This window comes from Helianthus annuus, chromosome 6, assembly GCF_002127325.2.
Source record: "Helianthus annuus cultivar XRQ/B chromosome 6, HanXRQr2.0-SUNRISE, whole genome shotgun sequence".
NCBI classification, from domain to species: Eukaryota; Viridiplantae; Streptophyta; class Magnoliopsida; order Asterales; family Asteraceae; genus Helianthus; species Helianthus annuus.
Genome location: NC_035438.2, coordinates 93,737,433 through 93,881,611, shown reverse-complemented (window position 1 = coordinate 93,881,611; position 144,179 = coordinate 93,737,433). Strand labels below are relative to the sequence as shown.

General features: G+C 39.1%; 3 protein-coding genes and 4 long non-coding RNA genes across 10 annotated transcripts; 4 read left to right on the top strand and 3 right to left on the bottom strand.

Moving 5' to 3' along the window:
* Positions 1 to 27,435: 27,435 nt before the first annotated feature.
* On the top strand, positions 27,436 to 92,628 carry LOC118479848. Of its 3 annotated transcripts, XR_004861036.1 has the most exons (5): positions 27,436 to 27,536; positions 27,650 to 27,732; positions 68,683 to 68,762; positions 73,264 to 73,382; positions 92,533 to 92,628. It is a non-coding gene; the product is annotated as an uncharacterized LOC118479848 (long non-coding RNA). The 3 variants fall into 3 exon arrangements; XR_004861034.1 differs by lacking the exons at positions 73,264 to 73,382; positions 92,533 to 92,628 and adding an exon at positions 72,930 to 73,035; XR_004861035.1 differs by lacking the exons at positions 73,264 to 73,382; positions 92,533 to 92,628 and adding an exon at positions 72,930 to 73,035 and having other exon boundaries at positions 27,647 to 27,732.
* On the top strand, positions 73,606 to 74,053 carry LOC118479850. The gene is made up of 3 exons (XR_004861038.1): positions 73,606 to 73,721; positions 73,867 to 73,915; positions 74,014 to 74,053. It is a non-coding gene; the product is annotated as an uncharacterized LOC118479850 (long non-coding RNA).
* On the top strand, positions 88,131 to 92,040 carry LOC118479849. The gene is made up of 4 exons (XR_004861037.1): positions 88,131 to 88,291; positions 88,691 to 88,860; positions 90,829 to 90,964; positions 91,763 to 92,040. It is a non-coding gene; the product is annotated as an uncharacterized LOC118479849 (long non-coding RNA).
* A 4,134-nt stretch (positions 92,629 to 96,762) lies between the features above and the next one.
* LOC110891565 (uncharacterized mitochondrial protein AtMg00810-like) lies at positions 96,763 to 97,287 on the bottom strand. The gene has a single exon (XM_022139269.1). The coding sequence runs from the start codon at positions 97,285 to 97,287 to the stop codon at positions 96,763 to 96,765; it is 525 nt and encodes a 174-aa protein (XP_021994961.1).
* An 11,903-nt stretch (positions 97,288 to 109,190) lies between these two features.
* LOC118479847 lies at positions 109,191 to 110,315 on the bottom strand. 2 transcript variants are annotated; one of them, XR_004861033.1, is made up of 2 exons: positions 109,909 to 110,313; positions 109,191 to 109,633 (listed from the first exon to the last, which is right to left on the bottom strand). It is a non-coding gene; the product is annotated as an uncharacterized LOC118479847 (long non-coding RNA). The 2 variants fall into 2 exon arrangements; XR_004861032.1 differs by having other exon boundaries at positions 109,198 to 109,633; positions 109,890 to 110,315.
* Positions 110,316 to 133,032: 22,717 nt separating this feature from the next.
* Positions 133,033 to 133,551, bottom strand: LOC110891564. Its single transcript, XM_022139268.1, has one exon. The coding sequence runs from the start codon at positions 133,549 to 133,551 to the stop codon at positions 133,033 to 133,035; it is 519 nt and encodes a 172-aa protein (XP_021994960.1).
* Positions 133,552 to 133,780: 229 nt separating this feature from the next.
* Positions 133,781 to 140,259, top strand: LOC110891563 (protein FAR1-RELATED SEQUENCE 5-like). The gene is made up of 8 exons (XM_022139267.1): positions 133,781 to 133,818; positions 133,893 to 133,978; positions 137,329 to 138,163; positions 138,393 to 138,651; positions 138,853 to 139,266; positions 139,317 to 139,421; positions 139,540 to 139,586; positions 139,650 to 140,259. Exons 1-8 carry the CDS (start codon positions 133,781 to 133,783, stop codon positions 140,257 to 140,259), a joined length of 2,394 nt encoding a protein of 797 aa, XP_021994959.1.
* The last annotated feature ends 3,920 nt before the right edge of the window (positions 140,260 to 144,179 follow it).

Sequence of the window (144,179 nt, the reverse complement as noted above, 5' to 3'; positions counted from 1 at the left end):
AAGTGAGGAATTACAAACTATAGGGGCTAAAAGTGTCAACATGTTGAATTTATACCTCTGAGTGAACTTTTGGCAGACCCGAAGCTTTGTAATGCTAAAATATACTCACTAGAATATGTGGTAAAAATTTCATGAAGTTTCGATATCGTATGAGAAAGTTATGGCCAAAACCGTACTTGAGGGGTTAAAAGCGTCAACGTCGAATTTCATGACTTTTCGGGTGAGCGCAAAGTTATCCGAGGACATTACCATGTTGGTAAATGTCCCAAGGTTCTTAAAAACCAGATTTGAGGGTTTACGAGTCAAGATTCATAGCCAAAACCTCGCGTGCAAGGACAGGGACCAAAACTGCCAATAATTAACAAAGTTTGGCAGCTGCCAATAAACCCAGGTGCAGCAGATCGCGAGCAGGGGCTGTTAGTCCATTTTTTTGAGTGGGAAACAGCTGGGATCACCTCCAATTCTCACCAATAGATGGCCATGCATGTCTAGGACACCTGGTGCACTCTTACAACTCCTGAATTCTCCATAAATCAGATCATTTCTTCATTTTTTTGAGGCACTTGTGATAGTAACAAGAACACCCACAACTTGCAAGAACTCTCAAGGCTTTCCAGGAGCAATCTGATCGACAAGGCAGCCTCCAAGTGTTTTCTAGGCTTCATTAGGACCTTTGTAAGCATTCATATCATCCTCTAATCCGTTCTAGCATAGATTATTAGTTAAAAGTCAAACCGTTGTTCATATAGTTTGAGTTTTCGATTAAACGAGTTTGGCTCTGTCATTTCTCAAATTGAAACCACTTATAAGTTGGTAATTATGTGGGAAACAAACCCTCAAAAGGGTATTCTCTGATTCCCACTCTAAGCATGCTATTTGTCGAGTCAAAGATGTTCTTAAAAAGTCAACAGAAATCGTTTTTGCGAAATATAGCATAAATGGTAATGTAGATGACATGCAATTAGTTTGATCATCAAAATAACTTTATAATAAATATAAGAATGTGTTTTATCATGATCAACTCGACAATCTTTGGTATAAACTCGGATCGGAACCGAAAGTCTTATAAAACGACTTTTTCGTTGACTCTCGATTCGGATCCGTGCATGCATGTTTGAGATCTGTATTAGAGTTTATTTTTGACCATTTTTATTTTAGTGTAACTCTCTGGAATTTTTACAACTTGAGTCTATGCTTAACCGATTCATATGCATGTTTCCGATTATGCTTAAAAGTTGACTATTTTGCCCTTTTTGATATAAAACGTGATTTTTGGAAAAGTGAAAGAGTAGAAATCTTTATTATTAATTTATAAACTTGCACCGAAAATTTGAGATCAGTTGGTGGTCCAGATTTTTAGTTATGGCCGATATCGTAAAACTATATCTTTATGTTAAATAAACGGCGCATTTAGCGTATAACCTATTTAAGGCCACTTTTCGATATAAAACTTTTTACCCACTGATGTTATATAATATTCTGGGATTTTTGAAGATTTTTATTTAATTTTTGGCTGATCGGATCATACGTCGCTAAGTCGATTCGGTTAATGCCGGTTTTGACTGTTTAAGCCATAAAATGAGTTTTATACATCCTTTTGACCCCAAACCTTTTTCTACTGATTTTAATTGTTAAATAAATTATTTTGAGCATTCTGGAAATATAAAAATCTCAGCTTTCTTTTAATAACCCGGAAACGGCTCTAAATCGCATTTTTAGCGTTTTTAGCGCATAGTAAGCGTTATACTCATATTAAACATATAAGACTCATACCTACTGATGTATTTAGCATATTTTCATGTAATAACAGTAAGTATAAATTTTTGAACTCAGACTTCCAGTTTTGACATTTTTAGCCCTTGTGAAATTACTAAAATACCCCTACGGTGCATAGTTTGATTCTAAATGATAAGTTTTGTATACGGGTCATACCCTACTGTTATAATATGGCAAATTAAGTATATTTACTGTATAAATCAGACCTGTAACTCAGATTTCCAAATTAACTCTTTTAGAATCTTTTAAATGACCAAAATGCCCTTATAAGGCATAAATTGAGTTTAAAACTATTCGGGGCATAATAGGACATAACTTGCTGATATTATATCATATTTAAAGCATATTATCTCAGGGAACTTGCATATGACTCTTTTGCCTACCCGTAACGCTCTTTTAGCGCTCGGTTCGGTTTATGTAACTAGTTTGCATAAATTGACCGAAACGGGTCAAACGTTATCATTTTTATCTCGAAATCCAGAATGTATTTAGTATACCCATATTATACAAGTATTCAAACCTGTCGGGTCTAAATCACATTCTATCCGGTCTTTCGCTTAATCGTGCGCTTGTACCGTATCGTCCTTAAAACTAACCGGTCTAAGCTTAGGCCTAAATAAAGACCCGTTAGGAATCTAATAGGTTATTATAAACCTTTGTTACAGAATAGGAGGCCCAGTAAAAGCTATCTACACTTACCAATTGTGATTCATACTTACTCAGGTAAATACATTTTGACTTATTTTCCCTATACGGGCTTGGGGTACGGTATATAGAATACCGCTTGATCGAGCGTTCAAATCTTGCACCCTTGGGTATGCAATTGGAATAGTTTGTCCGGCTCGTTTAAACAGTCTTGTTTTACTTTAAGCATTTGGGGGGTTATTGACCGTGTCCCGGATATCCTTGGCATTTTCTTACGAGATGGCCACGACCAGAGCACGGGGTGTAGGCGTACACCCGTCGTGTATAACTCTTTAATGTGGTGTGTCATTTAATCTTTAACCCGGACAAGATCCCGGGCTACCAAACGTACGAGTAGCATGTAATTCGTTCACAAGTTTATATTGCATAATTATCCCAAGTTAATAAAAATATTTATGCCATGCGCATTTAAATCAATTTTAAATCATTTTCAAAATGAGTCAGTTAATTTGTATTTACCAGTGTAAACTGACGTATTTTCCCAAAAGGTTAAGTGCAGGTACTATACGTACTAGGCTGGCTGTTTCCTAAAGAGCGTCCACAATAGTCTCGCAAGCTCGGACGACAATAAACTGTTGAACAATATATCTTATTTTATTTAATCCGCCTGTGGATCCGTTTCAACTACTTGTGATATTTATTATTACATTTTAATTAAAGTTGAAATGAATCTATTTCTGCTTCCGTTGTGCATTATTATATTGTGTTGTTTGTCTATGATGATGCCAACTACGTCACTGTACCCCACACTGGGCCCACCGGTGACACGTGGAGATCGGGGTGTGACAGTTCAGATAAGCAAAACCTAAGTTGTCCAAATGAGCGAACCACAAAGTTGTCACAAAGCGGATCTGGTTGACCAGATGAGCGAAACTACTGAAAAAGTGTCTTTGGAGCGGACCTATCAGGTAATTTGGAGCGGACCTACTCAAAATATGTCCAAAAGAGCGAAACTAGCAAGTACTTTTGGAGCGGAACCTCAGAAATTGCCCAAATAAGCGGACCTAGCTTGTTCAGATAAGCGGAACTAGGTGATGTTTGGAGCGAAACCACCTGTACCTTGGAGCGAAACTATCTGCTGATGTCACTTTTGAACGTGTTTGTAAAAGCGAAACCCCAAAAATCCAACTTTCTAGGTCGATTTTAAATCTGAAACTTTCAAGGGTTTACTAATACATGATTCCGAGTGCAATATGTGAAATTGAGCTGGTTTCACCGTGAAAAAATTTTGAAATATTGAAGAAAGTGTAGAAAAACATATGAAATGCAGCTGAAATGGCAAGAACTCCTCTTCCTGAGCTCTGATACCACTTGTAGGATCAGGTTCGGCCCTGTTTGAGTCGATCAGAAGAATTCCTATCCAAATCAAGAGGCGGAAACTAATTATTTGGTGCGATTTCAGCCGGATTCACTATTAACTGCTGTTATATTGATCTTGATAACGTTTATAGACTCTGACAGCACTTCGGCAGCACTTCGTGGCTCACCGGAAGAAAACACATACAACGCCCCTCCTTAGGTTCGCTTGAATGACCTACCTATATATAGGAGACAGGGGTTCGCTTATACGGACATGTACGTATAAGCGGACCTATATCACTGACATATAAGCGGACCTAACTTCATGACACATAAGCGAACCTATATGATCTCATGTTTCTAGGATTTCGTGCCATAACTAATCTACAACTCTAGACTCGATATAAGACGTAGTCGACAGACGTAGTGCACCAACATCGATTAACCTCGACTGGGACTCCGAAGCACTACAAGGTACTAGTTGTGACCATGAGTGGGTTCGGCCGTATCCGTTAGATCTAACCCTCGTCCCTAATTAATGAATGTTTTTAATGGCTTGGTACTAGTTTTCACCAAGACTTTATGGTATTTTTAGTATTAAGTCTATGCTCACATGATCTAGTATTTCATAGGTGTTTCATACCGTTTAAGCATTTGTACCATGTATTTCACCCCCGAGAGTTATAAAACCAAAAACAGTTAAAGAAAAGGGGGAGCATGAACTCACTGTTTTGCGTCTTCAGTACTCGTAACTCGAATCTCGTCAGCAAATACGACTACCTACAATGTGCTAGGGTCTATTAGACGAGCGGGTCATGCCTTGTCTTAGTATTCATGTTTTGAGTTACGTTTTCTTTATGTCTTTACATCATCCAGAGTTATAATACTTTTCAAGTATTTGTTTTCGCGTTTCTTTTCCAAGGATGGGAGTATTTCATACATGTATTCTCGTATTCTTGTATTTGTAGTTTCCAAAATAATATATTTTCACTTAGAAAATATACATAGACTTGTTTTGTCCAAAAATAATTTATCGTCAAGAAAATATATATTTTTCTTCAAAATTATCTTCTGAAATATTCTAAGAAAATATATTTTTACTTCCAAAAGTAATATATTTCCTTTTTGTCGAAAATATGATATACTTTGTAATAATAACGAAAATCATATTTTCACCTCTTTCGTTTCCAAAATAATATTTACCAAAAATATATTTGTAATGGTATTTTCCGGAATATTTTATAAGTTACGTTCTTGTTCGGTTGTCAATATTTAAGCGTGTAACTTATATACTTTCTTCCTTGTAATTTTTGGTGTTGTAAGTTCTTGGTATTTGTAAGTTATATTATTTTCTCTAAAATAATATAACTATTTCACATAATCACACACAATGTCTTTAATGTAAATATATATCTTAAATACATATTTACCCATTTTTATTTGTAAAAACCAACCTCCAATGCTTGTATTTTTGTTACAAAAATCTATGGCAAAGTTTATATGGAAAATCATAGTTAAAAATACACTTGTAAACACTTGTTTAGAAAATATTTTCTAAGTGTTGGTATTTTTAGAAAATTTTGCCATAGTTTCCCCTGAAAATGGAGGTTTCCATGCTTTCAAGCATATCATTTTCTTTTGTAAAATCATCACCAATCATCAACAAATCATTCAACACTTACCATATGTTAAAAATATGAAATTTACACTATGTCATGAACTTGAAAATTTACAAAAATTTGTAGTAACTTACTAGTGTGTTTAGTAAGCTTAGTTACCCTTTAAAGTGTGGTTGTTTATCTAAAAAACATCATTTTTGAAAAATTTAGATCTTTACAACTTGTAAAATATTTTTCTAAAAATATTTCTTCTTGAATTTTTCTTGTTAAATACATGTTTATACACTTGATTAACCACTAAAAATGTGATTGGTTTCTTTAAGAACCAAGTTTATGTAAATCTTGTAATTTATCTTAGTTTCTTGAGAAAACTAGTTTTGTAATCACCCATTTACAAGATTCATAACATGTTTCATACTTCATCATACATAAAAATAACTCCATTTTTCAAGTTCATGTTTACATAAAGGATGACCATTATGATTTTCTCAAGATCTATCCTTATACTTGCTAGATCATGTGTTTAATCCTCATCTAGCAAGGTTCTTTTTATGATCAACATCATAAACACAAATAATCAATCATCAAGAAGCATAATAACACTTAACAACATGATTTCTTATGATTTTTAAGCCTATGTTTAAGTTTCATGTTCAAGATTCATAGTGTTCTTCATGATTAGTTACTTATATCATTCTTAACCAACTAAATAAGATGTAAAATGGAGTTTAGACGATCTTACTACTAGCTCAAGACGATCTTACTAATAAGATATATTCTGGACCATTAAACCATTTTTCTGCATTATAATTAGATGTTTAAATGCTGAAAATAGCTTAATTTTGGTTATTTTCTGCAGAATTCTGCACTTTTAGTGTGTTTTAGGCACTTTCCGACACTTTATCTATCACCTAGAAAAGCAGTTTTGTGGTCCTTACTTCCCTACACACTATACTAGTGTATCACTTGGTCTATGGCTCATACTGGGCCTCAAAATGTTGTCTGTCTATGTACTGAACATCGTCAGTATTTTTTTTTGTTTGTCAAATAATGGTGCCAATTCTGTTCTGTGCATTATTAGCACTATATCGTGTTGCATGTAGCAACGAGTATGAAATGCCATTGTATGTATATAACAGTAATAAAAAATTCATTTGTCTTGTAAACTAGATCATGCACAATTATTTAAGTATAGATTACTGTTCAACTAGTGTACGGAATGTACGGAAAAGTGACGGTTGTCACAAAGGTGGAATTTAATAGTTACGAAAGGGAAACCATAGGTACTGCTTTAACAATTTTTTAACTAATAGACTGAAATAGTTATTTTTGAAAAACTATAGGGATGAAAAACGTAATTAAGTCTAAAATAAAACAACACTTGTAAGCTATTTCAAAAATATTCACAATACTCTCCACTGCGTGTAACTTGCTATAAAATATGTAGTGAGGTGGACCGAGCAAGAAAGGTCGGGTGTCAACCTAACATTCATGAACTAGTTTACATACAAAGTATATAATCGAAACTCGAGTGACACCCATAATTTTTTGATACCGAAATCAACCCCAATGGAAAAACTTTGTGATCAATGATAGCAACAAATAAGTCTGGCCAGAGTAGGGAAACGAGGCTTTCCAAATTTGGAGAGTACGACACACAAGAAAGTCGTCGTTCCAAAAAACTATTACGAATTTTTTTAATTTCATAGATTTCTACTTATTAAAAAATAAATAAACAAGATATTATCAAACCATAAACCCATAACTTGTACACAAACTAGTTGATGCCCCGCCCGCGTTGCGGGGCGATGGCCGAATAATGAGCGAGTGTTAGGCAGCTCATTCATACGAAAAACAATTAAATCGAGTCAACCAATTAAAACAAAACACTTTTATAGTTTTGAAAAAAAAAACTGAAACAATGGCAATATTGTAATTTGCCAAAAGCTAAAGTAATGGCAGTACTATAAATTTAAACCAGAGGCAAAGTTGTAAATTTTCACAGGGGCAAATTCGTAATTTTGAACTTAGGGTAACAGCGTAATATAAATTTGAACTAAGGGCACAATCGTAATTTTAAGCTGGAGGTAAAAGCACATTTTTATTTTGAACCGAGGGCAAAATCATAATTTTGAGTTGGGGGCAAAAACATAATTTTATTTTGAACTAGGGTAAAAACGTAATTTTGAATTGAGGGCGAAATCACAATTTTTTAAATAGGGAAAAATCACATTTTTCAACAGAGGGTAAAATCGTAATTTTTAGCTGGGGTAAAAACAGAATTTTATTTTGAACTGCAGGCGAAAAGGTAATTCTGAGCTGAGGGCAAAACCACAATTTTATTTTGAATGGAGGGAAAAATCCTAATTTTGAGCTGGGACAAAAGCATAATTTTTTTTTGAGCTGGGGGCAAAACCGTAATTTTAAAGAGGGGCAAAAACGCAATTTTAGAATGGATATAAAATAATAAACTGGTTGGTCCAATAGGAGAGTGCCAGGCAAAGTCGTAATTTTGAATTGAGGGCAAGATCGTAATTTTGAGACGGTGACAAAAAGCGTAATTTTATTTTGAGCTGGGGGCAAAGACGTAATTTTAAAATGAATATAAAATAATAAACGTGTTGATCCAATGGGGGAGTGGCAGGCAGCTGCCTGGCACTATTCCCCCACTTGGTAAATGTATATATAGGAAATCTATACTATATAATAAAAGAAACCTGTTTTGGGACACTTGTCGTTCTCTCATTTAATTGATTAAAATTATTAATAATACTAATAATAATAATAATATTTAATCTAAATTAATGCAAATTCTTATTATTAATAATATTAATCAAATCTAAAATCTAATATAATACAAATTTTTATTATCAATAATATTTAATCAAATCGAATAAGAATTGATTGATTGGTCCCAACCGTTTCCACCGCCAATATCTTTCAATCATATATTCAACTTCTTTCAAACATATATATATGCTAAGGTTATTAGATTCTTACTCTACATCTTCGTTAATCTTTATGTACAATTTTCATGTTTTTAGCAACTGATTCTATTGTAGACAGTAATATAAATAAAAAAGTCACAACTCACGACCCTTTAATTGTCTGCAACCGCAATGTGAATTTACAAACCATCACATCGGTACATTTTGTGATTTTGTAGTGCGAAATATGTGGATTATTGTTAGGTTTAATTGGAGGAATTAGTGATTGTTTTATGTGGATCGTTGTTTTGAATGCTGATGAGTTTTGATTTTTTTATTTTTATTTTGTGCAACTATGAGTTTTTTTATTTGTGTGTGGGGGTTTTTAAAAATATAACTTTTTTTATTATTTGGTAAACAATATTACATTTATTTAACCCATTTAATACAATAGTTTTAAAGATATAATTTTTTTTATTATTTGGTATATAATATTACATTTATTCAACCCGTACAATACATATGGTTCTTATAGATATAACTTATTTTATTATTTAATATATAAAATTACATTTCTTCAACCCGTGCAATAAAGGAGGCTTTTAAAAAGATAGTGTTTTATTATTTGGTATATAAAATTCATTTATTTCACCCGTGTAATACACGGGGTTATAACCTAGTTACTAAATATAAGATATCTTTAAATTAACAAATAAATAAGTCAGCTACCCACCAGCCCATAAATCAAAATCCCACATACCCATCTTTAAGCCCATGGCAATTTAAGCCCATTAACCGAGTACCCTTGTCCTAAACTCCCAACACCGTCCAAAGGCCCAAACACGATGACATATCCTCCTCTCGAACAGCCCTGAGCATCGAAGAACATCCCCGGATTTTAGCCCTTTAGGTATGTGTTTTAGAACTTTTCATAAGTACAAAAAAGTAGCATTTTAAAGCTGGTACTTATATGTTATAAAGCTGTTAACAACCAATTTTAAAGCAGATAAATAGATAAATCGCTTAGAAAACATAATAAACCCATCTGATATCTAATTGTAGTGGTTCACCAACCGCTGTAAAAGGTAACCCGCCATATTTAATCCTTATTAATTGCAGTGGTCTATACATTGCTTTAGGGTGAAGGGGGTGCTCACCTAATAGGTGAGTCCCCTCTCTTACGCCAAACCAATCTCCGTGTGTCACGTCAACTCCCCTCTTAAACTCCCCTAACACCCCAATTTGATGGCGCCACTCCCCTCTTAGGTGAATTGGTTTTAAAAAAAAAAAAAAAAAAAAAAAAAAGAAAAGGTTTGATTGGACAGCTGCCTTCTCTCTCCTCCCTCTCTCTCGGTGAGCCGCCACCGGTCGACCTCCATCTCTCCTCCCCGATTTCCTCTCCCGAGTGATTGGCGCCACCCACCGATTTCCATCTCTCCTCCCCGATGAGCTTTACCGAATACGCCCCGACCCCCCTTAGAAAATGAATCCCCCAGATTATCTCAACTGTATCCATTAACCAACTGTAAAAGGTTACCCATTAAATTTAATCCCTATTAATCTAATTACAGTGGTCTATAAATTGCTTTAGAAAATGAACCTACCAGATTATATATCTCAATTGTATTTGTTCACCATTTAATATATATAGGTTGGGAAAGCTACCAAATTGGTCTAATAAGAGTATGGTCACGCGTGCGATCTGGATAGTCAGCGCAAGATTTGGGATCATACCACTTGAGTATGTTAAATTTCTAACATGTATGTAGGCTATGTTTAGGTAAAAATATATGGTTTTTATGTATATATAATACACATTAATGTAAGAAACATACAATTTAAAAATATTAACCTTAAATCCCAAAATTTAGTGATTTAGAGTTATTCTTTTTGTTGTCGCAATAATTAGTGTTCTGTAATGATTCTCATCCTATAGATATACAGAAAGTATAATAGAAAAGTTATTTGTAATGATCAAACCAATCTAATGGATGAGATTTAAAAATGGAATTTTGAATTAAAATAATTGACATTTGACTTGCAAATTGTGCTTTTAAGGGCAATTTTGACAAAATGTATTATTTCTCGCTTCAACTTTCATCTCACACACATTCTCTCTCCATCTCTTTTTTCTCACCAACTTTCTATGTCCATCTTTTTTTTTCACTATCTTTCTCTCTCTACCTTTTTCACGCTCTCTTTCTTTCTCTCTCTTCATCTTTTAAACCATTCTCTCAAACTTTTTATGAGATTTTTTTAAATTATGAAAAAATTTATCAATGTTTTATAGACCTGGGAAAATGCAGAGTTACTTATGTAAAATCGTATTGAATCATGCAAAACGTCACTCTAATTGATAAACTAGTAATATATGAGACTGGTAACAAAATAAATAGACAAATAGATTGTATAAATTTATTATAAAAAAACATTACAATCAAAATTAAACATAACAAACTGTTTTATACAACTAAAACATATAAAAGTGATTAAAAACTATTATAAGCTAACAAAAATCAAATTATGCTTCATTTCTTGATAAGCATTTTCATCTTCTAACAAAAATTAAATTATGCTTCATTTCTTAATAAGCATCTTCATCTTGGACACAAAAAATATCTTCATTTCTTGATAAGTATTTTCATCTTGATAAGCAACATCTTCATCTACACCAACAACGAGTTCAATAAACTCAGGGCGTATATAGGTTAAACAAAACTACATTAACGTATACTTCTTACACTAAACCCCAACTTGGTCACCGTAAGTCTTATACATGGCAAAAACATCTCACATGATTTACCAATAAGAGGATGAAACTACTAGTCGACAACTGTGACAACCCTCACCAAATCAGGTATCCGTACGACTTAATTAATACTTAATTACTGCTTCATTACTATGCTTGTTTGAAATTATGGATAAACTGCTACCTGAATACTGATATATGAACATACTTGCATCATACTTTATTTGCTGTCACTCTATTATTTACATACAGAACTTTAGTGACAACCTTGATGCACAAAAGCACAGTAGCACAATGAACGGATAACCTTTTAAACGTGCTAACATAGCCAGCACCAGGCAGGCACTGCCTCTAAGGCCTCTATGGGCCCGAGATAGTTTGCTACACTAGTAGAGAGTGTAGGGAAATGAGGGTTGTAGAACTGCGTCACTAGGTATAAGTTATAGTGACCGGATGTGCCTAAAACGTACTCTAAGTACAAAATTCAGCACTTTAAATAAAAATTCAGCATTTAGCTAACTAATAAAGTGCTAAAACATGAGAAAAATAATATTAGACACTTTCCAAAGTGTCGGGAATAAATTGTGTCACTAAAAATAGTAATAACGACACTTTAAAGCTTTGTTAAGCACTTTAACGGATCCCTATCTAACCGAACAACCGGACTTTACCCGGAACATAAAAATATTGTCATCAACATTGTTTTTCTTTTCTGAGCCAGTTAGGGTCCCCGAATACCCTAACACCCGTTACAACTTACTACAAGCTAGTAACCGGATTAACCTCCTAATTATCTAACTAATACTTACCTATTTAGTTGGAAACCAACCATAAGACCCCCCCCCCCTAACCGAGTTCGGCCCTCATGGGGGACACCCCTTGTCCTTTGTTTATTATTTTAATTACTTTGCCTAATATCTAGTTAACACAAGGACCTTCGGACAATGAAGCAAGGTTTGTCTATAACTATATGATCATAACCGTCATTCTTTCACTAACATACATTACACAATATCTCTCTCCCCCCTCTCCTTGATTCTCGGCCGACCACCATAGCACCACCACAACCATTTTTCGATTTTCATCTTCCCATTTCAAGCATCTACAAGGGTTAAGGATTGCGTATAAGGAAGCCCGGTGCACTCGGATTGCGAAGGACCTCGCTACATTGCTTTTATCCACTCGTTTTTCGACTAGTTTCTTCCCTAGCCTTGAGCTAGTAGTAAGTGACTCTAAACGCCTTCTTGATCTATTCTAAAGTGGTTAAAATGAACTTTGTCGGTTAAAAGTCATGAACATACAAGATCACATGTGAAAAGTTTACAAAAGTGATAAATATGTTGGATAAAGGCTATGAAGTTGTGTAAAACTTATAAGACTTGTTTTATTTTGATTATTTAGTGTTGATCTATGATTGTAGTAGCTCGGATCGTCATCTAACCCAGCTAAGTCATGTCCATGAAACATGACCTAGAGTATGTTTAAGTGTAAAAGGGGTTAAATGATGAACACTACTACATATTAAACATGAACTTGTGTAAAGACTATATTTCTTATGAAATAGACTTGTAAACTAGTAGATCTACGGATCTACAAGTGGTATTTTCAAAGGACCAAGCATCAAAGAAATCATGTCTTCTAAAACCGGGTTTTACATGAACAAGAGTGATTTTTGTAGGCACACAAGTGTATGGACACTTGTATAACACAAAGTTTTGACAAAAGAACTATTTTTGTAGTATTTGACAAGAAGTTGTAAAGATGTAACTTCTTTAAAAACGAGACTTTCAAGAAACCGAATTGATTTATACAAAGATCCACTAAAAATAATGGGAAGTTACTACATATTTTGGATAAACCACAAGTTCATGTATTTTTGCGATTTATATCTATTTTAACTAGTTTGATGGTTCAAAAATTGTTTATTGTTGATTGGGAAATTGTTGATTTGAATTTTAAAAGAAAATGATACGCTTGAAAGTGTGGCCACCTCCAGTTACAGGGGAAACTCTGGCGAAATTTTTCCAAAAACCTAACACTTGGAAATATTTTCATCACAAGTGTTATAAATATATTTCTAACTTGTTTTCAAAAATGTAAATTTCGCCACCATTTTTATTACAACATTTCTAAGTGTCGGAGGTGTGATTTTCACAAAATGAAACTTGATAAATATATATTTAGAATATATATTTTTATCATAACAACACTTGTGAGATTTTTATGATTATCTTGTGAACTATACAAATATTATTTTTAGGGTAAAAATAATATTACCAAATGTTAACGATTCCAAAATAATACGAACGCCTTCACAATAAATATTAAGTTACAACGGTATTATTAATACCACCCGATCTTTAAAACGTAACTTACGCATTTTCGGAAAAATACTAATGAATGTGTATTTTGACAAGGATATTATTTTGGGAAAATTTTATGGAATAAAATATAATATTTTTGGGAAAAATATTTATATTTTGAAGTAAAGTATTTTTGATTAACGAAATAAAATGTATTTTATTAAGTGAGACTTAATAATATATTCCGAAGATACTGAAACGCACATGTATTAAAACCCCCATCCTTGGGAAGGGATATATTTACCAAATAATTACTAAGTGTAAACACGAAATAGTTGCCTAACTATTTCCCAAAAGACATTAACTAAGGCACGGCCGTCCGTCTAATAGAAGTTAGTACGTGTAGGTCGTCGCACAGCAGATTGATCAGGAGATTTTCTTGATAGAGACGCACCACTGTGAGTTCATGTCCCCCTTTTCTCTTAACTGTTTTCAGTTTTCTAAACTGCGGGGGTGAAATACATGTTACTATGATTACAAGTACTTTTTACATGGTATGGTTAGCGTAAGGAGGGTTACTACTTAGATCATGTGAGTGGGTAGGCGCAACTTGAGGCCATTAATCCTCATTGTAGGACCGAGGGACAGTAGCGGTAGATCTATCTGGGTGTAGCGAGCCCAGCCCCAGGCCCAGCATAACGGACCTCGGGGTGACTTTGTGCCCAACGCCAAATCCGCTAGGTTTGAGTCTTCCTACTTGTACTTCACACATATCAATGGCCTTGCAAACCATTGGTGATCTCTTTTTCCTTATTTGCTACATACCAGGATTTTATACATACAAAGGTTTTGTTACTCACTTACACATGAACTCGCTCAACAATTTTTGTTGATTTTTCCAACTTACATGTATTTCAGGGAACTAAAGATCTGGCGCGGTATGCTACGTTTTCCCGCTGCATAAGAGTTTCGAGGTCATCCAAGTTTAGGGGATGTGACTTTTACCTGGACGAGTCACAGTCCTTAAACTGCGTTTATTTCATGTTGATGTTTGTGTCTTCTGAACAATGTTTTTATGTTATTAGGTTGTAAGTTCCGTTGCATGAGTCAACGCCTTAAGACAATGTTGTGTTACTTATGTTTTAAAACCTAATTCAATGGATGATCTTGCATGGTTTTATTTTCATATAGCTTTGTTATGATTAAGCTATGGTATTAAGAAGTCACACCAAATTAACCACGCTTCCGCAAAGCCAGGGTGTGACAGCTTGGTATCAGAGCTCTAATCATAGCGAACTAGGATTCCTTCTCGAGTCTAGACTATGATCATCATTAGGGCTCTCACGAAAACATTTTTAAACTGCATACCACTTAAGTCCAGATCCAAAACGTTTTTACAAACAAATGTTGAGCACATTTTATTTATTAATTATAGGCTCAGTCTGGGAGGCTGAGGCTCGGTCTGGGAGGCCGAGGCTCGGTCTGGGAGGCCGAGGTAGTTTTCTAGTGGGACTAGGGAGTCAGTCTGAGAGGCTGGGAGAATTGGCTAGTGGGACTAGGAAGAGCAGTCTGAGAGGCTGGGAAAATTGGCTAGTGGGACTAGGAAGAGCAGTCTGGGAGGCTGGAGAGGCTAGTGGGACTAGGAAGATCAGTCTGGGAGGCTGGGAGGCTAGTGGGACTAGGAGAACTATTTGATTGCTTAATTGGGGACTAATGTGCTTATCTGACTATATGATTGATTATTTGTGCATATTTGTGTTTGTGTTACAGACACCATGGATTCATCAGGCACTGGTGAGTCGGACACTACGGGTCCTATGCCCATCGTATCAGACGAACGAGAGTCATCGGAGCATGAGGTACACACTTCAGATGTTACCAGCACGGATGAGGATGATTTTCAGCCCTTCGCGCTACCCGATGCTGTCGACGAGCCTGCTGATGGCCCTCTTGCCGGGGATTTGCTGCTCGTGGAGATCCCTGCCCTATACCTCTTGCCGCTTATCCTGTTCTTGATATGCTCCTCGACGCCGACGCTGATGACGACGTCGATTTGTTTGATGACGAGCCCCTGGAGGATGATATTGAGGGCGAGGCCCTTATAGCCGACGGTGGTCTTTTGCTGCTCGCAGATGCTCCAGCTGAGGAGTCACCTGCTCATTCACCCGTCCCAGACTTTTTCGAGTCTGTGGCCTCTGCATCGTCGCACACTCAGGGTGCGCAGCACTATTCTCATGCCTCAGATCCCGATAGAGCCTCATCCGCTGCCCCTGCCCCTAGCTACGCCTTTGATCATGACCTTGATGAGGATTCCGACCCTGTCTTTCCACCTGGGTTTGATCCGGACCAGGACATTGAGTTTATACACCTGGATCAGCCTATGGAGGACCCGGTTGGCCCTGTTGACCCTGCTTTGCTGACCACGCAGATTTTGAGATGGAGTTCGATGACCCAGAGCCTGCCATGGCCCCCGAGCCGGTAGCCGCTCCTGACCCTGTGTTTGAGCATGACCCTATTCATGCTGGCGTACCCATTGTTGACCCTGTGATTACTGATCTACCCGTTGATGATCACCCTGTTGATGCTCCACTATTGGAGGGTGATCATGTTGTTGCTGCTGCTCAGGCTGATGCCCCTCTCATCGCTGATGTACCCGCCGAGCCTGATGTTGTCGCTCCTCTTCCTGATCCTGTTCCTTTGGAGCCCGATCATGCGCTATTCGTGACTCATATTGATCACCGTTATGCGCACACCCAGAATGGGTGGATTGACGCTGATGATGAGCTCTCACCTTTTCCCCCACATACCACCGATGCACGTTGCATGGATTTCCCTTTTTCATTCGCCCAGTTCACACCTCCAGCACGAACTGGAGAGGGTTCCTCGGCTCATCCCTTTGGACATGTGCCGACACCTGGCCCAATTATACCACAGTTTTCTTCTGCAATTCCCCCTGTTCCACCATTTTCTGTGCCACCTTTTACCCCAGCGAGTGAGCCATTCCTTTGGACGTCACCACCTATTATGCCGCCATCCGACCCCCACCATCCTTTCCATATGGGGTATTCTATTGAGGACATTCTTATGTCGTTTGTTGTCCAGCAGGAGGCACTCACACGGCGTATACAGGAGCTCGAGAGAGCTCAGCCACCGCCATGCCAGTGTCAGGGTCAGACCCACCCTGCTTCTTCGCAGCCCCCTCGACCGTTGTCACCGGACTCTACTGCACGCCTTTTGGCACTGGAGCAGCTGATGGCTTCCTGGTTGCGTTCCCAGCGAGCCATGGAGGAGGACTGGCTCCATTTGCGTCGTTTGTTCTATTCCCATTTTCCCCCTCCTCCACCGCCATCGGTGTAGAGCCCTTTAGTACAGCACGGGTGGACTTTGGTGAGAAGACGACGATTGCTCTGACCGCACAGCTTTTTGGAGACTGCATTCTGATTCTGACTTTTGTTGATATGTATATGGATGTATTGACACTGATTTGATATATTTTTGGACTGGGGTGATGTAGCCCTTAGTCGTTGATGTTGTATGTTACAGTTATGTACTTGTACACTTTACCATGTGGTCTCGATTTATGGCAATGCAATCGCAGTATTCTCATCATATGTGATGTTTTGATTGATTGTTTATGTTTTATGACATGGGATGTTGTGTGATGGATATATTTATAACATGGGATGTTGTGTGATTAATATAATTGTAACATGGGATGTTATGTGATTGGTCTATTTATAACATGAGATGCTATGTACTATTACTATCATTATATACGTACGCTTTACTATGGCCTGACCCACGTAAACACATCGTTTAGAAGATGCCGCCGAGACGTCAAACGCCAATGCCTACCAATGAGGCAGAGCTTCAGCAAGTCATCGCAGCTGCCATCGCACAGTACGCCGCCTCTCAAGGAGGGACTAGTGGAAGTAATTCTGGCAATACTGGCAACAACAATCCACCTCATGGTAATACTAAGTCATTGAGACATACCGTGATCCAATTGGATATCTAGCAAGGATGCTAATGCCATTCATATGTTGTAACGTATGTGCAGGGTGCACCTACAAGCAGTTTCTAGACTACAAGCCTGTCAACTTTGATGGCACCGGAGGTGCTGTCGCTTTTGTTCGTTGGGCCAAGAAGACGGACTCAGTTCTCCGCATGAGCAAGTGTGCTCCAGACCAGCAAGTTACTTACATTTCTGGGCTATTCTTGGACGGAGCCCTGTCCTGGTGGAATTTACAAGTTCAAGCCCTTGGTGAAGCCGCAGCCTACGCAATGACATGGAACGAGCTGAAAGAGCTCATGCGCCGAAAGTATTGCTCTCAGGCTGAAATTCAAAAGTTGGAAACTGAATTTTGGCACCTGAAGATGGAAGGTCTGAAAATCGCAGAGTATGTTCAAAGGTTTCACGACCTGTCACATGTGGTACCTTATATGGTCACTCCAGAATTAAAGCGAATTGAGCGCTTCATTTGGGGTTTAGCTCCTCAAATCATAAGTATGGTGACCTCATCCAAGCCTGCAACAATTACTGAGACAATTGATCTGAGCGTGGCTCTCACTGAGGAGGCTATACGCCTAAACAAGTTTTCTGAGGCTGAGCCAAAGAAGAAAGAGACTCATGTCGAGTCGTCCGGGGGTAACAAAAGAAAATTCTCGAACTTCAAACAAGGCACCAGTGGGATTGTTAAGAAAGGAGAGTCAAGCACGCCAGCTCAAGTTACAGCTGGTACTGGCAGGAAAGGAAAAGGGTATATGGGTACCCATCCCAAGTGCAACACCTGCCAGCGTCACCATTCTGGCCGATGTGGTTTAAAAGTATGTGAAGCGTGTGGGAAAACTGGCCACTCGAAGGATTCTTGTTGGGCTACTGTTGGCCGGGGAGGCCAAGGAGGATTTGGAAATAGAAACAATAACCAGGGTGGAAATGGAAATCGCCCACAAGGAAACAATGGAGGAAATGGGAATCGTGGCAACAACGCAAATCTAGTTGGTGCTGGAAATGCGAACCGAAACAACAATAATCAAGCTGGAAATGGTGGAGGAAACGGGCAAAGACCAGGATGCTTTAACTGTGGTGACAGTGGGCACTTTAAGAGGAACTGCCCAGAATTGAACTAAGCCCGTGGAAGACTTTCCAATATCGAAGCGAGGGAAGCGCGCCAGGATCCCAATGTCGTTACTGGTACTTTCCCTGTAAACCAACGCTATGCATCCGTTTTATTTGATACCGTTGCCGATTATAGCTTCGTATCGTTAGAGTTTAAAAATATGCTTGGGTTAGCCGCTAGTAAGTTAGATATTCCCTACTCAATCGAATTGGCTAATGGAAAGTTGGTAGAAGCCAATGAAGTTGTCAGAGGTTGTGTAATCGAATTGGGAGAGCGTGAGTTTGCTTTGGATCTACTACCAGTCCAGCTGGGGAGCTTCGACGTGGTGGTAGGAATGGATTGGTTATCAAGTAACAAGGCGGAGATTGTTTGTCACGAAAAGGTCGTTCGTATCCCAACCGAAGATGGTGAAACAATTGTGGTTCATGGAGAGAAGCGTGATACGCCTTTGAGAATTACCAGCTGCTTGAAAGCGCGAAAGTGTTTGCAAAAGGGATGTGCTGCCTTCCTGGCACACATTGTAGAAAAGAAAGCTGCTGAGCCGAAAATCGAAGACATCCCTGTCGTGAGGGAATATCCAGAAGTCTTCCCAGAGGACTTGCTTGGATTACCACCTCAGAGGCAAGTGGAGTTCCGCATCGATTTAGTTCCAGGCACCGCGCCTGTGGCTAAGGCACCTTATCGACTTGCCCCATCTGAGATGCAAGAACTGTCGACACAACTTCAAGAGTTGTTAGAGAAGGGATTTATCCGACCAAGCTTCTCGCCTTGGGGAGCTCCGGTCCTGTTTGTCAAGAAGAAGGACGGTAGTTTTCGTATGTGTATCGACTACCGGGAGTTGAATAAGTTGACGATCAAGAATAGGTATCCTCTGCCGAGAATTGACGATCTGTTTGATCAGCTGCAAGGTTCAAGATTTTACTCGAAGATCGATTTGCGATCTGGATACCATCAGTTAAGGATACAAGAGGAAAGTATCCCGAAGACAGCCTTCAGAACTCGTTATGGACACTACGAGTTCCTAGTTATGCCGTTTGGGTTGACAAACGCGCCTGCAGTTTTCATGGATCTAATGAACAGAGTTTGCAAGCGGTATTTGGATAAGTTGGTGATTGTGTTTATCGACGACATTTTGATTTACTCAAAGACAAAGGCTGAGCACGAACAGCATCTAAGAGCTATTTTGGAGCTGCTGAAGAAAGAACAGTTGTATGCCAAATTCTCTAAGTGCGAGTTTTGGCTACGTGAAGTCCAATTCCTTGGACATGTGGTAAATGGAGATGGAATTCATGTGGATCCAACCAAGATCGAAGCGATCAAGAATTGGGAGACGCCAATGACGTCAACCGAGATTCGACAATTCTTGGGTTTGGCTGGCTACTACCGAAGGTTTATTGAGGATTTTTCGAAAATCGCTCAACCATTGACACTCCTCACACAGAAAGATAAGAAGTTTGATTGGGGAATCAAACAGGAAGAAGCGTTCCAGCTATTGAAAGATAAGCTCTGCAATGCGCCAATCTTAGCACTACCGGAAGGTACAGATGATTTCGTGGTATACTGTGACGCATCGCGTCAAGGATTGGGTTGCGTGTTGATGCAACGCCAAAAAGTTATAGCTTACGCATCGCGCCAATTAAAGGTACACGAAAAGAATTATGCCACACAAGATTTGGAACTCGGCGCAGTGGTATTTGCTTTAAAGATCTGGAGACACTACCTATATGGTACGAAGTGTACAATCTTCACAGATCATAAGAGCCTACAACACATATTCGATCAGAAGGAGTTGAATATGAGAAAGAGACGATGGGTTGAGTTGTTGAACGATTACGACTACGAGATAAAGTATCATCCAGGGAAGGCGAATGTGGTCGCTGACGCCCTAAGTCGAAAAGAAAGGATCAAGCCCATAAGGGTTAGGGCTTTAGAGATGATTATCCAAACAGATCTTTCCTCGCGCATTCAAGCCGCGTAGAAAGAAGCTCTTAAGGAAAGAAACCTTGAAGAAGAATATCTCCGTGGGATGGAGAAACAATTAATACCAAACGAGGAAGGAACGTTATGTTTCATGAAAAGGATTTGGGTTCCTTTGTTCGGTGATTTGAGAAAAGTTATTTTTGATGAGGCACACAAATCACGGTACTCTATCCATCCAGGAGCGGATAAGATGTACCAAGATCTTAAGGATTATTATTGGTGGCCTAGGATGAAAGGCGATGTTGCTGTTTATGTGAGCAAATGTTTAACGTGCGCTAAAGTGAAAGCGGAATACCAGAAGCCTTCAGGACTTCTGAAACAACCTGAGATTCCCAAATGGAAATGGGAACAAATTTCAATGGATTTTATTACAAAGTTGCCAAGAACGCCAAGAGGTCACGACACTATTTGGGTAATAGTGGACCGATTAACGAAGTCTGCACACTTCTTACCTATCAGGGAAAAGGATAATACGAGCAAATTGGCCGAAATTTACATGAGAGAAATCGTTACGCGCCATGGAGTACCTCTCTTGATCATCTCTGATAGAGACGGAAGGTTCGTATCAAGGATTTGGCAATCCTTCCAAGAAGCTTTTGGCTCGCAATTGAATCTGAGCACTGCATTTCACCCACAGACCGACGGACAAAGCGAGCGGACGATACAGACTTTGGAAGATATGCTGAGAGCATGTGTTATGGATTTGGGCGGTAGCTGGGATAAACATTTGCCATTGGTCGAATTTTCATATAACAACAACTACCACACCAGTATTGGTGCCGCGCCATTTGAAGCCTTATATGGCCGTAAGTGCAGATCACCGCTTTGTTGGTCTGATGCGGGTGATAGACAATTGGTTGGTCCTGATGTGGTCCAGGAAACCACAGACAAAATTGCACAGATCCGAGATCGCATCAAGGCGGCTCGTGATCGTCAGAAATGTTATGCGGATCGAAGAAGGAAACCTCTAGAATTTGAGGTAGGTGATATGGTTTTGTTGAAAGTATCACCCTGGAAGGGTGTGGCACGCTTCGGGAAGCGTGGAAAGTTGAATCCGCGGTATATTGGTCCGTTCAGAATTTTGGAAAGAATTGGGTTAGTAGCGTACAAGTTGGATTTACCTGCCGAACTGAATGGCGTTCACGATACATTTCATGTATCAAATCTGAAGAAAAGTCCAACTCAAGATACCGTTGTCATTCCCACAGACGAGATTCATATTGACGACACGCTCCATTTTGTCGAAGAACCGTTTGAGGTTACAGATTGGAAAGTGAACAAAACGCGTCGGAGCAGTGTAAAGCTCGTCAAAGTTCGATGGAATGCAAGACACGGTCCTGAATACACCTGGGAGCGTGAGGACCGAATGAAAGAGAAATACCCCCACTTATTTCCCAAGAACCCTGCATCTAGAAGCAGAACTTAAAATTTCGGGACGAAATTTTTCTAACGGGGGGAGAATGTGACAACCCTCACCAAATCAGGTATCCGTACGACTTAATTAATACTTAATTACTGCTTCATTACTGTGCTTGTTTGAAATTATGGATAAACTGCTACCTGAATACTGATATATGAACATACTTGCATCATACTTTATTTGCTGTCACTCTATTATTTACATACAGAACTTTAGTGACAACCTTGATGCACAAAAGCACAGTAGCACAATGAACGGATAACCTTTTAAACGTGCTAACATAGCCAGCACCAGGCAGGCACTGCCTCTAAGGCCTGTATGAGCCCGAGATAGTTTGCTACACTAGTAGAGAGTGTAGGGAAATGAGGGTTGTAGATCTGCGTCACTAGGTATAAGTTATAGTGACCGGATGTGCCTAAAACGTACTCTAAGTACAAAATTCAGCACTTTAAATAAAAATTTAGCATTTAGCTAACTAATAAAGTGCCAAAACATGAGAAAAATAATATTAGACACTTTCCAAAGTGTCGGGAATAAATTGTGTCACTAAAAATAGTAATAACGACACTTTAAAGCTTTGTTAAGCACTTTAACGGATCCCTATCCAACCGAACAACCGGACTTTACCCGGAACATAAACATATTGTCATCAACATTGTTTTTCTTTTCTGAGCCAGTTAGGGTCCCCGAATACCCTAACACCCGTTACAACTTACTACATGCTAGTAACCGGATTAACCTCCTAATTATCTAACTAATACTTACCTATTTAGTTGGAAACCAACCATAAGACCCCCCCCCCCCTAACCGAGTTCGGCCCTTATGGGGGACACCCCTTGTCCTTTTTTTATTATTTTAATTACTTTGCCTAATATCTAGTTAACACAAGGACCTTCGGACAATGAAGCAAGGTTTGTCTATAAGTATATGATCATAATCGTCATTCTTTCACTAACATACATTACACAATATCTCTCTCTCCCCTCTCCTTGATTCTCGGCCGACCACCATAGCACCACCACAACCATTTTTCGATTTTCATCTTCCCATTTCAAGCATCTACAAGGGTTAAGGATTGCGTATAAGGAAGCCCGGTGCACTCGGATTGCGAAGGACCTCGCTACATTGCTTTTATCCACTCGTTTTTCGACTAGTTTCTTCCCTAGCCTTGAGCTAGTAGTAAGTGACTCTAAACACCTTCTTGATCTATTCTAAAGTGGTTAAAATGAACTTTGTCGGTTAAAAGTCATGAACATACAAGATCACATGTGAAAAGTTTACAAAAGTGATAAATATGTTGGATAAAGGCTATGAAGTTGTGTAAAACTTGTAAGACTTGTTTTATTTTGATTATATAGTGTTGATCTATGATTGTAGTAGCTCGGATCATCATCTAACCCGGCTAAGTCATGTCCATGAAACATGACCTAGAGTATGTTTAAGTGTAAAAGGGGTTAAATGATGAACACTACTACACATTAAACATGAACTTGTTTAAAGACTATATTTCTTATGAAATAGACTTGTAAACTAGTAGATCTACGGATTTACAAGTGGTATTTTCAAAGGACCAAGCGTCAAAGAAATCATGTCTTCTAAAACCGGGTTTTACATGAACAAGAGTGGTTTTTGTAGACACACAAGTGTATGGACACTTGTATAAAACAAAGTTTTGACAAAAGAACTATTTTTGTAGTATTTGACAAGAAGTTGTAAAGATGTAACTTCTTTAAAAATGAGACTTTCAAGAAACCGGATTGATTTATACAAAGATCCACTAAAAATAATGCGAAGTTACTACATATCTTGGATAAACCACAAGTTCATGTATTTTTGCGATTTATATCTACTTTAACTAGTTTGATGGTTCAAAAATTGTTTATTGTTGATTGAGAAATTGTTGATTTGAATTTTAAAAGAAAATGATATGCTTGAAAGCGTGGCCACCTCCAGTTACAGGGGAAACTCTGGCGAAATTTTTCCAAAAACCTAACACTTGGAAATATTTTCATCACAAGTGTTATAAATATATTTCTAACTTGTTTTCAAAAATGTAAATTTCGCCACGATTTTTATTACAACATTTCTAAGTGTCGGAGGTGGGATTTTCACAAAAAAAAACTTGATAAATATATATTTAGAATATATATTTTTATCATAACAACACTTGTGAGATTTTTATGATTATCTTGTGAACTATACAAATATTATTTTTAGGGTAAAAATAATATTACCAAATGTTAACGATTCCAAAATAATACGAACACCTTCACAATAAATATTAAGTTACAACGGTATTATTAATACCACCCGATCTTTAAAACGTAACTTACGCATTTTCGGAAAAATACTAATGAATGTCTATTTTGACAAGGATATTATTTTGGGAAAATTTTACGGAATAAAATATCATATTTTTGGGAAAAATATTTATATTTTGAAGTAAAGTATTTTTGATTAACGAAATAAAATATATTTTATTAAGTGAGACTTAATAATATATTCCGAAGATACTGAAACGCACATGTATTAAAACCCCCATCCTTGGGAAGGGATATATTTACCAAATAATTACTAAGTGTAAACACGAAATAGTTGCCTAACTATTTCCCAAAAGACATTAAACCTTAAACTAACATGGCCGTCCGTCTAATGGAAGTTAGTACGTGTAGGTCGTCGCACAGCAGATTGATCAGGAGATTTTCTTGATAGAGACGCACCACTGTGAGTTCATGTCCCCCTTTTCTCTTAACTGTTTTCAGTTTTCTAAACTGCGGGGGTGAAATACATGTTACTATGATTACAAGTACTTTTTACATGGTATGGTTAGCGTAAGGAGGGTTACTACTTAGATCATGTGAGTGGGTAGGCGCAACTTGAGGCCATTAATCCTCATTGTAGGACCGAGGGACAGTAGCGGTAGATCTATCTGGGTGTAGCGAGCCCAGCCCCAGGCACAGGATAACGGACCTCGGGGTGATTTTGTGCCCAACGCCAAATCCGCTAGGTTTGAGTCTTCCTACTTGCACTTCACACATATCAATGGCCTTGCAAACCATTGGTGATCTCTTTTTCCTTATTTGCTACATACCAGGATTTTATACAAACAAAGGTTTTATTACTCACTTACACATGAACTCGCTCCACAATTTTTGTTGCTTTTTCCAACTTACATGTATTTCAGGGAACTAAAGATCTGGCGCGGTATGCTACGTTTTCCCGCTGCATAAGAGTTTCGAGGTCATCCAAGTTTAGGGGATGTGACTTTTACCTGGACGAGTCACAGTCCTTAAACTGCGTTTATTTCATGTTGATGTTTGTGTCTTCTGAACAATGTTTATATGTTATTAGGTTGTAAGTTCCGTTGCATGAGTCAACGCCTTAAGACAATGTGTTACTTATGTTTTAAAACCTAATTCAATGGATGATCTTGCATGGTTTTATTTTTATATAGCTTTGTTATGATTAAGCTATGGTATTAAGAAGTCACACCAAATTAACCACGCTTCCGCAAAGCCAGGGTGTGACAACAATAGGTGTCGAGTATTTGATGCGTTACATCTACTCATAAACATAGTAGTGAGGCGGGTGTTGTTGATCATCTTTAGAAAGTAGACATGCAGTGATTCAAAAACCACGTTAACAAGTATACACTCATGTGTTTGACAAGAGGTTGTAAACGCAAGTAACATCAAGATGTAATGTGTGTAACATAGGTATAAATCACTAACCCACTAGGTGTAACACATGTAACACACTGTACGCAACATATGTTACCCGTGGTATAGCACGTGTTACAACATATAGGTCGCATGTGTAGCCTAGCTATACATGTGTTAGCCTCTGGTGCAACTCATGTAACTACATATATGTAACATGGTAACCTGGTTGTACATGTGTTATAATATGTTAAAAAAGATAAAGAGCATGACATGTGGGACCAGGTACACAATTTAGGTGAGTTATGTAACACGTTTTACATGTTGCCATGAATGTTACATGTGTTACACATATGTATAACACATTTATTTCGTGTTACAACTTTTTTGTAACATGTGTAACATGGTCAAAACTTGGGTTCCTGCTTTATATCATGTAAGTACTTATGTGTGCACATGTAACATCTTCTATACAACGTCTGTAACCTGGTTAAACATGTTTTGGCGATACATTTTGTAATCGTAACATGTGTTACTCTGAAATGTTAACACATGTACTATGTGTTACACATGTACCATGTGTTACACATGTTACATCTTATGTAACATGTGTAGCCTCGTTAAACATGGGCTGCTAATATCAGTTCAAAACCTTCTTGAGTAAATGAGCACACACGTGGATATAACGGCGAGTCTTCATCATCTGTATTGCACCACTGACCTACGAATTGGTGGAAACAATATAATTAGAAACTAGCATAGAAGACATATTATAATAGGCAAAGCCAAGAATTTAAACCTTCTTTGAGAGGTGTACAAAAATCAGGATATGTCATTTAGTAGAATCATCACCTACTGATGATGAAAAAAAGAAACACATTTTATTCAAAAATAACATCTAAAAAAATCAAAGAACGAATTAAAAAACCTCAAAAGTCATGAATCAAACATCACAACTGATTCAAACACATATATTTGAAACACATATGTATCCGAAACAACCAAGAAGATCGGAGTCTTATTTCAAACACATATGTTTCAAACGCCAAAAACAAAACTTTTCATATAAAAAGATGTCACAAACTATTAACCTATTCCAACTAGCTAGTCATTAACATATTTAACAAAGGGGGTCACATGTAGCTGTAAAAAATGTAACATATGTAGCTACGAGTTGCAATAACATGTGTATCACTATGGAAACAATTTAAACCGTGTCACATATGTCCTTCTTTATCGTATTCATCTCCGTCTTTGAACATGAAGTAGGTCTAAGTCCCCACATTTACACTCATCATATCCCTAATGGCCTTTATGATCATTTACACCCAACATTTAACAAAAAAAAGAGAGAAACAACAAAAGCATTAAAACTTTATCAAAAAATATCAAAAAAATTAAAAGCAATTGGCAAAATTTACAACCAACATCAAAATTTGTACTGCAACTTATTAAATTTCACAATACAACCAAAAGCGAAATTTCTACCTCAAAAGTAGAATAATCTATCTATTATACTAAATGAATTCTCTTAAGCCACAAGGGCTATTCTTAGCCAATCATTTTGATGATGTGGACACCCTCATAATCAAGATAATTCACTATGGGCGCCAAACTCTCTTTTCCTCTATTCTCCTCTATTCTCCTTCTCAGGTACGTTTCTTCACCCCGCCTCTCTCTCTTCAATCATATACATCTTTCCTTTTTCCTGATTGCTTTCCCGTTTCATAGTATAGAAACCCTAGGTTTCTTCCTCTGCGGCTTTGTTGTTGGTATTGGCACCCTAGGTTTCTTCCTCTGTGGCTTTGTTGTCGATTTGAAGGTCATCGCTCTCAATCAATCCTTTGGGTCGTTTGTTTCATCTATTGCTTCAGCACTAGCACTGATGTCATCGCACCATCAAATTTCTTCTTTTTCAGCCCCCATCCAATCTACAGATCGTCCGCCACCACTTATTTCCTTCTGAATTGACTCTACAGGTTCGTAACTTTGATTTCTTCTTTCCGCCGATTTACTTAGGGTTTTTCTTCATATTATTTATCATTGTTTTTATTAAAATTTGAGGTTTTAACTGTTGTTTTGTTTTCAGCAGGAGGAACCTTATGGTGTGATATGATGAATCAAGGAGGAGTTTCAGACACCAGAACCACACTGGACCAGAAAGTTTCACTTGAGGTTGGTATTAATCTCTGTTTAATGCTTTTTAAATGATAATTTGCGATATCATTTGATGTTACTCATTGGTGGTTGATTGTTAGGACTTACACTATATTGTGTTGGTTATTATTGGGTTCAATGGTTAGGTGGCAAGAAAAGGAATTACTAAATTCCCATGAGTGATTTCAAGAATACGTTTGTTTATACACAATACAATATAGTTTGATTTTGTTACTGGCACCTTATTTCTAATGTTTGATTTTGTTACTGGCACCTTATTTCTAATGTTTGATTTTGTTACTGTTTGGCTATTTCACCATTTGTGTTATCAGGTTGTTGTTATTGGGGTTTCATTTGTTTTTTGTCAGTTATTAAGGTGGACATTTGACATTATGTAGCCATACGGGTGTGGATTTGACATGCCTGGTACAATCTGTAGTGGATTTGACATGGGCTGTTCTGATCCAGTTAGTGTTTGTTTTTCCTAAAAAGTGACTAAATTTCTGTTTTTGAAATCGTCTTTTGTAATACGAATTGGTAAAAATTAGTTTTGTGGGTTAATTTAATAATTTAGTGAGTAATGTGGATTAAACCACTGGCTGCGTTTTTAGATGATATTCTTAATGACTTGATGTAAGTTTCGTGGCAGGTAACACGCTCCTTGGTCCATACGCGCCAGGTGCTTTTGGTCCATCATCCGCCGCCTGCTATAGGGTTGCGAGGCCACCATTAGTACATGGTTTATACTCACCAGATGCTTATGGTCTTATAGTATTTTCATTTGGCATGGTTCCTTAACCAAATTGGAGTCCTTACTCGGTAAGAAAGAATATAATTTTCTAATTAGTTATTTTACACTCATATATTTAACTGTGTTAATAGTTATGAGATGCTGGGACGTGTGATCTTGGTCGTGTCACCGAGAGCTCAACCATCTATATATGGTGTGAATTCTTTGGCCCGACCTTTTGCAGCACAGTTTGGATGATAGCATGTCTGAACCGAAAGATCTGAGAAACCGTTGGAACGAGAACAGTTGCTCGCAGCTAGAATCATGATTGAAGACGACCTTTGTGTGCTACTTGATGTAGATGACATTAACTATCTCTTGCAGTCAACCCAGCCACAAGATGGAGGTATATTATTAATATACCTTAATGTAATATATTAAGGTATGGGTTAATTTTTGTTTATTTCTTGAAGTTTTAACATATTTCGTGGTTTTTTCCTAAAAAGTGACTAAATTTCTGTTTTTTAAATCGTCTTTTGTAATACGAATTGGTAAAAATTAGTTTTGTGGGTTCATTTAATAATTTAGTGAGTAATGTGGATTAAACCACTGGCTGCGTTTTTAGATGATATTCTTAATGACTTGATGTAAGTTTCATGGCAGGTAACACGCTCCTTGGTCCATACGCGCCAGGTGCTTTTGGTACATCAGCCGCCTGCTATAGGGTTGCGAGGCCACCATTAGTACATGGTTTATACTCACCAGATGCTTATGGTCTTATATTTTCATTTGGCATGGTTCCTTTACCAAATTGGAGTCCTTACTCGGTAAGAAAGAATATAATTTTCTAATTAGTTATTTTACACTCATATATTTAACCGTGTTAATAGTTATGAGATGTTGGGACGTGTGATCTTGGTTGTGTCACCGAGAGCTCAACCATCTGTATATGGTGTGAATTCTTTGGCCCGACCTTTTGCAGCACAGTTTGGGTGATAGCATGTCTGAACCGAAAGATCTGAGAAACCGTTGGAACGAGAACAGTTGCTCGCAACTAGAATCATGATTGAAGACGGCCTTTGTGTGCTACTTGATGTAGATGACATTAACTGTCTCTTGCAGTCAACCTAGCCACAAGATGGAGGTATATTATTAATATATCTTAATATAATATATTAAGGTACGGGTTAATTTTTGTTTATTTTTTGAAGTTTTAACATATTTGTTAAATATGCAGGATACCAATGGCGATTTTAATTTCTTGAAGTCAGGGTTGCACAAATGGGCGGGTGATGCATACGAGTTTAATAAAAAAGAACCCTACATTGAGCTCATGACTTCTCCAAACAACCCTAATGGATTCACGAGACATGATGTAGTCAATGGAGATAAGGGGATTCTGATTGATGATCTTTCTTATTACCGGCCACAATATACACCGATTTTATCGCTTGCAACGTATGATATAATGATCTTTACTGTCTCCAAAAGTACGGGCCATAGTGATTCACGAATCAGGTATGAGACCATACCCATTGGATTAAAACTGTCATGTTTTTTGGGATGAAAGGAACTACCTTTATTAAGGTTTTCGGTTGATATGTTGTTGCAGTTTGGCTGTTGTGAAAGATAGGGAGGTTGCTAAGAAAATGACCCCTTTTATAGATCAACACCATTGTTGAATATGTGTAGTTGTATGTGTTAATCGATTTTTGTTGTTTGTTGCAAGAAAATGTTTTTGTTTTTTATTACTATTTTTGAGTTTGAATCTGCTTAAATTTAGTTGAAGATCTGTATGAAAAATTAGTTGAAGATGATTAAATTTGTCTCTTGAAGTTGAAGATGATGATTTGATTAGTTTTAAGAGGCTATGAAGATGAAGTATTATAAACTCAATTAACTGTTGTGAGTGTTTGGGTAAAACAAATGATTTGTGTGTAGAATGGTGTGTATTAACTTATTTTAAATTAACTTACTTTAACTGTAGATATTGGGCGATTTTTTTAACCTGACTCATTTGGATAATGTTGGGATTGAACCCTATCAAAGGAACGGATAATAAAAGCCAAAACTGGATCACAGCAGTAGATTCAAAATAATCAGATGTCTGGTTGCAAGTCTCTCCCCTTGAAAGTGGTTTCAACATCTGCTGACCTCCTATCTGCTGATCATGCAATCTGCTGACCCATAACTGCTGACCAAGACAAAGTCTGATAGAAGAACTAAAGCTCTGCTGCTCAATCTACTGCCTTGTTTCAAGCTCTGCTGATCATGACAAGTACTGCTGGGTTCACAGCAGTGGAAGGATGCAGCAGCAGTTTATGTTTAGTTTATGCATTGAAATGTAATATCAGTAGTTAGCATAGCAGTGTTTGTATAGATCAGAGGTTACAGTTTGTAAGGAGGTTAGATGTCACTTTCATGGTGACGTCAGCTTTGATGCTCAATGGTTTGCAAGTGCCTATAAATAGAATAGTACTCTGTACTGTTCTGTTTAGCTCATTCACCATCTTCTTTCTTCACGAACAAACACTGAGCTCAGGCTGAGGGGGAGTTTGCATATCATACACACATTGTAATCAGAGTTTAAAAATAAATTTAATCATTTGATTCAGTGTTAGAAAATGTATGATTGATAGCATTTCTTCTGTTTGATTGTGAAAAGTTTGGTTCCATTAAATTCCGCTGCACTACTCTTTCATTTGTTCATCTAAATTCAAACACAAATCACAATCAATCCAAACTCAGATCCTATCAATTGGTATCAGAGCTTGGACAGTCAAACTTGATCTAACAATCATTTTGACGTAAATAGTTCAGCTCGAAATTGTTGATACTGATCGTTTGTTCGTTGTGTTGAAAAACATAGTAAGGTTTAATCACCGATAAAGTTTATTAATCAGTACCTGTAAAACAACCGGAAAGATGTCGCAATCTCAAGATGATAAAAATAACATTGGCTCTTTGTTTAAACCACCTATGCTGAAAAGAAATGAGTACAACATCTGGGAGCGAAGGATGCGTCACATCCTCGCTCAACAAAACACTGGATGTTGGAGGTCTGTCGTTTTCGGTCCTCATGTTCCTATGGTGCCAAGCGCAGAGGGCGCCAAAAAATCCGTTCCTAAACCAACTGAAAATTACACTGAATTGGATTTTCAGAAGTTTGAACTGGATGCCAAAGCGTTTAGCATCATAGCCTCTGCACTCCCCAATGAAATCTATACTGGACTGTTACATTGTGACAGTGCAAAAGAATTGTGGGATGCATTGAAGGAACAGTTCGGAGGAACAGAGGAGGTTATCGAAAACAATAGGGAAATTCTGAATCAGCAGTATGAAACGTTTTGTCACATCAAACGGGAATCACTAACCCAACAATTTGAACGTTTCAGTTGTCTCATCAGTGAGCTAAGGCTTGTTAAGGTTACATTTCCAAATGCAACCCAAAATAGCAGGTTCCTTAGATCACTGCCAGAAAAATGGGACACAATTGTTTTTGTCACCAGGAATTCAACTGAATTCAAAGATCTGACCCTGACCCAACTCCATGGTAGACTCCTGACCTACGAAAGGGAGTTGAACCAAAAAAGGAGGTTGCAAGAGTCTGGTAAAGTTGCTGATGATTATTCATTCGGCAGCACAGCTCTGTTTGGTCAGGAAGAATCTGGCAGTAGTAGTAAGGATCAGAGTTATGATCATTTTATTGACATAACAGCTGGGGTAACTTCGTCAACTCTGATTCTCACTCTACAAATTATGCTTTCACAGCAAATACTGAGAACCAGATGTCAGATAATTTGTGTTTTGAGCTGAATGATTTGCAACATTTTGATCCTACTGACTTAGAGTAGATGGACATTTTGCATCAGTTGGCCTTGCTTAGTGTAAGAACAAGCAAGTTCTATAAAAGAACAGGGAGAAAATTTCCAGGGCTTCATGGAAATTTAAGGGTGGGGTTGGATAAATCGAAAATCAAGTGTTACAAGTGTAGTAGGCTAGGTCACTTTGCTAGAGAATGTAGGAGTCAAACTACTGGTCCCATAATAACTCACCCTAGCACAAATCCTAGACAACAACAAAACACTGTGCACTATACCCAATATGCCCCTGCAGCGCATGTTAACACTGCTCATTATGCTGCAACCCTGTGCCGGTGCATTATGTTCAAACCACTGTTCCACAAATTCAGTATGTTCAAGCCCCTGTCCCTCAGGCACAAGTGCAACCTGCTGCACCTCAAACAACTGCTCCAACTGTGACACAACCAGATCAGCAAAGCTTTTTCACACAAGGCTTTGTTGATTGGAGCAGCATGCCTGAAGAGCTTAGTGATGAAAATTTTGCTCTATATGCTTCTAATGATGCTTGTAATGATGAATTTTGTTTGATGGCATTAGAGTCAATACCAGAAGGGGATGAAGCTGAAGGTGAACAGCTAAGTGCTGAAACAGTTGATGAAGTTGCTGAAGCAGTGGTTACTGCAGTTGCTGGTGAACTACTACTGGAAGAAAATTCAGAAACCCTGATTGAACCATTGACCGACCCTTGGTCCAAAGAAGACAAAGAGGAAGAAGAGCCGAAGAAAGCTGGTGATAAAGAAGAGAGAGCTGATGAAGAAGATAATCATCAATGTGATTGTGCCATGATGGCTGTTGCTAAGGTATCACCTCAAGTTCTTGAGAAACTGTGTTCAGACAACTGTATTATTGCATTTGCTAACATTAAAGAGGTGAATGAAAACCTTAGAGATAAACTCTTGTCTGATGAGGTCAAATTTGAAAAGTCCTTGAAAGAACTTAAAAACAAATTGGCTGAAAAAGATAAAGAGATCAGCAGTTTGAAAGAAGAACAAAGCATAACCAAAACTCAACTCCAAACTATGGTAGAAAAATACCAAGTTTGCAAAAAGGAGTTAGAGTCTACCCAGATCACCTGTGAAAGGTTGGTGGAGTCTTGCAAAGAGTATGAGGTTATGCTTGAGAAACAGCTTAAAAGCAATGTCAAGTTTGGTATAGGTCATAGAAAATATGATGACATTGCAAGCACTGCTGCAATGCAAGCTGTTTCTTCTGAAATCATACCTACCAACAAAAATGGCCAAGAGGTTAAAATAACCGACAAACTTGGTAACAAAATTACTCTGGAAAGATCTGTGGGATCCTCAACTTTTGAGGAAATTGAGAAATACCAATTTAAACCCACATGGTCTGATGAGTGTGATATCCTTGAAAATTTCAAACCAATGGATTTCACAACCACTGATGGTGTAAAAGCGCCAAAAGCAAGAGTCATTCCTATCAAAGATATCCCAATAGAGGTTCAAAACTCTGTTGCAAAGGAATCTGAGAAAAGGAAGAAAAGAGAAAAGATCAAAAACTTGTTTTGTGAATTCTGTGAAAAGAAGAATCATCTAACAAAAGATTGTTTTCATCTAAAAGCATATGATATAAACAAAACAAGCAACATTTCACCTGCTGCCAGCTGCACCATTTGTGGTAAAAATAACCACAAAACTAAGGAATGTGTGTATCTCAAAAACTTTGATGAAAAGAAGAAAGAGTACACTGCAAAAACATCCTTAAGTTCATCACATCATCTGTTAAGTTCACCAAGAAACAACCACTGTTCATCCCTGTCCAAACTGCTGTCACAAAACAGCTGAACCAAACATCTGTTCAAAGGGATGTACAGGTGACAGATGCACCTCCAGCCAATCAGTTCAGAAAAGGCAAGGAAAAAGCATCATACCAAAGGATTCCACACGTTTATGAGACTTACAAAAAGCCCTCTAAACCAAAAGTGAACAGGCATCCTTTTAGTTATCAACAAATGATAGGTCAAGACCCCTAACAGTGGTTAGAGAAATACATTCCCAAAAATGTACAAACCCCTAAGCTAACCACTGTCCATGCATCTGCCTCCATCCCAGACACTGTTGAGACCCCATCCAAAGCCCTGTTGGCTTTGGAAACCTTTTTGAACTAATCCTTTACTTCATGTGCAGGGAGCTTCTGCATGCTTAGATAGTCTTTGGTATGTAGATAGTGGAGGCTCCAGGCACATGACAAGATGTAAAGCCCTTCTTCAAGATTTCAAAATTCATGGAGGGGGTGATATATCCTTTGGTAATAATAGTAAGGGAAAGGTTCTGGGGTCTGGTACTGTAAAGTCTGGAAATGTAAAATTTGAAAATGTCAATCTTATTGATAATCTGAAATTCAACCTCCTGAGTGTGTCTCAAATGAGTGATAAAGGGTTTGGATCATTCTTCACAAAGGATTGTTGTAGGATTGTCGGACCAGAAATGGTTAGTAAGATTGAAGCAATAATCAAGAAAGGCTCAACAAAACTTGTTGCTCAAAGAAGTGGCAATGTTTATGTTGTTGACATGTCAAGAGAGTGTCCCAGAGCTGATGCCTGTCTGTTCTCAGCTGCCTCTAACAAAGAGACAAAGCTATGGCACAAAAGACTGGGACACACAAATCTCAAAACAATCAATGAAATTTCAAAAAATGGCTTAGTAAGAGGCTTACCACAAAAAATGTTTTCATGTCCTGAACACTGTGTTTCCTGTTTAAAAGGAAAACAGCACAAGAGCTCTTTTAAGTCCATTGAAGAGTCCAAAACGATCCAGTGTTTGCAGATGCTGCACATGGATTTGTTTGGCCCAGTGCAAGTCATGAGTCTCAAAAAGAAAAGATATTGTTTGGTTATTGTTGATGACTTCTCTAGGTTTACATGGACCTTCTTTTTACACTCCAAAAATGAGACTGCATGTATTTTGCAAGACTTTGTGATACAGGTTGAAAAGCAATTTGACCTTTCAGTAAAAGTCTTCAGAAGTGACAATGGCACAGAATTCAAAAATAAGGAGTTGGATGCCTTCTGTGTGAAGAAAGGGATTGTAAGGCAGTACAACATTCCTAGAACACCAGAGCAAAATGGAGTTGTTGAAAGAAAGAACAAAACACTGATTGAGGCTGCCAGAACCATGCTTGCAGATTCAGGTTTACCATTAACTTTTTGGGCAGAGGTAGTAAACACTGCTTGCTATGTCCAAAACAGAGTTTTAATCAACTCCAGGCACAAAAAGACTGCTTATGAAATTCTGTATAGAATAAAGCCATTAATCTCATATTTCAAAGTTTTTGGTTGCCCATGCTTCATTTTGAACTTAAAAGATTCTATCTCAAAATTTGCAGCCAAAATCGATATGGGATATCACTTGGGATACTCATCCACTGCTAAGCCTACAAAGTGTTTAATACACGGACCAAAGCATTGTTCAATGAACTTTCATCACTGAAAATCCCTGCAAATCCTGCAGAATTGTTTGATCTTGAAAAATTCACCTTTGAAAATACTGGTGTCAAGACTAACACTGCAGGTCCATCAGAGGATTCATCACCAGACTATAGATATGAAATCATCATTCCTCAAAAGTCTGCCTCAAAGGGGGGAGCATCAGTTGTTCAAAATAGTTGTCAAAGCTCAACCACTGCTACCTCAACAGTTGTTGACCAAAGTAGCCCCTTAACCACTGTTTCCACCTCATCAAACACTGCTGACAAAAGTCCTCAAACAGTGGATCAAAGTTAGCAGGTGTTCACACCTTTACCTCCAATGCCTCCACCTTTTGAAGCCACTGCTGGGTCATCAAAGTCACCAGCAGTGGTTAGCTCAGATGATACACATCTGCAACCTTCACCACAAAATGCCATCATTCCCTACCAAGGAGAACTAATCTTCTTGAAATCTCATCCACCAGATCAAATCATTGGCAACATCAATGAAGGGGTGCTCACAAGAAAGCAGTCCCAAAACATTTGTCTTTTTGCTGGCTTTCTATCACTCCATCAGCCAGTCAAGTACCAAGAGGCACTGAAAGACAACAACTGGGTAGAGGCCATGCAAGAAGAGCTCCAACAGTTCAGAAGACAACAAGTATGGGAGCTTGTACCACCGCCAGAGAATGTAAGTCATATTGGCACAAAGTGGGTCTTCAAAAACAAAACTGATGAAAGGGGCATTGTTGTCAAGAATAAAGCCAGGCTTGTGGTTCAAGGCTACAGACAAGAAGAGGGAATAGATTATGATGAAACATTTGCTCCTGTTGCAAGACTTGAAGGAATCAGACTCTTTCTGGCCTTTGCTGTCAACCACAATATCAAGGTGAACCAAATGGATATAAAATGTGCATTCCTCTATGGTAAAATTCAAGAAGAGTTATATGTCTGTCAACCTCCAGGTTTTGAGGATCCATTTTATCCAGATCATGTCTACAAGCTAAACAAAGCTTTGTATGGCTTGAAACAAGCACCCAGAGCCTGGTATGAAACTCTTTCCACCTTTTTACTTTCCATTGGTTTCACCAGAGGCAGGATTGATAAAACACTGTTTTTAAAATGGAGAGGGAAGGATTTGATGATTGTCCAGATTTATGTGGATGACATCATTTTTGGAAGCACATGTAATAAAATGTGTGAAGAGTTCAGACAACTCATGACAGCTGAGTTTGAAATGAGTGCAATGGGTGAACTCCAGTGCTTTCTTGGTCTCCAAGTAAAGCAGCTGCAAAATGGCACTTTCATCCATCAAGGCAAATATGCAAAAGAACTTTTAAAGAAATTTGATATGGATGATTATAAGCCATGTAGTATACCCATTGCAACCAACAAATTGATCATGTCTGAAGAAAAGGATGATTTGGTTGATCAGACCTTATATAGAAGCATGATTGGGTCTTTATTGTACCTAACTGCATCTAGACCAGATATCATGTTTGCAACATGTGTCTGTGCGAGATCCCAATCATCCCCTAGAAAGTCAAACCTTATTGCTGTAAAAAGGATATTAAGATACCTCAAAGGTGCTCCCACACTTGGTATCTGGTATCCAGCTGATGGTAAAATTGAGCTTTCAGGTTTTTCAGATAGTGACTTTGCTGGATGTGATAAAACAAGGAAGTCCACTTCAGGAGGGTGCCAATTCCTAGGCAATTGCTTAGTGTCTTGGCAAAGCAAAAAGCAAGCAGCTGTTTCCACATCCACTGCTGAGGCAGAATACATAGCTGCTGCAAGCTGTACAGCCCAACTGCTCTGGCTTCAAAATCAGTTACTGGATTTTGGTATCACTGCCTTGAAGACACCACTCATGTTGGACAGCCAGGCAGCAGAAAATATCATCAAAAATCTAGTTTCCCATTCAACCACCAAACATATCGACATCAGACATCACTTTGTGAGGGATTGCTATGAAAAAGGTTTGATTTCTCTGCATCATGTTCCAACTAAGGATCAGCTGGCCGATGTGCTAACCAAAGCATTAGACACATCTACCTTTGAAAGCTTGATCTCTAGGATTGGTATGCTCAACTTGGAATAACAGGCAAAATCTTGTTTTTCTATGAATAAAAGCATTAAAATGTTTTCAGAAAATCAAAAATCCATCCTTAAAATAGCTAAAAATGAATTTTTCATTAAAATCCTAAAAGTCTTCCATAACCACTGATGGGTTCAAAAGTCTGTGCTGCTACAAAAGTCTGTCCACTGCTGAAAGTTATCCCCTGTTCTCATTTTTCTTGATAACCACTGATGATCATAATCAGTGTTGCATCCACTGCTGAGCTATCTGCTGATAGTGAAAAGCATCCACTGTCCTCCATTTCCATTGTAACTACTGCTTTCACCAGTTGTTTTCACAAAATGTACTGTTCAAAAGTACCGTCCTTCACTTCACCAGGGGATGGCATGCGGACAGTACTTAGTGGTCAGACCTTTTGTAACTGCTGCCACGTCAGCATTCACTCTTCCTCTATAAAACCCCCTTTCAACACCCAAACAGGGTTTCACTGTCGAATTGAATTCTCAAAAATTCTCTTCCTCACATTTCTTCAAGTCACTCCACAATCTCATCTTCGATCCTCATCTTCAAAATGACAAAATCGAAATCATCCTCTTCAAAAGGGGCCTCTCAAAAGGCTACCTCCACCGACATCCCACACAAACCATCTCACAATCTACTGGGTCTTCTCACAAAACCCGGCAATATCGATACATTTGATTCCATCCTCGATATTATCAACGCTTCAAAGTACAAAACTTTGTTGACCGCTGATGCACCAATTTACCTGCAAACTCAGAGAGAGTTTTGGAAAAATTGCATCCTTGAAAAACAAGGAAAAGATGTCATAGCCATTAACTCTACTCTGCAGAAGAAAGCAGTCCGAATAACACCGCAATCCATATCTGAAGTCTTTCAACTCGATGATCTGCAAGGTAAAGACTCTTTCCCTAAAAACGAGTTAAAAATTGACTTCATTGAGAGAGGGTATGCAGACACAATGATGAGGAGGGATACCTTAGAAAAAGGTTTCTTCCCTTCTGCAACCAGATTTTTATTTCATACCCTTCTCATGTGTGTTTCAAACAAAACCACTTCTTTTAATGAAATACCAATGAAAATTCAAAACTTGGGGTATGCTATTTTACAAGGCGAAAATCTTAACTACTCCAAGGCAATTTTTAATGATTTGGTTAAAAATGTTGAAACAAAATCATTCTTACTGTTCCCAAGATTTTTAAGTTATTATTTTGAGAAAAAGTTCAGTAAGGATGATATTGCGGAAATAAACCAAGGTGACTCTTTTCAAATGAACAGCTTAACTGCTGAAACTTTTTCAAGAATGTCAACACCTTGTAAAACACGAGCAGAGGTGCCTGAGCAGATTTTAGCAGCAAATACTGCTCCTCAGGTATCTGCTGCTGAGCCCACTGCTCAAGGTGATCAAGGCAGCCAAACAACTGTCTTGAAACCCACACCTAAAAACACCAAAAAACCACAGAAAAAGAAAAATCAAAAACCCCCCAAACCTCTCAAAAAGGCAACTCTGGAGGATGAGATACCAGAGCAACTGCCTGTGGTTGCACAAAAATCACAACAAACCACTGCTGCTACTTCCTCACAACAGTTGGTAGAAATATCTCAACCTGTACCTGAAACTCCTCCTGTCTCTTCACAAAAAGAACAGGTTGTACACACAGGGTCACCACATCATGAGGCTCTGGAAGCACTCATTTCCATCCTCCACAGCCCAATACCCGGGGCAATTCCGCTTTCTAAACCAACTTTCACATCCCCAATTCCACCAAACACCAAACTGCTGTTGGATGCAATTGATTTGAACCTAGCACAAACCAGTCCTTCTCAATCACCTGTTCATGAGAAAATACCTCAACAAGAGACTGGGCTTGATGTATCAATCTTTGCTAACCCACCAACACAATCTGAGGAGGTTACACCCCTTGAGTTACATGTAACTCTTGGTGGTATTCCAAGTGAAGCAGCCACTACAAGTGTAGAACCTACAGGTTTACACTTGGACAGTGGTTACATCCATAAGACTTCCTTGGAGGCAATTCCTTCTATAACACCTCTGTTATCTGCCAGTGAGTTTGTACTAACCACTGGTAACATCAAAAGATTATCAAGTGTTGAAGGAAGAAGACCCCAGTACCAAGAAAAAGGGGCATCAGTTGTTGATGTTTGGAGTTCACTCCCTACTTCAACTTCTGATAAAACCACTGCTTGTGGGAAATCAGATGATCCCATTAACTTGGGTGATGGTTTAAAGTACCAAGAATTGATGGAACGTGTTGAAAAATTGGATACAACTGTTGCAGGAATTAAAGAAATGCTGCAACAGTTGTTAACAATTTAAAAGGTACCATCCACTGCTGTTCCATCTCAAACACCTGTTCCACCACCAGCAGATGTTACAAATGAGCTCTGGAACCTCTTTCAACCTTTTCTCCATCAACAATTTCTGTTGGTCGAGCACCAACATGCAAAACATGTTCAAGAGCTCAAAAAGGCAATGGAGTCTAGGTTCCGGGATACAAACGATGACATCAAGGCTCTTAAGGCCCATTTGCTGAAAATCACTGGCACTGCTCCTCCAATTGTACTTTATATTGATGACCTCCCTGCAGATAATGCCAAAAAGGGGGAGAAAATCAAGGAGTGGACAAAGAAAGGGATTGAAAATGGGCTATATCTTGATACAGTAACAGGTGCAATGCTCAGAGATATTCCTTTGCCAGATGGTAGTAAAAAGGTTGATGTTACCCAGAATGCACTTGATGATGCTGTCATAAGTGTAAAAAGGGATAGAGCGGCAAAGGCCTTGTCAAGGTGGAATGAGGAGAAGAAAGCTTTCATGAAGCTGAATGCGCAGGGTTGTTCTGGTGAAAAGGATGATCAAAATCCGATTCCAAAAAGAAATCTTACTAGAAAAGTAAGGAAACCCAAATTCACACCATCCAGCCTTCAAAAGCACACTCCAAAATCACTGCCCAAAAGCCACCAACATCAAATCTCCACCCAAACAGTTGTTACAACAACTGCTCCCACTCAAACACACACCACTTCAACACACACCATCACCACTGCCTTACCCCCACCATCTGTTCCTGCCCTAAAGCAGAAGACAGCAGATGACAAAACATCTGCTGTAATGACAACAGTGGTTGAAACACCAGTTGTTTCAACAGCTGTTAGTCAACCACAAATCACTGATTCACCCAAAACATCATTTGCCCTCCCTAATATAAAAAGGAGAAGGGTTGTCATATCAGATGATGATTCTCCATCACCACCACCAAAAGCTTCAAAATCCCAAGCACTTGTCACAGTTTCAAAACCCATTCCTCTCTCTTCAGCTCAACTGTACAAACCCTTACCTCCTGCAGGTGTTCAATTTCCTCTTGAACTTGTAACAGTTAGGGAAGAAATTAAGTCATTCTACTATGAGGATGACCCTGCCAAAAGGAGCTTGCCATCGATTGAAGGATATCCCAGGCCAACTAATATTGAAGAATATTTGAAGATCAAGGCCAAGCAAGCAGAGGATATCTCAATCAAAAACAAACAAGGGAAATCTGATAGAGAGTATCAATAAAACTATCAGTTTCTACTTACACAGGTCAAAGCTTTGGAACAGTTTGCAAAGAATGTATGTTAGCAAATCTCAGAAAAGGCTGATGAGTCCTTGAGAAAATACTACATTGGAAACATCATGACCTACAAGACATACAAGGGGGAGAAGCACATGTTCAGAAACTGGACTATTCCTGAGCTTGAAAAGGAAGTAGCCAAGATTCATGAAATGATCAAGAATAAAGTCAAACAGACTCCCCCAGAAAAATTTAAAAGGGTTGAAGCTGATAAGGCCTTAGAGCTGAAGAGAATGAAAGAGGAGCTGATAATTGCTGAATATGGGTCAAAGAACTCTGTGTCTAAGTGGGGAGAAGCGAGGGTCAGGGCCACCTACAAGAGTTTGGAAGAGCTAAGGAAGAAAGATCCAAAAGCTCCACAAAAGCCTGACTACTCCAAAGCAGAGGTTTCGAAAGGATCATCAAAGCCACATCTCAAAAGAACCACTGCTCCTGCTGGTACTGCTATCTACAAAAGAAGGAGACAAAGCCAGTTAGGTTCTGAAACAGTTCAAGAGATTCTTACTGGAAATGCCATTGTGAAAACGGGCACGTTGGTAATGTTGAAAGAAGAATTTGAACTGGAAAAATCTGCACATACTGCTCAGCCAGTTATGAATAGGCCAACCTCACCAAATTCCTCAACAAATAAAAATCTCCCAAGAAACCCATCTCGCCTAAAATACAAGAGTGGAAAACTGACAAACAGAACCACGTAGTGACTATGGTCAGGGCAGATGGCGAAGTGAAGAAATTTACAAGGGAACAAGCTCTTGGCCTGAGACTTGAAGATTTGCAGGATCTCCTTGATCTTCCACTTAGCAGGGATGAAGTTGATACAGATGCCTTAACCTTCGAACTACAATTCAAAGGGCAAATAAGGGAACTGTTGTTGAGGCAATAAAAATCTACAATAATGGAGAGTTTTGGCATTATCTGTTCCAGGGGGAGATTGTTGGGATTGAACCCTATCAAAGGAACAGATAATAAAAGCCAAAACTGGATCACAGCAGTAGATTCAAAATAAGCAGATGTCTGGTTGCAAGTCTCTCCCCTTGAAAGTGGTTTCAACATCTGCTGATGTAACACCTCGAATTTTTGCGTCCAATAATGTGTTAACACGTGTCATTTGTTTACACGTGGCATTAATATTGAATAAAGGATTAATTTTGACAAACCTTGAAAGTATATAAATTCGAGGGTTATAAATGTCAACAAGGGTAAATATACTGTATAATAACCCTAAATAATGCTTGTACCTTCAAACGAATAGAACGTAGATCGTACGAAAGCGAAACGCGGAAGAAAGTGAGCGATTACGAGCTACAGGGGTTAACGGTGTCAACATGTTTAATTATACCTCTGAGTGACCCTTTAACGTTCCCAAGGCTTCGTAACAGTGTTATACGCTCACTAGAATATACTGTATAAATTCCGTGAAGTTCCGTCTTAAAGCGAGAGAGTTATACTCAAATTCGTATGAGAAGGGTTAAAAGCGTCAACAATGAAAGTTAAGGCTTTCCAAGTAATTAATAAACTAACCGGGGACTTAATAAGGCGGGTAAATAACACGAGGCCCCTATCGGTAAATAACCGAGGGCCAAACCGCAAAGTTACCCCTTCAGACCCGAAAGGTCAGGTAAATCATTACGAAAGATTTTGTTATTAATTACCAGGATTTCGTAATCATGACAAAAGATTTAAAATTTCTGAAATTATAACCTCTCGCGACCCGCGTGAAGGTTAGGGATAAGTTGAGGCGGGTCGCGAGCCTCCTGTTTTACGCGTCTGATATTTGAATATCAGGCGACCCGCATTATAAACGCATGGAACTCCCATGCGGGTCGCGTAAAGCGCCCAGATGCAGAAAGTTGTAACATTTTGCCTTTTGGAGCCTTTGAACGACCAAACAACCAATTAATGGAGCATGGGTGCCCCCTACTCGACCCATATCACTTAGGGACACCTGCCCATGATCCATGATCAAATGTAGACTGAGTTGTGATAGAGGGCTTGTGAACACTATAAATAAGCACCTTTGGTTCATAAGTTCACCACACTTCAAACTCTTCTATATGATCAATCCAAAGGCCCTCTAGCATTCTCTACTGCTCTCTAAGCAAGTTACCACTTCTGTAAGTCGTTCATAACCATTTTGGTCTGCATTTTCATAGTTATAGCTCATAAACACAACCGTCGTAACTAACGGTTGTCATTACAATAACTTGCAAATGGTTCAGTCTTATGACGAATCAAAAGTGGTTTTGAGTTGGTATTTATGTGGGTAATAAACCTCTAAAAGGGTTCCCCCTGATCACCACTCTAACTATGTCAAATATCGAGTCAAACGCGCACTTAAAAAGTCAACAGAAAGCAATTTAGCGATTTATGCATAATCTGTAATGTACATACTAAGAAACCTGTTTTGACACTCATAAAATATGATATTAAGTATATAAACTTGTTTGCGCTCGTTTGAATCGACCATTTGCTATATTGAACCGGTTCGGAGCCGAATGTCGCAAAAGTTTGACTTTTGCTTTGACTTCAGTTCTGACCCGTTTTAGTGAGGTATAGGCATACCTTAGGACTCTCTTAGGACCAGGTCACATGTTGGTATAAACCTCTGTGATCGGTTCATGAGTTATCCGAGTCTTTTACGCATTTCCGTTAATCGCCTAAAAGTTGACCGTAACGCCATTTTGAAAATAAAACAAGTATTTCGGACACGTGAACGGACCAGAACCTTGCTTATTAAATTATAAGCCTGTCCATAAAGTTTCACGTCAATCCGAGGTCTAGAATGAGAGTTATGCTAAATGGCGCATTTAAAGTAAATTTAGCAATTAACGGCGCAATTAGCATAACACCTATCTAAACCAAGATTTCGTCACCAAAACTTTTACCCACTGTATTAAAATAATATTTTGGGAATTTTAAAGATTTTTAATAATTTTTACCTCGCTCATAACCTGCGGTTATGGCTACGGTTCGGTAAATACCGAATATGCCCTTTTCGGCCAAAACATGAGTTCTACAAGGTCTTTTGACCCGATTCCAGTTGCTACTGATTTTAAATAATAAATAAAGTATTTTAAGCTTTATAAGCTGTTCGGGAAACTCAGATTTCCCGTAGAACTCGAAAAGCTCTTTTAAAAGTCTTTAAAATGACCGAAAAGTCCCCACGGGGCGTAATATCAACTTAAACTCGTTACGGGCATCACGGGAGGTATCCTACTAATACCACAACCTCTTTAAGGCATATTGACTTAGGAAATAAGCGTACGACTCTCATGGTTAACCGTTTCGCCTATTGCGCGCACGGTTCGGCTTATGAAACTAGTTTTCATAAATTAGCCGATACGGGTCAAATTATATTATTTGAACCCCAAAATCCAGAGTGTGAACCTTGAACCCATATAAAACAAGTCTCTGAACTTGTTTAGGGCAGGATCACATTCCATTCTCGGTTTTCGCCTTTTCACGCGATTAAACCGCATTCACATATCGGAACCAACCGGTCTAGGCTACGGCCATTATAACGACTCGTTAGGATTCTAAGAGGTTAATTAAAACCTTCGTTCCAGATTAGGAGCCCCAGTAAAAGCTATCGGTGATTTAATCCAAATTAAGGAAATATACTTGCAAAGGTAAATACTTTAACTTATTTCCCCTATATGGGCTTGGGTTACGGTATGTTAATACCGCTTGATTGAGCATTATATTCTTCCATCGCTTAGGTGGTTAATTAAATAATATGATCGGCTCATTTAAACAGTTTTGTTTCTTAAAAGCCTTTGGGGGGTTTAATGACCGTTGTCCCGGATATCCTTGGCATCATTTTACGAAATGGCCACGACCATCGACATCCCGGTGTAGGCGTACACCCGGTATATATTGTCGACATTAAATTAAAAGACGTAGCCGTTGGTTTTTATACTACGGTTTTACGCAATGTGGTGTGTCTATAAATCTTTAACCCGGCACGACCCGGGCTACTGAACGCATAAAAGAACATGTAAAACGTTCACAAGATTTTAATAATTTTCCCAAGTTATAAAAGAGTTTGTGCCTTGTGCATTCAAATCAATTTTAATAAACATTTTCAAATGTGTCAGTTGAATGTATTTACCAGTGTAAACTGACGTATTTTCCCCAAAAAGATTAAGTGCAGGTACTATACGAAATGGGCTGGTATAGGCGTCCTAAGCATCGTACATAGTCTCGCAAACTCGATGCTGCATCTGAATGAACAATATTTATTACTTTTTGATCCGCTGTGGATATATTCAACTTCTGTAATACATTTGATATTACAACCAGAGGTTGAAGTTTATATATTTATCTTAAGCTTCCGCTGTGCATTATATAATTGTGTGGTTTGACTATATTATTGCCAAAATCCTCACGGTAATCCCCCACCGGGCCCACTGGTGAGACACGTGGAAATCGGGGTGTGACAGGTTGGTATCAGAGCCAACATTGAGCGAGTTAAACACTATCCTAATGTGTTTAATCTCAATGACACAATTGCACATACTTGAGTCTAGACAAGAACTTAGGACAAATTCGGATTAATACTCCTTTTTGTCTTTATTTTCAATTCAAATTTTTAATAAGTTTTGGAGCAGGAAAATGCCACCTGTTATATTCCGAGGAAGAGGAATGGGAAGAAGAGGCAGAGGAGATATCGTGACACATCACGATAGCGAAGCTGGACCATCAGGTACAAGACATCCTTCCATGACAAGGAGCGAAGAACCACAACGACGAAGAGATCTTTACGAACCCGCGAGGCATTCCACCTCGCACAGCTCGACGCCATCCTACCGGCACTCCTTTGGGCCAAACTCAGAGAATGATCCCAACAACCCACAACCTTCCTTCATACCTCTACAACGTTCGGTATCGACCCAGAATTATGACGACCCTACTCCATACTACATAGGTCAGTTTAATCCGGCTGACTACATACAGGAACCTTCAGGTTTTGTTCCACTAGGGCCACAAGACCACTTTTCTGAAGATCCCATGGAGGAAGATGAGGATCCTACTGAACCAGCTCGTGGTACGCCCACGCATCCGATAGAAGTCTCTGATGGGTCATCCTTCCATGGCACACCCTATCAGGGACCAGACAGTTTCCAAGCGTTGTTTGACCGACATGAGTGGTACTACACGCCACCCCAACAGACATCTCAACAACCGCGACATCCACAGGATCCCTCTGAGGATTCACGCTTTGAGGCAGTTACGCCACCACCTCCGCCACCGGCACAACCAGTAATACCTGATCCGCCAAGGCGTAGGAGGACAAATGCTCGTATGTCTACACGAGGAGGAGGGGGTATCCACTTCAGCACTCCTCGACATTCTAGTAGTAGCCACTATCCGCCACTACAAGAAGAAGGACCTTCAAGTCCTATACAGGAGGCGAACTCCGCACCAGCTGCACAAAATTCGCCACCATTTGGGTATGACCAACCCATACCTGCTTATACGGGTCCAACGGCTTACAACCCGTTCGAACCGTCACAAGCACAATACAACTACGGCTATGAGCGCGACCCATATGTGGTGTCGGCAAGACATAATGCGCGCTACCCTGACGGAGCACATGGAAACATGGGACCACCGGACTACTCAGCTCATGGGTATCCAATCCCTCCCAGACCTCCAGTTCCGCAACAAGCGCCACAACCACGATTTTCTCCTCCTGAACAGGAAGAGATACTCCATCGACTAGATCGTGTGGAGAGAGAGTTCGAAGAAGAGAAAAAGAGCCACCGAGGATTTCTCAAGGGCTTAGCGAATCTACTAAAGGGCAAAAAGAAGAAACGTGACCACTAGCCCTTAATAGTTGTACTAATGTAATTTCTACTTTGAAATAAAGTCCCTGCGTGGACATTTATCGTATTCAGTCTCTACGAAGACTTATCTTTTAGTCCTTACATGGACACCTATCTTGTATTAGTCCCTGCGTGGACTTGTCACTTATTTTTTAAAACCTCTATGGAGGTATGTACTATTTGAAAGACCCGTTTAGGGCAATATGTAATTGTATTTGAGATTTTGGAATGTACGTTATGAGTTTTGTTTTAATATGTATAAAATAAATCAAAGCCATTCCTTTTATATTGATCTGCCTAAATAAAGAATCTTAAAAGGTGAAACCTAGCTTGGTGTCTTTTAAGATCCAGTCAAGATGGTACGACCTAATTGAAAAGATTCTGATTCCCTGTTAACCTCTGTACGCATGTTAACAATCATGACAGATGTGATTCGTTAAAATCACGCACGTCATTCTTATACAATAATCCTTTAAGGATTTCAAAAACCCAACTAAATGATTTATAAATCGTGGGTTAAATCACCAATGAAGGTGATCAATCTTATTAAAACATCCATTAGAGATGTAGTGCCTACGGGCCAACCATATTAAAACATCCATTAGTGATGTAGTGCCTACGGGCCAGTATTATTAAAAACATCCATTAGTGATGTAGTGCCTACGGGCCAACCTTATTAAAACATCCATTAGAGATGTAGTGCCTACGGGCCAACCATATTAAAACATCCATTAGAGATGTAGTGCCTACGGGCCAACTATATTAAAACATCCATTAGAGGTGTAGTGCCTATGGGCCGTAATAATTGTCTTATAAACGACAAAAGGCAGCGGTGGTCTATGACTCCCTGTCAGAAAGAGATAAAAGAACTACGGTTCAAATCTCTATGCCTTTGATTCTCTGAAATCTCGGCTAAAATTATAAAACATCCTCGTGATTAGGCTTTATGCCGCTAATACTATTTATATAGCTGAAATAGGATATATTCAAATCCTAATATGTAATGAAATAATAAGTTAACCAAATATGGTCTCTGTACCATGGTTGACAAATTGTCATAAAAGACAATTATATAATAATCTCCTGAATAAAATTTTTGTTATCTTCTGTAACAGATTCAAGTTACAATGGCGGATCCCAACGGAGAGAATAGCCATACTAATGAAGATGACTACGACAATACGCCAGTGCACTTGACAGGCGCACAACTGAAGGCTCTGATTGACAATGCTGTTCAGGCAGCTCTTGACCGTCAATACACTGAGTCCCAAGGCAGAACCGTATCAAAACCACCCTCTAAACCAAAGACACACTCCAAACCACCCTCTCAACCCAAGAAAGATGACGACAAACACTCGTCCACTGAGAACAGCGTTCATCGCGATAGAGAATATACTGATGCATCAAATGCTAAGGGTTGCACCTACAAATACTTTGTATCTTGTAAGCCCCGGGAATTTACAGGGGAGAAAGGTGCTGTTGATTGCATCACCTGGCTAGATGAGATGGACACTATTGTGGACATCAGCGGGTGTGCAGAGAGGGATGTGGTGAAGTATGTGTCCCAGTCATTTAAGGGCGAGGCCCTGGCATGGTGGAGAGCGTTGGTGCAGGCATCTGGTAAGTCTGCTTTGTACAAAATGACATGGGAGGAATTTATTGCTCTCATTAAGGAAAACTACTGCCCTCAGCATGAGGTTGAGAAGATCGAGGCTGACTTTGTGTCACTAGTGATGACGAACCTGGACTGCCAGGCGTATTTGACGAGTTTCAATACAATGTCTCGTCTGGTCCCATACCTTGTGACACCAGAACCCCGAAGAATCGCCCGTTTTATTGGGGGCTTGGAGCCCGCAATAAAGGCGAGTGTAAAAGCCTCCCGGCCGACGACCTTCAGGTCAGTTACTGACCTCTCCTTGTCTCTCACTTTAGACGCGGTCCGTCTGAGGACCCTAAGGAACAAGGAGGCTGAGAAAAGGAAACGTGAGGATGATACCTCACGAAGGTCAGGGAAGAAGCACCATGGAAACGGTGAAGGCAAAAGAGGGTCGGAGACGAAGAAAGATGGGCAAGCTGGTGAAAGGCCCAACTGCAAAATCTGCAAGAAACCCCACTCTGGGAAATGCAGATTTGCATCGAACTCACAGTCACAATCAAAGACTCCTTCCTGTGGACTATGCAAGTCCAAGGATCATAAGACTGTGGAGTGCAAGAAAATCAAGGATGCAACCTGCTATGGTTGTAATGAAAAAGGGCACATCAAGAGTAACTGCCCAAAGTATGCCAAGAAGGCGGAAGAGACAAAGAAGTCAAATGCGAGAGTTTTTCGCATGGATGCAAAGGAAGCGGTTCAGAACGACAATGTGCTTACAGGTACTTTTCTCGTAAATAATATATTTGCAAGAGTACTATTCGATTCTGGCGCCGATAAATCCTTTGTAGACCAGAAATTTTGCCAACTACTAAATATGCCTATCAAAACCCTTGATGTGAAATATGAGGTAGAGTTAGCAGACGGCACGATAGAAACCGTCTCTACTGTTCTAGAAGGATGTGAAATGTCCATTAGGAACCATTCTTTTCCTCTATCTCTACTTCCTTTCAAACTTGCGGGTTTCGACATTGTGCTAGGCATGGACTGGTTATCCCATAACCAGGCCCAAATCATTTGCGGCAAGAGGCAGATAGTTTTAAAGACTCCGAGTGGTGAATCGCTTACCATTCGAGGAGATACGCAGTACGGGTTACCCGAGGACGTATCTATGCTCAAAGCTTCAAGGTGTTTGAACAGAGGCTGTGTAATTTACATGGCTCAGGTGATAATTGAAGAACCAAAGCCAAAGATCGAGGATCTTCCTGTCATTTCTGAATACCCCGAGGTTTTTCCTGAAGAACTACCTGGTTTGCCACCAGATAGACAAGTGGAGTTCAGAATAGACATCATTCCTGGAGCAGCTCCGATAGCAAGAGCACCTTACAGGCTAGCTCCAACGGAAATGAAAGAACTGAGGACCCAGTTGGATGAACTGCTGGCGAAAGGTTTTATCAGACCTAGTTCATCTCCCTGGGGAGCACCAGTCCTATTTGTAAAGAAGAAGGACGGATCGATGCGGTTGTGCATCGATTATCGTGAGCTAAACAAAGTTACCATAAAGAACAGATATCCTTTGCCGAGGATCGATGATCTGTTCGATCAGCTGCAAGGAGAGAGCTACTTCTCAAAGATCGACTTAAGGTCGGGCTATCATCAGCTAAGGGTCAGAGATGAGGATGTACATAAGACAGCATTTAGGACTCGCTATGGTCATTACGAGTTCCTAGTGATGCCTTTTGGGCTCACAAATGCACCGGCTGCGTTCATGGATCTCATGAATCGCGTCTGCAAGCCGTATTTGGACAAATTTGTCATAGTCTTCATCGACGATATCCTTATATATTCCAAGAACCAAGCTGACCACGAGAAGCACCTCCGTTGCATTCTCGAATTACTACAACGTGAGAAACTCTACGCCAAATTCTTGAAATGCGAATTCTGGTTACGAGAGGTTCAATTTTTAGGTCACGTTGTGAGTGAGCGTGGTATCCAAGTGGATCCCGCTAAGGTAGAGGCGGTCATGAACTGGCAAGAGCCAAAGACGCCTACCGAAATCCGTAGTTTCCTGGGGTTAGCAGGGTACTACCGGAGGTTTATTGAAAATTTTTCGAGGATTGCTGCGCCCTTGACTTCCTTAACCAAGAAGAAAGAAAAATTTAATTGGGGCCCAAAGCAGCAAGAGTCCTTCGAAGTTCTGAAGCAGAAGCTAAGCAATGCACCTGTGTTGACACTACCTGAAGGTACAGATGAATTCGTAGTTTACTGCGATGCGTCACACACAGGCATGGGGTGTGTGCTTATGCAGAAAGGCAAGGTGATTGCCTATGCTTCAAGGCAATTAAAGGTGCATAAAAAGAATTACACCACCCATGATTTGGAATTGGGTGCCGTTGTATTTGCACTGAAATTATGGAGGCATTACCTTTATGGTATTAAATTTGTGATTTATTCTGATCACAAAAGTCTCCAGCACCTGTTCAACCAGAAAGAGTTGAACATGAGGCAGCGCCGTTGGATGGAAACCTTGAATGACTATGATTGCGAGATCAGGTACCATCCCGGCAAGGCGAATGTAGTCGCTGATGCCTTGAGCAGGAAAGAAAGGGTAAAACCTATACGAATCAATGCCAAGAGCATTGAGGTCAAGAACAATTTAATTGAAAGGATTTTAGCTGCACAGCGAGAGGCTGTGTTAGAAGCTAATTACCCTGATGAAAAGTTAGGAGTAACTGAGGAGCAGTTGACTCTTAGCAAGGATGGAATCCTTAGGCTGAACGGACGTATATGGGTTTCGATCTATGGAGGACTACGAGATGTTGTTCTCCAGGAGGCCCATAGTTCCAAATACTCAGTTCATCCTGGTGCTGATAAGATGTATCAAGATTTAAAGGCAAACTATTGGTGGATAGGCTTGAAAAAGTCTGTGGCCGCCCACGTAGCAAAGTGCTTGACTTGTGCTCAAGTCAAAGCCGAGCACCAAAAGCCGTCTGGCTTGCTACAACAACCTGAACTTCCCGAGTGGAAGTGGGAATGCGTAACTATGGACTTCATAACCAAGTTACCCAAAACCAGGAAAGGAAACGATACAATATGGGTCATAGTTGATAGGCTGACCAAATCAGCTCATTTTCTACCCATCAAGGAGACGTATAGCTCCGATATGTTAGCCCAACTTTATGTTGATAAGATTGTAGCTTTACACGGCATACCTGTGACTATTATCTCCGACAGGGATACTAGATACACGTCTCATTTCTGGAAAAGTTTCCAGCAATCTTTGGGCACGCGCTTAAACTTTAGTACGGCTTACCACCCACAGACGGACGGTCAAAGTGAGCGTACTATACAAACGCTTGAAGACATGCTTCGTGCATGTGCGATCGATTTAGGCGGTAACTGGGATAAGAACCTACCCCTAATCGAATTCTCCTACAATAATTGTCACACCCCCAAAATCCCACACGCGGAGTACCACCGCTTGGAGGCGTGACTGACCAGGATCAAGCCATCAATCATATCAAACATAGCATTTAATAATAATCAAAGATACGATTGATGTTCCAAAACCAAACGTTGTATATGTAGCGGAAGCATTAAATGTAAAACCCCAAAAAAAAACATAAGTATCAATGTGTGAATGTAAAAGTGTTTAATAAGCATTCACGAGTTCTTGTCCACAACGACCCGCCTCTCCTCTGGTGCAAGCTCCAAGTATACCTAAGGTCCTGCAAGGCATGCAGCAAATAATCAACAAACTAGTTGAGCGAGTTCACAGAAAGTAAGTTCATAACATGCATAAGTATAGCTAGTGGGGGGCTTCCCATACTAGTGTGTGTACTGAAGGTGGGGGCTTCCCATATTTATCCTGGCTAATGAGGGCTTCTCATTAACGGTACTTACTAGACTAACTTCCGACCATGTGTTCTTCTTTACCGAGAACAGGAAAACGTACAGGGTCACGTAGGCTTTACGTGACGTGCCCTTCCCCGAGGACAGTGGTACGCGTGGGGGCTACGTAGGCTTTACGCAGCGTGGCCTTCCGACCTGGAAGCCATTGAATGGTATTGGGTTACGTAGGCTTTACGTAACGTGTCCTTCCCGACCCGGGAGACATATGGCAAGTATACTGGGTTACGTAGGCTTTACGTAACGTGTCCTGACTAACCTGAGGACGATGGTCTATAGTCTGGTATATGCGTAAGTACGAGTAACTCCTTTAACATTAACATATCCAACCCAATTCCCAACCCGGGAATCCCATGCCTTGGCTGTGTGAACTCACCTTGGTTTGCTCGGCAGATACACAAAGAGGGTTTCTTGAACTAACAGTGATCAATCACGTCCTAACAGGGTTATCACACTAGTCAGGTTCGGTTCAAGTATTGCACGTATGAATTTCATGAGTTAACATATTGCAAGCACGTATCGATCATGGCAACCACATAACAGATAAACATACATTCTCACTTGTGCGAGTCGGACGGTTGGGCCATCAAGCTTGTGCGAGCCCAACCGCCTTGTGTGATGTTAGTGTCTAAGCCCGATGATTCCCGGCCCACAAACAAGTAAACAATCCAAACTTATGCGGCCCAAAACAATTAAACAAGCATTCTTGTGTGACCCGGACGGGTTGTGCGACCCAGATTGGGCTTAAGGCCCAATAAATAAACAGTTAGCAAGCAAATGCATCCTTGTGCGATCCTAGGGTCCTTATACGATTGGGTAGGCTTGTGCGATTGACCAGCCCAACCCAACATGTTCACCGGCCCAATAGTGGACGGATCCGCTAACCTTGTGCTATCCAGGGAACCTTGTGCGTTTAATGCCCCTTGTGCGACCGGGTGTCATGTGTGATCAGGCCGGCTTTGTGCGATGGACCTCTTGATCGTACAAGAGATCTTGTGCGACCCATTAACTAATTACCATGAATTATGCACAACAGTTACAATCTAAATCAATCCCTTTTTGATTAATTCAATAGTTTCCAACTTTAGTAATTATCAATCAACAGTTTCCAATCGTTTACTTAGCATAGAATCGATCAAACAATGGCAATTACCCTTTAATCCGTATAAACAATAACACATTCCTAACTCATTCATACCGTCAATCTAAATCATCAAACAATACTACGATCATTGTTATAGCAGCCATAAACACATCACAACTAACATGCATCCGGTTTAAACAAAATCATGAAAGCATCATATACGATTATCTGTGTTGATCTACGCACACCAACATGTAAACCGATTCATCAAGAACACCACATCCCATCCATTTACATCACAATTCAATATACATCATGTCCCTAAATCGACATATGATACAAGTAGATCAAACATTATTCAACACACAATCAACAATCAAAACACTAACCGGCTAGGATGGGTAAACGAGGGTTGATCCAACTTGTGATCTTGGTGCCGTCGGGTTCCAAGGTAACCGAGAGAGAGAGAAGAAACTAGCTAGGGTTTTGTTGTGTGTTAGGTGTTTTGTGTAACAATGAGAAGCAACACCCTAAGGTGATTGCTTGTATGCGTGTAAGAGGAAAATGGGCCGAATCTAACCAAGGGCTTGCCCCTATGACCGAGTACAAGCAATTACGGCCCAATTGGGCTTGTACGAGTGTAAGTGTTGTGCGGTTCGGATATACATACAAGCATGCAATACATAATAACATAGCACATATCAAAAGTAATATTCACCAAGAAAATCATATCGTTTTACATAAGCACGTAACGTTACACAAGGTAGGTCTAAAGTACGAGTTGTCACATTATCCCCAACTAATTTGAAATTTCGTCCCGAAATTTGGTATGCACTCACTGAGGAAGCTAGGTGAACTGTATTGCTCACTGGTTTTCCTGGGGTGTCACATCCTCCCCCCGTTGATCTGGAATTTCGTCCCGAAATTCCGAAGTAGTAGCTTCAGCCTCAGTAGTGGTTGCTCTGTTCCCGAATAACTGGGGATACTTTTCTGTCATCCTGTCTTCGCGTTCCCAGGTGTACTCTGGGCCACGTTTGGAGTTCCAACGAACTCGAACAAGAGGGATTCTCTTGTGTTTGAGGACCTTCACATCCCGGTCCGTGATTTCAACTGGTTCCTCGACGAACTGCAACCGCTCGTCGATAGTGAGTTCCTTGTAAGGAATGATGAGGTTTTCATCTGATAGGCACTTCTTTAGGTTCGATACATGAAAGACATTGTGAACTGCCCCGAGTTCAGCTGGTAGGTTCAACTTGTATGCTACTTTGCCAATCTTTTCTATGATTTCGAATGGTCCGACGTATCGCGGATTCAGTTTGCCCCGTTTGCCAAAACGTACCACACCCTTCCAGGGTGAAACTTTCAATAAAACCCGGTCCCCGACCTCAAATTCCAATGGCTTTCTACGCTTGTCCGCGTAGGCTTTCTGACGGTCGCGTGCTGCCGCCATGCGTTGTCGTATCTGTGCAATCTTTTCTGTGGCGTCCACTACAATCTCTGGACCCGTGATTTGACTATCTCCCACCTCTGCCCAACAGAGAGGTGACCGGCATTTACGCCCGTACAATGCCTCGAATGGAGCGGCTTGAATACTGGTGTGATAACTATTATTATACGAGAACTCCACCAAAGGGAGGTGCTTTTCCCAGCCGTTGCCGAAATCAATGACGCATGCCCGAAGCATGTCTTCGAGAGTTTGGATCGTACGCTCAGACTGCCCATCCGTCTGAGGGTGATAAGCCGTGCTCATGTCTAGTCGTGAGCCAAAAGATTTATGCATCGCTTGCCAAAGTTCTGACGTGAATCGTGCGTCGCGATCCGAAATGATAGATGTGGGCACCCCGTGCCTCGAGACAACTTCTTTAAGATAGACGTCTGCGAGAGTGGAGAACTTGTCCGTTTCCTTAATCGGCAGGAAGTGTGCAGACTTGGTGAGTCGATCCACGATCACCCATATCGTATCGTTCCCACGCTGGGATCTAGGTAGGCCTGTAACGAAATCCATGGAAATTTCCTCCCATTTCCATTGCGGTATTTTAGGCTGCTGAAGTAGGCCAGCTGGTTTCTGATATTCGACCTTGACTTTTGCACAGGTCAAGCATTTCCCAACATATGTAGCAATGTGGGCCTTCATACTAGGCCACCAATAGGTAGTGCTGATGTCGTGGTACATTTTATCCGACCCTGGATGTACCGAATAGCGAGACTTGTGAGCTTCATCCATTACAAGTTCGCGTAAACCGCCATAAAGTGGGACCCAAATCCGGCCCGTTACGTAGTAGGCGCCGTCTGCCTTCTGTTCCATTTGTTGTCGTGAGCCGCGTAAGGCTTCAGCCTTGACATTTTCGGGCTTCAATGCTTCTACCTGAGCATTTCGTATCTGCGTAGGGAGGCTAGACTGAATCGTAAGCTGTAGCGCTCGCACGCGCTTCGGTAATGTGTCCTTTCGACTGAGGGCATCAGCCACCACATTGGCTTTGCCTGGATGATACTTGATAGCGCATTCGTAGTCGTTAAGTAACTCGACCCATCTTCGTTGACGCATATTCAAATCCTTCTGCTTAAGAATATGCTCGAGACTCCTGTGATCGGTGTAAATCGTGCACCTGGTACCGTACAGGTAGTGTCGCCATATCTTAAGCGCGAAAACAACAGCTCCCAGCTCCAAATCGTGCGTCGTGTAGTTGCGTTCATGAACCTTGAGTTGACGAGAGGCGTAAGCGATAACCTTGTCGCGCTGCATTAACACACATCCAAGTCCCCGAATGGATGCATCACAATATACCACGAAGTCATCTGTGCCCTCTGGCAATGAGAGGATAGGTGCACTGCAAAGTCTATCCTTTAGGTGCTGAAAAGCAGTCTCCTGGGGCTCTCCCCAGCGATAGGTAACACCCTTCTGTGTCAGTAGCGTAAGCGGCTGAGCAATCTTCGAAAAGTCTCTAATAAACCGTCTGTAGTAACCTGCCAGACCCAAGAATTGTCGTATTTCTGTCGGCGTACGCGGTGCAGGCCAGTTTCTGATCGAGTCTACCTTGGACGGATCGACATGGATCCCATCCCTGTTTACCACATGGCCTAAGAAGTGGACTTCACGAAGCCAGAAGTCGCATTTAGAAAGCTTGGCGTACAATTGTTCCTTCCGAAGGAGTTCCAAAATGAGACGAAGATGCTGCTCGTGTTCCTCCTGACTCTTGGAGTAAATCAGAATGTCGTCGATGAAAACTATGACGAACTTGTCAAGATAGGGTTTGCACACCCTGTTCATAAGATCCATAAATACAGCAGGCGCGTTCGTTAACCCGAATGGCATGACGAGAAACTCGTAGTGACCGTAACGAGTTCTGAAGGCTGTCTTGGAGACGTCCTCATCCCGGACTCTCAGCTGATGGTACCCCGACCTCAAATCTATCTTCGAATAGTAGCACGACCCTTGCAACTGGTCGAATAAGTCGTCGATGCGCGGAAGAGGATAACGGTTCTTCACCGTCACCTTGTTGAGTTCACGGTAGTCGATGCACATCCTGAACGTACCGTCTTTCTTCTTCACGAAAAGCACTGGAGCTCCCCAAGGCGAAGAGCTTGGACGAATGAAACCCTTTTCCAAGAGCTCCTGTAGCTGCTTTGACAGTTCCTCCAATTCTGATGGAGCTAGACGATATGGTGCGCGAGCTATGGGTGCTGCTCCTGGAGCGAGCTCGATTTGGAATTCGACCTGACGATGAGGCGGTAAGCCAGGTAAGTCTTCAGGAAACACCTGAGGGTAATCGCGTGCAATTGGAATATCCTCCAATTTCTTTTCCTTTACTGATGCGTCTGTAACAAGAGCCAAAATGGCTGTGTGACCTTTACGTAAGCACTTCTGAGCCTTTAAGAAAGAGATGATGCCGACCACAGCACCACTCTTGTCGCCTTGAACTTCTAGAGGTTCCTGACCAGAACGAGGAATGCGAATAACCTTCTCACTGCATAAGATTTCTGCCTGGTGTTGGGATAACCAATCCATCCCAATCACGACGTCGAAGCTACCCAAAACTATGGGAATGAGGTCGATAGTGAAAGCTTGACCAGCTAGGATAAGATTACAACCCTGAACTACGTGCGTGGCTTCTAGACTTTTACCGTTAGCTAACTCGACTACATGTTTGGTGGGTAAAAGTGTTGGTGCACGTTTTAGTAGTTGACACATTTTCACAGACATATAGCTTGTATCCGCACCCGAATCAAACAAAACAGTAACGTAAATATTGTCGAGGAGAAACTTACCCATAACAACGTTGGGATCGTTCACTGCGTCGCCTCGACCTAGTACAAAAGCACGACCACGAGCTTCATTGCCGTTGTTGTTGTTGTTTCCACCGTTGTTGTTACCGTTGCCCTGGTTGTTGTTGTTGCGGTTCTGGTTCAACTGAGGGCAATCGCGTTTGAAGTGACCTTCAGCCCCACACTGGAAACATCCCCGGTTTCCACGCTGTGGCTGCTGCTGCTGCTGCTGGTTCTGTGGAGCTGGTTGCTGAGGCTGCTGATTCTGATTCGCAGGACGAGGGCTCCTACAGTCTTTAGCCTCGTGCCCCATCTTAAGACACCTTTGACAACGACCCTTGTTGCACGGGCCGTGGTGATGCCTGTTGCAGTTGTGGCACCTAGGTTGACTACCCTGATATCTCCTCTGTCTGTGACTACCAGAGGATTGCTGACTCGGACTCTGATAGTGGTCAATCTTCTGTTGCTGAGCTTGTGGCTGAACGGATGCTGAACTTTTGCTAGAATCTCCATCCCATTTTCTTTTACTGTCACCAGATGTAGCAGGAGTAACTGAGGTGGTGACGTTAGCAGTAGCATTGACACGCTTGGGCAGTTTATTCTGATCCACTGCCTGATCAGTGATACGGTGAGCGAGACGTTGGATCTCCTGGATGTTCTCAAGGTTAGCCGACGTCACGTGGCTTTGAATCTCTGGCGCCAATCCCTTGAGATACAACTCAATGCGCTTGTATGGAGGGTCCACCATAGTAGGACACAGAACGGCCAGCTCATTGGACCGTTTGGTATACGCTTCGATTTCCGATCCAACCATTTTCAAGTTATAAAGCTCGTCTTCCAGCTTGTGTATGTCTTCCCGCGTGCAATACTCACGCTTGATGAGTTCCTTAAAGTCGTTCCATGGGGTGGCGTTAGCAGCTGCCCACCCTAAAATCTGGACTTGGGCGTTCCACCAAGTCAATGCTATTCCTTCCAAAGTACCAGTAGCAAACTTGACCTTGCGAGCCTCAGGGCACTCGCACATTTCGAATACTGATTCTAGCTTCTCGAACCAGTGGAGGAGTCCAACTGCTCCTTCTGTGCCGCTGAAAGAGTTCGGACGACAGTCCATGAAATTCTTGAACGTGCAGACAGGCTGCTGCGCGTGTTGACCTATTGTGTACGAATAGGGCAAAGTTTAAATACAAGAGCTAGTTTAAGAGTGTAGGATCTAAAGATCCTAGTGTAAGTTATGACTACAGGTTATCCTACCTGCTTGAGCAGCCGCAAGTGCCGCTGTGACTTGGGCTTGAACGAGAGCCTCTAGCTGGGCTTGTGTCATGTTGATTCTTCCAGACATGATCTTCATAGTAACAAGTAGCATACGTAAGAATGGTTCGCGAGTAGGGCGATGACAGAAAAGCGTAGGCATATAGGTGTTCTCAGGTAATCAAAGCATGTGTATCTAAGCGTAATGCGAGCAAAGTTCTAAGCAGTTCTAGCAAACAGGCAATAAACATAAACCTTATTACCTAGGATGTCGAGTCTTGCACGTGGAGCGAAGCGTCGTTGTGGATCGTTGAGAGCACTGTTCTGGTTATAGTCCGGTTTTAATAAAAACGTTTCCCCATATTAAAACCAAGTTCTCTATAACCAATGGCTCTGATACCAATCTGTCACACCCCCAAAATCCCACACGCGGAGTACCACCGCTTGGAGGCGTGACTGACCAGGATCAAGCCATCAATCATATCAAACATAGCATTTAATAATAATCAAAGATACGATTGATGTTCCAAAACCAAACGTTGTATATGTAGCGGAAGCATTAAATGTAAAACCCCAAAAAAAAACATAAGTATCAATGTGTGAATGTAAAAGTGTTTAATAAGCATTCACGAGTTCTTGTCCACAACGACCCGCCTCTCCTCTGGTGCAAGCTCCAAGTATACCTAAGGTCCTGCAAGGCATGCAGCAAATAATCAACAAACTAGTTGAGCGAGTTCACAGAAAGTAAGTTCATAACATGCATAAGTATAGCTAGTGGGGGGCTTCCCATACTAGTGTGTGTACTGAAGGTGGGGGCTTCCCATATTTATCCTGGCTAATGAGGGCTTCTCATTAACGGTACTTACTAGACTAACTTCCGACCATGTGTTCTTCTTTACCGAGAACAGGAAAACGTACAGGGTCACGTAGGCTTTACGTGACGTGCCCTTCCCCGAGGACAGTGGTACGCGTGGGGGCTACGTAGGCTTTACGCAGCGTGGCCTTCCGACCTGGAAGCCATTGAATGGTATTGGGTTACGTAGGCTTTACGTAACGTGTCCTTCCCGACCCGGGAGACATATGGCAAGTATACTGGGTTACGTAGGCTTTACGTAACGTGTCCTGACTAACCTGAGGACGATGGTCTATAGTCTGGTATATGCGTAAGTACGAGTAACTCCTTTAACATTAACATATCCAACCCAATTCCCAACCCGGGAATCCCATGCCTTGGCTGTGTGAACTCACCTTGGTTTGCTCGGCAGATACACAAAGAGGGTTTCTTGAACTAACAGTGATCAATCACGTCCTAACAGGGTTATCACACTAGTCAGGTTCGGTTCAAGTATTGCACGTATGAATTTCATGAGTTAACATATTGCAAGCACGTATCGATCATGGCAACCACATAACAGATAAACATACATTCTCACTTGTGCGAGTCGGACGGTTGGGCCATCAAGCTTGTGCGAGCCCAACCGCCTTGTGTGATGTTAGTGTCTAAGCCCGATGATTCCCGGCCCACAAACAAGTAAACAATCCAAACTTATGCGGCCCAAAACAATTAAACAAGCATTCTTGTGTGACCCGGACGGGTTGTGCGACCCAGATTGGGCTTAAGGCCCAATAAATAAACAGTTAGCAAGCAAATGCATCCTTGTGCGATCCTAGGGTCCTTATACGATTGGGTAGGCTTGTGCGATTGACCAGCCCAACCCAACATGTTCACCGGCCCAATAGTGGACGGATCCGCTAACCTTGTGCTATCCAGGGAACCTTGTGCGTTTAATGCCCCTTGTGCGACCGGGTGTCATGTGTGATCAGGCCGGCTTTGTGCGATGGACCTCTTGATCGTACAAGAGATCTTGTGCGACCCATTAACTAATTACCATGAATTATGCACAACAGTTACAATCTAAATCAATCCCTTTTTGATTAATTCAATAGTTTCCAACTTTAGTAATTATCAATCAACAGTTTCCAATCGTTTACTTAGCATAGAATCGATCAAACAATGGCAATTACCCTTTAATCCGTATAAACAATAACACATTCCTAACTCATTCATACCGTCAATCTAAATCATCAAACAATACTACGATCATTGTTATAGCAGCCATAAACACATCACAACTAACATGCATCCGGTTTAAACAAAATCATGAAAGCATCATATACGATTATCTGTGTTGATCTACGCACACCAACATGTAAACCGATTCATCAAGAACACCACATCCCATCCATTTACATCACAATTCAATATACATCATGTCCCTAAATCGACATATGATACAAGTAGATCAAACATTATTCAACACACAATCAACAATCAAAACACTAACCGGCTAGGATGGGTAAACGAGGGTTGATCCAACTTGTGATCTTGGTGCCGTCGGGTTCCAAGGTAACCGAGAGAGAGAGAAGAAACTAGCTAGGGTTTTGTTGTGTGTTAGGTGTTTTGTGTAACAATGAGAAGCAACACCCTAAGGTGATTGCTTGTATGCGTGTAAGAGGAAAATGGGCCGAATCTAACCAAGGGCTTGCCCCTATGACCGAGTACAAGCAATTACGGCCCAATTGGGCTTGTACGAGTGTAAGTGTTGTGCGGTTCGGATATACATACAAGCATGCAATACATAATAACATAGCACAAATCAAAAGTAATATTCACCAAGAAAATCATATCGTTTTACATAAGCACGTAACGTTACACAAGGTAGGTCTAAAGTACGAGTTGTCACAATAATAGCTACCACACCAGCATAAAGGCTGCGCCTTTCGAGGCATTATACGGTAGGAAATGTAGATCGCCTGTTTGTTGGGCGAAAGTAGGAGACGTCCAATTATCAGGACCAGAGATTGTTTTTCAGACAACGGACAAGATTGTCCAGATCCGGGAACGTCTCAAGGCTGCCCGCGATAGGCAGAAAAGCTACGCTGATCCAAAACGTAAGGATCTTCACTTCGAAGTAGGTGAAAAAGTGTTGCTTAAGGTATCACCCTGGAAGGGGGTGATGCGTTTCGGCAAGAAAGGCAAACTGAGTCCGAGATACATAGGACCTTTTGAGGTCATTGAACGGGTCAGGTCAGTCGCCTATAAGTTGAACTTGCCTGAAGAGCTCAATGGAATTCACAATGTGTTCCACATCTGCAATCTCAAAAAGTGCTTCGCCGATGAATCGTTGGTGATTCCACATACAGATGTGCATATAGATGAGAGCTTAAAGTTCATAGAAAAACCTTTATCGATTGAAGATCGACAGGTGAAGAAGCTTCGCAGAAAGCACGTACCGATTGTAAAAACCACTGCTCCTGCTGGTACTGCTATCTACAAAAGAAGGAGACAAAGCCAGTTAGGTTCTGAAACAGTTCAAGAGATTCTTACTGGAAATGCCATTGTGAAAACGGGCACGTTGGTAATGTTGAAAGAAGAATTTGAACTGGAAAAATATGCACATACTGCTCAGCCAGTTATGAATAGGCCAACCTCACCAAATTCCTCAACAAATAAAAATCTCCCAAGAAACCCATCTCGCCTAAAATACAAGAGTGGAAAACAGACAAACAGAACCACGTATTGACTATGGTCATGGCAGATGGCGAAGTGAAAAAATTTACAAGGGAACAAGCTCTTGGCCTGAGACTTGAAGATTTGCAGGATCTCCTTGATCTTCCACTTAGCAGGGATGAAGTTGATACAGATGCCTTAACCTTCGAACTACAATTCAAAGGGCAAATAAGGGAACTGTTGTTGAGGCAATAAAAATCTACAATAATGGAGAGTTTTGGCATTATCTGTTCCAGGGGGAGATTGTTGGGATTGAACCCTATCAAAGGAACAGATAATAAAAGCCAAAACTGGATCACAGCAGTAGATTCAAAATAAGCAGATGTCTGGTTGCAAGTCTCTCCCCTTGAAAGTGGTTTCAACATCTGCTGATGTAACACCTCGAATTTTTGCGTCCAATAATGTGTTAACACGTGTCATTTGTTTACACGTGGCATTAATATTGAATAAAGGATTAATTTTGACAAACCTTGAAAGTATATAAATTCGAGGGTTATAAATGTCAACAAGGGTAAATATACTGTATAGTAACCCTAAATAATGCTTGTACCTTCAAACGAATAGAACGTAGATCGTACGAAAGCGAAACGCGGAAGAAAGTGAGCGATTACGAGCTACAGGGGTTAACGGTGTCAACATGTTTAATTATACCTCTGAGTGACCCTTTAACGTTCCCAAGGCTTCGTAACAGTGTTATACGCTCACTAGAATATACTGTATAAATTCCGCGAAGTTCCGTCTTAAAGCGAGAGAGTTATACTCAAATTCGTATGAGAAGGGTTAAAAGCGTCAACAGTGAAAGTTAAGGCTTTCCAAGTAATTAATAAACTAACCGGGGACTTAATAAGGCGGGTAAATAACACGAGGCCCCTATCGGTAAATAACCGAGGGCCAAACCGCAAAGTTACCCCTTCAGACCCGAAAGGTCAGGTAAATCATTACGAAAGATTTCGTTATTAATTACCAGGATTTCGTAATCATGACAAAAGATTTAAAATTTCTGAAATTATAACCTCTCGCGACCCGCGTGAAGGTTAGGGATAAGTTGAGGCGGGTCGCGAGCCTCCTGTTTTACGCGTCTGATATTTGAATATCAGGCGACCCGCATTATAAACGCATGGAACTCCCATGCGGGTCGCGTAAAGCGCCCAGATGCAGAAAGTTGTAACATTTTGCCTTTTGGAGCCTTTGAACGACCAAACAACCAATTAATGGAGCATGGGTGCCCCCTACTCGACCCATATCACTTAGGGACACCTGCCCATGATCCATGATCAAATGTAGACTGAGTTGTGATGATCTTGAGGGCTTGTGAACACTATAAATAAGCACCTTTGGTTCATAAGTTCACCACACTTCAAACTCTTCTATATGATCAATCCAAAGGCCCTCTAGCATTCTCTACTGCTCTCTAAGCAAGTTACCACTTCTGTAAGTCGTTCATAACCATTTTGGTCTGCATTTTCATAGTTATAGCTCATAAACACAACCGTCGTAACTAACGGTTGTCATTACAATAACTTGCAAATGGTTCAGTCTTATGACGAATCAAAAGTGGTTTTGAGTTGGTATTTATGTGGGTAATAAACCTCTAAAAGGGTTCCCCTTGATCACCACTCTAACTATGTCAAATATCGAGTCAAACGCGCACTTAAAAAGTCAACAGAAAGCAATTTAGCGATTTATGCATAATCTGTAATGTACATACTAAGAAACCTGTTTTGACACTCATAAAATATGATATTAAGTATATAAACTTGTTTGCGTTCGTTTGAATCGACCATTTGCTATATTGAACCGGTTCGGAGCCGAATGTCGCAAAAGTTTGACTTTTGCTTTGACTTCAGTTCTGACCCGTTTTAGTGAGGTATAGGCATACCTTAGGACTCTCTTAGGACCAGGTCACATGTTGGTATAAACCTCTGTGATCGGTTCATGAGTTATCCGAGTCTTTTACGCATTTCCGTTAATCGCCTAAAAGTTGACCGTAACGCCATTTTGAAAATAAAACAAGTATTTCGGACACGTGAACGGACCAGAACCTTGCTTATTAAATTATAAGCCTGTCCATAAAGTTTCACGTCAATCCGAGGTCTAGAATGAGAGTTATGCTAAATGGCGCATTTAAAGTAAACTTTAGCAATTAACGGCGCAATTAGCATAACACCTATCTAAACCAAGATTTCGTCACCAAAACTTTTACCCACTATATTAAAATAATATTTTGGGAATTTTTAATAATTTTTACCTCGCTCATAACCTGCGGTTATGGCTACGGTTCGGTAAATACCGAATATGCCCTTTTCGGCCAAAACATGAGTTCTACAAGGTCTTTTGACCCGATTCCAGTTGCTACTGATTTTTAATAATAAATAAAGTATTTTAAACTTTATAAGCTGTTCGGGAAACTCAGATTTCCTGTAGAACTCGAAAAGCTCTTTTAAAAGTCTTTAAAATGACCGAAAAGTCCCCACGGGGCGTAATATCAACTTAAACTCGTTACGGGCATCACGGGAGGTATCCTACTGATACCACAACCTCTTTAAGGCATATTGACTTAGGAAATAAGCGTACGACTCTCATGGTTAACCGTTTCGCCTATTGCGCGCACGGTTCGGCTTATGAAACTAGTTTTCATAAATTAGCCGATACGGGTCAAATTATATTATTTGAACCCCAAAATCCAGAGTGTGAACCTTGAACCCATATAAAACAAGTCTCTGAACTTATTTGGGGCAGGATCACATTCCATTCTCGGTTTTCGCCTTTTCACGCGATTAAACCGCATTCACATATCGGAACCAACCGGTCTAGGCTACGGCCATTATAACGACTCGTTAGGATTCTAAGAGGTTAATTAAAACCTTCGTTCCAGATTAGGAGCCCCAGTAAAAGCTATCGGTGATTTAATCCAAATTAAGGAAATATACTTGCAAAGGTAAATACTTTAACTTATTTCCCCTATATGGGCTTGGGTTACGGTATGTTAATACCGCTTGATTGAGCATTATATTCTTCCATCGCTTAGGTGGTTAATTAAATAATATGATCGGCTCATTTAAACAGTTTTGTTTCTTAAAAGCCTTTGGGGGGTTTAATGACCGTTGTCCCGGATATCCTTGGCATCATTTTACGAAATGGCCACGACCATCGACATCCCGGTGTAGGCGTACACCCGGTATATATTGTCGACATTAAATTAAAAGACGTAGCCGTTGGTTTTTATACTACGGTTTTACGCAATATGGTGTGTCTATAAATCTTTAACCCGGCACGACCCGGGCTACTGAACGCATAAAAGAACATGTAAAACGTTCACAAGATTTTAATAATTTTCCCAAGTTATAAAAGAGTTTGTGCCTTGTGCATTCAAATCAATTTTAATAAACATTTTCAAATGTGTCAGTTGAATGTATTTACCAGTGTAAACTGACGTATTTTCCCCAAAAAGATTAAGTGCAGGTACTATACGAAATGGGCTGGTATAGGCGTCCTAAGCATCGTACATAGTCTCGCAAACTCGATGCTGCATCTGAATGAACAATATTTATTACTTTTTGATCCGCTGTGGATATATTCAACTTCTGTAATACATTTGATATTACAACCAGAGGTTGAAGTTTATATATTTATCTTAAGCTTCCGCTGTGCATTATATAATTGTGTGGTTTGACTATATTGTTGCCAACATCGTCACGGTAATCCCCCACCGGGCCCACTGGTGAGACACGTGGAAATCGGGGTGTGACAGCTGACCTCCTATCTGCTGATCATGCAATCTGCTGACCTATAACTGCTGACCAAGACAAAGTCTGATAGAAGAACTAAAGCTCTGCTGCTCAATATACTGCCTTGTTTCAAGCCCTGCTGATCATGACAAGTACTGCTGGGTTCACAGCAGTGGAAGGATGCAGCAGCAGTTTATGTTTAGTTTATGCATTCAAATGTAATATCAGTAGTTAGCATAGCAGTGTTTGTATAGATCAGAGGTTAGAGTTTGTTAGGAGGTTAGATGTCACTTTCATGGTGACGTCAGCTTTGATGCTCAGTGGTTTGCAAGTGCCTATAAAGAGAACAATACTCTGTACTGTTCTGTTTAGCTCATTTACCATCTTCTTTCTGCACGAACAAACACTGAGCTAAGGCTGAGGGGGAGTTTGCATATCATACACACATTGTAATCAGAGTTTAAAAATAAATTTAATCATTTGATTCAGTGTTAGAAAATGTATGATTGATAGCATTTCTTCTGTTTGATTGTGAAAAGTTTGGTTCCATTAAATTCCACTGCACTACTCTTTCATTTGTTCATCTAAATTCAAACACAAATCACAATCAATCCAAACTCAGATCCTAACAGATAACCATTGTTTGATTTTGACCTTGACGTATTAGGATGAGTATTTTTCATATCATGGCATGGTTGACAGTGCAAGATCTTAGAATGCCATCGGAAGCTATTGCAGATTATAAAACACCTGAATTATGTGATATTTTTGAAGCTTTCTTTTTCTCCTCATCACACACTCAAGTAAGGTTATATATTTTACTTTTTTAACTTTCTTGATTCACATTTTGCGAGTAAGAATAGTAGTCTTTAGTGGAACATATATTCAGGGAATATGTTTGCATTTTTTTTAACTTTTGCAATATGAAAAATACTCATCCTGATACATCAAGGAACCAACCCAAAAGGAAGGTAATACTTTTTTTCTTACTGGCACCTTATTTCTAATGTTTGATTTTGTTACTGTTTGGCTATTCTTAGCCACAAGGGCTATTCTTAGCCGATGTGGACACCCTCTTAATCAAGATAATTCACTATGGGCGCCAAACTCTCTTTTCCTCTATTCTCCTCTATTCTCCTTCTCAGGTACGTTTCTTCACCCCGCCTCTCTCTTCAATCAAATACATCTTTCCTTTTTCCTGATTGCTTTCCCGTTTCATAGTACATAAACCCTAGGTTTCTTCCTCTGCGGCTTTGTTGTTGGTATTGGCACCCTAGGTTTCTTCCTCTGCGGCTTTGTTGGTCATCGCTCTCAATCAATCCTTTGGGTCGTTTGTTTCATCTATTGCTTCAGCACTAGCACTGATGTCATCGCACCATCAAATTTCTTCTTTTTCAGCCCCCATCCAATCCACAGATCGTCCGCCACCACTTATTTCCTTCTGAATTGACTTTACAGGTTCGTAACTTTGATTTCTTCTTTCCGCCGATTTACTTAGGGTTTTTCTTCATATTATTTATCATTGTTTTTATTAAAATTTGAGGTTTTAACTGTTGTTTTGTTTTCAGCAGGAAGAACCTTATGGTGTGATATGATGAATCAAGGAGGAGTTTCAGACACCAGAACCACATTGGAATAGAAAGTTTCACTTGAGGTTGGTATTAACCTCTGTTTAATGCTTTTTAAATGATAATTTCCGATATCATTTGATGTTGCTCATTGGTGGTCGATTGTTAGGGCTTACACTATATTGTGTTGGTTATTATTGGGTTCAATGGTTAGGTGGCAAGAAAAGGAATTACTAAATTCCCATGAGTGATTTCAAGAATACGTTTGTTTATACACAATACAATATAGTGCTTACTCTGCTGTTCTACATGTATGCATATATCAAATTATGTGATGTATGTCGGATTTGAAAGTAATTCTAGGGGTTCTGTTGAAAATAGCACATGTTGATAGTATTTTGTTTAATTGAAATATGTGTTTTTGCACTCCAGGTGTTTGATAAATAACTTTGCCTCTCTCGCCATGGTTCTAGACAAGTAATTCCCCCTTCCTCCCCTTCTCATACATGCAGGTACTAGGGATGAGCATGTGGTACCGGATACCGATACCGTACCGATACCATCCCGATACCGTACCGTACCGATACCATACCGCTTGTATTCGGTATCGGTATCGGTATTACGTTTTACTATTTTTCGGGATCGGGATTTTGCGGGATCGGTATCGGTATTTTTCGGTAATACCGAATTAATACCGATTGTGAGGTTAGCATATTTAAAAGGGAATATACCATTTACAAACTTGGCACTATAGCAGTACCGAATTAAATCAAGTGATCCCACTTAAATCCCATTTCCCACCCATATTTCCCATGCTTACTGAAGAAGTTGAAAGTTTCAAGTTTCAAGTAGGGTGGTAGTAGGGTGGTGAAATGTAATTTAGAACTAGGGTGGTGAACTGTAAGTCTTCTCATTATCTCATATCCCTTACCTAATCCAAATCAAATCCCAAATCCAACTTCAGAAACAAAACATGACGATCCCAATTCCCCCTAGGTCTTAACCCGTTGCTCCGCTCCATCAGAAGTTCTGTAAAAAAAAAAAAAAATTTAAGGGTCAGTGGTGAACTGGTGATTGTCTTTGTTTGTTCTTTCCCACTGGACTTGTGGGTGTTTTGTAAGTGCCCTAATTTTGTCTCATTGCTGAACAAATCAAGGTACACTCTTACTGTCTTACATTTTGTGGTAGAATTTGTAGGTGACTTTGTTTTGGGAGGTGTCAAGCTGGGTAGTAGAAGGGTCGTTTTAGCTTCTTTTGTATTATAGCAAGTATTATTGAATAATCTTTGTGTGGAAGCAACAGAAAGAGCATTTATTAGTTATTACTTACATACTTTGAATGAAAAATCAAAATGAGTTTATACTTTATAGCAACAGTGGTTTACTTACAAGTTACAACCATAAAAGAGTTCTTACTTGTTAGTATGAAAAATTAAAAAGGGTTGAAAAGAAATGAAAATATTATAAATAAATCCATATTATTTACATACTTTATGATCATGTTTTTAGTTCTTAAGAGTTATCTGTTTTGTTCATCTCATGAGAACTGTGATACATGTTTAATAAAAGAGTTCTTACATACCTTATTATCTGTTTTTTTCTTCAGCTGAGTATAATAGCAAGAATCCAAATGGCATCTTTGAATGGACCGCCTTCTAGTCAAGTAAGTATGCTTATTCATTTTTCAAGTTATGTTAGTAACTTGGTAAGTTTGTTTAGTATAAGCTTACTTTTTTGTGTGGATTATATATGGATAGGAGGAAGGCGAAACGCTTGTTGATGATACCCCTCATGACCATTTCCAACTTGATGATGATTAGGAATCGGTTAAGGAAACATGTAATGACAAAGTGGAATCAAGTCGTAAGAGAAAACAACCAACAAAGAAAAAAACCCCCCAAAAGAAAGCTAAAAAAGGAGTCAAAAGTGAGTGGTGGGTTCATTTTGATGTCGTTTATCTAGAAGAACCTGACGGAGTGAGTCGGAAGTACGGAAATTGCAAGTATTGCAAAAGTGACATTAAAGCTGATCCAAAAAGAAACGGTACGTCTGGTATCAAAACGCACGCTTTATCTTGTCAAAAAAATCCCGAGGTACTTGGTAGTCAAAGTACTTTAGTGTTTGAAAAAGAAGCTAGCGGGGAAGGTAGTGTGAGCATTTGGAAACATGATGAGGCTAGAATCAAGAAAGCATTACTAGATTTGATTATTGTCGCCGAATTACCGTTAAAGCTTGTGGAAAATCCGGTTTTTATTGAGTGCACCAATGCTTTGAATGGAAGATTCAATTTGCCATCACGACATAAGTTGTCTAGAGATATTAGAAAGTACTATATCGAGGAAAGGAATAAACTGTTAGCATATCTAAGTAAACCCACCAACACAGTTCACTTAACTACCGACACTTGGACATCCTCATGTCAACGGGTTAACTATATGGTTGTAACGGCACATTTCATTGATGATGATTGGGTAATGCATAAACGCACCATTAATTTTAGACCCATTCATAGTCATAAGGGGGAGGATATTGGTCAAGAGTTATTGCACTGTATTCATGGTTGGGGTTTTAAAAATGTTATGACCATGACGGTAGACAACGCTTCTAGTAATGACAAGGCGATTGATTATCTGTTAAGAAAGTTGCCTAATTTGTATGCTGAGGGGAAGCATTTTCATATCAGGTGTATGGCACACATACTAAACTTAATTGTCAAAGATGGTTTATCAGAAAACAGGTATCATGTTGATTGTTTGCGAAAAGCAATTAGATATATTCGGCACTCATCACAAAGAATAACCAAGTTCAAAAAGTGCATCCAAGAATCAAATATTGAATCAACTAAGTTTTTGTGTGGAGATATGCCTACTAGGTGGAATTCCACCTATGAAATGTTGAAAATGGCGGTGGATTTGAGGGAGGCGTTTTTCTCTTATGAACTTGAAGATAATAGTTATATTCATGATTTAGAAAGGCTACCTGAACATTCAGACTTTGGTGCTTGTCAAAAGTTGGTTAAATTTCTAGAAAAGTTCAAGACGAAAACAGAAATTGTATCAGCCACATCAAAGCCCTTGGCTCACTTATTTTTTAGAGAAATCCTAGATGTGGATAAACATCTACGGGTGTGGGACTGCGATCCGAATTTTGCTACAATGGTTAGGTCGATGCGTGGGAAATACGGCAAGTATTGGGGGGGAGTTTGACAAACTTAACGATTTCATGTATTTTGCTGTTATTTTGGATCCTACCATGAAGTTATATTTTGTTGAGCATTGTTTTACGAAGATGATTACCTCTGAAATAACCGAGAATGACCATGTGACTAAAGAAGACGTTAAAAAGATGGTATCATTGAAGGTGTTTGATATTAAGAGTAGGTTACATGAGCTATTTCAAACATACACGGAAAAATTTGACACTGTTGATTACAATTCGGCATCCCAAGAAGCACGTAACGATGACGTCGTTAGAAGTGACGAGGGCAATGACTTCTTCACGGAGTTTCTGAGTAAAGAAGAAAGCAAATCGGTTGGTATAGATTCTGAGTTAAAGAGGTACTTAGATGAGCCAAGAATGAATTTTGATATCCGATTTGATATACTTAAGTGGTGGAAACAAAACGCAATTAGATTTCCAGTTGTATCTCGCATGGCTAGAGGTAAATTGACTTGCCTTTTATTGTGTTTTTTTTCATTACTTGTTACATTATTGTTGTTTATTAATAATTTGTATAATTGTTAGATATTTTGGCAATTCAAATTTCCACGGTTGCATCCGAATCAGCCATTAGCACTAGTGGTCGTGTACAAAACACGCTTGTCAACTAACATAGTTGAAGCTTTGATTTGCACCCAATATTGGGTGAGAAAGTCAAGAAAACCGATTTTGGATGATGTGAACGACATATTAAAGGACGACGACATTGCCCTAGGTAAATTGTACTATTGTAGAAGTAGACTACTAGTTCTTTACATGTATAATAGGTGTTAAGTGTTAACCTTGTTCGGATTCTTTTTTTTTAGAAATTGAAGATGCAATACAACAAAATGGAAAAGGGAAAGGGATGGTGCATGATAAGGCTTAAGAAAACTTGAATGGAATGTAGTGAAATGTTTTGACATTTTTGGTCCAGAGAAGTTACTATGATGACTGATGAATGATGGTAATTTAGTATTTTGGTGCAATGTTTCGAACTTGTTTTTTGTCATTCTACTACTCTACTGTGTGATGAAGGAATGATGTCTCTAGTATGTCTTGTATATGACTTTAACTTTTTTGGCTGATGTTATTTCTTAATGAAGTGAATGTTTTGAACTTGTTTGGCTGATGTTATTTTGGTGCAATGTTTTGAACTTTTTTTTTGTCATAAACAAAGTTTCCAATGAAGTGAATGATGGCTGAGGTTATTTCTTACATGGATGAGCATGACTAACTTTTTTGGCAAATCTTGGTATCCAAAGTGGTGGACAGAGCTGGTTGATGATTTTGGTGGCAATTTATCAATTTAAGAATTCGGTATTTTTCGGTATCATACCGGAAAACCGGTACCGATACCGGTACCATACCGATACCATACCGCTTGTATTCGGGATCGGGATCGGGATCAATTTTTGAGGAAAATCGGAATCGGGATTGTCGGGATCGGTATCGGTTCGGTACCGTGCTCATCCCTAGCAGGTACGCACCAGTTTAATCTTTAATTATATTTATTTTCACTAATTATTACCTTTGAAACATGAATATAAGGCTGAAGATGACCATATCAATATTTGTGAAGCTTATGTTGTGATTTTTTTTTAAATAAAATTAAGAAAAAGATGTGTTACTGGTATAATGTTATGATTATATTGTAACGATTAATCGTGGCGGGCTCAACAAACGGGCCACTTGATAAGGTTCTGCAGCTGGGCCGGGTCAAACGGGTCAGCCACAGATGATTGAAATGTAAAATGTTTTGACAAAACCTGGTTCATGGAGCAAAAGTCTGGTGATAGAAGTGAATTTATTGTAGATATCATTATTGACTGTGATGAAAGATTCACAACGACTTGATCTACTAAAGAAAATTGCTGGTAGTCGAGATTATGAAGAGGTTCGTCACAGAAGCTGGAAACTCATGCAAAATTGCTGGTAGTTGAGATTATTTTGTTTTCATTTTTTTATTGTTCGTCCAATTAATTCTTAATTCGAGTTCGTAAGTGATTTGGGGACGAGGCTCAGTATGGACGAGTCTGAATTATCATACTGTTGTTTTATGCTTTTCAAGACTGATATAATCCGATTTGGGTTCCTTTCTTGACTGATTTGAAGCTCTTTGGGTTTTGGTCAAAGTTTGTCAAACGGGTCAAGCTGGTCAAAACAAGTAAGCACACCAATTGAGGAGTTTGTTGTGCTGCGAATCTATGAATTGGAGAGTGCCGAAGGTATTGTTGAAGAGGAGAAATTATAACCATGTGGAGAGTGCCGAAGGTATTGTTAGAGATCTTGAATCCGTGCCATTTATTGTAGCTTTTGGACAATTCTCTTAACGAGTCGGTAAAATATATGCATATTCTAAAAAATGAATTACAGCACAAGTTTAATGAAATTTATCCATCATTCTACCACTTTGCAGGACTGTGCAAAGTATTTACACAAGAAGTTTCCGGACAGTAGGCAAGTTGGTGAGTAATGCAAACAACAATTGAAAATGTCTACAAAAAAAATATTAGAGGACAAATCTATTGTGGGTGGTTTTAATTTGGCGTTTTTATGAATGCAGGTGAAAACATGGGCAAAGTTACTAATACTAAACATATTCTGTCACACCCTGGCTTTGCGGAAGCGTGGTTAATTTGGTGTGACTTCTTAATACCATAGCTTAATCATAACAAAGCTATATGAAATAAAAACCATGCAAGATCATCCATAGGATTAAGTTTTAAAACATAAGTAACATAACCTTGTCTTACGGCGTTGACTCATGCAACGGAAACTACAACATGAAACATAAAACATTGTTCAGAAGACACACACATCAACATGAAATAAACACAGTTTAAGAACAGTGACTCGTCCAGGAAAAAGTCACATCCCTTAAACTTGGATGACCTCGTAAATCTTATGCAGCGGGAAAACGAAACATACCGCGCCAGATCTTTAGTTCCCTGAAATACATGTAAGTTGGGAAAAATCAACAATAATGTTGAGCGAGTTCATGTGTAAGTGAGTAATAAAACCTTTGTAAGTATAAAAATTCCTGGTATGTAGCAAATAAGGAAAAAGAGATCACCAATGGTTTGCAAGACCATTGATATATGTGAAGTGCAAGTAGGAAGACTCAAACCTAGCGGATTTATGCGTTGGGTACAAAGTCACCCCGAGGTCCGTTATGCTGGGCCTGGGGCTGGGCTCGCTACACCCAGATAGATCTACCGCTACTGTCCCTCGGTCCTACAATGAGGATTAATGGCCTCAAGTTTCCGCCTACCCACTCACATGATCTAAGTAGTAACCCTCCTTACGCTAACCATACCATGTATAAAAGTATCCGTAAACATAGTAACATGTATTTCACCCCCGCAGTTTAGAAAACTGAAAACAGTTAAGAGAAAAGGGGGACATGAACTCACTGTGGTGCGTCTCTACCAAGTAAATCTCCTGATCAAACCGCTGAGCGACGACCTACACGTACTAAATCTATTAGACAGACGGCCGTGCCTTAAGGTTTAAGTTTTTGGGAAATAGTTAGACAACTATTTCGTAATTACACTTAGTAATTATTTTGGTAAATATTTTCCTTCCCAAGGATGGGGGTTTTAATACATGCGCGTTCGTAAAATTCGAAATATATTATTAAGTCTCACTTAAAATATATTTTATTTCTAACTCCCAAAATATAAATATTTTTCCCAAAAATTTTATATTTTAATCCTTATAATTTTCCAAAATAATACCTTTGTCAAAATACGCGTTCACTAGTATTTTCCGAAAACGCGTAAGTTACAGATAGAGGTTGAGTGGTAATAATTATACCGTGGTAACTTAAATATTTATCGTAAAGGCGTTCGTATTATTTTGGAACCGTTAACATTTGGTAATATTATTTTTACCCTAAAAATAATATCTGCATAGTTCACAAAATAATCATAAACATTTATACAAGTGATGTTACGGAAAATATATATACTAAATAAATATTTTAGCAAGTTTTATTTTGTGAAAATCCCACCTCCGATATTTTGTAAATAAAGTCGTGGCGAAATTTATATTTTTGAAAACAAGTTAAAAACACATTTATAACACATGTGGTGAAAATGTTTCCAAGTGTTAGGTTTTTAGAAAAATTTCGCCAGAGTTTCCCCTGTAACTGGAGGTGGCCACGCTTTCAAGCGTATCATTTTCTTTTAAAATTCAAACCAACAATGTTCCCAACATTATCAAACAACATTTCAACACCAAACTAGTCAAAAATAGATATAAATCGCAAAAATACATGAACTTGCGGTTTATCCAAAATATGTAGTAACTTTCCGTTATTCTTAGTGGATCTTTGTATGGATCAATTCGGTTTCTTGAAAATCTTGTTTTTAAAGAAGCTTCGTCTTTACAACTTCTTGTCAACACTCACAAAAATAGTTCTTTTGTCGAAACTTTGTGTTACACAAGTGTTTACACACTTGTGTGTTTACAAAAATCACTCTTGTTTATGAAAAATCCGGTTTTAAAATATGTTTTCTTTGACGCTTGGTTCTTTGAAAATACCACGTGTAGATCCGTAGATCTACTAGTTTTGAACACTATTTCATAAGTAAAATCGTTTTTACACAAGTTCATGCTTCGTAAGTAGTAGTGTTCATCATTTAACCCCTTTTTACACTTAAACATACTCTATGTCATGATTCATGAACATGACTAATCCGGGTTAGATGATGATCCGAGCTACCACAACATAGATCGGCACTAAATAATTACAACAAAACAAGTTTTACAAGATTTACACAACATCATTGCTTTTAACCAACATGTTCATCATTTATGTAAACTTTTAGTATGTCATCTTGTAAGTTCATGAGTTTTAACCGACAAAGTTCGTTTTAACCACTTTAGAATAGATCAAGAGTGTGTTTGAAGTCACTTACTACTAGCTCGAGGCTAGGGAAGAAACTAGTCGAAGAATGAGTGGACAAAAGCAATGTGGTGAGGTCCTTCACGATCCGAACGCACCAAGCTTCCTTGTATGAGTTCCTTGTCACTTGTAGTTACTTGGAATGGGTTGAAGGAAATCGAAAATGGATGGATGGTTGTGGGTGGTGTTCGGAGAACCAAGAGAGAGGGAGAGAGTGTTTTTGTTGAGTTTGTTGTGATGGAATGAATGATGGACCAAGACTTGTTCTTATAGACAAACATAAGCACAATTAACCAAAGGATCATATGTCTAATTGATATTAGACAAGAGTGATTATTTTAATCAAAAATAGGACAAGGGTGTCCCTTGGGGACCGAATTCGGTTAGAGGGGGGGTCCTTAGTTAGATTTCAACTAATAGTTAAGGTAAAGTTAAGTTAAGTTGGAGGTTAACTCGGTTACTAGCGTGTTATGCATTATAGCAGGTGTTAGGGTATTCGGAGACGCTAACTCGCTCAGAAAAAGAGAAACAATGTTAATGGCAATATTTTCATGTTCCGGGTATAGTCCGGTTGTTCGGTTGGATAGTGATCCGTTAAAGTGCTTAACAAAGCTTTAAAGTGTCGTTAATATTATTTTTAGTGACACAACTTATTCCCGACACTTTGGAAAGCGTCTAGTAATATTTTTCTCATGTTTTGGCACTTTATTAGTTAGCTTAATGCTGAATTTTTATTTAAAGTGCTGAGTTTTGTACTTAGAGTACGTTTTAGGCACATCCGGTCACTGTAACTTATACCTAGTGACGCAGTTCTACAACCCTCGTATCCCTACACTCACTACTAGTGTAGTAACTATCTCTGGCTCATACAGGCCTTAGAGGCAGTGTCTGCCTGATGCTGGCTATATCAGCATGTTTGATGGGTTATCCGTTCATTGTGCTACTGTGCTTTTGTGCATCAAGGTTGTCACTAGAGTTCAGTATGTAAATAATAGAGTGACAGCAAATAGAGTATGATGCAAGTATGTACATGTATCAGTATCCAAGTAGTAGTTTATCCACAATTTCAAGCAAGCACAGTAATTAAGCAGTAATTATATATTAATTAAGTTGTACAGATACCTGTTTTAGTGAGGGTTGTCACATTCTCCCCCCGTTAGAAAAATTTCGTCCCGAAATTTTAAGTTCTGCTTCTAGATGTTGGGTTCTTAGGAAATAAGTGGGGTTATTTCTCTTTCATCCGGTCCTCACGCTCCCAGGTGTATTCAGGACCATGTCTGGCATTCCAACGAACCTTGACGAGCTTGACACTGCTCCGGCGGGTTTTGTTCACTTTCCAATCCGTAACCTCAACAGGTTCTTCGACAAAATGGAGCGTGTCGTCAACATGAATCTCGTCGGTGGGAATGACAACGGTATCTTGAGTTGGACTTTTCTTCAAATTTGATACATGAAATGTATCGTGAACACCATTCAGTTCGGCAGGTAAATCCAACTTGTATGCTACTAACCCAACTCTTTCCAAAATTCTAAACGGACCAATATACCGCGGATTCAACTTTCCACGCTTCCCGAAGCGTGCCACACCCTTCCAGGGTGATACCTTCAACAAAACCATATCACCTACCTCAAACTCTAGAGGTTTTCTTCTTCGGTCCGCATAACACTTTTGTCGATCACGAGCCGCCTTGATGCGATCTCGGATCTGTGCGATTTTGTCTGTGGTTTCCTGGACCATATCAGGACCAACCAATTGCCTATCACCTGCATCAGACCAACAAAGCGGTGATCTACACTTGCGTCCATATAGAGCTTCAAACGCGGCACCAATACTGGTGTGGTAGCTGTTGTTGAATGAAAATTCGACCAATGGCAAATGCTTATCCCAGCTACCGCCCAAATCCATAACACATGCTCTCAGCATATCTTCCAAAGTCTGAATAGTCCGTTCGCTTTGTCCGTCGGTCTGTGGGTGAAATGTAGTGCTCAGATTCAATTGCGAGCCAAAAGCTTCTTAGAAGGATTGCCAAATCCTTGATACGAACCTTCCGTCTCTATCAGAGATGATCGAGAGAGGTACTCCATGGCGCGTAACGATTTCTCTCATGTAAATTTTAGCCAACTTGCTCGTATTATCCTTCTCCCGGATAGGTAAGAAGTGCGCTGACTTCGTTAATCGGTCCACTATTACCCAAATAGTGTCATGACCACTTGGCGTTCTTGGCAACTTTGTAATAAAATCCATGGAGATTTGTTCCCATTTCCACTTGGGAATTTCTGGTTGTTGCAGAAGTCCTGAAGGCTTCTGGTATTCAGCTTGCACTTTGGCACATGTTAAACACTTGCTCACATAAACAGCAACATCGCCTTTCATCCTAGGCCACCAGTAGTAATCCTTAAGATCTTGGTACATCTTATCCGCTCCTGGATGGATAGAGTACCGTGATTTGTGTGCCTCATCAAAAATAACTTTCCTCAATCTTCCAAACAGAGGAACCCAAATCCTTTTCTCAAAACATAACGTTCCTTCCTCATTTGGCACTAACTGCTTCTCCATCCCACGGAGATATCCTTTCTTTTCGACTTAGGGCGTCGGCGACCACATTCGCCTTCCCTGGATGATACTTTATCTCGCAGTCGTAGTCGTTCAACAACTCAACCCAACGTCTCTGTCTCATATTCAACTCCTTCTGGTTGAATATGTGTTGCAGGCTTTTATGATATGTGAAGATTGTACACTTCGTACCATATAGGTAGTGTCTCCAGATCTTTAAAGCAAATACCATTGCGCCGAGTTCCAAATCATGCGTGGTATAGTTCCTTTCGTGTACCTTTAATTGACGCGATGCGTAAGCTATAACTTTCTGGCGTTGCATCAACACGCAACCCAAACCTTGGCGCGAAGCGTCGCAATATACCACAAAATCGTCTGTACCTTCCGGTAGGGCTAAGATCGGCGCATTGCAAAGCTTATCTTTCAATAGCTGGAACGCTTCTTCCTGTTTGATTCCCCAATCAAACTTCTTATCTTTTTGCGTGAGGAGCGTCAATGGTTGAGCGATCTTTGAAAAATCCTCAATGAACCTTCGATAGTAGCCAGCCAAACCCAAGAATTGTCGAATCTCGGTTGGTGTTTTTGGCGTTTCCCAATTCTTGATCGCTTCGATCTTGGTGGGATCCACGTGGATTCCATCTCCATTCACCACATGTCCAAGGAATTGGACTTCACGTAGCCAAAACTCACACTTAGAGAATTTGGCATACAACTGTTCTTTCTTCAGCAGCTCCAAAATAGCTCTTAGATGTTGTTCGTGCTCAGCCTTTGTCTTTGAGTAAATCAAAATGTCGTCGATAAACACAATCACGAACTTATCCAAATACGGCTTGCAAACTCTGTTCATCAAATCCATGAAAACTGCAGGCGTGTTTGTCAACCCAAATAGCATAACTAGGAACTCGTAATGTCCATAACGAGTTCTGAAGGCTGTCTTAGGGATACTTTCCTCTTGTATCCTTAACTGATGGTATCCAGATCGCAAATCGATCTTCGAATAATAGCTTGAACCTTGGAGCTGATCGAATGAATCATCGATTCTTAGCAGAGGATACCTATTCTTGATCGTCAGCTTATTCAACTCCCGGTAGTCGATACACATTCGAAAACTACCGTCCTTCTTCTTGACAAACAGGACCGGAGCTCCCCAAGGCGAGAAGCTTGGTCGGATAAATCCCTTGTCTAACAACTTTTGAAGTTGTGTCGACAGTTCTTGCATCTCAGATGGGGCAGGTCGATAAGGTGCCTTAGCCACAGGCGCGGCGCCTGGAACTAAGTCAATGCGGAACTCCACTTGCCTTTGAGGCAGCAATCCAGGCAAGTCCTCTGGGAAGACTTCTGGATATTCCCTCACGACAGGGATGTCTTCGATTTTCGGCTCAGCAGCTTTCTTATCTACAATGTGTGCCAGGAAGGCAGCACATCCCTTCTCCAAACATTTTCGCGCTTTCAGGCAGCTGATAATCCTCAAAGGCGTATCTCGCTTCTCTCCATGAACCACAATTGTTTCACCATCTTCGGTCGGGATACGAACGACCTTTTCGTGACAAACAATCTCAGCCTTGTTGCCTGATAACCAATCCATCCCTACTACCACATCGAAACTCCCCAGCTGGACTGGTAGTAGATCCAGAGCAAGCTCACGCTCTCCCAATTCGATTACACAACCTCCGATAACTTCATTGGCTTCCACCAACTTCCCATTAGCTAATTCGATTGAGTAGGGAATATCTAACTTACTAGCGACTAACCCAAGCATATTCTTAAACTCTAACGATACGAAGCTATAATCGGCGCCAGTATCAAATAAAACGGATGCAAAACGTTGGTTTATAGGGAACGTACCAGTAACGACATTGGGATCCTGGCGCGCTTCCCTTGCTTCGATATTAAACACTCTTCCACGGGCTTGGTTCAATTCTGGGCAGTTCCTCTTATAGTGCCCAATATCATCACAGTTAAAGCAACCTGGTCTTTGCTCGTTTCCACTTCCATTTCCAGCTTGATTGTTGTTGTTCCGGTTCGCATTACCAGTACCAACTTGATTTGCATTGTTGCCTCGATTCCCATTACCTCCATTGTTTCCTTGTGGGCGATTTCCATTTCCACCCCGGTTATTGTTTCTGTTTCCAAATCCTCCTTGGCCTCCCCGGCCAACAGTGGCCCAACAAGAATCCTTCGAGTGACCAGTTTTCCCACACGCTTCACATACTTTTAAACCACATCGGCCAGAATGGTGACGCTGGCAGGTGTTGCACTTGGGCTGGGTGCCCATATATCCCTTTCCTTTCTTTCCACTACTAGTTGTAACCTGGGCTGGCGCGCTTGACTCTCCTTTCTTAATAACCCCACTAGTGCCTTGCTTGAAGTTCGAGAACTTTCGTTTGTTACCTCCGGATGACTCGACGTGAGTCTCCTTCTTCTTTGTCTCGACATCATCGAACTTGTTTAGGCGGATAGCCTCCTCAGTGAGAGCCACGCTCAGATCAATTGCCTCAGTGATTGTTGCAGGCTTGGAGGAGGTCACCATACTTATGAATTGAGGAGCTAAACCCCAAATGAAGCGCTCAATCCGCTTGAATTCTGGCGTGACCATATAAGGTACCACATGCGACAGGTCGTGAAACCTCTGAACATACTCTGCGATCTTCGGACCTTCCATCTTCAAATGCCAAAACTCAGTTTCCAACCTTTGAATTTCAGCACGAGAGCAATACTTTCGACGCATAAGCTCTTTCAGCTCGGTCCATGTCATTGCGTAGGCTGCGGCTTCTCCAAGAGTCTGCACTTGTAAATTCCACCATGACAGGGCTCCGTCCAAGAATAGCCCGAAAATGTAAGTAACTTGCTGGTCTGGAGCACACTTGCTGATGCGGAGAACTGAGTCTGTCTTCTCGGCCCAACGAACAAAAGCGACAGCACCTCCGGTGCCATCAAAGTTGACAGGCTTGCAGTCTAGAAACTGCTTGTAGGTGCACCCTGCACATACATTACAATATATGAATGGCATTAGCAACCTTGCTAGAGATGTCCTATTAGGTCATGGTATGTCTTAATGACTTAGTATTACCATGAGGTGGATTGTTGTTGCCAGTATTGCCAGAATTACTTCCACTAGTCCCTCCTTGAGAGGCGGCGTACTGTGCGATGGCAGCAGCGATGACTTGCTGAAGCTCTGCCTCATTGGTAGGCATCGGCGTTTGACGTCTCGGCGGCATCTTCTAAAAGATGTGTTCACGTGGGTCAGGCCATAGTAAAGCGTACGTATATAATGATAGTAATAATACATAACATCTCATGTTATAAATAGACCAATCACATAACATCCCATGTTACAATTATATCAATCACACAACATCCCATGTTATAAATATATCCATCACACAACATCCCATGTCATAACACATAAATAATCAATCAAACATCATATATGATGAGAATACTGCGATTGCATTGCCATAAATCGAGACCACTTGGTAAAGTGTACAAGTACATAATAGTGTCATACATCATCATCGACTAAGGGCTACATCACCCTAGTCCAAAAGAGTATCAAATCAGTGTCAATACATCCCATATACATGATCAACAAAAGTCAGAATCAGAATGCAGTCTCCAAAAAGTAGCTGTGCAGTCAGAGCAATCGCCGTCTTCTCACCAACGTCCACCCATGCTGTACTAAAGAGCTCTACACTGATGGCGGTGGAGGAGGGGGAAAATGGGAATAAAACAAACGTCGCAAATGGAGCCAGTCCTCCTCCATGGCTCTCTGGGAATGCAACCAGGACGCCATCTGCTGCTCCAGTGCCAAAAGGCGTGCAGCAGAGTCCTGTGGTAATGGTTGAGAGGGCTGCGAAGAAGCAGGGTGGGTCTGACCCTGACACTGGCATGGCGGTGGCTGAGCTCTCTCGAGCTCCTGTATACGTCGTGTGAGTGCCTCCTGCTGGACAACCAACGACATCAGAACGTCCTCAATAGAATACCCCATATGGAAAGGATGGTAGGGGTCGGATGGCGGCATCACAGGTGGTGACGTCCAGAGAAATGGCTCACTGGCTGGATCAAAAGGTGGCACAGAGAATGGAGGAACAGGGGGAATATCAGTAGAAAACTGTGGTACAACTGGGATAGATGCCGGCATATGTCCAAAGGGATGAGCCGAGGAACCCTCTCCAGGTCGAGCTGGAGGTGTGAACTGAGGGAACGAAAAAGAGGAATCAATGTGACGTGCATCGGTGGTATGTGGGGGAAAAGGTGGGAGCTCATCATCAGCGTCAATCCACCCATTCTGGGTGTGCGCATAACGTGGATCAATATGGGTCGTGAATAGCGCATGATCGGGCTCCAGGGGAACAGGATCAGGTAGGGGAGCAACAACAGGGTCAACGGGTGCATCCGCGATAAGAGGGGCATCAGCCTGAGCTGCAGCAACAACATGATCGCCCTCCAGTAGTGGAGCATCAGCAGGGTGATCATCAACGGGTAGATCGACAATCACAGGGTCAACAATGGGTATGCCAGCGTGAATAGGGTCATGCTCAAACACAGGGTCAGGAGCGGCTACCAGCTCGGGGGCCATGGCAGGCTCGGGGTCATCAAATGCCATCTCAAAATCTGCGTGGTCAGCAAACGCAGTGTCAGCAAGGTCAACTGGGTTAACCGGGTCCTCCATAGGCTGATCCAGGGGTATAAACTCGATCTCCTGATCTGGGTCGAACCCAAGTGGAAAGACAGGATCGGAATTATCCTTAATATCGTGCTCAAAGGCGAAGCTCAGGGCAGGGGCAATAGAGGATGCCCTATCAGGATCTGAACTATGAGAAAAGTGTTGCGCACTCTGAGTGTGTGACGGTGCGGAGGCCACAGACTCGAAAGAGTCTGGGACAGGTGAGTGTGCAGGTGACTCCCCAGCTGGAGCATCTGCGAGCAACAAAAGACCACCGTCAGCTAGAAGGGCCTCGCCCTCAATATCATCCTCCAGGGGGTCGTCATCAAATAAATCGACGTCGTCATCAACATCGGCGTCAAGAAGCATATCGAGAACAGGATAAGCGGCCAAAGGTATGGGGGCAGGGATCTCTACGAGCGGTAGGTCCCCAGCAAAAGGGCCATCAGCGGGCTCGTCGACAGCATCGGGTAACGCAAAGAGCTGGAAGTCATCCTCATCTGTGCTGGTAACATCTGATGTGTGGACCTCATGCTCCGAAGACTCTAGGTCGTCTGATACAATGGGCATAGGGCCCGTAGTGTCCGAATCACCAGTGCCTGATGAGTCCATGGTGTCTGTATAACACAAATATGCACAAATAATCAATCATACAATCAGGTAAACACATTAGTCACCAATTAAGCAATCAAATAATCCTCCTAGTCCCACTAGCCTCCCAGCCTCCCAGACTGCTTTTCCTAGTCCCACTAGCCTCCCAGCCTCCCAGACTGCTCTTCCTAGTCCCACTAGCCAATTCTCCCAGCCTCTCAGACTGCTCTTCCTAGTCCCACTAGACAATTACCTCGGCCTCCCAGACCGAGCCTTGGCCTCCCAGACCGAGCCTTGGCCTCCTAGACTGAGCCTATATATAATAAATAAAATGTGCTCAACATTTGTTTATAAAAACGTTTTGGATCTGGACTTAAGTGGTATGCAGTGTAAAAATGTTTTCGTGAGAGCCCTAGTGATCATAGTCTAGACTCGAGAAGGAATCCTAGTTCGCTATGATCAGAGCTCTGATACCAAGCTGTCACACCCTGGCTTTGCGGAAGCGTGGTTAATTTGGTGTGACTTCTTAATACCATAACTTAATCATAACAAAGCTATATGAAATAAAAACCATTCAAGATCATCCATAGGATTAAGTTTTAAAACATAAGTAACATTACCTTGCCTTACGGCGTTGACTCATGCAACGGAAACTACAACATGAAACATAAAACATTGTTCAGAAGACACACACATCAACATGAAATAAACACAGTTTAAGAACTGTCACTCGTCCAGGAAAAAGTCACATCCCTTAAACTTGGATGACCTCATAACTCTTATGCAGCGGGAAAACGTAACATATCGCGCCAGATCTTTAGTTCCCTGAAATACATCTAAGTTGGGAAAAATCAACAATAATGTTGAGCGAGTTCATGTGTAAGTGAGTAATAAAACCTTTGTAAGTATAAAAATTCCTGGTATGTAGCAAATAAGGAAAAAGAGATCACCAATGGTTTGCAAGGCCATTGATATGTGTGAAGTGCAAGTAGGAAGACTCAAACCTAGCGGATTTATGCGTTGGGTACAAAGTCACCCCAAGGTCCGTTATGCTGGGCCTGGGGCTGGGCTCGCTACACCCAGATAGATCTACCGCTACTGTCCCTCGGTCCTACAATGAGGATTAATGGCCTCAAGTTTCCGCCTACCCACTCACATGATCTAAGTAGTAACCCTCCTTACGCTAACCATACCATGTATAAAAGTATCCGTAAACATAGTAACATGTATTTCACCCCCGCAGTTTAGAAAACTGAAAACAGTTAAGAGAAAAGGGGGACATGAACTCACTGTGGTGCGTCTCTACCAAGTAAATCTCCTGATCAAACCGCTGAGCGACGACCTACACGTACTAAATCTATTAGACGGACGGCCGTGCCTTAAGGTTTAAGTTTTTGGGAAATAGTTAGACAACTATTTCGTAATTACACTTAGTAATTATTTTGGTAAATATTTTCCTTCCCAAGGATGGGGGTTTTAATACATGCGCGTTCGTAAAATTCGAAATATATTATTAAGTCTCACTTAAAATATATTTTATTTCTAACTCCCAAAATATAAATATTTTTCCCAAAACTATTATATTTTAATCCTTATAATTTTCCAAAATAATACCTTTGTCAAAATACACGTTCACTAGTATTTTCCGAAAACGCGTAAGTTACGGATAGAGGTTGAGTGGTAATAATTATACCGTGGTAACTTAAATATTTATCGTAAAGGTGTTCGTATTATTTTGGAACCGTTAACATTTGGTAATATTATTTTTACCCTAAAAATAATATTTGCATAGTTCACAAAATAATCATAAACATTTATACAAGTGATGTTACGGAAAATATATATACTAAATATATATTTTAGCAAGTTTTATTTTGTGAAAATCCCACCTCCGATATTTTGTAAATAAAGTCGTGGCGAAATTTATATTTTTGAAAACAAGTTAAAAACACATTTATAACACTTGTGGTGAAAATGTTTCCAAGTGTTAGGTTTTTAGAAAAATTTCGCCAGAGTAGAGTTTCCCCTGTAACTGGAGGTGGCCACGCTTTCAAGCGTATCATTTTCTTTTAAAATTCAAACCAACAATGTTCCCAACATTATCAAACAACATTTCAACACCAAACAAGTCAAAAATAGATATAAATCGCAAAAATACATGAACTTGCGGTTTATCCAAAATATGTAGTAACTTTCCGTTATTCTTAGTGAATCTTTGTATGGATCAATTCAGTTTCTTGAAAATCTTGTTTTTAAAGAAGCTTCATCTTTACAACTTCTTGTCAACACTCACAAAAATAGTTCTTTTGTCGAAACTTTGTGTTACACAAGTGTTTACACACTTGTGTGTTTACAAAAATCACTCTTGTTTATGAAAAATCCGGTTTTAAAATATGTTTTCTTTGACGCTTGGTTCTTTGAAAATACCACTTGTAGATCCGTAGATCTACTAGTTTTGAACACTATTTCATAAGTAAAATCGTTTTTACACAAGTTCATGCTTCGTAAGTGGTAGTGTTCATCATTTAACCCCTTTTTACACTTAAACATACTCTATGTCATGATTCATGAACATGACTAATCCGGGTTAGATGATGATCCGAGCTACCACAACATAGATCGGCACTAAATAATTACAACAAAACAAGTTTTACAAGATTTACACAACATCATTGCTTTTAACCAACATGTTCATCATTTATGTAAACTTTTAGTATGTCATCTTGTAAGTTCATGAGTTTTAACCGACAAAGTTCGTTTTAACCACTTTAGAATAGATCAAGAGTGTGTTTGAAGTCACTTACTACTAGCTCGAGGCTAGGGAAGAAACTAGTCGAAGAATGAGTGGATAAAAGCAATGTGGTGAGGTCCTTCACGATCCGAACGCACCAAGCTTCCTTGTATGAGTTCCTTGTCACTTGTAGTTACTTGGAATGGGTTGAAGGAAATCAAAAATGGATGGATGGTTGTGGGTGGTGTTCGGCCGAGAACCAAGAGAGAGGGAGAGAGTGTTTTTGTTGAGTTTGTTGTGATGGAATGAATGATGGACCAAGACTTGTTCTTATAGACAAACATAAGCACAATTAACCAAAGGATCATATGTCTAATTGATATTAGACAAGAGTGATTATTTTAATCAAAAATAGGACAAGGGTGTCCCTTGGGGACCGAATTCGGTTAGAGGGGGGTCCTTAGTTAGATTTCAACTAATAGTTAAGGTAAAGTTAAGTTAAGTTGGAGGTTAACTCGGTTACTAGCGTGTTATGCATTATAGCAGGTGTTAGGGTATTCGGAGACCCTAACTGGCTCAGAAAAAAGAGAAACAATGTTAATGGCAATATTTTCATGTTCCGGGTATAGTCCGGTTGTTCGGTTGGATAGTGATCCGTCAAAGTGCTTAACAAGATTTAAAGTGTCGTTAATACTATTTTTAGTGACACAACTTATTCCCGACACTTTGGAAAGCGTCTAGTAATATTTTTCTCATGTTTTGGCACTTTATTAGTTAGCTTAATGCTGAATTTTTATTTAAAGTACTGAGCTTTGTACTTAGAGTACGTTTTAGGCACATCCGGTCACTGTAACTTATACCTAGTGACGCAGTTCTACAACCCTCGTATCCCTACACTCACTACTAGTGTAGTAACTATCTCTGGCTCATACAGGCCTTAGAGGCAGTGTCTGCCTGATGTTGGCTATATCAGCATGTTTGATGGGTTATCCGTTCATTGTGCTACTGTGCTTTTGTGCATCAAGGTTGTCACTAGAGTTCAGTATGTAAATAATAGAGTGACAGCAAATAGAGTATGATGCAAGTATGTACATGTATTAGTATCCAAGTAGCAGTTTATCCACAATTTCAAGCAAGCACAGTAATTAAGCAGTAATTATATATTAATTAAGTTGTACGGATACCTGTTTTAGTGAGGGTTGTCACATATTCTGCACGAGTGAAAATCCTGAGGCCCTGAGCTAGAATTGCTTTACACGGTTCAGTATTATGAAGATACAAAATTGTTGAAATCGTTCCTTGAATTGTGACGTCACTATATGATCTAGATATTCTTGCTATGGATACTTCATTTTATTGGTTCCGCAAAAGGAACCAATCCAAAAGGAAGGTAATACTTTTTTTCTTACTGGCACCTTATTTCTAATGTTTGATTTTGTTACTGTTTCACTATTTCACCATTTGTGTTATCAGGTTGTTGTTATTGGGGTTTCATTTGTTTTTTGTCAGTTATTAAGGTGGACATTTGACATTATGTAGCCATACGGTTGTGGATTTGACATGCCTGGTACAATCTGTAGTGGATTTGACATGGGCTGTTCTGATCTAGTTAGTGTTTTTTTTCCTAAAAAGTGAGTAAATTTCTGTTTTTGAAATCGTCTTTTGTAATACGAAGTGGTAAAAATTAGTTTTGTGGGTTAATTTAATAATTTAGTGAGTAATGTGGATTAAACCACTGGCTGCGTTTTTAGATGATATTCTTAATGACTTGATGTAAGTTTCGTGGCAGGTAACACGCTCCTTGGTCCATACGCGCCAGGTGCTTTTGGTCCATCATCCGCCGCCTGCTATAGGGTTGCGAGGCCACCATTAGTACATGGTTTATACTCACCAGATGCTTATGGTCTTATAGTATTTTCATTTGGCATGGTTCCTTAACCAAATTGGAGTCCTTACTCGGTAAGAAAGAATATAATTTTCTAATTAGTTATTTTACACTCATATATTTAACTATGTTAATAGTTATGAGATGCTGGGACGTGTGATCTTGGTCGTGTCACCGAGAGCTCAACCGTCTATATATGGTGTGAATTCTTTGGCCCGACCTTTTGCAGCACAGTTTGGATGATAGCATGTCTGAACCGAAAGATCTGAGAAACCGTTGGAACGAGAACAGTTGTTCGTAGCTAGAATCATGATTGAAGACGGCCTTTGTGTGCTACTTGATGTAGATGACATTAACCGTCTCCTGCAGTCAACCCAGCCACAAGATGGAGGTATATTATTAATATACCTTAATGTAATATATTAAGGTATGGGTTAATTTTTGTTTATTTCTTGAAGTTTTAACATATTTGGTGGTTTTTTCCTAAAAAGTGACTAAATTTCTGTTTTTTGAAATCATCTTTTGTAATACGAATTAGTAAAAATTAGTTTTGTGGGTTCATTTAATAATTTAGTGAGTAATGTGGATTAAACCACTGGCTGCGGTTTTAGATGATATTCTTAATGACTTGATGTAAGTTTCATGGCAGGTAACACGCTCCTTGGTCCATACGCGCCAGGTGCTTTTGGTACATAAGCCGCCTGCTATAGGGTTGCGAGGCCACCATTAGTACATGGTTTATACTCACCAGATGCTTATGGTCTTATATTTGCATTTGGCATGGTTCCTTTACCAAATTGGAGTCCTTACTCGGTAAGAAAGAATATAATTTTCTAATTAGTTATTTTACACTCATATATTTAACTGTGTTAATAGTTATGAGATGTTGGGACGTGTGATCTTGGTTGTGTCCCCGAGAGCTCAACCATCTGTATATGGTGTGAATTCTTTGGCCCGACCTTTTGCAGCACAGTTTGGGTGATAGCATGTCTGAACCGAAAGATCTGAGAAACCGTTGGAACGAGAACAGTTGCTCGCAACTAGAATCATGATTGAAGACGGCCTTTGTGTGCTACTTGATGTAGATGACATTAACTGTCTCTTGCAGTCAACCTAGCCACAAGATGGAGGTATATTATTAATATATCTTAATATAATATATTAAGGTATGGGTTAATTTTTGTTTATTTTTTGAAGTTTTAACATATTTGTTAAATATGCAGGATACCCATGGCAATTTTAATTTCTTGAAGTCAGGGTTGCACAAATGGGCGGGTGATGCATACGAGTTTAATAAAAAAGAACCCTACATTGAGCTCGTGACTTCTCCAAACAACCCTAATGGATTCACGAGACATGATGTAGTCAAAGGAGATAAGGGGATTCTGATTGATGATCTTTCTTATTACCGGCCACAATATACACCGATTTTATCGCTTGCAACGTATGATATAATGATCTTTACTGTCTCCAAAAGTACGGGCCATAGTGATTCACGAATCAGGTATGAGACCATACCCATTGGATTAAAACTGCCATGTTTTTTGGGATGAAAGGAACTACCTTTATTAAGGTTTTCGGTCGATATGTTGTTGCAGTTTGGCTGTTGTGAAAGATAGGGAGGTTGCTAAGAAAATGACCCCTTTTATAGATCAACACCATTGTTGAATATGTGTAGTTGTATGTGTTAATCGATTTTTGTTGTTTGTTGCAAGAAAATGTTTTTGTTTTTTATTATTATTTTTGAGTTTGAATCTGCTTAAATTTAGTTGAAGATCTGTATGAAAAATTAGTTGAAGATGATTAAATTTGTCTCTTGAAGTTGAAGATGATGATTTGATTAGTTTTAAGAGGCTATGAAGATGAAGTATTATAAACTCAATTAACTGTTGTGAGTGTTTGGGTAAAACAAGTGATTTGTTTGTAGAATGGTGTGTATTAACTTATTTTAAATTAACTTACTTTAACTGTAGATATTGGGCGATTTTTTTAACCTGACACATTTGGATAACCATTGTTTGATTTTGACCTTGACGTATCAGGATGAGTATTTTTCATATCATGGCATGGTTGACAGTGCAAGATCTTAGAATGCCATCTGAAGCTATTGCAGATTATAAAACACCTGAATTATGTGATATTTTTGAAGCTTTCTTTTTCTCCTCATCACACACTCAAGTAAGGTTATATATTTTACCTTTTTAACTTTCTTGATTCACATTTTGCGAGTAAGAATAGTAGTCTTTAGTGGAACATATATTCAGGGAATATGTTTGCATTTTTTTTAACTTTTGCAATATTTTATTACATTTATTTGTTTTATCAGGTTCACGTAGGGCTGTTCATGAGCCGAGCCGAGCCGAGCTGAGCTAGGGCAAACTCGGGCTCGGCTCAATTACAAACCGAGTTGGCTCGGCTCGGCTTGGATTTGAAACCAAACCTCAAATTGATTTATCCTGATTTTTAGTCACTTGCTTTTTACTAAATTTTGATCAACTCTAACTAGTGTTTTGCTACAATCTCAACAACAGAGAAAAAGAAAAACCAAACAAAGATTAGTTAAAGGCTCATAGGCTGCGCAACTAGGCCCTCGGGCAAGGCGAGTGACCTGGAACCAGCCTAAACTATCTCAAAAGAAGCCTAAAACATGTCTAAAACCCCAAAAATGGAATGCTTATGCCATTGAGTCCTCACGTTTTAAGCACCTTGTGCCTTTGACAGCTATGATCTGAACCTGAGTTATTATTTTTAAAAAACTTCACTAAGATGATGCAACATCTATGACTTTCAAGTCTGACTTTGACTTTATTTAGTCAAATAAAGATAGTTTTAGGCCTTCGTTTTTCAGATGTCAACAACCCTTTGGTTTAAAATTTGATTTTTTTTTTCTGTGGTGAATGTAAGTGGCAATGAATCTATGACGATAGAAAGGTTTAAGTGTACTTTATCTAATATATATGCCTTGGCATCTGGTAGGCAATGAAGATGTTCTGCGTATAATATTTGCCTCACCAACAGCAACTAGAACATCTGTACTTGAGTTGACCAGAAAATTGACTATTAATGGTGATTCAGTAATTAACCACTCATCCCCTACATCTAGATGTTTAAGCCATGATAATTCAGAAGAACAAGACGATTCAGGCTTAGTCGATGCGCTTGCTGTTGCAATATCTAATGTGAGGATTTCCGAACCCAAAAGGAGCAGGCTATGTGTGCCTACAAGTCCAATTCGAGAGCAGCGTTCTTCTAATATCACAACTAATAACCTTTGCAAAGCATGCTGACCGTTGACTTTGACCTGAATTGACTTTGACTTACAAACGTTGGAGTAACCGTAGAAGCCTAACAATGCGCCGAGAAAGGGTGTGAAAATGGTGTATAGTGAATGTAAATATAATATGAGTAGATGATAGGTAATGAATGAATGTTGGTGATTTATGTAGATTGGTTTGGTGGGAAAGTGAATGGTATGATGTTTGCTTGCTCTTTTTTTTTCTCTGTGACTTTGGTGTTTTCTCAACTTTTATAAATGTGGAAACTAGATCAGAAGTTATGAATAAAGTTTTCATGTTCATGTGTTTTGAATTGATCATAAATTTCCATTCTCTCTTTTTTTAATTCGAGTTCGTAAGTGATTTGGGGACGAGTCTCAGTATGGACGAGTCTGAATTATCATACTGTTGTTTTATGCTTTTCAAGACTGATATAATCCGATTTGGGTTCCTTTCTTGACAGATTTGAAGCTCTTTGGGTTTTGGTCAAAGTTTGTCAAACGGGTCAAGGCTGGTCAAAACAAGTAAGCACACCAATTGAGGAGTTTGTTGTGCTGCGAATCTATGAATTGGAAAGTACCGAAGGTATTGTGGAAGAGGAGAAATTATAACCATGTGGAGAGTGCCGAAGGTATTGTAAGAGATCTTGAATCTGTGCCATTTATTGTAGCTTTGGACAATTCTCTTACCGAGTCGGTAAAGTATATGCATATTCTAAAAAATGTATTACAACACAAGTTTAATGAAATTTATCCATCATTCTACCACTTTGCAGGACTGTGCAAGGCCTTGATTACATAACATCGGTTACACATTTTCAGTGAGATCAAAACAGTTACACATTCCCCTATAGCTCGATTTAACCCATCAATCAACATTCAGAACTGTTCAATCATCTTTGTGAAGCTTATGTGTTGATATTTTTAAATGAAATTAAGAAAAAGATTTGTTAGTGGTATAATGTTATGATTATATTGTAAGGATTAATCTTGGCGGGCTCAACAAACGGGCCACTTGATACGGTTATGCAGCTGGGCCGGGTCAGCCACAGTTTGTTTATTAAGTCACGTTTTATTAGAAAAGTAGTGGATCTTGAGTAATGGGTCACTAATTTGCTTTTTAGTAGGGGATAATTTGTCAAATAACTACTGGAAAAAAAACAATTGTATGATACATGGGTGTGTCATATTGCTTACAAAGTTACAATTCCTTTTTTTTTTCATTAGCATCCTTTCAATTTCTTTTACATTACTGGGTTTATGTGTTTGATTTGTTGTTGGTAAATGTCATGCTTTAATCCCAAATGATGATTTATGTCGTATCAATATGTATTGTTACACATCATTGTTTCTCCACCATTTACATAATACTGATACATGGCTAATTTGTAAGGTGGACCAGTAAGTACTTCTGACTCTATTTATTTTAAATCTTTAATAAAAAATTAAAAAAAACTCATTTTATAGTTTGTATAGAGAGGATAAAGATATAATCTTTATAAGTTATAACTATTTTTTTGTGATGAATGAAATGCAGGGTAGTTCAAGGGTTGGAATAGGAAACTTTTGTGAGGTGGTGCCATTTGATCATAACCCAAGAAACTTCACATGGCTCAGAAAGGCAGATCTTTTATTTGTGGTATGAAATGTGTAGCAAATTTACAAGATTTATAATTTATAATTTATAAATGAATATAAAGTACTAAACTTTTTAATAATTTTGTGGGAAATTAGAATAATCCAGTTGGGACAGGATACAGTTCTGTGAAGGATGAAAAGTTATTGGTGAAAACTGATGAAGAAGCTGCTAGGGATTTAACTACATTATTGATTAAATTATTTAACAGAAATAAAAGCCTACTAATTTTTTTTTTTCATATTTATTCTATGATAGGTACGGTGTAGTTAGATGGCATGATATAATTGAAGCTGAATATATTTCGTTAGCACAAGTATATACTTCATACGTGTTTTGCTTCATGATCTTTAAACTTTGTCAAAAAAAAAAATCACTATATCCACCAATTCATTTATATATATTTGAGGTCGGAATTTATATAGTAACATTTATATATATTTCTTTAAACGTTTTGCAAGTTAGTTATTTTCCATTTACAAGGCTAAAATAGTAATATATGTTTTTTATTTATATTTATTTAGTCTTAAGTACTAGCGTTTTGCATATATCAAACTATTGTGTTTCAGTAATTATGTTGCGTGTCTTGATGAGTTCGCAGTGATACCAAAATGGGCTAATGGGGTGTCAAGATTCCATTGAAATCAAACACAATCGTTTGAATATGCATTTCTACTTAGAATATATATAAATGTTACATTTATCACTTCTTAACCGGTCCAGAAAACGGATCAAATTTTTCTTTGAATAATCTTGATGAAACCTCTTTTTTTTTTATATAGTACACAACTCATTGTGCATCAACGTTTGTCGATCTATAGCCAAACTCTATTGTTTTTCTAGAAGTTTTTAAAGTAAGTTTTGGTCTCAAATTATAGTATAGATACCGAAACAAATCTTTTATTAAAAGATTTATGAAAACACCGTTAAATTATATATATATATATATATATATATATATATATATATATATTTTAAGGCCACCCGTGTAACACACGGGGTCTTAAGCTAGTACCCCAATAATTTCAATCTTAAAGTCAAATTACACATTATCTATTTTCAAAATCCACATAAAACACAAAGATTTTGCATCAAAATACTTGATTTTCTTACTAAAATATTAAACAAAAATAGTGAAACAAGAACTTACTTGAGAAGGGTGTAGATCCAGACAACATGTGAAGGAAAAGTATGGAAAAACACTTAATCATTTTCACTAAAATAAGTTGATGGAAATACTCTGATGGTTGTTTGCACCGCACCAAACACAACCGACACCGACACCTGCGTTATTACAACAAACTCGCCGCCACCTCGTAACATATTTGTGAGTGCATTTTGTATGTCCGTAGTTAAAAATCTGTCTGTGTTTGTAACGTTTAAAGTCTTGAGTCTGTATCATTTCAGACAGAGGTTTCGCTAGGTTTCACTAGGTGTCGTTAGGTAATGTCAGGTCAGTATACGATACGGCACGATACGAAGAGAGTAGGTTTCAACAAGCATGAGGTCATCACAAGATTGTGATGACATCACACATATGACAACACATACATACTATTTTCATTCCGAAGAAATTCATATATCAGATCTGAGACCATAGTGTACCGAAGAAAGATTATAATTCCAAGTGTTTCGATTTGTGATTATCAAAGAAAAAGGTGTATTTCATATCAAAAAATTGTTTCGGATAAACTGATCATTGCAGATTGGTTTCGGACTGTTTGTTGTGTGATTTCGACGAATATCGAATCATTCCGATTGATTTTCGACATACTTCGAACAAATTCCGATCTGATTCGAGGTGTTTCGGATCAAATATTGTTCATGCCGGAATGTTTTGATCAAGTTTCAGTTGAAAACCAATACGTTTAGTGAAATCTGAGTATAGAGGTCATTTGATTTGATTACATACTATTATCTCTGTCATATATAACAAGTTTGAATCTGATCACAATCTGAAGTGTTGTTATATCGAATGATAAATTAGATTCTGATAGTTGCATAGAATATACGAAGTTGTAGTATGTTCATCAAAGATCGATGTTTACTGTTGAAGGTCTAGATTGTTGAAATCTGAAAGTGTTCGATAAAAGGGAATTGTTTTAGTGAGATCGATACTACAGAAAAACAAGAGTATGTGCTGAGTATTTGGAGCTAGTTGATTGGCTGTGTATCAATCATCGAAGAAAAAGATACAAATAGTTTGACATGGTGTTTTGGTTGATCGATTAGCAGCTGATTTGTTTTGGTATTGCTCAGATCGATATTTGCAGATGAATTGAATTGTTTGCTAGATTTGAGATCTGAACCGTAGTAAAAGTGGTTTGATTTTTTTTAAGAAGTGTGTTAAAGATTTGAAAGTGACATCCTAGTAGAGTTTCGCATTGGGTGGTGAACAAATTTTAAAAAATTGAATTAGAAGTTTCGATAAAGACAAAAAAAATTTTGAAAGAGGATATAATTGCTTGATTGTATTCATCATAAACATACCTATAAATATACATTAAAGGGAGATATCTCACGGACTATACATGGAAAGAGAATAATCTCTAACTACTACAAAATATACGAGATTACAAAAGATGTACGAAATATGCGCCGAATAATATAGCGAGATATTATCGACTAACAGTCCCCCGCAGTTTGAACTGTAGGAGCGCGAAGGCATAAACTGGATCGAAATCGTTGAAAAAGATGCTTGGGAAGGCCCTTGGTAAAAATATCCGTGTACTGATAGTCGGCTGGTACATGAAGAACTTTTACAGTGCCAAATTGGACTTTTTCCCGAACAAAATGGATATCCAGTTCAATGTGTTTGGTACGTTGATGTTGGACTGGATTTTCTGCAAGATAAACTGCCGAAATGTTATCGCAATATATGATAGTGGCTTGCTTGATCGGAACACGGAGTTCGAGCAAAAGATTATGAATCCAGCTTGTTTCGGCAACAGTGTTGGCGACCCCTCGATATTCTGCTTCAGCGCTGGATCGTGATATAGTAGGTTGGCGTTTGGATGACCAAGAAATCAAATTGTCACCCAAGAAGACGCAATAGCCCGAGGTTGATCATCGTGAGTCTGGACACCCATCCCAATCTGCATCCGAGTAGGCCGTTAATTTAAGTAACCCTTGAGAAAGGGTGCCTTTGACGTATCGAAGAATTCGTTTGAGCAACTGGAAGTGGGGCTCACATGGTGCATGCATGAAGAGACAGATTTGTTGAACGACATACGAGATGTCGGGTCGAGTGATCGTTAGGTATTGAAGTGCGCCAGCCAAGCTTCGATATAACGATCCGTCTTCAAAGGGAGCACCTTGAGTAGCACTAAGTTTAGAACCAACCTCGACAGGGGTGCTAACCGGATTACACGAGGTCATATTGGCGCGTGACAGGATGTCCGCAGCATATGTTGACTGAGATAAGAACAAGCCATTCTTCTGTGGTTGAACCGCTATGCCAAGAAAGTGATGTAGCATGCCAAGAACAGTCATGTTAAACTCAGTAGACAGTGATTTAATGATGCTGCGGAGAAGGGTGTCGGTAGATGCGGTTAAGATGATATCATCTACATATAAAAGTAAGTAGGCCATTTTATCTCCCTGGTGGTATATGAAAACTGATGTGTCACAAGCACTTCTTTTGAAACCACATCTAGAAAGAAAACCTGCAAATCGTTGGTACCATGCCTTAGGTGTGCTTCAACCCATAGAGAGAGTATTTAGAAAATAGTTCTGAAGAATCGTCTTGCTCTCCAAAGAATGATCAGTCAAGTAAAACGACTTCATCAGATACAAACCTGAGGACAGAAGAGAAAATGGTAGAAAAGAAAGTTATTCTTCAAACAGTTGGAAAACCGAAGCAAGTTTGGAAAGCTAAGGTTTTCAATGACCCAGAAGAAATTTTGAAACTGTTTGATGACAGATGAAACTGTGAATGGACTAAGGTTCCTTATGTTGATGAATCTTGTCAACCCAAATCCATATGGATTGGGTTCCAATTCAAAACTAATTAAGTTCATTTGCATGTGCAGGTGTTCGGAAGAGAATTCAAGTTCAACCTGAATAACAGAACAACCTGGCACATGAGGAGAAAACCTGTGTTAAAACAGGAAGTGTTTGGTTTAAATTGTTAAAATTTTTGAAAATTTAAAAGGAATACGCCGAAACCCTCACGGCTGAACAAACATATGATAAAACTAGATTGAAAAATGGTTTCAAAACGTTATAATCAATTGGTTTGTAAATCATGGGGGTGAATGTGAGATAAACAGAAAATGTGAAGCAATAAAGGATGGCGAGATAAAGCTGTCTACATCGGTTTGTCAAATTTTCTTTAAAATGTTTTATATTTTAGGGGGATCGAAATAAAAATTTTGAAACTACAAAAACATTTGAAAACTTGAAAAAGTACAAAAACACAAAACTCTTTTGAATTAAAAAAATGAAAAAGATACAAAAACATGAGAAAAAGAAAAACATGAGTTTTTGTGTAAAAAGAGGAAATGATAGCACATCATTAGGTTGAAAATATTGCTGCTTACAAAAGCAAAGCAAAGGAAAGAGTGATAAGGAGACACAGCAAATCTTGCCTACATAATTCACCAAAGTCAATGGACTTGAAGATTTTGCCAAAAATGTCAGTCAGAGGGATTCACAAGGACCAGTTAGAAACCCTAGACTCAAAAAGAAACTTAGGGAAGACTATCTGGATTTCATCATGAAGAACAAGCCCTACAGAGCTTCAAGAACTCAGTTCACTGGATGGTCTGTTGAGGCCTGTTGGTTCATACGTCTGTCGACTTCGTCTTGTATCGAGTCTTATATTGTTGTGGGCACGTAAATCGAGAAATCATGTAATTTCGCATGAAATTGGTAATTTCGCATGAAATGAACATGTGTAATTCCACACGAAATTACCATGTAATTTCGTACGAAATTATAATTTCGTGTGAGATGATTTCGTTTGAGCCAGTTCAAGCGAAATTAGGATGCCTATAAATAGCGGGTCTGTAATTTCGTTTGAGTCAGTTGTGTGTGTATGATTCCGGAGCCGAAGTGCTGCCGAAGTGTCGTCTTGTTGTAAAACTTCGTCAAATCAATCAGAAAGACATTTAAAGTGAATATCTAGCTGAATCAAACTCAATATGTCTGTTTCCGCCTTTCATATTGAGTAGAACGCCTCTGAACGACTCGTTTCGGTCAGTAAAACGATCCTACAAGTGGTATCAGAGCTCAGGAGGAGGAGTTCTACCGAATTCAGCTTGATTTCATCTGATTTCTAACTTCTACACCGTCTTTTCTAAATTGAACAAGTTTTCATGGTTAAAATGGTTTGAATTTCACACATTACATGCAAAACAGTGTTTTAAGAAAGCCTTGAGAGAATTGGACCTAAAATCGAGCTAAAACCTGATCAATTTGACAAAAGTTTGACCGAAATGATGACATCAGCATAATTTCGTTTGAAATTGCTTCTTAATTTCGCACGAAATTACATCTTTTGATTAATTTCGTTTGAAACTGTTGCTAATTTCACACGAAATTAGTAATTTCGTTTGAGTATTTCATACGAAATTAGATTTCGTTCCAAACTAGTTTAATTTCATTTGAATCTGAGTATAATTTCGCATGAAATTAAATTTCGTTTGATGATTTCTCTTGAAAATATATTTCGTGTGAAACTTCTAATTTCGTTTGAAGACTATTGTGCAGGTCATTTTGCTTGAACAAGTTATTTCGCTTGAAAGATTTCGTTTGAAAGACTTAATTTCGTTTGAAAGTGTCTGTTTTGAAAAATTTGTTACTGAATCATGGAAGAGGAATTCTATAATGCGTTTGCTACATCCCCAACTTCTCCGGCTGCCATTGCTCAAAGCATGAACATGGAAAATGAAACCGAAACTTTGCAAAAACCCCCGAAATCTTGTTTGAAAGATTCTTTTTCTGACATACTGTAACACCCGTTTAATTTCTATTTGAATTTGATAATAATTCATATATATATATATATATATATATATATATATATATACATATATATATATATATTTATAAAAGACGTCCAAATTATAATATAAGTTCCATAGATAAAGTTCATAGGTAGCAAAACATTAGTCAACTAATGACTAATTCAGACATTCATAAGTTGTTTAGCAAATTGTTTACATTCCAAACATTGTCTATAAAGTTAAATATCGCGGAAGCTTTAAAAGTGTGTTCGGTTCTTCAAAATCTTGCTTGACCGCCATCCGTAAGATCCCCATTGACACCTAAGGTCAAAACCACCAAAAATGTTAGTTTTGACATTTATATGAAGTGTATAAACAGTCCCAAGCATGCAAAAATAAAAAAAAATATAAAAGTCACCCTGTCGCGTGTCGTGACAGGTCCTCGTGTGGCGCGGGAGGCCCCGTCTGTCGCGCCAAAGCTTTGTTCTCCCCTCACGTGGTGCGGGGGAGTCGGTTTTCCAGCAGGTTCAGATTTGTGAATTGCACTTGTTGCCAGTTCCGGAATTTCAGATTTTCAACTTAAAACGACCATAACTTTTGACTCGTGAGTCCGTTTTTGGTGATTCTTTTTCCTATGCGTCTGTAAATTCAATCCCGACGTAACTATAATGATTTTAATACCAAAAGTTAGGTTTTCGGGTCGAACGAATAAAAGTCACTTAAGTGTCATTCGACCCATTTTAACTTTACACAATTAGCTACCATTTAACTAGCGAACCTATGGCACCTTATGCCCATCATCCGGGACTTAACATCACTTGCATTTCCTTACCAATTCCACGGTTTAATGCTCTTGTGATTTACATCGCCATAGCTAACTAATTAGAACACTAATATTACAATTTACACTATTATTCGACCCGTTGGCTCATCTTGCGGAATCCTCCAATGTGATGACTACCAAACAATTTCTTGTCACTCGAATGCCTATTAATTCAAGTAACGATCATGGTCGCTACAATCAACACCATAACTTTTCTACAATGTAACTACACATAATTTAACCGTAATTTGCTTAATGTAACAGGTCAAGTTACATACCTTTAGTGCACGCCCTTCAACCGCAAATCACCACCGGCTTGTCCACTCGACGCTCCGATATCCTTTCCTATAGAGTTCAATTATATCACGTTTAGAACTCTTTTTAATCACATATCGCATAATTGCCAAAACATCACAATTAGGCGTTTTAACTTCAAAATTCCAGTTTTGAGCCTTCTTTGAGGCATTTCAATAAACACTTTAAGGGCAGATTTTTACATGATTACATAGCAAGTCCCTAGCTTATCATTTAGCCCGAATTTCACATCAATCAACCCATTTTCCATAATTGTTAGCTTCTAAAATCTGAAGTCACTTCACAATTGTCAAATTACACTAGAACAACATCCAATTTCCTAGTGTTTATCAAATTCTACATAACCCACTAATCACCTAGAAGGGTGTTCATGGATTTTACTAAAATTACACATGATTTCAACTTGTATTTGTCTAGGGTTTACTCCTAGACACTACAATGCTCCTAATTCATCTATATATCACACATGCATAGCCAGATTTCAGATTCTCTATGTTCATGAGAATTTCAAGTAGAGGATTTTTACCAAATTTCACATACCTTATGATCTTCTTACGATGGGGATCACAAATCCAGGCTCTAATTTCGTTTTGGGACTGATCTTCACCTTCAATTTGTGAGATTTGTGATGAACTAGGGTTTTAGGGGAGCTTGGGTTCGCCCCCTGCTCTGGTCGATCCCCACAACACACAGACAAGTGTGTTTGTGTTTTATTTATTTTATTTTATCAAAATTAGTTTCATTTTAAACACATTTGGCCCCTCAACTTTAGTTTTTACTTGTTTTAACTCTTACTACTCATAAGTAATCAACTAACTAGGTTAGTGTCATTCCTAGTTAGTTTATTTTAACAAATTTATTTGCAATCTAATTTGCAAATTTAATAATTCATATTTTCGGGATGTTACACATACTAGGTCTTTGTGCGTGGTGATATCTGGGGTATTATACCAGGATTTCTGATTTTGCGGGAGCAATAGCCTAGTCCTCGTATAATACTTTATATTAACTTTAATCATAAAGCCAGCCCTCAGCATAAAAAATGATGAAACATTGCAAAATGCTAATCATGTGCTGTTGAAGAAAAGATCCCCAAATGGGACACACCTAAAGACGAGCCGTCATCTCTTTGTACGAACAGAAGTTCTAGCCTGAGCTCTCACGGTTTCGCATTTACCTGTTTACAAAGATCATTAGTGTACATTCACCTGTAAGGCTTAATATAGAAGTCTGGATACAGGAGTATATTCTGAGGAGGGACACGCGAATAAGTTTATGTCATTAAAACATTAATCTCGTATCTCGAAACAGTTGAACTTTGTGTAGAAATTTAAGTGGATCAGTATACTGACAATCTAAGTGAATTGTTTAGAACTTAATATGTCTGAAGCTTAATGGTGTTAGTGATTTGTCTCATAATCTGATATGATCCTCTTACACAAACTCACAAAAATATTGTCTGAAAATATTTCTTTACTGCATTTCATTAAAACCAAAAATTTCAAAAAGATTTTTGTGTGTTTTAACATAATATTTTGAAAAAATACAAAAAGATTTTCGACAACTAGTGTTGAATAGCTGATTTTCAAAATTCTGAAGTGCTAAACATGATGAACATTTTTGTGAAAGGGAGTCTGTGTTTTTAAACGATAATATGCTAAATGTTTGCTTACAAGTGGTTCATCAGAAATTATCTTTGTTAAATCATTCTGGATGAATACCTGCAAATGATTTATAAATTTGTCAAATTTTAAATTTGTGAAATTTATTGTGAGGTAGAGAATGTGCAAGATAGCCAGGTTTCAGATCCTGATTTTGAATGATAGAGAGCTAGGTTCCGATACCTGAGGACTTTGTGATTTCAAAAAGCCAGACATCGATCCCAGCATATCGAAAGGGGGAGTCTGAAGACATCCGAGGAGAGATTATTTGTTGATGCTGAAGAAAAGAGAAAATAGAAGATTGAAGAAGTTTTACATTGTCAGATACTTTAGAAAGAGAAGACAGACTGATAAAGACGTTGAAGACTCGATACTGAAGACTCGTCAACATCCGAGGGGGAGTCTGTTGGTGCATACGTCTGTCGACTTCGTCTTGTATCGAGTCTTGTATTGTTGTGGGCACGTAAATCGAGAAATCATGTAATTCCGCATGAAATATGTAATTTCGCATGAAATGAACATGTGTAATTCCACACGAAATTACCATGTAATTTTGTACGAAATTATAATTTCGTGTGAGATGATTTCGTTTGAGCCAGTTCAAGAGAAATTAGGATGCCTATAAATAGTGGGTCTGTAATTTCGTTTGAGTCAGTTATGTGTGTATGATTCCGGAGCCGAAGTGCAGCCGAAGTGTCGTCTTGCTGTAAAACTTTGTCAAATCAATCAGAAAGACATTTAAAGTGAATATCTAGCTGAATCAAACTCAATATGTCTGTTTCCGCCTTTCATATTGAGTAGAACGCCTCTGAATGACTCATTTCGGTCGGTAAAACGATCCTACAAGGCCCTTCCAGAAGAAATAACTAGAATTGAGATGTTAAAGCTCAATCCAACATTCAAGCCCACTCTTCCTGACTGGGCTAAAGGAAGAAAACCAGTTGGCTTAAAAGCAGTTGAATTTACTAGAATGAAGGAAGAATTGGTGGCTGCCAAATATGGCTCTATACAATCAATGGCTAAGTGGGATGAGTCAGGGCAACTGTAACGCCCTTCTTATAAATCTGGATTTTTATAAATAAGATACACATTTTATATGCTAAAATGTGACTTTACGAAATCAAGTTGTCATGCTAACATTCCCATAGTTTACAACATTTCAAAAAGTACATGTTTATAAATGTTTACATAATTTATTTTTGCAAACAACTCAAGATTGGACGCGGAAGCTTCATTTAACATGTGTTTGGTTCTTGCTCGACGCTTGATCTCCATCCGTGCACTCTCGACATTCACCTATGATCAAAACCAACTTAGAAGTCAGTTTTGATTGTTAAATAACAAGTACAACAAGTTAATCGGGTCAAATATTCGAAATAGACAAGAAAAATCAATATTTTTCAGAAATTAGGTCGTCGCCACGCGCGACCATGGCCGTGGCGCTACGCCACGGTCTCTTTTTGACAGATTGTTGCAGCTGGTTGCTGCATATTCTCAACACGACCGGATTTTACGGAAACGGCCATAACTTCTTCGTTATAGATCCGTTTTACGCGATTCTTTTTCCTACGCGTCCGTAATTTAATTCTCCATCTAATGGAGTTAAAATTCAACATCCGACATAATAAAATTTTCAGACTTTTAACTCTTCGGTTTATTACCCCTTTTTGCCAATTTCGACCCGTTTGTGATTTCACCATCAAACGTGTTTATTTGACCCTTATATCACATATACTTCTTCAACTTAATGTTACCTAACATATTAGATTCTAATCGCCGGTTTATTACTCAAATTAAACCCATTTTTACTTGGATGCTTATTTTGACCCGTTAAGGGTATTTAAGCACTTTCGAGCCTAAAAACGCTTTCGATTGCTTCTAGCATTCCATCACCACATTTCTTACCCTATAATACCCTACCTCGACTGTATTTAAGGTGATTTTATTGTGGTGATCTTACATAACCCAAATTTTACCTCTAGAATCAATATTTTACGGCAAACTCAAATAGTGCCGTTTGACTAAAAAAAAAATACCTCTTTCAGCTTCTATACTTATTCTAAGTATTTACCCTATCATAAAACTCGTTTCCTAACAACTTTTAAAGGTTGTTTGTTCCAATTAGCCAACGAGGGCATTTTGGTCGCTTGTGTTCTCTTTACTACGAAGGACTCTCTTTCCCATTTATTCGAACAAAATAGCATTTTTAACTACAACATGAATATGCGTACCTTGCCCGGATCAACAAGTAGACCCGATTCATACCTTGTTTTCATTATCACACAATCAATAGTGACGAAATCATCCGATTTGCTAATCGGTCCTGTTAGCATAAGACTTGACAACCATATTAGTCGATATTGTCAAATGGTGTTATCAACACCATTCGACCCGTTTGGGCTACACGCCCAACGTTATCTATTTAATCAAAACATCGTTTTTGATTTCCAATTTATACGTCCATTCATCCCGGATTTTATTAACATACCCTTTTTCTTTAAACTCTTTTCTTACAAAATTCAACCCATTTCGGCTTACGCTATGAGTATCCTTTTAACCTTTATTTACACTAGTCGACATTTGACCAATTTCCGTTTTTGTCCTTTTCCCCCATTATTAGATTACACTACAAGGTAATCTTAACAAAAATCCATATTTCCAAAACAATCGTTATCCGTTTACAACGTATTGAATAAACGAGTATTCTACATAAGTGTGTAAATTACACTTACCTTGCATCCGAATTACGCTTTTTCTTTTCTCACTTGCTTCGATCAACCCGCTTTCTCCCCAAGCTTCACCTAGCTTGTTAAGCGCCTACTATCATCCATCATTCACAAGGTTGTTAGATTAGTCATTCTAAATCATGACTTTCACACCTTATGAATCTTTGGCTACTTTCTTATTGAACTAAATCATAAATCATGAGTTTAATTCTTATGTCAAGACCCACTTCAAATCAAGTATGAATTCTTAACAATTTCCCTTTTTGTTCAAGTAGTTCTTTCATACAAGTTAGTATGGTGTTTATAAACACCAATACAACATAAATTTCATTAAATCATCCTAAACCCCTGTTTCATAAGCTTTAACGCATAATTCTTTATAATAATCAAATCTGCGTTTTTACCCAACTTTTAGCATTTTAGTCCTCACTTAGGCGTTTCATCAAACACCTAGCGGGTCAGATTTTTATATCATCAAAACCAAGTTTATGACTTGTAATTATCATCTAAATTAACTTCAATTAAACAATTTTACACAAGTCTTAACATCCATATTTCTGAATTTTACTCTTAAATTCAGATTATGCTAGGACAAGATCATCAATTCTAGGGTTTATCAAGTTTTCTTCAAGTTCATTAATCACCTACAATGGTGATTATGAACTCTATAATTAACATGAAATCTTTTAACAAGATTTCACCTAGGGTTCATCCCTAGACACCATATCCCTTCTAATTTCATTCATGCATGATAAAATCAAGCTAAATTTCAGTTTTTTTTTTCACAATTAACCTAGAACTTGAGATGAATCAAAATACAAGAATTTTGCATACCTTGTGATCCTCTCAACAAGGTGATCACTAATTCGTGCTTGGAAATCGATTTGGAGCTGATTTGAACCCTCAATCTGATAAATTTTGACATGCTCTAGAGTTTGGTGGGGAGCATATGTCGCCCCCTGTGTTCTTGTTCGACCAGGCCTCACAAATGAGGTGTTGGGTTTTGTTTTTAATTAAAATTGATAATATAAGTTTCAATTTTAACAACATTGGCCCCTCTAATTTGATTAGTTAATTAAGTAGGGCACAACCTACTTATTTCCAACAATATTCCCCGCTTATTAACTAGGTTAAACATTCCTAGTTAACTCAGCGGGTTTGGGAATATTTATGACTAAGCTTATTTTAAGTCCCGTTAACTCGAGCCTTTTATCCATTTTATACCTTAAAATCTTTTATTCACTTTTATTTAATATTAGGATTAATTATTTAAATCCTAATATTTACCGGGTAAATTTTACCACTAATGGTACTTTACCCGTCTCTTAGTGCTAATGTGGTTTGATCACCAAACCCATTTTCGGGGTGTTACAGTAACTTACAAGAAGCTAGAAGCTTTAAGAGCCAAAGATCCCTTACTCCCAAGAAAGCCTAATTATGAAGACTTACCTATCAGATCAAACGCCATCACATCTGAACTTCCATCTACAAGACAATCCTCTTCATTGGTAAGAAGCCATCTCAAAAGACAAAAGGATATGTCTACAGAGGATGTGAAAAGATTTGAAGAAGACATTATAAATGAGGGTATCAAGAACATGATCATGTATGAACATCTTGATACCGATCCAGCATATCTATTAGGGCAAGTCATGGGAATGCAAATTCTTTAACCTCTTCTAATAACATCAGTCCTAGTAACCCACGTTGCCTCTAAAATTCAAAAGTGGTCCACATACAAAGCCATCCACGAATTGGCTATTGTCAGGGAAAATGGGGAAGTGCAAAAGACTTTAATGAAAAGTGTTGAGCTTAAAAATTGAAGATCTGCAAGATTTACTGAATCTTCCACTCGAAAGGGATGCTGGTGATTCACTGTCTGAAAGATTTGAAAAGCAATTCAAAGCACAAATCAAGAATATGTTGAAGAAGAGGAATAAAAGTTGATCTAATAAACATCTGTTTTGGCGCATCATCTGTTCAAGGGGAGATTGTTGGACCTATAAAAAACATATGATATCCAAAAGCCAAAGCATGATCCACGAACAAGAAATAAGAAAAAGATTGAAGAAATTTTTCCCCAAAGATAGTGAATCTTGAACACATATTCAGAATATCTATTCAAGATCATGACAAACATCAGATCAATAATTGGAACCACTGTTCAAGAGGATACAACATCTTTTGAAGTTAAAGTTTGTTGAAGACCAAAGCCCTGATCAAGCCAAAGGTCTGATGAAGAAGACCAATCATTTGTTTGGCCAAACAGATGATTGGACAACTACAACAGAGGATAGCTGAGATAATGGTTTCTCAATGTAACAATACTTATCTTATCAGTGTTTAGAATTAGCCTAGATCAGATGTTAAGATTTGCATAGATGTTTGTAACAGTTGTGGAATCTTTTCTGTTAGGAATGTTAATGTCACTATCAAGGTGATGTAAGCCAATCACTGAGCAGAGTTCTCATACTTGGTATAAATAGATCAGACCTGTTAGTGATCTATTTATCACACACTTCACCTATTCTCTTGTACGAACTGAATTGTTTACGTGATTAACTGGGGGGGGGGGGGGTTGTAGAGTCAATCGAGTTGTAAAACATTGAATCTTTTGAATTTAATGAAAAATAATCAGTGATTGATGATGACTTCCAGTTTGTAAATTTTATTGTAATTGATCAATATTTGTTTATAAACAAGAAAGTTAGTTCTGACAGGTACTACTTTTCCAAAGGGTGGCCCGTTTCTCACTCACCTTTGCTTTGCCGATGACGTCATCTCGTAGGAATTTGGTCTAAAAAGAATGTCCTAAATTTGAAGAGAATCCTTCCCATCTTGTTTAGTCTCGGGCTAAAAAGTAAAGTTAAAAAAGAGTAGTTTGTTCAAAGTTGGGGTGGAGGACAATTCGGTGGATAATATGGCGAGACAATTTCGGTGTAAAATGGGTTCCCTCCCGTTTACACTACGCCAAAATAGGGATACAGCCACACAAAAAAAGTGTGACTATATGTCTTTCGCCTCACATATTTTTTTATGGTCAAGTGTGACCAAAGCTCGAGTCATCGTAGGTATCATACGGCCACAAACACTTTTTAGTGGTCGTAGAACATAAAAGTGTGACTAATGTGTACAAACATTTTTTGGTTAAAACTTACATTTCATCCATTAAGTGTGGCAAAAGGATAGCAACGGCCACATGTATTTACTTTAAGCGTGATCGTTACTACTATATAGTCACATAAATTACCAAAAAAGTTTGTTTTAACCACATCAATTAAAAAAAAGTATGGCAAAAAGGGTTGTTGTTATCAAGCATTTTGCCCAGTAAGTGTGGCTAAAGGGTAGAAACGGTCACATAAATTATTATAAGTGTGACCGTTTCTATTATATACTCACATGAACTTACTGTAAGTGTGGTTGTTTATGTTATACAGACACACAAACAAAAAATAAAGTGACTGTGGTATGGCTAATGGTTATTTATAGCCACACGAAATCTTGTAATTTTAAGTGTGACTATTGTCTAACCTTTGGTTACACATATTTTGTTTCTTATGGCGATTTCTATCATGTGGTCACACAAATAAGAAACAAAGTGACTATGGTGTGGCTGTTGTCTAACCTTTGGTCACATATATTTGTTTTTTCCATGACATTTACTATTATTCCATCACATAAACAAAAACAATGTGACAAATTGTGGCCGATTCTATTATATAGTTACATTAATTTATTGTAAGTGTGGCTAAAAACGTTTACTAGACACAACATTTTTGTAATGTTAAGTGTGGTTATTGTCTAACCTTTGGTCACACGTATTTGTTTTTCCTATGACTTTTGCTATAATTTCGTCAAACAAACAAAAAACGATATCATGAAAGTGGCTAATGGTTATGTATAGCCACATGTTGTAATGTTAAGTGTGGCTATTGTCTAACCTTTGGTCACACATTTGTTTTTCCCATGACTTTTGCTATAATTTCGTCACACAAACAAAAAATGATATCACGAAAGTGTAGCTAATGGTTATGTATAGACACATGAAATTTTGTAATTTTAAGTGTGCCTATTATCTAACATTTGGTCACACATAGTTTGTTTTTCCATGACATTTGTTATGGTTTCGCCAAAAATAAAAAAACAAAAACAAAAAAAAAAACTGATGAAAGTGTGGCTAACTATTATGTATAGCCACATGAAACTTTAACAAGTATATGGTCCGCTTCTAGGGGTACAGAATCGCCATCTCCATCTTCCAAATGTTCAGGCAGCCATATTATCGGTGATTTAATATCTGGTGGCAACTTTGCAATCCCTTCTGGCACTTCATACTCCACAGAAACACGAGTTTGATCCCCATGGTACAAACCATTCGCGAGCACTAGAGGCGGCAAATCAGGTGTTCATTTTGATTGGGATACACAAAGAAGTAGTGATTGCCTTTACACCCGAAGATTTCCTCTGATATCAAAATCATAAATTCATGTTAGTTGACTCCAATACCAGGTCTGATTACATGACGTTGTACAAACCAAGAATCAATCACTCTATCCATCCCAAAAAACATCTTTAGAGTTATGCAATGGTTTTTATGATACAAATCGTCTAAAATGAACTATTCATGTTTTTTTTAGCTAAAAACACACAAATTCCTACCAATTCTACGAAATTTAAATGAAATTATGAAAACACGAATGCCTAATTACATCTTACTAACCTACACAATAACGGTGTACCTCAAAGAGCATCCTAGTTCTGCAATTTCTACGGACACACAACTGGTAATGAAGCGTCGTTCTCTTTACAGGATTCATCACTGTCAGATGTACATAATCCATCGTCTCCGTCTTCAGATTTCTTAGCAAGACAAATCATCCTGAATCGCTGGTCTCAGATTCTACATAAGACATCGTCTTCCTCCATAAACTAAGGTTCTTAATTTCAGATTAGGACTATTCAATAGGGGAGATAGGGAATTGAAAAGGATGAACCTGATGGAGGGGGTGAGTAGGGAATTGAAAATTTTTGGTGTATTTTGTGGGCAAAGATGGTCATGTATAAGCTAATTAACTGTGATGATAATTTTTAGCCACATTTTTTGTTTTGCTATAGCCACACATAAAAATTTATAAATGGCTAACAAATAATACACTTTGATCACACAAATTTATAAGCGGCTATATGTATTATTTTTAGCCACGTCATTAAAAACCATCTATGACAATTAGTAACATTTGGCCACACTTTTCTACTGTAGCCAGTGATTGTCACATTTTAATTGAAAGTGTGACTAAAGGTTTCTAAAAGATGTGTTTTCGTCACCAGAATCAAACAAATATTGTGGCAATATGTCAAATTTGGCCACACATTTCGAGTTGTGGCTAGTAAATGTCACATTTTTATCTAAAAGTGTGGCTAAAGGTTTTAAAGTGTTATACAATGGTCACATTAATAATAAAACTGTAGCTAAAGGTTTTGAGCTACTATACAATAGTCACATTAATAATAAAATATGTGGCTAAAAGTTCTTTAAAATATTATAAATGACCTTTAGCCACACATTTATTCAAATGTGTGGCTGGCTAGTTTTGAAAAAAATGTGGCCGTAGGCCATTTTTCACGTAGTGTTAAGTTTCTAGTGCTTCCTATTAGAGAAAACATGAAGCAGATGAAAGCATGGAAGCCGATTATTGACAAGTTCACAAGAAATCTCTCTTCGTGGAAAGCGAGTAATCTCTCTATGGGTCCTTGCTAAATCAGTGCTAGGTAATATCCCATCATATTTTCTCTCTTTATTTAAAGCCTCGGTGAAAGTTATCACGAGGAAATTAGTCGAGACTTTGAGGTTAAAAAAATTAATGTGGGTGGTCTGGCATAAAATTCAGGCGCCATGTAAAAATGGGGGTTTGAGATTGGGTAGCATACAAAGTCTAAATTGGGTGTTTCTTGTGAAGTAGAGATGGAGGTCAAAAAACCATCCCTCCCAACTATGAGTGAAACACGAGGATCATACATGTGTCGCAGATGCATTATTTAAAAAGGATAGGGTTGGAAATTGGGAAGACATTGCTTGTGTAGTCAATGATCATGGCAAATCAGGGTTCAAAGAAATTGACTAGTTGGGGATTGTCGGGCAGGAGGGGGATCAAGAAGATTTCTCGGTGGCTGCATTCCGGGCTAAGGTAGTGGAAAAAACTGGGTTCAAAGTGCAGGTGGGAGGCTTTAAACTGATTGGGTGGGTTCCAAAAAAGGTCGTATACTTTGTGTAAACTGATACTGGGTTGTATCCCAATCAAAATGGCTTTGGTGCATAGAGGGGTTAATATAAACCACATGGAATGTAACTTGTGCGGGTATGGCGCAGAGTCGGTGGACCATATTGCTTTCTCTTGTCTAACCATGAAGTCCATCTGGTGGAACATATTCAGATGGTTAAAGCTCCCATTAAACATGCATGATTCATCTTTTCAAGACTGTTTGTATATTCTTCTTGGTATCAAGGGTCGGCTAATTTGAAAAAGGTGGTGGGGCTTGTGTTTTATGCTTCTCTTTGGAGGATATGGAAAACGAGAGATGATGTGGTTAGGGTAACATTAAAGAAGATTTGTTCGTGTGGCTAAAACAATGATCCACACTTAGAAATATAGGGTGGGAGAGATGGTGTGACTTTAATGTCCGATATATACGTTTCTAATGTTTGTTTTTTCTTTTGTATGTGGGATTCTCAGCTTCTTGTTGGCACCATGTTCTATTTTTATCGTTGAATAAAAGTGGCCGCCGGAAGAAAAATGATGGTCTATTGGAACGAGACACATCAAATATGGCTTATTTTTGGGTGAAGATGTTCAGGTCTTGAAAAGTGTGAACAGAAGTCAAGTCTGGTTAATAAATTGTCTCATGATCCGATGTTAAGGGGCAGAATTTTGTGTTTAGCAGGGTAGGGTTTGCTATTCAGAAAGGGGTAGCGGCGCAGCTTGTTGCTCGTCTACCCACCATTAGTTTGTAATCGTATTGAGTTTGTTCAGTTAGTTCTTTTTAGGGTAAAAAAATAGACAATAAATAAAGACTTTTGGTAAAAAATTGAGAAATAATAAATAGTATTATATTATTGCTAAAACTAAAAAAAAAAAAAAATGATCCGATTATAAGTCCGAACTCCGAAAGATATTTGTTTAGCACTGGGCTCAATTTGTTAAAGGTGGGCTGACAATTTTTTTTCTTTTGAACGGCAAACTTGGATCACTGACGGACCACTGGAGTATCATCGTGCCACCAGAGGAACCATCCGATCATATCCATCTCCACTAGGCATAATGCCACACCAATTTAGGAGGAAACCCAATAAATATGGGAAAAACCCCCCTTGTGAGAATCGAACTCAGGACCTATTGATCCCAAAGCCTTATCCCACCACCAAGATGCCACTAGGATATAAACCTGGGCCGATTCTAATAGTCACATGGGCTGCAGACTTTTTTCTTTTGGGTCTGGTGGAAATTTGTTGAGTCGAAGAGGTATAAAGAATTTAAATTTCGATGGGCAAGTAGTTATTATTATTTGGGCCAATAAAAATGGTCAAGTTCAAAATTAAAGGTTTTGAGGTTCAAGATCTTATTTGGGACTACGTTAATAACGTGACCATTTCATAACTTGTTTAACTCTGTATTGTTAGAATCAGCGGACCCAGTAATTTTTTCATGGGGATGCGGAACATTTTTAAAACTTTTAAGCCCCAAGGTATATAAGTAAAAAAAATTGGTTCGTATCGGGTCGATTCGAGTCGGTTCGAGTCGGGTCGGGTCGGGTCATGTAAAACAAAAGAACATCAAACTAAATTTACCTCGTTAAAACGGTTCCCAAATTCTTGATTTTGAAAATCCACATCAACGAATTCGGAAGATGTATCAACTTTCCTCTTGAGAAATCGCGCCATAACGTCCCTACTCATGGTTCCTATCGGCTATCACAAACAAATTGATCTATAAGTTCATGGCTCCATAACATATTACATAATGTATCAAGTATTCAAGCCCTAGAAATCATAATGTAAATTACACTAAAAATCATCTAAACATCATATACACCATTAAAAAAATAAAAATAAAAAACCCCAAACATCAGGTCTGATCGTATATAACCCACCACAAGAAAGACAAAATATCATCATCATCACTAACAAAATATAAATATATAACCCACCACAAAATCAAATATCATCACTAACAACAACAAGAAGCACATGTCTCCTGCCATCGAAAAATCACTTCCGGTGACTACCGGTTCCGTCCCACCCCACCAAAAATCAACCAAAAATCATCAAAAAAATAACCAAAAATCATCAAAAATAACAAAGAAACTTACTCGTGTTCGATCGGCAGTGATATGATGACTGATTACGGTGGTATGCGGCTGTTGTTGTCGCTGATGTTCTGATCGCTGGCGTGCGTGCAGGGAGGATAGAGAGCGGGAGAGAATATGTAAGGGTTTTGAGCTTGTTTATTGTATTTTAGTTTGAAATATTGTTGATTTGTTGGGTTTGTTTATTGGGCTAAGACTTAGTAGTGAGCTAGTTAAAGGTATTGGGTATTTGGGTTTAGTAATTTAGGTATTAAAAGGTATATAATTTAGGTAGTGTTTTTTAAAAAAAAATAAGAGTTTACTAAAAAAATTTTAAAATATAAATTGATAACACTTTTTACCTAAGGGGTGCGGACGAAAAATTCCAAGGGGTGCGGACAGAAAATTCCATGGGGTGTGGACAAAAAATTTCAAGGGGTGCGTACGAGATTTTCGACAGAACTTAGCACTAATTTTTTTTTTCCCGGGGTGCGCCCGCCCACCTTGGGCCAAGCTTAAGTCCGCCCCTGGTTAGAATTGGTTATGTCTAGATTTATGTTTATTTTAGTGCTTCGCCATCCATTGCTTTTGTTATCATTGTTGTACTTTGCTATGGTTATCCGTTGTTAGCAAAGGAAAACAATGATAACAAAAGCGATGGATGGTGAAGCAATAAGACTAAAGGGTATGGAGAGCTCCATCCCCATGAGGATGGGCCGCCACATAGGCGCCACATCACCATCCCATGGAGGATGGGCCTCCTTCACTTTTGAGAGGGGTGGAGGATGGGGCTACCCCACATATTTTTTTATTGTTTAATTTATTTATTTGTTTAACTTTTATTCTTTAATGTTTAATTTTTATTGTTTAACTTTTTTATTTGTTTAACTTTATAAAAACAATTCAAAATTTAAATATAAATAACACATAAAAGAAGATAATAAAATCCATTACATAACATAAATAAAAACTACATAACCTAAAAAAAATACATTACCTAAAATTTATAAAAAAAGACAACATTTAAAAATTTAAAAAAATTAAACTACTCGTCTTCGTCTCCGTCACCGTCCCCGACGTTTACGTTGTTCCATATATGTTCTACCAAATCGTGTTGAAGGTTTGCATGCGTGTAGTCGTTGGTTAGCGCGAACGAGTTTAAATCCAGTTGCGTCGGATCTACCGGGACAGTATTCCCATAAGATGCATTCTCATCATACTGACAAATCGCCCGACCTTCGTCTTCAATAATCATGTTATGGAGTAAAAGGCAAGCTGTAACACCCCGTGTTACCAAATGTCAAAGTCAAAGTCAAAGTCAAGATTGACTCCTTTGACTATAGTTAGTCTATTCTATGTTGGTGTTTTCTGTTAGTTGTATTATATGGAGTAAGTGTTATTAATCAAGTAATCGAACGTTTATCGACGCGAAACGATTTGCGACTGTGAATAATAGGAAGTAACAATGCGATAAAGTCAATCAATCAATAATCAAGCTAATCGAATCATCATCAAACTCGAAACTCGAATTACGCGAACTTTGGTTGTTGTTATACGTGTGTGTGTGCCTTACGTGTTACTTGTGCATGTTTACTTTATGTTATGTGGGGTGATCAATCGAATCAATCGAATCGAAACTCGAAACTCAATCGAACTCAATCGAAATCAAGTTATGATAATTGGTGGAGAAAAGATTGTGCGAGATATAGATGGTTGTATGTTAGATATAGTGATTGGGACTAAAAGTAATTTGAATAGGGAACTCTATTTCACTCACATCATCCTCAATCGAAATATCAAAAATCGTCGCACCGAACGCTCGAGACAGGCTGTTGATCGATCAGGCTTTCAGCCGATCGAACAGCCCAGCCGATCGGACGGACTGCCCGATTGAGCAGGCTGTCCGATTGAGCAGGCTGTCCGATCGGGATGCCTGGCCGATCGGCAAGCCCTTTCCTCTTTGGGAAGCCTATAAATAGCCCTGTCATTGTCATTCTTTCCACTTTTGGAAACCCTCTGACCGACCAGCTCGTGCTCCTCTTCTTTTCTCAGATTTTTTCCGATTCCGGTAAATTTTCATCTTAAATCTTGTACTTTCTGGATCTATACACACTCCTACACCTTTCTATCTTTCAAATCTTAACTTTTAACCGTGAAATCATCAAGATTCAAGCATTCTAAGATGATGTCATCATGGTGTTCTTGAAGAACTTCATGTTTTGGCCTCAATCCACCATGAATAGCTTGGATCTAACCGATTTCCACATAAATAAACAAAGATCTACCACAGATCTAAACATATTCTCGGTGGAAAAGAGTGAAAGAGGGATTTTCCAACTTTCTTTCAACTCTTTTACACTCAATGCCTTCAAACCGGTAGAAACGGAGCTTGAATCCACTCACTAATCACTCTAGTAGTTGTGCGGTTCGAGATTCGGGATTCTAACCACAAGGTTCACCGATTTCGGGTTAAACGTCAAACTACCGTTCCGGACAGTTCATCGGCCGGACTTGGGTGATTCCTGTCCGAGCAGGGGAAACAAGTAAGAACGAAGGTTCCATGGTTCTGCTCGTTGTCAAAATACCTCGATATAACGTCAAGCAATCAGAACAACCAAATGTTAGACGAACAGGCCGACCAGGTCAGGATGCTGACCGATCGGACAGGCTGTTCGAACGAACAGCCCAACCGATCGGACATGTCAGCCGATCGAACAGGCCAGCCGATCGGCTAGCACATGGTCCCGCGCTTTAACAATTTCATGAAGTCTAGTATTGAACGAAGTGCTGTTTGATCGAACTACGGTTCGATTTGAATTACTCTTCGGATCATGAGATACTATGCTTCTACGCTTGATCGATTCTCAACTCGTTCGACGTATTGGGGTGCCACCCGATCGAACATGTCGTCCGATCAGGTGACATCCTGCTGAGGACTTATTACTGAAGTACCTAACCGATCGGTTAAGCCGGCCGATCGAACGGCCCGTTCGATCGATCGACCTGAAAGGTAAGGACACTTCAATGTTCTCAAATACTACAACGAAAACTTCAAAAGGACAAGCCATCATACACAAACACATCCTACTCAAAGGAAGAAACAATCCACTCGAACAGCCCAACCGATCGAGCCTACCGGCCGACCGAACAGGCTGTCCGAACGGACTGTCCAACTGAACGAACAACCCGTCCGATCGAATCTACCGTTCGACCGACCAGACTGTTCGACCTGTTAACACTTGTACTCGTTTTACGCGTTGCTTATCATTATGCTATCGAACTATTCAGGCTAACCCTACTCTCAAGTGCTCCCTTCAATCCATCAATCACTGTGAGTATACTCAATCCCTTTTTGCTTTTAGCACTTTTGGGTGTTACATACGTTACTTATTCAAAACCACAATCGAACACACTACTCAATTATTTGAACGCTGACCGTTACCGCATGTATTACGTGACTAAATGAATGCTTGTTGTTATGTTTACACATGGAATGCTGTCTACCTGCCTTAACGATGATAGTACTATAGTTTGGACTCTGCACCCGTTCACACGGGGGTTGTTAAGGACAATTACTTGCATGGATTACGGTGGTAATCATGTATTGCGAACTGCCTCGGGCAGTCAACCCGCAGTCATTGGTATCGATAGATCCATGTCGATAATTAACATGCTTCGTTTTCCTCTGTGTACGTGTTGGTTATGCGTAAACTATTTCGAACTCTATATGCTATTATCAAACTTGTATGCTCACCTTTACATTTTATGTATTGACTTTATTTTAACGTATGTGACAGGCAATTAGGATGCTTATCTGCTAGGAAGGCGAGCTTTGAATAAGCGTCTAGAGCATAGTTGTCTGTAGATCTTGCAGATCGAGTCTCTAGAAGCATTTGAACAATATTTATATTTATATTTAAAATCTGAGTTGTCGGAACAGAATATTTGACTTGATGTTATTTGTAATAATTTGTTTGCTATTTAAGGTACGGTATGGGACGTATTATATAAATTGAATAGTAATAATAATTGTTATGGAAACTTCTGGACAATCTGTTTCGCTCAGTGCCATGCCCTGATGATTCCGGCATCGGTTGGGGTGTGACAGATTGGTATCAGAGCCATAACTATAGGGAATTAGGATAGACACGACCTAGTCCGGGTCGCTGTCTTAGAGACCTAGACTATAGTTAGGAACCAACAGACCAAGCGTATGCGCTAAATCCTGCTATTCTTCGCTATCACTGCACTCGAATTTTCAAATAGGGCCAAGCAATTTAGACGAGATTAGGTGTGAGAACCGCAAACTCTCGACTAAGTTACTTGCTCGGTATTGTTTTACCAACTTATCAAAGAGTTTCTTCATTACTTTCTCAATAACGAATGAGGAGAATTATACCAAATCAGGAGTGAAATCCATATTTTGATGAATAATCTCCTCAATTTTACTAAAACAAGGAAGAAATTGCTAAGCCAGGGGTGAAACCCAAACCTTGGCAACTTATTCCAACTTTTACTCATCTCACCAAAGCCTCGACGGACTCCAACGACCTGAACTCACGAGTATGACCTAGGGAATACGTGCTGAATGCCCCAGAATCGAGGCAAAAGTCGATTCCGAAAGTCTGAATGTGATGACAAGTTCTTGAGAATAGTCGAATCGCTTTGGGTAGTCGATGTCTAGTAGCCGCAGACAATCCGTTTCTCGACTTTCATGTGTTTCGATTCGAAGCCCGCAACTGCTAACTCTGACAATTCGCCAATCTTATGTGTTTTATGTGAGTTTATCTGTTTATGTGTTTAATTTTTGTGGGATTTCTCGATTTGGCTATCACATCGATCGACACATACGATCTGCATTGCTTTTCCATCTCCAAACGCTAACAAATCGCTACGAACCTAGACAATACTATGCTATGATATGCGATTATACTAAACTGCTCGACATGCTATATGACTATACGATGCTACTCGATACGGTAATCGCGACCAATACATACGAACGACACGCGAGCTTTGAATGATAGGTTTCTGTATTCTGACTACATCTATGATCAAAATGTGTATGTGCTTCTATGATTATGTGTCTCTGTGCTCTACGTGCCTACGTGCTTATGTGCTTCTGTGATTACGTGAATCTGTGATTATGTGCTTATGTGTTTATGTGATACATGTTTCGACGTATTCCTGAACTTTAGTAAGTAGTAGACGAGTGAGGTGAGATTCAATTTATTGTGTCTGAGACCTACGACAATGTCTGTTGCAGACCATGTCGTCATCCGGACACCGAACCCCACTTACCCGCCAAGAAAAGAGAGACAGACGTCTTGCTGCTATCATCGCGAAGCAGGTAGCGAAAACTGTGAGCGAAGTGTATGAGAACGTCAGCAAATCATCTGAGGAGTCGAGAACTGAAGCTCCAAAGGATGCTGCCAAGACTATCTTTAGCTTCAAACAGTTCAAGGCATGCGGACCAAAAGAATTCACCGGAGAAGATGGCCCCACGGCTATGTTTCAATGGTTCGATTCTATCGAAGTCACTCTGCGCCAAAGCGGCTGTCCTGCAAATCTCCGTACCCTAAACGCAACCGGCATCTTCCAGTCCCGAGCTCTAGACTGGTGGACGGCCGAATGAAACAAACGCGGGAATGATGCAGCTTATGAGCTGACTTGGGAAGAGCTGAAAGCCATTATGATGGACGAATTCTGCCCTCCCCATGAACGCCAAAAGCTGGAGGACGAGTTTTGGAACATCAAGCAGAAGGGCGGGGATAACGCTGCCGTGACTGCACGCTTTAAACAGCTTAGCATTATCTGTCCCGACCAAGTCAAGACGCCCGAGATAGCGTTCAAGAAGTACATTCGAGCTCTACCCGATTGTGTTGCCGATTTTGTTCACGCCGCGAAAACCTCATCAATCGAGGAAACTTACTTGCTTGCCGCCGAGATCAATGACAAGCGAGTAAAATCTGGTTTCTGTGATAAGCCCTCCAAGTCTTTGCATCAAGCTACCACTGCATCGACCGCCGACACCACCACTGCTCAACCATCCAAGTCATCACGCCGCAAGAAGAAGCACAACAACAGCAACTCCAGCAACAAGAACTGTGCTGTCACAACCACTGCTGCTCCTCTTCAAGCCGTACCGGCTCAGCAGCAGTCTCACCATCGACCAGCACCAGTTACTCAAGCGCCGCCAGCAAAGCGTGCTTACACAGGTCCCCACCCGCTCTACCCGACATGCTCATATCATCATCCGGTGGGACTCGCCTGTCGTTTCTGTGCTCATTGCAACCTTTACGGTCATTTCACTGCGAATTGTCGCTATGGTCCCCGAAACACCGCAGCTCCTGCCAATGCTCATCAAGCTCTACTCCCAGCCCCGCAAGGCCAACACGCAGCTCAAGCACCCGCGATCAATGCTCGAGTCTGCTTTGCAAGTGGTGACCCTAACCACTTTGCAAACATGTGCCTGAACAGGGTTGTAAAGCAAGAGCCCCAGCAGCAGCAGCAGCAGCAGCAGCAACAAGCAGCACGCGCCAGAACCTTCAACATTAATGCTCGCCAAGCCCAGGCTGACAACAACGTGGTTAATGGTACGTTCCTTGTGAATGGTATTTATGCATCATGTTTGTTTGATACTGGAGCCGATAACAGCTTTGTGTCGTTTGAATTCGAGAAGCTCTTTAGTCGTAAGCGTTCTTATCTTCCCTCGTCATTCGAAGTTGAAGTCACTACTGGAAGAACTGTCGCCGTTAATTCTGTTCTTCGTGATTATACTCTCGAGCTCAACAATCACGTCTTCCCAATCGACCTTATTCCGATGCAGCTCGGAAGTTTTGACATCATAGTAGGCATGGACTTTCTACGCGAAAACCATGTTGAAGTTGTGTGCTTCGACAAGATGATTCGATTCTCGCTCGTGAATGGTGATTTATTATGTGTGTACGGTGAAACTGCTTCGAAGGGTCTCAAGCTCATGTCATGTGTCCAAGCTAGCAAGTATCTCCGCAAGGAATACAGAGCTTTCTTGGCCAACATCGTAGTAGCGGAGATGGAAAAGAAAAGGAAGACAGAGGTTAAAGAAGTCCCAGTGGTTCGTGAATTTCCTCAGGTGTTCCCTGATGATCTCCCCGGATTACCGCCCAGTCGTGATATCGATTTCCGCATCGACCTCATTCCTGGAGCTAATCCCGTAGCCAAAGCCCCTTATCGACTCGCGCCATCCGAAATGCGGGAACTTTCGAACCAACTCCAGGAATTACTTGAAGAAGGCTTTATTCACCTGAGCACTTCTCTTTGGGGCGCACCAGTCCTTTTCATCAAACAGAAGGATGGGTCGTTTAGGATGTGTATCGACTATCGGGAATTGAATAATTTGACCATCAAGAACCGATGCCCTCTACCTCGCATCGACGATTTGTTTGATCAGCTACAAGGTGCTACGTGTTTCTCGAAGATTGATCTACGCTCAGGCTATCATCAGTTACGCATACAAGAGGAAGATATACCCAAAACCGCTTTTCGCACTCGTTACGGCCACTATGAGTTCGGTGTTATGCCTTTTGGTTTAACCAACGCACCTGCGGTTTTTATGGATCTGATGAATCGCGTGTGTAAGCCTTATCTTGACCGTTTCGTCATTGTATTCATCGACGACATCTTGATTTATTCCAAATCGAAAGCCGAACACGCGCAACATCTACGTTTGGTTCTCGAGTTACTCCAGGGGAACCAACTCTATGCCAAGTTCTCCAAGTGTGAATTCTGGTTGGAGGAGGTTCAGTTTCTGGGTCACATCGTGAATAGTCAAGGTATCCATGTTGATCCTGCGAAGATTGAAGCAGTTAAGAGCTGGATTACGCCAAAGAACCCGTCTGAAGTCCGTTCTTTTCTTAGATTAGTGGGCTATTTTCGACGATTTATCGAAGGATTCTCTAAGATCGCTGTGCCGCTTACCGCTCTTACGCACAAAGACAGGTCTTTTGTTTGGGGAACTGAACAAGAGTCTGCTTTCCGAACCCTCAAGCATAAGCTCTGCAATGCTCCTGTTCTCACATTGCCCGATGGGAACGACGGTTTCATTGTCTATTGTGATGCTTCCAACCTTGGTCTTGGTTGTGTTCTTATGCAGCGAGACAAGGTTATAGCTTACACTTCTCGACATCTCAAAATCCAAGTGTACGATCTTCACCGATCACAGGAGTTTACAACACATATTTGATCAGAAAGAACTCAATATGCGTCAACGCCGATGGGTAGAACTCCTCAACGATTACGACTGCGAGATTTGTTATCACCCAGGCAAGACAAATGTCGTTGCCGACGCGCTCAGCAGATGGAGTTATTTGCTCAGTATTCGTAATACCCAAGCCCAACACGATCTCGAAGCCCTCATCCGCGAAGCTCAACATACTTGTTTTAATGAACGCACCCTGAAGAAAGAGAGAATCTACCACGATGGAGCCCAACTGGTAAGCAAATCGAATGGGATCTTCTATTTTCTGGATCGAATTTGGATTCCTAAGCGAACCGAGTTACGAAGGTTTTTAATGGATGAAGCCCACAAATCTCGGTATTCTATTCATCCCGGTGCCGATAAAATGTACCAGGATCTTCGTTACAAGTACTGGTGGCCGGGTATGAAGAGGGATATCGCTCTCTATGTCGGAAGATGCCTGACTTGTGCTAGGGTTAAGGCTGAACATCAACGACCTTCTGGCTTACTCGAACAACCGCCAATCCCTATATGGAAGTGGGAGGGTATAGCTATGGATTTCATAACCAAGCTTCCGCCTAAGCCATCAGGTCATGACAGCATCTGGGTTATAGTTGATCGTTTGACTAAATCAGCCCATTTTTTGCCAATACAGGAAGACTACAAGGTAGAACGAGTAGCCCGAATCTACACCAACGAGATCATTTGTAATTATGGTACGCCTCGTTACATCATCTCTGACCGTGATGCTCGGTTTACCTCGTGATTGTGGGAAACGTTTCAAGCGACTCTTGGAACGACGCTTAACTTAAGTACCGCATTCCATCCTCAACCGACGGACAGACCGAGAGAACGATCCGTACTCTTGAGGACATGCTCCCGGCGTGTGTCATCGACTTCAGTGGTAGTTGGAACAAATACCTGCCGCTAGTCGAATTCTCGTACAACAACAGTTATCATGCTAGCATCCAGATGGCACCATTCGAGGCTTTATATGGAAGAAGATGTCGATCGCCTATTGTATGGCACGAGATTGGTCACTCGCAATTAACCGGTCCTGAGCTATTACAAGAAACGACTGACAAAGTCCTCCAGATTCGAGACAACCTGACGAAAGCCCGGGATAGACAGAAAAGTTACGCCGATAGAAGACGCAAGCCCCTGGGATTTGACGTCTACGTACTCCTAAAGGTATCACCTTGGAAGGGTGTGGTTAGATTCGGCAAGAAAGGGAAACTAGCGCCTCGATATGTTGGACCTTTTAAGATTCTGGAAAGGATCGGAAAAGTCGCCTACAGACTCGAACTACCGGAGGAACTCAGTAACGTCCACCCGACTTTCCATGTGTCGAACCTCCGAAAGTGTCTAGCTGACCATGATCTGATAGTACCTCTCGACGACCTTCAGATAAACGAAACGTTGCACTTCGTGGAAAAGCCTTTCGAAATCATGGATCGCCAAACCAAGCAACTCAGGCGCTCGCGCATTCCTATTGTGAAAGTCCGATGGGAAGGCAAACGAGGCGCAGAGTTCACTTGGGAACTCGAAAGCGACATGAAGTCGAAGTACCCGCAGTTGTTCAAATGAAAGCCTAGAGAGAGAAAGTGGCAAAAAGGTGATTCACGGTGATGTGCAGCTTTCAGCCTAATTTCGGGACAAAATTCCCTAAACAAGGGGAGGCTGTAACACCCCGTGTTACCAAATGTCAAAGTCAAAGTCAAAGTCAAGATTGACTCCTTTGACTATAGTTTGTCTATTCTATGTTGGTGTTTTCTGTTAGTTGTATTATGTGGAGTAAGTGTTATTAATCAAGTAATCGAACGTTTATCGACGCGAAACGATTTGCGACTGTGGATAATAGGAAGTAACAATGCGATAAAGTTAATCAATCAATAATCAAGCTAATCGAATCATCATCAAACTCGAAACTCGAATTACGCAAACTTTGGTTGTTATTATACGTGTGTGTGTGCCTTACGTGTTACTTGTGCATGTTTACTTTATGTTATGTGGGGTGATCAATCGAACCAATCGAATCGAAACTCGAAACTCAATCGAAATCAAGTTTTGATAATTGGTGGAGAAAAGATAGTGCAAGATATAGATGGTTGTATGTTAGATATAGTGATTGGGACTAAAAGTAATTTGAATAGAGAACTCTATTTCACTCACGTCATCCTCAATCGAAATCGAAATATCAAAAATCGTCGCACCGAACGCTCGAGACAGGCTGTTGATCGATCAGGCTTTCAGCCGATCGAACAGCCCAGCCGATCGGACGGACTGTCCGATCGGGATGCCTGGCCGATCGGCCAGCCCTTTCCTTTTTGGGAAGCCTATAAACAACCCTGTCATTGTCATTCTTTCCACTTTTGGAAACCCTCTGACCGACCAGTTCGTGCTCCTCTTCTTTTCTCAGATTTCTTCCGATTCCGGTAAGTTTTCATCCTAAATATTGTACTTTGTTGATCTATACACATTCCTACACCTTTCTATCTTTCAAATCTCAACTTTTAACCGTGAAATCATCAAGATTCAAGCATTCTAGGATGATGTCATCATGGTGTTCTTGAAGAACTTCATGTTTTGGCCTCAATCCACCACGAATAGCTTGGATCTAACCGATTTCCACATAAACAAACAAATATCTACCACAGATATAAACATATTCTCGGTGGAAAAGAGTGAAAGATGGATTTTCCAACTTTCTTTCAACTCTTTTACACTCAAAGCCTTCAAACCGGTAGAAACGGAGCTTGAACCCACTCACTAATCACTCTAGTAGTTGTGCGGTTCGAGATTCGGGATTCTAACCACAAGGTTCACCGATTTCGGGTTAAACGTCAAACTACCGTTCCGAACAGTTCACCAGCCGGACTTGAGTGATTCCTGTCCGAGCAGGGGAAACAAGTAAGAACGAAGGTTCCATGGTTCAGCTCGTTGTCAAAATACCTCGATATAACGTCAAGCAATCAGAACAGCCAAGTGTTAGATGAACAGGCCGACCAAGTCAGGATGCTGACCGATCGGACAGGCTGTTCGAAAGAACAGCCCAACCGATCAGACATGTCAGCCGATCGACCAGGCCAGCCGATCGGCTAGCACATGGTCCCACGCTTTAACAATTTCATGAAGTCTAGTATTGAACGAAGTGCTGTTTGATCGAACTACGGTTCGATTTGAATTACTCTTCGGATCATGAGATACTATGCTTCTACGCTTGATCGATTCTCAACTCGTTCGACGTATTGGGGTGCCACCCGATCGAACATGCCGTCCGATCAGGTGACATTCTGCTGAGGACTTATTACTGAAGTACCTAACCGATCGGTTAAGCCGGCCGATCGAACGGCTCGTTCGATCGATCGATCGACCTGAAAGGTAAGGACACTTCAATGTTCTCAAATACTACAACGGAAACTTCAAAAGGACAAGCCATCATACACAAACACATCCTACTCAAAGGAAGAAACAATCCACTCGAACAGCCCAACCGATCGAGCCTACCGGCTGACCGAACAGGCTGTCCGAACGGACTGTCCAACCGAACGAACAACCCGTCCGATCGAACCTACCGTTCGATCGACCAGACTGTTCGACCCGTTAACACTTGTACTCGTTTTACGCGTTGCTTATTGTCACGAACCCCGACCCACCCTGGACGGAATCGGGAGTCGCGAGCAGCCAAGTGGTACCGGTGATTATTTTGAAAAATATTGTAGCGGAAATTTAATCAGGACCGTGAGTTAGGAAAAATATCAGAGTTTAGAAACACCGGATTTTTTATTTATTAAATAGATGGAATAAATCCATGTTTTACAAAGGTAGCTTTAATAAAGATAAATTTTTATTACATAAAACAATATTTCTTAATTTGATTTTAATTAATAAAATAAGCCACTTCTTGATGCCTTTCAGTGCCGTATCCATCTTTTACTCCAATCTACTGTAATTACCTGAAACGCGTTTAAAAAGGTTTTGTCAGCGGAAAATACTGAGTGAATCATTCAGTTTACTGAAAACGACACATTTGTTATAATTTACAGTATTAAGAGCGATTACAATGTTTCTGATATCAAACCAACTACCCACGGTACTTTGTCACTCGACCCATTGGCCCTCTCAATGTCCAATGGTGTCTGTGATTATGGTCATATCACCCATTGGCTGCCCCAATGGTGAAGATTATCAAGTAATGTATACAAAACCCCACATACCGGCTGTAATATGGTGACTACAAAGACTTAATCCCTGTAATTATAACTTTGAAAATAATTTGGAGTTTTGTAAAACAGTTTGATAAAAGAGAATGACTCACATTATAAGCATGCAGATTCATATGGCCAAAGTTTAGTCTACAGATAATCCTTGATATATTGCAGATTTATATAGGCAGAGCTTAGCCTATTGATTTAACCTTGTAACCTAGTGCATACGAACTAGGTAGGTAACTTAATACAGCAATTACGATAACTCACGAGATTAAAACCCTCACAACGAATGACAAAGTGCAATCACTTAAACATCCATCGGATTCACAACGAATGACAAAGTATTCCCCGAATTCGGGTGGTACTCAAATATCCTGTCGGAATCACAACAAATGACAAAGGATAGTACTAAAACATCCATTGGATAGTTTCAATCGATCGGACATTGAATCGTAGCAGCGATTGAGTTAATACCCGGTATCGCAGCAGCACCCCGCTATACTAATTAGTGATTTTTGATAGTAAACAGAACGTAACTCAGTGTGTATTATGAGTTTTTACGTCGTTCAATCGCCCAAATTCCAGTCCCAAAGTCTGCTATTTATATACGAATTTTGACATGCTTACGGACCGTAAACATTTTTTTTCCTTACGGTCCGTAAGGGTTGCATTTTCACTATAGGGTGGCCACGTGTGGGTGTAGGCTTGCTGAGTCGACATTTTCGTAAATTTCAATTTTGACAACGTTTTATAAGGATAATCGTTAAGTAGGGAATACCCCCCCTGAGTTTTAGGGGCCCTGATCCTGATTCTGATTGTTCTGAAATTTTTAGGGTTTGTGCAGAATCACTTGGGTGTCTCAATTAGGGTTTCATATTGGATGAAATAATACAATAAATAATAGTTTTGATGAGGGTTGTTACATTCTCCCCACCTTAATAAAAATCTCGTCCTCGAGATTTGGTTTATGATATTTCTTTTAGACTTATGTTATATTTTAGTCAATAAAACAATATTAAGATAGATGTCACAGAATCAAAATATCTAATTTTGTGAATACGAGTTGTACCATAAGTAGGATTCAAAGATTCAACTGAATTAGTTCAAGAAATTGATGACAAACGAATGAGATGAAATGATATAATTTCTAAGGTGACTAGGTTCAATCCAAAAGATATATGATTAATAGATATTTAGAATGAATGTGAAGGACTTTTTAGAATCAATTAAAATTCTTTGTCAAAAGAAAACTTACTTTGATTGGCAACTGAGTAAGACTTTAGAATTGACAGGTTCCAAATGAAATAAAGGCATGAAAAATGATTTGTCAAATATTAAATTATGATATGAGAAAATCAATGTGCAGACATGAGTGAATTGTAAGGATATACGGAAAGAAAATAGAGTTAGTGTATCATTTTAAAGTTTCAAGTTGTTTAAATTATGAAACAATGTGATAGTACACTATTAGTGACCATATTTTTTTCATACTATGTCCTATAGATCGAAATATAATAAGAACAAGTTGTTTTGGCATGACCAATTTATATTATATTTGTAAAGCAAATGTAATATATATTATTTATTACACATTTTTACTATATGTAAATGGTCACTACTTTTAAATAAATATTATAGTATTTTACTATACTGTGTAAAATAACTTATATTTATTATGTAATACACATTACAAAACACTGCAATGAAGTTATTACATTACAAAATATTTTAGTATTATTATTTTGTAAAAGAATTCACTTTTATTTATAACGTTAAATGAAAGTGATAAATAAAGGTGTAAAAATATTTATTGTATAAAAGTATTTGTGAAATATTTTGTAAATATATATAATACTTAATGGGTTGACTCAATGTGATTACTTATTTTCATTTTGAAATCATATAACGTTGTGAATGTATTTACAAATGTTGTAAATAAGTGAAAACGGTGACTATTCTTATATATTACCATGTTCCCCTAACCCAACATAGTTGATGACTACCATATTATTCTTATATAGTTATTTTCTTGCCAGAGCATTACTGTACATAGTTACCACAAAACATGTGATAGACTATTATTTATATAGTTTTATCTGTCCCTCTAATTCTTATATTATTTTATGAAAATATGTCTTCTCTTTACAGTACAAAGTAAAATATTTTTATATATAATTAAGATTTACTAAATAAGTATGATGACTTAATTAACTAGTCATTATCATGGCGTATATTGGTTAGTGCTGCCTTGATTAAGCATAGGTGGCCAGTCCATGCCTAACTAAGGCTAGGCTATTTAATACCTGCCCCTGACAATAACCCTAGTATTTTAAAATAATACTAACACTATTACTATTAATATTTTATTACTAATAATAAAACTGATATTAGTAATAATTATCTAAACATACACTTAAATGGGAGTATAATTCAAACATAAATTTTTTTTATACATATATATAAAAATATAAATTCTTTACCTCAATGGTTTAATAAGAATATAGTAATACTATTTTGTAAACTAGGTAATCACTTATGTAAGTTTCCATATATAATAAATTTTATATAATGTTTTTCGATTGAAAATGTTAAAGCAATAATTATCTAAAAAGGCTAGATTGATGTTGTAAGAATCATTAAGAGATACACTGAAATATGACAAAAATTTGGGTATCATTATCTTAGCACATGATTTGTGTTAAGATGACTTATATAAATAATTAAATCCGTGTATGATATATATAAACGAGATTAGTGCAAGTTTTTAAATTTTTGTGAAAACGTCAGTATAAGGTGATCGTGATCAAAGAAATGATTTAATGAAGTCGAAGACTAAACAAGCCTATTATGGTTCAAAACAAATGAAGTGCTTGTTGGGACTATTTTGAATATGATAGCTTCCATCCATCATATGGAATCTTGAAATGAATATGTAATGTGAGCAAGTCAAATAAATTGAACTTGATTTAAACAAAACAAGTTTTAATAAGAAAGTTCGGACATGGTCACAATAGAAACTATGTATGTCAAAGAAAATTAAATTTTTCAAGAAATTCATTGACTCGATATCAAGGAGTTATTGTTTTGCAATAATGCGGTTCACAGTACAAAAAGCGGAATGATATTTGAGTTTGGATAACATAACAAATCGGAATGAAGTCCTCCAGTGGTCTTCATAAATAAAATGAATCACATGCATAATGAATAGTGCATGTGTGGATTTACCAAGAAATGAAATAGATCAATATTTGCTACTATGAAAGAAATCCTCATGGTATGATGACTATTAGAGGAAATAGAAACACGAAAGTCAACTCTTTATATGCAGAAGTCAGAATTTTAATGAAAGAAATATAAGAACTTCTATCTGAAATTTCGTGTGATAATCGTTGTTAAGTGAAATTACCAGTAAATGTCGAATAAAAATAAAATAGGGAATTTGCAAAGGGAATGTCGAATAAAAATAAAATAGGGATTTTGCAAAGGTATGTGACTCCTTTTGCAGTGATAATATTTATGACTCTAATTAGGCTGTTCACCGATGGTTTGTGAAATTTTGTTCCAACGTACCTCAGCCATATTCATGTTTTTTTTTTGTACGTGTCAGAGTGCTGCTTTTTTATCAGTAGTTTTCCCACTGCTGGGAAGAGCATTGTTGTTGTCATACCCAATTATAATTTCTAGAGGTCTTGCCGTAAAATCGTGTGTGATATATTTCAACGTCTGTGTATAATTTAAGTTTTATGTGTTTTCTTGTGTACTAGCACAACTTTACATATTTCTTATTTGCATTAACAGTTTATGGTAACACGTTAGAAATTTTTGATGGCGTTTTAAAGGGTTTCCATTGTTTATTTTATCATACGAGCTACGAGACAGATGATCAAACGAAATAATGTTTGATATCGGAAAAGAGATTCCTGATAAAGAAATCTAGACACTTATGCTTATGCTTTATTCCATATTGACTTGTGGAATTTCTTATAGATATATATATATCTATATAATCACATATTTCACATGCTGAAATAAACATAGCATAATGTATTTAACAGATTCATATTTCCAAAAACAAGTCAGATATCAGGTCATGATATTATTTAGGGGAAATCTTGTCACTGATTTGACATATTATTTACCCCGTCATATCCGGTTCGCGCCGGAGGGGTAACCTCAGTATATCCGGACAAACTGGAGAGTCTGCTACACCATACTCAGTCTTGCCAGAGAAAATTTTCTATTTCCCATAAATAGTATCTTTTCAAGATTTTAAAAGTGCCTCTTTTATTAGGACTTTTATCCAGAATCAAGGAAATTTGTATTTCCATAACATATTTTATTCTAGACCAGGTAATATCAATAAGCAATAATTACTATTAATTCTTGCTTATTTATCATATCTTGCAATATTTTAATTACCATACTTATGGCATACAAAATTCCATCATAATTTATTCACATAAGTACTTAGCTTATTTTGAAGTTTATACTAAGTCATCTTTTCTTAAGTTCAAGTCTAAATGCTATAATGTGTGCTACTAGTTAATAGCAATCTCCTAACTCTTTTATATGAACTTAGGTATTATTGTCACAACACCTAAAGACTTAAAGCAGTGGCTCTGATACCACATTCTGTCACGACCGCCGACCCACCCTGGATGGAATCGTGAGTCGCGAGCAGCCAAGTGGTACCGGTGATTATTTTGAAAAATATTGCAGCGGAAATTTAATCAGGACCGTGAGTTAGGAAAAATATCAGAGTTTAGAAACACCGGATTTTTTATTTATTAAATAGATGTAATAAATCTATGTTTTACAAAGGTAGCTTTAATAAAGATAAATTTTTATTACATAAAACAATATTTCTTAATTTGATTTTCTTTTAATAAAATAAGCCACTTCTTGATGCCTTTCAGTGCCGTATCCATCTTTTACTCCAATCTACTGTAATTACCTGAAACGCGTTTAAAAAGGTTTTGTCAGCGGAAAATACTGAGTGAATCATTCAGTTTACTGAAAACGACACATTTGTTATAATTTACAGTATTAAGAGCGATTACAATGTTTCTGATATCAAACCAACTACCCACGGTACTTTGTCACTCGACCCATTGGCCCTCTCAATGTCCAATGGTGTCTGTGATTATGGTCATATCACCCATTGGCTGCCCCAATGGTGAAGATTATCAAGTAATGTATACAAAACCCCACATACCGGCTGTAATATGGTGACTACAAAGACTTAATCCTTGTAATTATAACTTTGAAAATAATTTGGAGTTTTGTAAAACAGTTTGATAAAAGAGAATGACTCACATTATTAGCATGCAGATTCATATGGCCAAAGTTTAGCCTAAAGATAATCCTTGATATATTGCAGATTTATACAGGCAGAGCTTAGCCTATTGATTTAACCTTGTAACCTAGTGCATTCGAACTAGGTAGGTAACTTAATACAGCAATTACGATAACTCACGAGATTAAAACCCTCACAACGAATGACAAAGTGCAATCACTTAAACATCCATCGGATTCACAACGAATGACAAAGTATTCCCCGAATTCGGGTGGTACTCAAACATCCTGTCGGAATTACAACAAATGACAAAGGATAGTACTAAAACATCCATTGGATAGTTTCAATCGATCGGACATTGAATTGTAGCAGCGATTGAGTTAATACCCGGTATCGCAGCAGCACCCTGCTATACTAATTAGTGATTTTGATAGTAAACAGAACGTAACTCAGTGTGTATTACGAGTTTTTATGTCGTTCAATCGCCCAAATTCCAGTCCCAAAGTCTGCTATTTATATACGAATTTTGACATGCTTACGGACCGTAAGCATATTTTTCCTTACGGTTCGTAAGGGTTGCATTTTCACTATAGGGTGGCCACGTGTGGGTGTAGGCTTGCTGAGTCGACATTTTCGTAAATTTCAATTTTGACAACGTTTTATAAGGATAATCGTTAAGTAGGGAATACCCCCCTGAGTTTTAGGGGCCCTGATCCTGATTCTGATTGTTCTAAAATTTTTAGGGTTTGTGCAGAATCACTTGGGTGTCTCAATTAGGGTTCCTATTGGATGAAATAATACAATAAATAATAGTTTTGATGAGGTTTGTTACACTTATCGTTATGCTATCGAACTATTCAGGCTAACCCTACTCTCAAGTGCTCCCTTCAATCCATCAATCACTGTGAGTATACTCGATCCCTTTTTGCTTTTAGCACTTTTGGGTGTTACATACGTTACTTATTCAAAACCACAATCGAACACACTACTCAATTATTTGAACGCTGACCGTTACCGCATGTATTACGTGACTAAATGAATGCTTGTTGTTATGTTTACACGTGGAATGCTGTCTACCTGCCTTAACGACGATAGTACTATAGTTTGGACTCAGCACCCATTCACACGGAGGTTGTTAAGGACAATTACTTGCATGGATTACGGTGGTAATCATGTATTGCGAACTGCCTCGGGCAGTCAACCCGCAGTCATTGGTATTGATAGATCCATGTCGATAATTAACATGCTTCGTTTTCCTCTGTGTACGTGTTGGTTATGCGTAAACTATTTCGAACTCTATATGCTATTATCAAACTTGTATGCTCACCTTTACATTTTATGTATTGACTTTATTTTAACGTATGTGACAGGCAATTAGGATGCTTATCTGCTAGGAAGGCGAGCTTAGAATAAGCGTCTAGAGCATAGTTGTCTGTAGATCTTGCAGATCGAGTCTCTAGAAGCATTTGAACAATATTTATATTTATATTTAAAATCTGAGTTGTCGGAACAGAATATTTGACTTGATGTTATTTGTAATAATTTGTTTGCTATTTAAGGTACGTTATGGGACGTATTATATAAATTGAATAGTAATAATAATTGTTATGGAAACTTCTGGACAATCTGTTTCGCTCAGTGCCATGCCCCGATGATTCCGCCATCGGTTGGGGTGTGACACAAGCGTACATACAAAGGTGCAACCTCTTCGGTGTGAAAGCACGTGCCGGTTGTTGAATGAGGGCCCATTTTTTTGTAAAACACCAAAACAACGTTCGATGTCTTTTCTTGCAGCTTCTTAACGCTTGGCGAATTTTTTCCTTTTTTCGTCCTCGGGATATGGAATTGTCTTGACAATTGTAGACCAAGACGGATATATTCCGTCAGCAAGATAATACCCGCGTCTATACTCAACCCCTGAAACTGTAAAACGGGTGTCCGGACCGGTTCCATTAACGACATCGCTAAAGATCGCCGATTGGTATAGCACGTTGAGGTCGTTGAGTGAACCAGGGAGCCTAAAGAGAGAATGCCAGATCCACAAATCTTGTGACGCCACGGCCTCAAGTATTAAGGTTGGATGGCCGTGATCACCTCGCGTGTATTGGCCTCGCCACGCAGTCGGGTAGTTATGCCACTCCCAATGCATGCAATCAATGCTACCAAGCATTCCCGGAAACCCGTGCCTTGCTTCATGAGCTTGGTACAACTGTTGAACATCATACGCGTTTGGTTTCCGCAAATATTGTTTGCTATACAGTTTCACCACATTATGGCAAAACCGATACAAACATTCCCGCGCAGTTCCTGTCGACATCTCTAAGTACTCGTCCAAAGCATCGGCCACTGTCCCGTACGCCAATTAATCCGTATTCGTCTGTTAATAACGTTTTCAGACGAGCCATCTTCCTCTTCCTCCTCCAAAAGAATCTGCGACGCCTTTACCACAGCGTTTGCGGAAAACATCTCCTCTTCGTCAGAAGAAGACGAGGACCACCAAGAATTAGATGCCATTGGTATAAAAATGGGAGTGTTTTTTTATAAAAATGGATGAGAATGTGAGAAGAATGAGTGAAATATTGAGGTAATGGTATAAAAATGGAAGAAGAATGGGTATATATTTAAAATGAAAAAGGTTATTTTTTTTTAATAATATAGCCGTTACAACGGCTATATATTTGAAAACTTGGCCCGTCGAAGTCGTCTGTGGGGAGCCGGATTAGCCGGGACGGGAAGAGGGGGCGGTGTGGGGGACTGGCGCCGCGCCTCGCCGGGCCTAAGCCGCCCCCATACCGCTTAGTCTAACAATTTGTCACACGTGTTTCATTTCTAATTCGTACTATTATTGTACTTTTAAACCACTATACCGTTTTTGCTTTTTTTTTTTTACAATCGATGTCACTGTTACTGCTATTATTCTTTTCGTTGTTGTGCAATTTTTTTAACTTAGATATGTTTCTTTTTATCGTTTTCCATTGTTACACGATAGGTACTAAAGGAAATTTAGAGGATGTGTGAAGAGGAGCTAGAGATTTTAGAGAACGTAAATCGGTATTGTAAGACCACCCGTAGTGAGGCGGTATTTTAAAAAAAAATTGAAAAAAAACGCCCCGAAACGCCCCCCACCCCATTACAGCCGGCGTTTTCCGGCGTTATTTTTGAAAACACTTGTTGCCGACGTTTTATTTAAAACGTTGAAATTGCATAGGGGGGCGAGAATGGACCGTTGCCAACGGTCAAATGTGTTTATTTTTTTTTTAATTCAAAAATTTACCCACATTATATATATCACCCACTTTCTCCTATTTTTTATAAAAAAAACTCTTACTTTCTCTCCTACTTCTTTTATATTTTATACAATCATGCATCCATTCTGACCCCCTTTTGGTGTCCCCGCAAGACTCGTGAACCCGAACACAACCCAACCGCAACACCCGTATAACCTTCAAGACATGGACCCGAGCGTTTTAACGTACGCGGCTTACTTGAGTGGCGCCACTCCGTTCGTGCCTCCCACCTTCAGCTATGGTTAAGCCGGCGGGTCGTAACCGTCACAACAACAAGACGAACCCGGACCTGATGTCGATGTCGTGCCGGAGACGCAAACCGAACCGGTGCAAGAGAAATCGAAACGCGACAGAAGGTCGCATAAGAAGAAGGAAAAGGACGAACCTCGACGTACAAAAACTCACCTTAAATGGACGAATGATGAGGAATTCGCGTTGACTCGGGCGTGGCTCGACATTTCGGAGGACCACGAAACCGGTAACTTTTATATTTTTTTTTACTTATTTTTTACTTATATTTTTTCTTTTATTTTTAACATACAACTTATATTTTTACTTTTATTTTTTAAATTTGTAGCAAACTTTCAAACGGGCCCCGTTTTTTGGGATAGGGTTCGTGCACTCTTTTATAGCACGTGGGGTCAAGGCGAACATCGGGACAAAGATTCCATTTCTAGCAAATGGACCGACATCAACAACAAGTGTCATGCGTTCCAAGAAGTGTATCAACATAACTTCGATAATCGCCCGAGCGGTGAAGGTGACGTCGGGGTTTTAACGAGGACTTTGGACGAGTTCGAGAAAACGAAATGCCCTTTCGCATACTATAAGTGTTGGGATCTACTACGAAAAAGTCCAAAGTGGGCGCGAGTAGGTACCATGACGTCTAGTAGTAGACGTCGAGCTAAACGGTCAAAAACATCATCCTCCGTTGACCCTGAAACACCGACATCGGATGCCCCCAATGTCGATCAAATGAGGTGGTGGACGTTGACGAGGAACTTGAAGAAGAGTTGCCCCGACCGCCCGGTAGAAGAAAGGATAAGCGAACCGGGAAAAAAATGGTCGAGTCGTCTTCCGATCTCGAGTTAAAGGAAGATTTCGAGGATATGAACCGTCGTCTCCAAGACATTCGCGACCTCGGCCACCAACGTTATGAGATTATGAAACCAAAAATTTTAACAAGATGCAAGAGGCGAGACAAATGGAAAAGGACATTGAGTTTTTGTCCAAACCGATCGACCACCTCCAAGGCGACGCGTTGATCCTTGCGCAAATGCGTCGCCAAAAAATTCGAGAAAAATACGGACTCTAGATCATCTTTTTTTTTCAACTTTATTTTTTTTCAGTTTTTTTTTTATTTCAAGTAGTGTAATTTTTATTTTAAATTAATGAAGATTTTTATGTTTTAAATTAAAAAAAAAATTGTGAAATGATTGCTTGGGCGTTATTGGAATAATGCCCCACTACGCCATTTTTAGAATAATGCCCCATACTGACTGGGATGACACGTGTCGAATAATGCCCCATGGTGAAGGCATTATTTTGTTTCACCACTACACATGGTCTAATGAGTTAAAATGATGGGTCTTGTAGACTTCTTTGTCAATGAGTTATTATCTATTGATTAAGAAATCAATTTTTTTTGATATCTATAATATAGGTTTAGGATCTATAATATAGGTTTAGGATCATGTACAAAGTGCATAATTTGTAAGAAGTGTAAGAAATATTCTTGGAATGACAAGTGTCCATCCTCTTAATTAATTCAAAAGGGTAGAATTGTAATTGTACATTTTTGTCATTTAATTGAATTTCAACATAACTGATCCAAAAATAACCGTCCATGAGATTGTTTAGGGATTTGAACGAATTTTGTAATTTCCTGCAAGATACAATACGATTGTGTTCTACGTATCTTTCAATCATCATTAATTATAAATACAGGTACATAAAGGCTTATCAAATCGATATACACAATACAGTTGTTTAACGTCTGCGACTTTTGTCGATTCTGGTGTTTTATATCAATTTCAATAGAGTCCGGCGATGCAGGTTCATGTGTATCATAGTGTTTTAATCTCTTAATAGTTAGCATGTTCCGATATTTAGTATTATTTGTTCCTCGTTTTGTTGTTTAGTATGTCGTTTTCACAGGACATTACTCTGGTTTGATTTTGTGTGTATGTAGTGTTTTATACATTTAGTTGTTTAGGGTATTGTTCTTTTAATGTTTTTTTCTTGATCACGTTTTGTTTATTATTATTTTAGATTTTTAGTTTTGTAGTGTTATATGCATGATCCGTAGTGTTTTATAGTGTAGTGGTATATGCAAGATCAATTATCTGTTTTATACTTTTTTAGATGGGTAGTGTTATATACATGATCAATATTCTGTTCACACATCTTATTTTCCTTTCATAGTGTTTTATACATTGAATTGTTTACCTTTGTTTTAGTAAGTTTTTTTGTAGTGTGTTATAGTGTCATATGTAAGAACAATAGGGTTAGATTCTATTCACACATCTGAATCCCCATTCATAGTGTTTTATAAATTTAATTGTATGTTCTAGTCCTGTTCTAGTGTTTTATCATTAAGAAAGTTATTTATTTTTTTTTTATCAGATGCATAGTGTTTGTATCCACAATGTATAGTGTTATATTATGTACAGGAATATTAATTTATTTTCATAGTGTTTTTCCCGACACAAATACTGTTTTATTCCGTACAGATAGTGTTATTTCTTGATATAGTGTTTATTATCAATGTTTTTATAAAAGACTGATTTGTCGTTTTTTCGTTGTAGATATTCCTACATACCAGCCCGTTGGTAATGTTCAGGTGTCCCCAAATTCTGGAAGGAGGACATTTATTCCAGATGTTGATGATTTGATTAAGCCTCAGATGCATATGACGTTTGATTCGCTGGAAAATGCTTTTCTTTTTTACCAAAGATATGCTAAGGCGGGAGGTTTCACAGCTAGGAAGGGTACTCAATACGAGCCTCGAAAGGGTGTAATACTTAATAAATGGTTCGTATGCTCAAAAGAGGGTACTAAACCCTTAAAGGCGATTGACTCGACTCAGGAAGCTGGTAGTTCTAATGTTAACTCGAAGTCTAAGATTACTCGCAGGGTTCCTTATATAAGGACCGGATGTGAAGCGTGCATTCGGGTTAAGTTAATAACTCCGGATAATCTTTACGTGGTTTATTACTTCGAGGAGTCGCATAATCACTCATTTGTTGCTGAAGATGACAGGTACTTGCTTCCTGAAAACAGATCTATGAATTACGTACAGGAAGAAGCCGTGAATGCTTTGAGTGCCATAAACGTTGGTCCAGTTAGAGCGTTTAACATTATGAGGACTCTTTATGGAGGTTTCGATAAGGTAGGCGCAACTAAAGTTGACTTCAAGAACTTCAAGAGAGACTTAAATAGGTATATAGCTGAGTACGATGCTGACATGGTTATCAAACGCCTAAGAAGGAAGAAAGAATTTATGCCCAATTTCTCTATGGAATACCTTACAACTGCCGAGGGCGTTTTACGTGCGTTGTTCTGGGCCGATGGTGATACAAAGAGAAATTTTAATATTTTTGGGGATGTTGTGTCGTTCGATGCTACTTATCGTCGTAACAAGTTCGTATCCTTCCTTTGTTTCTAGATACATTACATCCATAATAGATATATATCATAGTGTTTTATCAGCATGATAATGTCTTTATAGTGTTTTGGTATATGCATGAAAAGACTCGTAAAAATGTATTTTAATTTGCAAATATTTAAAAATGTATGTTGTTTCATGTTTTTAAACTTGTATGGATTTTACAATATCAAATCAGTAATCACTCCCGTTTTTTTTGTGTAGGTATAATATGATGTTTGTACCTTTTACCGGCGTTGACAATCACTATCGTAATGTTACCTTGGGTGCTGCTATTATAGGGGATGAAACTGCCGAAACATATAGCTGGTTGCTCAACGCATTTCGGCAGGCGTTTGGACGCGCACCACCTGTGATTGTAACTGATCAAGACCCAACGATGAGGAAAGCTATTCAAGATACTTGGCCTGAAAGTAGGCACAGGCTTTGCATGTGGCATATAATCGAGAAACTCACTACCAAGGTTTATTAAATACCAAAATTATGTTTTACGACGTTATTTGTTTTAATGGAATTGGTTTTTTGATTTTTTGTACCTTTTTATATATGAATATGTCTCTTTTTGTTTATTGATGTCGTTTTACTTTTATATAAGGTTTTATCAGGTTATATCATGTATTTTTTGTATATTTAATTTTTTGATTGTTGAATCGTTGTTTTTTAGGTTGGCGCCAACCTATGCAATAGCACTGATTTTAAGAAGAGGTTGTGTGATATTGTTTGGACCGATGCCTTACTGCCAGAACAGTGTGAAAATGAATGGGGTGTTATATTGGCTGATTTTGATTTGCTGAATCATGAATGGTTACAGTCAATGTATCAGATTAGGGATACATGGATCCCTGCGTATTATCGCGATCAACACATGTCTGGGCTGATGCGTACCTCATCACGTTCGGAGAGTGAGAACCATTTCTTTGGGCAGTTTTGCAACCCGAATTGTACCCTTGTTGAATTCTTGGGGCATTTTGATTCTGCAATCGAAGCCCAAAGACACGAGCACAGGAAGAATGATCACGATACTAGGCACACGAACCCCCAAATATTTGCAAAAGAGTTTGTCTTAGAGCAACAGGCGGCAAACATATACACACGGACAATTTTCTTTGTTCGCAACTTGAAATTCAGACATCCATTCACAAGTGTGCTGTTGGAAAATGGGAGGATAGAGAGGATAACTTTGTGAACTTCTTTGTGAAGGACTTTTCTCAAGCGTGTACTACATTTTTTCAGGTAACTATAGGATGTAACAATTGTTTGTTTATAATTTTTCTTTGTTCATGGTGTTTTATCTTATAGTTTTGATTGAGTATATATTTTTGTTCTCATTTTTTTTGTTTTTATGTATTAGGTTATGATGCGGCAGCTAGACATGACCGTTAGTTGCTCATGCAATAGGTATGAACAGTTTGGGCTTCTGTGTGCGCATATTTTTTTCGTTTTGCGGCTTCTTGATATCAGGCAGTTCCCTGAAAGGTACATAATGCGACGGTGGACATGGGAAGCTATTCCTAACAGTGCGCCGGGAGCGATATTGGGGATTAGTGAAAGTGATGATCGGTACCAGCAAGTTAATGGTGTTGTAAGGGAGATAACAAGGTCAGCCGAGTCTCTTATTAACAGGTTGGTTTATAACTTTGATGCGTTGTGCGCTTTTAGGGACCATGTTGTCCAGTATCAATCGACCGCTGATCAGGCAGTCGTAAACGCTCCCCCTAGGAGTCGTCGCGATAGGTTTGCTGAAATAACTGGATACACGCAAGAAACACCTGTAACTGTTCGTATGCCGAAAACCGTTAGATTTAAAGGTATGGGCAATCCTTCTAGAATGAAGAGTAATCGTGAAATTGCCATTATTCAATCTGCGAAGAAAAAAAAGGGTCGCGAATGTGGCAATTGCAAACGTCGGGGGCATAATAGACGTACCTGCTCGTTCCCGGCAAGGGAAAATGCCGACGACTCCTCAGAAAGTGATGAAGCGGATCTTGAAGGAGACGACGAAGAGGAGCTAGAAGATGTGGCAGGTGAAGGAGACGACGAAGAGGAGCTAGAAGATGAAGAGCAAGAGTAGTTGATTACTAATTTATGCAAACTTTGAGTTTTATTTCTATTTTTTTAATGACGTTTAATTTTTTTGTTGGATTCCTTGTGTTTGACGTTGTTATTTCTTAAGGACCAGGTCGTTTATCATATTTTATAATTATAGTGTTTTATAATTGATTTGTAGTGTTATATTATAGGTTCTATAATTAGTTTAAAGTCTGACATTTACTTATAGTGTTTTATCTATAATTATAGTGTTAAATGCAGTAATAGTGACCTGCAGTATGGTGTTTTTGTCATATACAGTTAGTTTAAAGTCTGTCATTTTCTAATAGTGTTTTAACTATAATTATAGTGTTATATGTTTTTTGAATTTGTACGTTTGTCAATATGAATAGAAATTGTAATTTTTTTTTAATTGACATATATGAATTCCTTGGTTTATAATATAGTGTTTTATATTTAAATGTAGTGTTTTATCATTGTTTAAACTATGACAACAATAATCAGGTGAATCAAACACTTAATTGCTGTCACATTATTAATGCAGTGTTTTGTAATGATATATAGTGTTTTATAATTGATTTGTAGTGTTTTATTATAGGTTCTATAATTAGTTTAAAGTCTGACATTTGCCTATAGTGTTTTATCTATAATTATAGTGTTAAATGCAGTATTAGGGACCTGCAGTATGTTGCTATTGTCATATACAGTTAGTTTAAAGTCCGTTATTTACTTATAAATGCAGTGTTTTGTAATGAAATATAGTGCTATATTAACGAAATAGACCACTACGATCACTTTTTTACAGTGTTTTTACCAGACAAAATGAAACCAGTCTAATTATAACGTGTATCAAAACATTTCAGAACCATGCCATCAGGCTAATATCTAAAATAAGACATGTATCAAAACATTATCAGTTGTAACGAAACTATGTGCTATTCTTCTGACAATCGTAACTCGATCCTGTCCTTTGCAGTCTTAACATTTTCCAATCTTTCATGTTGACTCTTATTTGCGTACTCATGTACTTCTTTCTCCATTTTAGACCGCATTGAGTTTATGTCACTTAACAAGATTTTTGATAAGTACTTTATTCGCAAGTCACATAGTTCTATCGATTGGTCTTTCAACACCTCCCCCGTGATGTCTCGCTCTAGCGATAGCCCGCAGTTCCATTCGCGCACACTTGTCCCTAGTGAACAGAAATGCAAACCTATTTAGCGTACATGCCAGTGTCAACTTTAATAATAAAACTATAATTACAATAACACCTTTAAAAGTCTCCATATGACGCATGACGAATATTCCACAATCTGTTCCGTTATACAATGTTTGCCACGGGAACTTCAGACTAACCGGTGAAGTTGATCGCAGTTTTTTAGCAATTGCAGGAGAGTGGTTTTTCACATACGAGCAGAATGCATTGACCTGTGAATTTTATGACGTCAAATGGGGTTTTTTAAAAGTTATACATATTGTATGTCAACTAATATTTTTAATGGTAGTGTTCTTACAACTTTTTCTACGTAGCCGCTGTATCGTATGTTGATAGGGACATCACCCTCGATATTGTCGATCACCAATATTTGTGATTGTGCTAGATTGAAGAACACTAGTATATAGTGTGTATTATACAGCACCGGCACGAATACCATTTGGAAGTTTCTGATGTCCATGCTATCTGCTTGGCCTAGTATTGTTTCCATCCGGCTACCGAACATCGAGCTTCTGTATTCATCGGTCCCTTTAAAATCGCCTGCCACCTGTTTCATAATAAATAACAGATTTTAGTTTATATAAGCTACTTTGTCCGTTTGTTATTTCGACGATATTCCAATAACTGGGTTATAAGCTGGGGGGTGTAGTGTTATAAGCTGTTTTATATGTATAAAGGCATAATATTTAGTTTCATATAAGCTGTTTATATGTATAAGCTGTTTTATATGTTTGATTGCAGCATATAGTGTTATAAGTATTTTTTTAATTTAAGTTTAGTATTGTGGTGTTATAAACTGGTCTACATTATCAACTGGTCTACATTATCAAGTAGTGTTCTATAAGGTGTGAAAAGTGTCTTACCAACATTCCGGCATTGCAAAACAGCCTCGCGGGGGTACCCGGTGCCCGTAACCGCTCCTCGTGGTTAATGACTGCGGCCCATGCTGATATAATATCTGCATCCAAGCACAAGGAAGGGTACATCGTCTCAAACGAGCCTCTCAAAATCGAGACACCTCCTGGGCAATCGAATATAATATCCCTACGTGATAACATGAAACTCAATCGTTAATTAACAAGCAAATTCGTTCAATTATTTAATTTTTTTGTTGTTGTCGATGCCTACCATTTGTTTCCCGTTGCGCTGAGTATACAGCTAGCCAATGCAGATTCCAATTGTTCTCGTTTATCTGTTAACGAAACCACACGCTGCACGTACGGTGACCTCAAAACATCTGGAAGATTGGTGTTTCTTTTTGGCCTTTGGAGTTTATATTGCAGTAAGGCGTTTCCTTCCTGTTTAGTGTCTGGAATACTTGAAGTTGTTGCGACGTTGTCCAGTTCACTTTGCAAGTTTACTGGTTGGATCCCCTCAGCTTTCGATTGTGTGCCTGGGTGTTGTATGGATTGTATTGCAGATATCAGTTCATCTATTTCTGCGCAAACTGATGAAGTCATGGGCGAGAAAGGAGATTGATTACCTTGTGTCAACAGTCCAGTGTTTTTGACAGGTGTGGGGGTTTTTTCTGACACAACATCGCCTTCCTCATTATCCGCAATGTCCTTTAGATGTTTGCGGACCGTCGCAATCCATGACGTTTTCCTACTCAATATCTTTTCACTGTTGGGGTGCAAACGTAAAGCTTCCCTCATTGCATTTTGTATCTTCTCAACGCAATCTTCAAATTCCTTAAGTGCATCATCCAGATTTGTCGCCATATCCTGCTAACCAAATTATAAAGTGTTATCCAAAACGTTGTCAGATGTATATAAGTATAAATAGGTCTGATATTGCACCAAACGTTAAAAAGGTTATCAAGTCATGTACCTCTTCACTATCTTTTTCTTCTTGTGAGTAGACGGGCGGCGTCCCATACTGTGATACCATTGGGATCCGAAACTCGCCGTCTGCCCCAACTTGACATACAAACGGCAGCTCCTGTGTACTTGGCTGTGACAATAGATAAGTTTTGCAATGTTTATATATTCCCAGATGGTCGTCGTCCCCTTCATCGTACGGTCCGTATTCTTCGTTGCCCCCATCCTTGTTGTCATCCGCACGTTTTTCTGCTGTCGTTTCAACTATTTTAGCGCTGGTTGATGCTGATTTTTTGTCTTCAGGTAACTTCTTAACCTTTTCACTCATCGGCTTTTCTTCATCTACATGAATTTTAGGTATCATTGGGGTGTTATGCTTTACGTGAGAATCCCAAAGTATGTCATCAAGCTTTCCGAGCAGTTCGTCGAGCATCCCGTCATCTATCAATTCAATCGGATGACATCCCTTCTTATTACGCTTCAAATCATCCCTTTGGTCGTACGCGTATGCAGCCTGCACATATAAGCATTAAATTATAAGGATTATGTAGACATGTTTAATACTATTTGACTGTAGTGTTTTACGTAGTCAACTGATGCAGTGTCTTATTATGATGGTACTGTTTAATATGATATGGAATATTGTATTCAAAACAGACTTGTTTGTATTATAATACACGTGACTGTAGTGTTATACACTGTAACATAGTGTATTACTGTTTGACTGTAGTGTTTTACTTAGTCAACTGATGCAGTCTCTTAATATGATGGTACTGTTTAATATGATATGGAATATTGTATTCAAAACAGACTTGTTTGTACTATAATACATGTGACTGTAGTGTTATACACTGTAACATAGTGTATTACTGTTTTAATAGACTTTAATGGTTTTGTATGAAATGG

Coding starts and splice junctions, on each gene's coding strand:
- LOC110891565 (XM_022139269.1), bottom strand. CDS start 97,287: ATGGCCTACTTACTTTTATATGTAGATGATATCATCTTAACCGCATCT.
- LOC110891563 (XM_022139267.1), top strand. CDS start 133,781: ATGGATGAGAATGTGAGAAGAATGAGTGAAATATTGAG. Junction 133,979..137,328: donor CGGGACGGGAAGAGGGGGCG/GTGTGGGGGACT, acceptor TTTTCGTTGTAG/ATATTCCTACATACCAGCCC. Junction 138,652..138,852: donor TCGAGAAACTCACTACCAAG/GTTTATTAAATA, acceptor GTTGTTTTTTAG/GTTGGCGCCAACCTATGCAA.
- LOC110891564 (XM_022139268.1), bottom strand. CDS start 133,551: ATGTCGACAGGAACTGCGCGGGAATGTTTGTATCGGTTTTGCCATAAT.